Source organism: Lytechinus pictus, chromosome 18, assembly GCF_037042905.1.
Source record: "Lytechinus pictus isolate F3 Inbred chromosome 18, Lp3.0, whole genome shotgun sequence".
Lineage (NCBI taxonomy): Eukaryota > Metazoa > Echinodermata > Echinoidea > Temnopleuroida > Toxopneustidae > Lytechinus > Lytechinus pictus.
The window spans coordinates 9,842,666-9,975,326 of record NC_087262.1 but is presented as its reverse complement, the minus strand read 5'-3'; the positions used below and the strand labels follow the sequence as shown (position 1 = coordinate 9,975,326).

The window sequence follows — 132,661 nt, the reverse complement described above, 5'->3', positions numbered from 1 at the left end:
ATATAATGTATAAGAGACTCACCAAAACAAAGATGGATGTCCCTAGGAAATCCATCTTTTAAGATAAAAATCACGTTAATGGTGGTGATTTTATTTAGTTACACCTTCATACGCCTAATGCGTATGAAGGTTTCCAAAATTGGTTAATGAAAAGGCAAAAAATTAAAGGTTTCTTACCAGATCGATCTCTTGTAGATCCCTCGATCCGTTTGTTAACAAAGCAAATACAATAGGTCTGACCCTTGAACCGCTTCCTTATGACGTAGCTACGATTAGCGATGTTACAAAATGCCGTTTTGAATAACAATTTATAGACAAAATATTATTTAACAAATACTAAAATTAAATACGTGATTATAAATAATTATTATAATTACAGTATTTTCAATCTTTTCCCATTATTTAGTTAAACATAATTTGGTGGGTAAGCAAATGAGAGAGCTGATCCAATGCCATTCACTCACTACAGTACGTATTGTTCTCAGTTGTAGTACCTATTAAAGACGGATATTTGTTTCACATTCTTAAAGGTAAAAGAGAGTAATTGCAGCAAACGATTGTTTCATGAGAAAGCCTTTAAAATCAAGGTTAATTAACACCATATTTTTAATATGATAGATCTACATACATGTAGATCTGGACTGGTATTGAAATCAACTCATCTTTGTGAAATCATGAAATCTTAGCTGAAAACCGATAATTCTGATGACATATGCCTTTTGTGTGTAGTTGTCATTGACAGCTAACACGAAAGGCATATGTGGGAAAGGGTATCAATATTGCTTGGAAAAATACCAGACATTTTATGGAATTCCATGCTTATTTTGCTAATTTCTCAGCAATTACACATGTACACATTTTTTTCCAGAGCCAATTGGCACATACCGTACATGTACATGCAGTACAAACACTTGGGTGGTCATTTTATTGGATTCTGTTCGTTAGCACAACCGATATTTAATTATCTTTAACATTATGTTCTGGGGGGGGGGGGGGATGGTACATGTATCTGAAAAGATAGGCCTACTACAATGTAAGTTTTATTGAGGAACATGTTCTGGCTCCTCATTTTGTCTCGCCTGCATAGCAGAGCGAGACAATAGGCGCTGCTTTTCTTACGGCGGCATCGTCAACATAAAAAAACGAAGGTTAGGTTTTTGAAATGTCATCACAACTTAGAAAGTATATGGGCCTAGTTCATGAATCTTGGACATAATTGATATCAAGTATTACTGAACTTTCTGCCAGAGTCTGATATCACTCGACCAAGGTCAAAGGTCATTTAGGGTCAATGAACTTAGACCATGTTGGGGAATCAACATCAAAATCTTAACCGAATATTAAGTTTTTGAAATGTCATCATAACTAAGAAAGTATATGGGCCTAGTTCATGAAACTAGGACATAAGGGTGATCAAGTACAACTGAATGCCCTGCCTGAGTTTCAGGTCACATGACGAAGGTCAAGGTCATTAAGGGTCAATGAACTTTGACCATGTTGGAGGTATTTGTTGATTTTCATCATAACTATGAAAATTTATGGATCTGGTTCATGATACTCGGAAATAAGAGTAATCAAGTATCACTGGACATCCTTTGTGAGTTTCAGGTCACACGTCCAAGGTCAAAGGTTAAATACATGTAGGGTCAATGTACCTTGGCCATGTTGGGGGTATTTGTTGATTTCCATCATAACTTTGACAGTTTATGGATCAGGTTCATGAAACTTGGACATAAGAGTAATCAAGTATCACTGAAGTGACTGAACATCTTTTGTGAGTTTCAGGTCACATAAACAAGGTCAAAGGTCATTTAGAGTCAATGAACTTAGATGTTGGGGAAATTAGTTGAATTGCCATCATAACTTTGAAAGTTTATATTATAGATCTAGTTTATAATGAAACTTGGATATAAGAACAATCAAGTATCAGCAAACATCCTGTGCAAGTTTCAGGTCACATGAGCAAGGTCAAAGGTCATTTAGGGTCAATGAACTTTGGCCATGTTGGAGGTATTTGCTAAATTGCCATCATAACTTTGAAAGTTGAAGATCTAGTTCATGAAACTTTAGAAATTAGAGTAATCAAGTATCATTGAACATCCTGCTTGAGATTCAGGTCACATGACCAAGGTCAAAGGTCATTTAGGGTCAATGAACATACTGTACACGTAGTATTTTATTATCATATAAATTGTGTTTTTTTTGTAAAAACTATTCAATAGTTGTTTTTCAAAGTCAGCACTGCTGTTATATTGAATGGCGTAATGCAGGCGAGACTGCGAGAGGCGTTCCACTTGTTTGTATGTCCATGTACTGTATGTAGTCCATGACCATGCACCCATGATCTGTGAAACTTGTACACGTCATGCGCAAACTCTGTAGATCAAATGATGTACATCTTCAATACAGTACAGGTAGATGAACGTCTGAAGTTTATCACAGCAATTGATTTCAATAAAATATCTACATGTACATGTAATTTAAACTCAAGGTTACTATCTTCTGGTATCAGTACCGTAATTTTTTTTTTGGTTGTTGATCACATATGAAAATCACAAAAAAAAATAACAATTTATAATTTTATATAAAGAATAAACACCTGATGGCCAAGATAGTCAAGTCTGATTGGTTGCCAGAAAAATACTGCCCCCACTCCCCCCCCCCGTTGCCAGTCTGCAGGCACAGACCCTGATTGAAACTTTGATCAACAAGTGGGTCTCCACGCAAAGATTAGCACATATATAAAACTTGCTGTTTCAATTCAGGCGAGAGGGGCTTCAGTACACAAGGCATTAATAGGCTGCACATTCAGACCCTTGTACATGTATTCTCGAGTGAAGGGTTTGCATGGCAGCCTGCCCTGTTGCTGTGTCATGTACATTACATTGTACATGTACATGTACACTGTAGCAGGGGAAATATTTCATGGGGGCTTAGGGCAACTTTGCCCCCGAAATGCTAAAAAGAGTAGCTGGAAAATATAAAAATAATTTGATAGGGAATTCCCAGTTTTAAAGCTTATCTCCTTGCGTTGCAGTTTCAACCAGTACACATACGTACATGTATTTACATGTAGGTTAGGTTAAGTAGTCCTTTAAAAAAAAAAGATTATTTGCCTGACATGTACCATACATGTATGTATAGCTACATCAAATAATACAAATTATGCAAAATCAGACCACTGGTTTATTTTGACAAACCAAGGTATTGCCCTCCAAACTAATTATTGCAAACACAATAATCAAGTACCGTACATGTAGTGTTGTGACATACAGTGTAATTATGATGTGATTGGAAGCTGTCTCATCTTGACAGTTGGCTCGGTTTCAGTATAATCCATTATCACGAGGGAATCTATTTCATGAATGGATTGGCAATTTGGCATGACAGTGTTAATCCAATCCATTGATTTGCTAATTCCTGTGTTAATTTCATGGCCAGTGATAATAATCCCAGACTTTGCTTGAGTTGAATACAGTGTTCGGCTTTATAGCATGTATTCATGGTTTGATATTAATCACAGAACCGTAGTTACGATTATTACGTACTTGTGTAGACATCTTCACCCACACAATGTATTAATGAAAAGTAAATTACTGCCAGTCAGGTATTAAAGTCGATGAACTCTGCTTTATTTTTAACCCTATGACTCCATCTTTATGTAGCTTTTTAATTTTTTTTGGTCAGGTTGAACAAAGGAGCCCACATATACGTTCTAAAGTGATTATTCTATAAACTTATGTTTAATATCTAAATATTGAAATATGAATACGGGTACCGTAATGATTATTTTTTGTAATGTTAGCAGTGAATCTGATGCTGTCCCAACTTGTCCTTGATGTACATGTATGTAGAGATTCATATAAAAGTACATGTACATGTACATCAACTGAAATTCCCAGAAATCAATCTTCCAGAGTCAAGACAGAAGGGAATATTGACCACTTTTCTGGTTGGTTTTCAACTACAGAACATCAAAATACTTGCAAGGAAATACAAACAGTCGAGAGACATACATGAACTGTATGGATTTTTCAATGTGAATTTTCTTTCTTTAAAAAAAAAAACCAAACATAAAATGGTTTCCAATTTAATGGCAAACTGGATTACTGGAACTTGTGCTTTTTTTGGTGTTTGATAAAAAAGAAAACCTTTAATAACTCCAACCATGTTCAGATTTCAAGCAAGTGAGTGAAGTACATTATAATATATGAATATTAAGTTGACCTACAGTGTAATTTACATGTAGGACAGATTATTTCCTTGTCATTTTAATATCTGATTTCATAGGAATGTGTATGTATGTATTTCTTGAGTATAATTTCCTCATACATTCCGATACTTAACACTACATTATATGAAACAAATTTTTGAAAAATAGTTAGAAAAAAGACAATGGAAATACTGTACGTTACTCTACATTTCAAAGATGTACAATGTAAGTGATATACACCACTTAAAACAGTACTTGTGTCTACTACAGACTATAAAGGCTATGTTTCTCCAGCCAAGATCACAATCATGAATCAATAGAAACTCAAAAGACAGTCACGACTCACCGCAAGCTGAAGCATATGAAGTCTGACTCTCCCTTACTTCAAAAATTGAATTTTCATCGAAATAATGTTGTTAAATCATTGGATGACTCCCTACATGTTGTACTGTCTTGCAGGGAAATAATGATATTGGGGCTCGGCGATTTCACCCCCAAAATGTTCAAAAGAGCTGCGAAGCGAAAAAAAAAGGAGCCATTGAAAATCCCAATTTTATTGCCATGTTAAAATTTATTGAAAGTAGCAGAATTAGGCAGTAAGCTGTGAAAAGTTGCCCCCGAAAATACAAAATTATTTTTTTGCCTGCTATAGTGTATAGGCCATACTGAATATTGTTTTAAAGCTCAATACATAATGTAAACAAAACATTTGTACAGCTGTACCTGTTATTTTCATTTTGCTACATGTAGCTGTATCAAGTTGACAATGTACTGCAGGTTCAGAGGAAGACTTTGTTAGTTTGGTGATCATTTGGTGTCAGCAAAGTTATGTTATGTTGGAATATGGAAGTACTCTGGATGTCTCTGAGATAAAGCAGCACATTTCGCATGCGCGATTGATGTCATAATTTTCCATTCTTGCATTCTAATGCGGAGTTGGGGTTGGGCACAAACAAGCTTCAAATTGATGGGAATAAAGATCAAACTTAATTTTCTCTGCTTTGTCATGTAAAATTGTATTCTCTGGTGATATTACGATCGTGAGAAGAGTTTCTGCAACAAAGATGTTTGAAAGTCAATTCTGAATTTTTTTAGACAAGTGCACCCAACACTCGTTAAGGAATTTGTGATGTCCATCATAAAAAACTGGAAACGAATACAAATGTTTCACATCAAGCTCTAAATTCATATTAATGATTATCATTTGCAAATTATTGTTATTACAATAAAATAATGTTCTATGGTCATAAAAAGAAATATTTATTTTAGGTTGATCGCCTCATGAATTTCCTTTCAGATCAATTTTGATCTGGTTTGATTAAAGCACAATGCGCATGCGCGATCGATGACGATAAAGTCCACTCATTAATTCATTGTGCATAAATTATACCAGCACGAACAGACGAGTGAGACTCAAACTAGGATAAAAATAAACTTCAAATTAATGGTGAATAAATAGGCATCATAATTACAAAAAAGATTTCATTTTGGGGAAATATAAATCAAGTACATACATGTACATGTAGTAGTAGTTAGTAGTAGTACTACGAAGGTGCGGCAAAAAGCTCATAGCTCATTGTTTTTCAAGCATGATGTCACTGCATCGTATGAAAACTTCATGCATGCTGCCCAGGCCAGCCCAAGACAGATTTCATTCATAAAAACTTTGTGAGCACTGTCAGCAGGGCTCCACACTAACCCTTTTTTTCTACTGGTCCAACCTATTCATGTCGGACCAGTAGATACCCAGTTTTTCCATTTTTTACTGGTCCGAACCTAAAATCTACTGGTCCCCAAAATAAAGAAAACATTAAAAAAAGGCGTGAGCTTTATATTTTGCTGTCCTTTCTTGTTACCCCCCCCCCCAAAAAAAAAATGAAGGAATGAAAGACAAAAAGAAAGCAAGACAAAAAGAAAGAAAGGAAGAAATAATAAAAGAAAGGAAGGAAGAACAAATAAAAGGTAAAGAAAGGATAGATGTGAAGGAAGGAAAAAAGAAAGAAAGAAAGAAAGAACAAAAGAAAAAAAAGGAAAGAAAGAAAAAACAAAAGACAGAAAGTAATGAAAAAAGGAAAGAAGCAATAAAATAAGAAAGAAAGGGTATAAGGAAAGATGGAAAGAAGGAAAAAAGATAGAAAGAAAGAAAGAAAGAAAGGAAGAAAAGGGTAAAGAAAGGATAAATGTGGAGGAAGGAAAAAAAGAAAGAACTGAAGAAATAAAGGAATGAAGGAAAGAAAGAAAGAAGGAAAGAAATGAAGCAAGCAATATAGAAAGAAAGAACAAAAGACAGAAAGAAGGAAAGAAGCAATAAAAAAGAAAGAAAGGGTAAAAGGAGAGATGGAAAGAAGGAAAAAAGAAAGAAAGTATTGAAAGAAGGAAGAAATAAAGAAAGGTAAAATGATAGATAGAAGGAAAAAAGAATGAAGGAAAGAAGGAAGGAAGCAAGCAAGCAATAGAAAAAAGAAAGAAAATGTAAAATAGATGAAAGTAAGAAAAAAAAGAAAGACCGAAAGACAAAGAAAGGAAGGAATGAGGGAAAAAAAGAACGAAAGAAGAAAGGAAAGGAAGCAAGCAGTTAAAAAAAAAAAAAAAAGGTAAAAGGATAGATGGAATGAAGGGAAAAAAGAAAGAACTAAAAGGAAGGAATGAATGAAAGAAAGAGAGAAAGGGCTGAAAGAAGGAAGAAATAAAAAACAAGAAATGGTAAAGAAAGGATGGATGGAATGAAGAAAGAAACAAAGAATGAAGGAAAGAAAGAATAAAAAGAAGGAAAGGAAGAAAGAAAGAAGAGATAAATATAGGATGGATGGACTCAAGAATTAAAGAAAGAAAGAAATCAAAAAAGAAAGAGAAAAAGAAATAGAGAAAAATGTTAAAAGGACAGAAAGAATGAAAGAACGAAAGACAAAGAATAATTAAAAAAGAAAGACAGTAACAAAAAAAATTAAAGAAGAGAGGGAAGAAACAAAGAAAGATTGAAAAGAAAGAAGGAAAGAAAGATAGAAAGAAAACAGAGGAAGAAAGCTAAAACTATCATAAATAAATTATCAGTTTCTTTTTGGCTCAATTAAGATATAGCTACGAAAGAAACCAAGTGTATCAACACACACAAATGCATATGTGGGGCTATCATGTATTCAGACGATATCACTCGAAACCCGATCTCTTTGAACTAAAACAGAAGTGAAAATTTCTCCTTTTACTGCTTACAAATGACAGTTACCCCAATTTTTAGGAAATATGGACATTATAAGAGCTTTTCATTAGTGTGAAATGTGAATTTTGACCGTTCTGTGAGAGATTTCTGCCAGAGGTTTGCCAAGCTTCGCCAAGCTTCGTTCGTGCAGCCAGTAGAAAATTCACCATGTGGGCTGTGTGGCTGGCTAGCCATATGTACACTGTATGTTACCCTAGTAAAAATTGCATGCGATTCATTCTGTGTGTATTCTGTGTGTGAATGACCAAATTTAACGGGAGGAAAATGGTTTGCAATTTGAGTCATGGAATATTTTTTATGTTCATGTTGGACTAGTGAATTTGACCATTTCTGGAAAAGTTACTGGCCCAACAATGGTTTTTATTACTGTTTATGTCGGACCCATAAATCTTGCTATTTTTGGAAAAATTACCGGCCCGACAATGATATTTTCTTACTGGTCTTGTCGGACCAGTAAATCTTGCTATTTCTGAAAATCTACCGGCTCGACAGTGATTTTTACCGGTCTGGGACCGTCGGACCGGCGCTAGTGTCGAGCCCTGGCACTGTGGCTTCTTGCGCAAATACAGAACTTCAAGGGTGGGTATGAAAGTGGAATTTTAGTGATTAAAACTTGTGCAGCGTCTGAGAACTTTATAGAATTAATGTGAGGCTGTGAAGATGATAATAGAATTGTGTTCAATTAAATACCGTAATTGTTCACTTGTTTACAACTCCCATGCAAATTTTATACAGATGCTACCGTGAACACGGTCATGGAATTCAGTACACGTGCACTGACTTGACCGGGTGTGTACACGTGTACCCGAAACGGGCCTAATGTGTTACCTACACTTGTTCGATACATTGTTTACAATGAGTAAATTCCATGCACATTGAAGTTGGTTGACTGTGTTCTTATACTTTTTTAAAAGGAAATTTGGGTGCTATTTAAAGGTAAAAGATAGTAGTTGCAGTGAACAATTATTTCATGAGAAAGTCTTTAAAATCAAGGTTAATTGTCAAATATCATCATACATCTACATGTAGATCTGGTACATTAGAGTAAACTTATCTTTGGGAAATCATGAAATCTTAGCTCAAAACCGATAATTCTGATGATCACTAACACAGAAAAGCATATGTGGGACAATGTACATGTATTATTATTGCTCGGAACAATACCAGACATTTAATGGAATTCTGTGCTTATTTTACTGATTTTTCAGCAATTACGCATTTTCTTTCAGAGCCTCTTGGCACATATTTTTTATTCACAGAAACAAACACTTGGTGGTAATTTTGTTGGATTCTGTTCGAACTCATTTTGAGATCGTTACCACAACTGGTATTTATCTTTAAAGTCAGGCCTGTGGTAATTTAAGGCCACTTTCAAGGAGATAAATCTGTTTTGCTCTTCAGATAAAAACCATGGTTAATAATTCTCTATTCATTTTCATACTTAAAGATGAAATATGGATATTAAAACTAAAATTAATGGTTCATTTATTATAGAAAGCGTTTTTGTTGTTTTCATCGCGATAATATCCATTGGTTTTGATGCAGGAATGGCTACATGTACATGTATGGTATCACATAATGTACATGTCTACTACTTTTAATACTGGACATGGTATTCTCAGTATTGGTGGAAGCGTCGTGGTGTAGCGGTTCTGACTCTCGCCTTGTAATCAGAGGGTCGTGTGTTCGAATCCCACCATGGCCTAGCGTCCTTTGGCAAGGCGTTAATCCACACTTTGCCACTCTCCACCCAGGTGTTAAATGGGTACCCGGTAGGATGTGAAAGCCTATATGTAGTATGCCTAGCAATTGAGTCTTGGAACTCTTGTTGGAATGCTCCCCAGGGAGTGGAGAAGGTGCATACATTGTATGCGGGCTTGCAAGGATCCGATGACCAGGGTAATAATATGTCTGTAAAGCGCTTAGAGACGTCGTTCCGATGTATTAAGCGCTATATAAATGCGGAATATTATTATTATTATTATTATTATTGTTTTTCTCTTTTTAATATAAAAGGCATGGTCCAGGCTGGAGATATTTATACTTCAATAAATAGAATGAGATTCACAGAGCAAAATGCTGAAAATTTGATCAAAATCGGATAGCAAATAACAAAGTTATTGAATTTTAAAAATTTGCATTATTCCGGTGAAACAGTTCTAGGCATGTCTTCATGAATATCCATTAGGTGGGCTGATGATGTCATATCCCCACTTGTTCTTTTGTATTTTATTACATGAAATTAGGTTTATTCAAAATTTTTCTACCAAGAACTAAAACAATTGGATTGACAACTGATTTTTATTGCCGCAACTTATTTCATCATAATGGAGACACATCATATGTATAAAAAATGAATCAATTATGATTTCATGTAAACATAAGAAACAGGAAAGTGAGGATATGACATCATCAGCCCACCTAATGAATATTCATGACGATGTGCTTATAAACTGTTTTCATAAAATATTGATAAACTTTAAAATTCAATAAATTCGTTATTTGTTGTCCGATTTTGAAGAAATTTTCTGCATTTCGCTCTGTGAATTTTCCTCTATTTATTTAGATTTAAACATTTTCAGCCCGGACCATCCCTGTAATATGTCATGTGTGATTGCAAGACTTCTGGGGAGCGTTTCATCAATATTTTCATCCGACAAGTTGTCAGATCTGACATCTTTCCATGATTTTGATTGGCAGAGAGGCACTGTTCCTATGGTAACTGTCAGATAAAATGAGACTTGTCGGATAAAACGTCCGACAAGTCCTTTCATGAAACGCCCCCCAGATCTACATGTACTTGTGTTGGCTCAGACTTGATCTTCGAGGAGACAATGATTCCGTATCTCTATGGTTTTCAAGAAAAAAAAAAGCACTGTCCAGCCAACCCATGCTGATTTGAGCGTCCTGGCATGGATTCGTTTCTTGGAGCGCCATGAACGAGACATCCCCCTTGAATTGAATGTGCCAAGAATGTGAATTAATAGTGAAACGTTGAATGAAGTGGTGGAGCATGTACCGTACATGAACATGTATGCGAGGATGTGCGATGTACACTGTACAGTGCATGTCTGGGTGAATCGGCCAGCGCACACTGTAAATCAATCAGCGAATAGCCATGAGTAACATAATAATGACATTGCATTTCAGCTGCCTAGCTAGCCTTCAAATCATTGCTGACCTGATTCACCTACATGTACAGTACATTCCCAGATGGGATATACATGTACATGTATGTACATATCATGTAATTATTGATTCCACAAATTGTACCTCTAGTCTCGTACTTGTAGTTTTAAGTATATATGGAGGCGCGTTAGCTCAGTCGGTAGAGCGGGGGACTCGTATTCCTGTGACCCGGGTTCGATTCCCACTTGGTGCGCTAGTGCCCTTTGGTAAGGCATTAATCCTCAGTACCAGGACCTTCGGAGAGGACCTTAAGCCGTCGGTCCTCTGGTTGCTTGCTTACAAGCATTCATGCTTTCTTAGCAATCAGGTAAAAAATCACCACCAATACCACCAAAGTATACATGAATACATGTACATGTAATAAAATAACTTACACTGTACAGGTACAACAAATGTACTATACATGTATGTACATGTATGTAGACCATTTTGGATGTTGTTTTTTGACTTGTCAATAGATTCATTTTTTGGGGTTTGAACTACATGTAGGCCTAGTTTGAACCTCCCTATTCACTGCTAGCAATGTTGAAGCTATACATGTATCCAATGTTGCAGATTTTTAATAGGCAATTTGGTTTAAAAAGTAGCGGCCCCCCCCCTGAAAAAAAAAAGAAATAATAATTGGACAATTGGTTCTCTGGCTATTTCTCTTTCAAAGATTTTAATATTACGTTGTACATTGTACATGTAGGTGGGGGTTAGGGTTGTGATACATACATGTACATTGTATGATGGTTCAGAATCATATGAGGTACATACATAAAACACCTGTGTCTTGGACACCATTTTCACTATACTTTCTAAAACTAATTTACTGGAAACCAGTTCAGGAAACCAGTTTGGAAGATCTCGCTTTGCTAGCATTCCCATTTGATCACCCGAAAGTGTTTTTCAAACCCACTTCACATAAAGTGGTCTTGTTGCTATGGGAACACTCTCAGTGTGTCGCAGGGTGACATGTTTCGCATGAAATTCGAAACCGCAGCATAGACATTCTACACATAGTGTGTGGGGTAGCGCGCTCAAAATGTGCAAAGATGCTTCCTGAAGAACGATTGTGTCCTCATGCTATTAAAACCAGTTTAACGAGGCAAAGCGATAACCGCTTCGACCGTTCTCATTACATGTTAAACTAGTTTCCACTATGTAGTTTCCAGTAAACTAGTTTTAGGGCGGTAATGAGAACGGGATCTGAGTCTGCAGTATTACAGTACATGAACATGTACGTAGGGTAATCATATATGACACATTACCCAAACCATGTACATGTATTTTGAGGGCTCCCCTCAAAAATTAATTTGGCTGCTGTTTTCAGTATTACAAAATATATGCATTAGAAAAATCGCTGCTTGGAGACACCGAGCTTCAGTATAAAAACTGCCTTTGTGGGTCCCTAGGGTGGTAGGGGTGTGGCCCCCTTGATTGAGCGTTTAATCTAGACCACAGTAGAATCCTATATTGCATTTTAAAGACAAATAATTTATGTTTCTTCTTGATATTTTGATGTATACTAGGTCAACTGATGTGTGTTTATGTACATGTACATGACATGTCTAGTCATTGTATCTTGTAAACTCACATATTTTGTTGAGTATTTTGATAAAAAAAACTTGAGAATTGAATGAAATTAATTATTTTCAACTACCCAGCATGACTGTACAACTTGAACGTGTACAGTTACACATACTGTACTCATTACTACTCAACAATATTGGCTTGGTTTAGGGTTTTATGAAGTCAGCCATTGAACTTGATTGTTTCTATGGCAACAAGATTACAATCCAAGTTTGAACTATTTGCCTCATGCCATTGACTGGGATCTCTGCATACATGTAGATCTCTCCAGATTGACCAATTTGATAATTTCATTTTAATACAGAGCTAGTCATAAATCCTCATATTATTGTGTATTAATCCTTTATGTCCTGGACACTTGCCATCAATAAACCAGGGAATTGTGTAAAACCATAAACCTTTTTTTTTGTGATACAAAATCAAATGATATGTTCTGGGATTGCCTTTGCTGGTTACAATTACTAAGAATGTATAAAGATGTGATCAAACTAAGCATTGATTGGTGTAGAAAAGAGGAGAACATCAAGGAAAAAAATATTTCTTCATCAGTGTTGGATCTGAGACAGTCTATAGCTGAGACAGACTGGGACAGTATCCCTGAGACCGAGACCAAGAAGTGATGAGACCAAGACAAAGAAAATGAGACCAAGACCAAGTCTGAGTGAGATTAAGACAGTTCCGAGATAGATCTATATTGTGACAAGATCTAGATAGACTCTGAGATCTAATGTAGATTACTGGCAGGTCCAGGGGGAGGGGGGAAAATCTGCCCCCCCCCCCCGGTTCGTCAATTTTTTTTGTGGACGAAATGACCTGAAAACCTTTTCTTTTTTGCTTGTCAAATTTTCCTCTGAAAAATGTGCCCCCCCTTTGGAAAATCCTTGATCCATCCCTGACAGAGGCCGAGACAATGATCCTGAGACAAACAGAGACAAAGACACCTTTAATAGCTGAGACCAAGATCAGACATGAGACACACAGTAGCCGGTGCTGCACGAGCCCGAGTTTGCTCAATCTCAAGATTTTAGCCCGATCGGCCCTCTTTGCGATTAATCTTGAGATTCAAGAGACCCCGTCTCCACCATCGCAAGGAGAGCGATTCCTGCTCGAGCGAGGCATCGATGCATTATGGTCTGATGCTGTGAATAAATAATCCCGAGTGCGTCTGCACCTGCAAATTTAGCGGGATAATTCGTAAAATAGCTCGCCATTTTGCAAATAATCCCAAGTTGACTTGGGATTGCAATCTCGAGATTAATCCAGCGAACTAGCGCGATAATTGCGTCTCCATTACAAATAATCTCGAGTTTGTTCAGAATGGGATAATTTGCTGGATCAGAAATGGCGCGCTAATTTGAAAACTCGGGCTGGTGCAGACGGCCCTACATGTAGTTACTGTCTGTGCAGTCCAACTTGAGTGGTCTGAATAGATAAGGCCTACAGCCTACGATGACTTGTCTACAGAGGGCCCCTCTTGGCTCAGGCCAGCGAGTTGCATTGTGCTACAGTAGTCTTGTGTGAAGACCCACTTGTTGATCAAAGTTTCAATCAAGGTCCGTGCCTGCACACTATTTTAGTCTCAAAACACCAGTCACCATTCTTCATTCAGTTGCGCATGCATCTGTTTTTGTCTTCAGCGCCCTGTAACATATTAAAGTTTAGCAATTTATTATGGGGCTGAATTTTAGTATGATCGATTGCATTAATTATTGGTCAGTTGTAAAACTTAACTCTACAATTAATCGCTAGGCTTGATATATGTATATTGTACAGAACCCAGGTCAAGTACATGTATGTACTTGTAGAAATCAAAACTAAAGTTCCAGAGCGAATAGTAATTTTCTGATTTATCCATTTTTATTGTCTTCTCAAATAGGGCCTTTTTCAGTAATCATCCACCCCCCATGCAGTAGACATGTACAATGTACGTACTTTATCTACCCAATAGGCCTATAAATCTCCAATTTCCACTTTGTCCCTTCCGTCTACAGTGTACATGTACATATTTTTCTCATTTGCGGCCACTTCACTTGGATGAGTGCTAGCTGGTCTCGTGGCAGTCAAATAAACATCTTGTGCAGATGGTACATTTATATCGCATGATTGCAGGCATAAAAAGGACATAAAAACCCGGATTACAACATAACTACATATTTATGAAGGCCTACAGACTACATGTACGTACATTGCACCATCACACTGACCTTTAATACCCCTTTCATAAACCCATCCTCCAATTATCCGCCTAAGAGTAATGCGGATAATTCAAGAAAAGTTGCATTCACAAACTCCGAAAATAATCCGCACTATTTTTTACTAGCGCTCGACCTGAAAAAGGCGGATAATTGTCTTGGCAACTGCACACACCCCCTCCGATAGGGTTGTGTTGGAAAAGGGTGACCGCACCAAGGCAATTATCCGCATTACTTTGGAAATGCGTTCATAAAGTCAAAATCTGGTCCCGATGCCGTTATTATGCGGATAATTGCAGCATCGAAATAATGCGGATAACTCTGGTCCCGCTCCGATTTTACGACCAAATTATGCGGATATTATCCGCATAATTGGGTTCATGAAAGGGGTATTAGTGTGTTCATTGTACATGTAGCATAGTGGAATCTACATGTAAAAGTACTGTGCCCATATTATCCCCTTTTTTCAAGATTTTCCCCCAAATCAAATGCAGGTATCCCTCATTCATGTATGTAGATGCATACACCATGTTGCGCATCGTGCACGTTTGAAGCATCCCGGAGCTCGGCCACTTTAAGCCTCTGAAAGGTAGTCTTGATTCCAGGTACATGCTTTCAGCCAAGTGCACTAATTCTCCGTGATCTCCTGAATGAGGTTTCAGTTTCACTCGTGCGTAAAATCACAGAGCACTTTCAAGCAAGTAAACACCACAAACAAGAATGTTTTTACAATACACATGTACATATGTACATTGTATATTCGCACCTGCACTACAAGAGCAAGAGCTTCGTTTTTATGAAATAACAGTATGTGAAAAGTTCCACACATACATGTACACGCACAACCAGTGCGTTCATCACCTTGAAGCAGCACTTACTCTGGAAGTAGCACGTGTAAATCTGGGATGTAAATGTACATGTAGGCACATGTATTGCAATGGTTTGTAGAAAAAAAGTTCTGGCTTTTTTATACTGTATATGCAGGTAAACATGGATGACTTTATTTTACTTTTATAGGGGGAGCATTTCATGAATCAAATGTCATTCATCGTCACTGACAACTGTTATAAGCTACTGAAAGCCTTGCATCTGATCGTCTCAACCAAATCGTGATTCAAGACTTTAATACTTGGTCTGTTCAAACATGTACTTTCCCCTTGTGATTTTTTTTATTAAAGGCAGAATGAGCTTTTTTATATGCATGTACTGTATGCAATTCAACAGCCTTGTTGATGAGAATACTGCTTTTAATACCGATTGTAGACTGGACCTTTGGAATAGATTATTTCTAGATACATGTACATGGTGAGCAAATGCCTAGTATAAATGGCGATTATTTTATGATACTGGCTTGCGAGACTTATGACTTGACGGAGTCTGTATTACACAATATTGATGGCAGACATGACCATCAAAGGATTTAATGTATAATTTCAAAGTTTCAAAGTCTATTCTTTCCCCAAAATAGTTATTTCTGAGAAAGATCGGTCTTTTTAATGTTTTCTGTAGATGGGCCTACAGTAACGGTATCTGTATGAAAATGAGAAAGAGTTTGACTGGTGTGCATGTGTTTTCTACTTTATTTTACTGTACAGTACATACATGTATCCCCAAAAGGCAAGCAGTGCATACATGTACAGTTTGTATTAAAATTCACTCTTAAGAATATGACCTAGGTTTTAATAGTTTGTTTGTATTTCCCTTTTTTTTCATACTGTATGCGACCAGGGGCATTCCCTGATGTGTATGTGCATAGATGATACAATATTTTTCTTATTCAGGTTGTACATTATATTATCTTTATTTAGTCATCTTTGAGTGTACAGTTACAGAAAAATGTCAATATATGCTCAAGAAATTGGAAATACATTATGCTAATTTTATTATAAAAAACCCAATTACCAACATACAGGCCAGACAGACTGCCTCTTCAGTTTACCCAGATTTAGCCGTGGCAAGCTAAAATAGTTTTAATACTGGAGTATCTCTGGGGAGATTACCATCATGTTCAATCTTTATAGTGTGGAAGATTTGTGAAAGGTCACCCGAGAGTGTTATATGTCTCGAGCATATTGGTTTGCACTGTGCGGAGATACCCCTTTCTCACAGGCAAAATTTTCCTAATAACCCAGTACTGTAGGGTTAAATGGCAAGTTAGCCGCACCTATCGTCCGGGGTTAAGCTTTAATGTAGCCCGCGTTCTTTTCTCAAAGATTTTTTTTTCCAAATTGGGCTAACCCCACCTAGACTAGAGTGTACATACAGGATTATTTTGCCAGGGTGCGAAATTGCAGGATTAGCTGGGCAATTAATGTGTTTCAGTTTAACAAGTTGTAGTGAGAAAAGAAACCCAGCCAAGCCATAGACGGTGCAGTCGGTGCTCCATGTAGGGCCTACATGTAAAATGTGTTCAAGCCCGAGTTGCACCTGAGCCAGCGCTGATGTCCAATCACAGTAAAATGCTTATGAATGACTACCGCAAGTCTGGATTACTGACTCTTGTGTGAGTAAAAAGTGTTTCCTTAGCCGGTGTTAGGCAGAAAATTTGACCCGTGCAGAAAATAATTTTTTTTCTTACAGGGTTTAGGATTGTCTGGGGTTAACTAAAAACGTCATGAGAAAAAAATTTGAAATGTTTGGGGTACATGTATTCACTCTCAGGCCCCAAATCACAATTTGTCTTGCCTGCCTGCAGTAGCAGAAGCAAGACATGGGTGCAACGGTGGCAACGACAGTGGTGTCGTCAACATTGAAATCTTAACCCCAAAATACGTTTTTGAAATGTCAGCTTAAAGGGATGGTCCGGGCTGAAAGTATTTATAGCTTAACAAATAGAGTAGAATTCACTGAGCAAAATGCCGAAAATTTCATCAAAATCGGATAACAAATAACAAAGATATTGAATTTTAAAGTTTAGCAATATTTTGTTGAAACAGTCATCATGAATATTCATTAGGTGGGCTGATGATGTCACATCTCCACTTGTTCTTTTGTATTTTATTATATGAAATTAGGTTTATTCAAATTTTTTCCTCCAAGAACTAGAAAAATTGGATTGACAATTGATTTAGTGCATTAGATATTTATTGCTGCAACTTATTTCATTATAAGAGAGACATATTATTCACACAAGTATGAAATAATTATGTAATAACATAAGAAAACGGAAAGTGAAGATGTGACATCATCAGCCCACCTAATGAATATTCATGACGACTGTTTTCACAAAATATTGCTAAACTTTAAACTTCAATAACTTTATTATTTGTTATCCGATTTTTGATGAAATTTTCGGCATTTTGCTCAGTGAATTCTACTCTACATGTATGTATTAAGATATAAATATTTTCAGCCCGGACCATCCCTTTAACTTTGAAAGTACATATGGATCTACATGTACATGCATTTCATAAAATTAAGATATGTACGGTAAAGCTACAATGCAGTATCACTGATAACTGTACATGAGATTCGGGTAACATGATAAAGGTCGAAGCTAAAGGTCAATGAACTTTGTATGTTTGGTATAAACATGAATTCTTAAACCAAGATTTTTTTTTTTCATGAATGTATGGGTAATGTCAAAGGGGATGTATCACTGATCTGGGGCCCGTTGCAGAAAGAGTTGCGTTTAAACGCAAGTCAAAAATCAATCGCAAGTCCCAAAATCAAGTTACGCATGATTTTTAGAGTTGCGATTGATTGCAACTCTTTCTGCAACGGGCCCCTGATCATTTAGTATAAGTTTCAGGTCACATGATCAAGGTAAAGAGTCGTACATGTAGTGTCAATGAACTGTAACTACATGTATGCTGTTTCAACATCAAAACCTTTTTTAAAAATTAAAACCCAAGGTTTTATGATTTTGAATTTTCAAGATAATATTGAAACTAGTATACAGTATTCTATAGAACCTACATGTATTGGAAATTTGACTACAAATTGAAATTGAAAATTGAAACTTTATTTACCACAATCTTTATAAAAAACATACAAATCAAGAAGTATAAATATTTCAATAAAATACAATATAACACAAGTGAGTATATTTGAAGGATCACTGAAAAGTTACAAAGAACTAATATGAATTAGTGATCCTAATACACAAAACAACACAATTAAAAAACAATTTATGCAGTCAGGAAATACAGAACAAACAAACATTATATGTATACAATTGTATTTATATCAGTATTACTACATGTATTAGTATGAGACTTTCTGCATTAATTGTATTTTTAAATGTCTAATATATATTTTTGTATTGGCAAATAGATTAATGAAATTTCAGGTCACTAGGCTAAGGTCAAAGGTCATTTTGGGGGTGAATAAGCTGATATCAACGTTTAAAAAAAATTAACCAAAAGTTAATGTTTTGAATATTCAAAGTGTTATTAGTAAAGAGAGGTGAAATTTCTCAGAAACTCGAACAGATTTCTTTGGTCTCAGATATTCAACGTTATCGTTAAAAAAAAATAGCTGGACAGGTTTAAAGTTTGAGTAACATCTGACCACAAATATGGGACTGAATTCCTTTAATACATTACACTACCCATTACAAATTTATATTTAAATGACTTGAGATGAGACTAATCCCTGCTAACCCATGGTTGCATTAATGGAGTAGAAGCTACATGTATAGCTGGTCAATGCCCTGACACCACTCAGCCACTTAAGTCGCCACATCAAGATGCGCTGTTGCTGCGGCGTCGCCATGGGAATATTCCCTCTCCTTCATTCACCTCCTTGATCGTACCCCGTAGTCTGCAGGCACAGACCTTTGTTTTTCGCATAGTACATAATGCAGAGTCTGAAGTAATGAGACTAAATTCACTCAAATGTGGCTGCTTAAATACACAACAGGGAAGAAATTACATGGGGGGGGGGGGGGGCCTTGGGGATATTTTGCCCCTGAAACGCTCAAAAGAGCTTAAAAGAATCCAGGATAATAAAAGAAAATGGGGAATGCCTCATTCGATGTGCTTTTAATATGTTCATGTACATGTAGGCCTACAGTATACTATAGCTCCGATGTTGCAGATTTATGCGGTTTTAATAGAGTTGTTAAAAGAAGCCTAGAAAATTGAAAATAGAATAATATTTTACCTGTGTATGCTTTGTACATGAATATGAATAAGGTTTGGAGTCTAGTCTTCACTCTAGACTTGATATTATTTGTAATAGTGTCAATGTTAAGTCTGTGCATGCAGACTACCCCCTACCTTCAAAAGTCAGTCAGTTCAGGAGAAGGAGGTATAGATGGCCCTTATTCTTGCGTTCAGGCATGCTTGGTGAGTTCTACTCAGAATTATAATTTTGCCCAGACTGTGTTTGAGATTTACATGAAATGAATTTTAAATGGTATTGGTCTAAAACATGGATCATTGTATGGAAAACTCAAAGTTGTCTTTCATTGAGACTTTGTGCAATGTTTGGAGAACATCTCCCATTTGATGTACATGTACATGTACCGGTATGATGCTAAACAAGGCATTTCAGAAGCCCTTATTCTTACGTTCAGGCATGCTCTGTGAGTTCTACTCAAAATTATAATTTTGCCCAGACTGCGTGTGAGATAATGGTATTGGTCTTAAACATGGATCATTGTATGGAAAACTCAAAGTTGTCTTTCATTGAGACTTTGTGCAATGTTTGAAGAACATCTCCCTTTTGATGTATGTACAATGTACGTGTATGATGCTAAACAAGGCATTTTAGTCACACAAGTAGGCTTGTAAACATGCGAGTTTAAAGAGCAGCTCCAGATTGGAAAAAGAAAAAAGAAATCCCTGGTACAGTACATATGATAATGAATAAAAAAAAAAGATATTCCTCTTTTCAATATAAATTAAATATGGTACTTACATGTACATAAATATTTCATTGTAAAGACATCGGTAAACGCCTTAAAAGGGGAGCGATCTAACCAACACTCATTGACTGTGAGAACATAACTATCTAGTCTTAAAATAAACCTTTTAAGATAACTTTATAATAATACAGAGAATAAATTAGCCTATAATTTTTGTGGAGAGAAAACTACATGTACTTGTTTTGCTTCATTGCGTTATGATGCATCAAGTCGTGAATTACTGTGTTATGGCTCAAGCTGGTCTACTGTACAGTACAAGACTACACTGCAAGGAATATTGCATCATGGGTAACGAGCCTGGCCAGATATTAGTAGTTGAGGACTTGAGGTGGCGCTTTTAATGCTTCTGGTTGGTATGGCCTTTAATACAGAGATATTATCCTGTAATATTGGATTCAGTATTGACAAGGAATTTTAAATGGATTCTTACTCGGGTTGATATACATGTACACAGTGCATCCCACAAATAAAGAAAGTAGAAATCCGTTTTCAGAGCTAGATTTCACAATTATTACACATGTTTTTTACTATGAGTTTGATACTTTTTAATATGGTATTAGTGGAATCTCATCTTAAATTTGAGACCAACGACAAATTATTAAAACATGGCAGATTGCCAACAATAAATATTGAGGCCTATCAGAAACCAATTGCACAGAGAATCACATATCTGAATTCACTCTCATTTCAGGGATCAGTGAGAGAAAATTGACAAAGAATACAAAAGAAATGCTTTAATATGAGCCTGTCGCTGAATAAGCACGGTTGTCGTATCACGAACCAATCTTGTTCAATTTTTCTGCACAACCTGATTTTGACATTAAAATTTCAAACTCGTCTAGTTCATTAATGCGTGAAGTTTTCGTCACATATTGGGTATCAAAATGTAGAGAAATCATTGAATTATATGATAATGTAAATGAAATTTTGTAATTGATTTGCCTTTGAAGTATTAAGGTGTGGGAATATGGGTTTCCTTTTTTCTGGGACGCACTGTATACTTGAAGTTCAAGATTGAATAATAAAAAAAACTATTGCAGCCTTGAAATGAGACTAGTGTATGGACAGGTTTTTCTCATGGTGGAACAGGTGAAGCTCCTAAGGCATGAACGTATCAGGATTTTATAATTGCGCCCGAGAATCCCAGGAAACTCTTGTCCGAGTGATTATTAATTGTGCCCGTCCATCCGCCGATAAAGCCATCTCCATCTGACCTTGGCGTGAAGGCCATTGATGTGTAGCTGTAGTACATGTATGAGCAGGTTCTAGGATCAATATCGGCCCATGGCACGCTTGTGTCAATTCGGGTAGAGGCAGTACGCCGATCATTGTGTGAGGATTGTTGCTGTACTGTACGTCGCCAAGAGGGTGATTGTCAAGCACTGTGTGCTGGTTGTGTGATTGTGTGATTGATGCTGTATTTGATTACAGCTGTGATTACCCTGGAAGGAATATCATTGTCAAGAATATACCCTTTCATACACAAAAAGTAGTTGAGCGAGGTTCCTGTTGATTTGTGTAGACTGCTGTTTGTACTAGTACAGAACATGAACCGGTGTACAGTTCCGCATACATCTGAGCAGGTTTCTGTTTCTGTTTATGTTAATTCCCGTAGGAACTCAGCAGGACAGCATTTTGCTGGTAAACGCCAAGCTGGTATATAACCAATTACCTAGAAAACATTTTACGTCTAGGTTTAACCAGTCATAGTGGCTTACCTTAATATAGACAACAGATATTACTCTTGGGCCTTTTTTTCAAAGTGAAGACAATGGCAGAGTTGGGATTCAAACTCACAACCTTGCGATTATGAGTCCAATGCTCTAACCACTGGACCACACGACCCACATGCATTATTTCTATTATTTTTTATTATTATTATTGTTTTATTGTTAAATTATTATCATTATTAAATTATCATTGTTATTATTGTTGTTCAATACATTAATACTGTTATGAAAATTATTCTTATTTATTTGGGAAGGGAGGGGTAGTTGCTTTGTTGTGTTTTCGATCAAATGCGTGATTTGAATGAGTATTACATGTATACATTATATTTTTGTTTATTAATGTATACATGTACACTCTGTTTTGTAGTCATTCATTGTATACATTGAGTTTTATAGTGAACATGTACATGTGTTTTGTAGAAAGATGTGACAGATGAATTTCATATGTACTGTAGTCTAGAGATTACATGTACAGTACATGTAGATCTGTATTAATTTCAAAAGTCCCCCTTCCAAATCCATGCTTTTTTTGCATCATGTACATATGTACTCTATTCAGGTGAAATACTGTACATTTTATGTTGTGAAACATTGTTTCTGAGATTTTTGCTAATGGTCATTAAAAACCCACGACACAATAAATTTTTTTTTCACAAAATTGTTCAAGTTATGTCTTGACTTTTATTATTACACTGTAATTTATTATGGTATTGTTATTGTGGTATGATAGTACTTTCTTTATTCTGCCCAGGAACTTCTTCTATGCTTGTTTTTTTAATGATGTTCCAATTATTGTTGAAAATTGTTATTGTTGCTTGTGTTGTTCTTACTGATTGCTGTTATTGTTGTTGTTATTGTTGTGTATTCTTATATTATTATCATGTTTGTATCTTTTCTTCATGTACATTCAGATGGTGGAGTAGGTGTGTAGGAGACCCTGGCTGCTGCTACATCAATCTAGGACACACCCCCCGTCTACCACCCACCAACCATGTTCTCGTTCATGAGGGGGAGGGGCCTGCGGCTCCCCGGCTCCTCTTCGACCAACACGCAGGACAGTGCACTGGGACTGATGCACCTGCGGAAGCTCTACGTGGAGCTGTGCTGCACGGCCCAGCCCCTCTCGCAGAAGGAGCACGAGGACAAGCTCTACATGATGTTGCCCTTATTCTGCAAGGTCAGTCACGCCCCCTTTTTCACTTGGAGCTCTGTGAAAGTAATTTGAGTCGTTTTTATCCTGAAACCATAATCTTTTGAATAAAGCTAGAGAAATAAAATAAGGAAAAACAGGTTTGTCAAGTTTGAGTGAATTTTGGGTAAAGCGGTCTACATGTATTTTTCAGGATGAAATGGAGATAAGAAATGGCACGTGTATACAAAACATTGCCATTTTGTTTGACACTACACGAATACCACACGAATATAGACATGTACAAGGATGCCAATGCCATCACGGTGGCAATTCGAGGTTGTCCGCAAATGATGTGCACCCCTTTATTTCGAAATCCTGGTGGGTGTTTCATACATGTTGTAAAGCTGTGTGTAAAAGTTACGCATAACTTTTCGCACGACTGGAACGTGTTCTGTATGTAGTGGTAAGTCAACTACACAGATACCCCCCCCCCCCCCCCCCCCCCGGTATCACATAGCACAAGAGAGGGTCGCCAATCATGTGTGAAGTCAATTGTAAATTATGAACAGCTTTAAGAAACACCTGGGGGGTGTTTCACAAAGATTCAAGTATGACTTAGAGTCGCACTTTAATGCGGACGCGCACACAATATGAAACGCGCAATCTTATTGACCAATACGCAGTACTGCACGTCCTCTTGGCATGATCTAATCAATGCGATCACGCAACTAGGTATTTAAGTGCGACTCTATTAAGTCATACTTAAATCCTTGTGAAATACCTCCCCCCCCCTCCGGATCTGCCATTGTGTGATGATTTTATTTGTAAACAATTATTATTTTCAAAGAATTTTCCATCAGGCAGCACAAAGCAGATTTGTTTTAATACTAAATAGGTTCATTATTGCGGACTGAAATAATCGCTAGAAGGTATTCATTTGTCTTGCAATCTACTATGGTCAACAAGGAAATTCGTGATCACTCTCGCAAAAAGTGTTCACTAGCTTTCAAGTTCACGAGCTTTGTTTTGTTTTTGTTTTTCAGATTTGTTTTGTTTTTAAATTTGCATACTTTATATACTTGTATTTTACATGTTCCTTTTAATAGTTTATATAAATTCTCATTTGAAAAAGAAAGAATTGTTTCCTACTGCCCTTCCTGTGTGCCGCGTGATTTGATCCTGGCAAACTGACAATCGTGATGGACATTAATTTATGTTTTGTTGAGTTGTAAGTACATACAGATCAGTCATGTGCTTTGTAAGTGGGGCTATCATGTACATGTACAGTATTATAAGATTTGAGAGAGATGAGATAATAAATATCAAGTGGATGCCTTGTCAGGTCATAATGCGAAATGACAACAATAATAATTGGTTTGTGTGGTTTAGAGTCTTTTGTTGTCAAAATCAAGATTGATTCTAGGTTTCATGTTTTACATGTACATGAAAATCTTTCAGTGTTCTGAAAAAGTGAAATTGAAAAAGTAATTTATATGTAGGCCTACTAATTGAGAGTTTCTCTCTCTGCATTCAATATTATGTTTGATAGTAATGTGTGTATAATAGTTAATACTGTTTTATTTTAACATATACTTGTTTATTTATTTTATATGGGGGGGAGGGGGAGCCTTTGTTTGGTATACATTGTACATGTAGGTGTTGTTTTTATTTCTCATCAACCGTCAGAAGCGTAGTCAGAAAGCAAGGCAATGTACATGTATATAAAAGTACGGAGGGATTCATGTAGGTCCGGGATGAACTGTTTGGGGGGGGGTGCATTGAAAAAAGAAATAAAGCTCACAAAAACAAGAGGTAATCATCACTCAGGTGTATTTCTTGTGACATTATTTTTTACTTGAGCTGCGTCTGCATGCATGTGTATACATCAACTTGAAAAAGACAATTATGCAGCAGTCGCATTTTCATTCTAACTCCTAAACTTCATGATGCAAACCCTTTCATTCTCTTTTTTGCAGCTGTCTCTTCCCAATGAGGCTTCCATTTTACATGGAGGGTGTATTAGAAAACTCTCTGAACTATATGACATCCTCTCATTGAACTATAATTTTTTTTTCAGGTCTTTGAAAACAGCCCAGCCACAGAAATGATAGACAAATTTGGAGATGTCCTGCAGTTCTCCAATCACATTGCTCGTTTGTTTGTTACTGAAGTCAGGCGGAGAGCATCTGACCAATCAACAGGTACGTCTTATAACGGCCATCTGAGACGGGTGGATTGAAGATTTCATAAGTGGGGCAGGGAGGGGGGGGGGGGGGTGACAGTAAGTTGTTCGGTTTCGTTTTGCTAGAAAGGGTTCTCATCCCCTGCAAGGATGTTGTCTTAAAAAGAAATATGATACTATAAAAATAATAAGAAAGAGGGTGGTTATTACTTCTGAACAGACATGATAACCCTGAAAAATCTGATAAGAAAAAAAAACAACTAAAGCTGTCCTCCAAAGACCTGAATTTGCAATCTTAATTACATGCATAAATGATAGGGTAATTAAGTCAAAACAATATACTACATGAACTTTTTGCCAAGGGGCAGAAAGGTCTATAAAAATAATCTGGGGGGTGTTTCGCAAAGATTCCAGCATGACTTTAAGAGTTGCACAAAGTAAATGCCGACGCGTACATGTATATGATATGCAATGCGCAATCTTATAATAATATAGGGTATTTATATTGCGCACATATCCACCTTGTTAGGTGCTCAAGGCGCTCCTATATTACCCGGCTAAGCTAGGCGTTCATAGCGCACACAGCTTTTCAAGGAATTACTTCCTACCGGTACCCATTTACCTCACCCGGATTGAGTGCAGCACATTGTGGACCAGTTTCTTGCCGAAGGAAATTACGCCATAGCTGGGATTCGAACCCACGACCCTCTGTTTCAAAGTCCGAAGACTAATCCACTGGGCCACAACGCTCCACAATCGTATTGATCTTATTGATCAATACGCGATAGCGTGCATCCTCTTTGCATGATCTTACCAATGCGGTAATGCCTTTTATACCGTACGTAACTTGGCATTGAAGTGCGACTCTAAAGTCATACCTAAATCTTTGTGAAACATCCCCCTGGTTGATACATACATGTACATGTATGTCTGTAAAAACCCAAAGCATGCATGCACCCTCACACACACACACCCGCACACAATATCAAAAGCAATTTGCAAACACATATATAGCCCCTGTGTCAACAGAGTCTGAAGATGATTCATCAACGTGTGTATGTATTAAGGTCAGTGATTAACACTTTAGAATGATGGTGATAATTACTGTCTCAGCGAGCTGACCTGAATGTTCAAGGCCTAATTTGATTATTCATTCAGGGAACCTTGCTGTGATTTGTCAAACTTGCAACAATGTTCTTTATATTGTGCTTATGAGAGCATTTGTATACCATGGTCACTTCGCATACAAAATCTTTTCTTCATGAATATTTAATTTTCATATTACAGGGTTCCCAGCCCATCAGGAAAATCACAGAAAATTATTTTACTTTTTTCCAGTCAGGGAAAAATCAGGGAATTTGATGAAAAAAATACCTCAAATCAGGGGAAAATGCCTCAAATGAGGGAAAAATCAGGGAATTTTGATCGGGCCCAAAAGTCGAAAGCACAGTAGTCAGTCAGACTCTGTTATATTTTTTGCATCATAACAACATCCATCGAATGAATGGTGGTACTAATTAGTTTTACATTATTATTTTTATACTGAATTTACATGTAATTCACTGCAACAACTTAGAAAACATGCGAAACTGGGAACGGGTGTAAATAATTATCAGGGAATTTTTAAAGCTTCATCAGGGAAAAATCAGGGAATTTCGTTTTCTTGAAAAGCTGGGAACCCTGTATTAAAGGACAAGTCCACCCCATCAAAAAGTTTATTTGAATAAAAAGAGAAAAATCCAACAAACATAACACTGAAAATTTCATCAAAATCGGACGTAAAATAAGAAAGTTATGACATTTTAAAGTTTTGCTTAATTTCACAAAACAGTTATATGCACGTCCTGGTCGGTATGCAAATGAGGAGAGATGACATCATCCACTCACTATTTCTTTTGTATTTTATCATATGAAATATGAAAAATTCAAATTTTCTCCTCATTGTCAAGTGAAACGAAAATAATTCCTCTCTGAACATATGGAATTAGCATTGTTTAATATCATATGGTTCAGTCAAGTTGGTCCATATTGTCAAATTTGTAAAAAATGAAATATTGTATAATTCAAACAATAAAAAACAAAAGAAATAGTGAGTGAGGGACATCATCGACAGTCTCATTTGCATGTCACTGAGTTGTGCATATCACTTTTTGTGAAAAATAAGCGAAACTTTAAAACGTCATAACTTTCTTATTTTACATACGATTTTGATGAAATTTTCAGCATTATACTAGTTTGATTTTTCTCTATTTATTCAAATCAACATATTCCTGTGGTGGACTTGACCTTTAAGTGTTTAAATTCATACATATATATGGTACATGTGCATGTATGCTTGTGTAACAAATGCAGTATTTGGTCTGTCCACTGTGCTGAAAACAAGTTTACATGTATGCAGGATAACATGTATGTACATGTAAATTTATACATCTGCATGTTTAAATACATTCAGATCATATTTTGCAGATGCTGTCATTGATACCTCTTAAAGTTTAAATATTTTCTTTTTCTTGATTGTAAAAGGAAAATAAGAATGATACATATATACATGTATGTCATTGGGCACTTGGGTCATTTAAAACTGCAATTTTGCATTATTAAGAAATTGCGGGAAAACAATACACAATGTACATACACTCGTAGAGCATAATGAACAAATTGTTGTTCATATATATGCAGAAAGAGAAATAATATTTATACATTATTTTTCTAGATATTTTTCTTATAACATAAAATTTATAACAGCATGATTATTGTGTAAGTAAAGCTACATGCATATTTTCATAAAAACATATAAAAATCGAGAAAAAAAGAGGTTTTAATATCAAAGAGAAAAATCAAAGAAACATATTGTTGAAAATTTGAGGAAGATTGAATGAATAATAAGAAAGTTATGAGCATTTGAATATTGAGATCACTAATGCCATGTAGATCCTCCCATTGGCAATGCGACCAAGATCTGTGATGTCACACATTTACAACTCCCTCATTACTTTAGTACTTATTTTACTTATATTCTCACTTTTATAGAGTCTATCACAAGGTGAGGTGTTCTCTTTATGAGAGGACAAGTACAGAGGTTTCACAACATTATATCCTTGATGAATCATTTTGTCATATGATTAGAATGAGCAAAAAGAGATGTTTGGGGTATATTTTCAGTGTCCTAAAGGGGAGAGTTGTTCATCTGTGACATCATAGATCTTGGTCGCATTGCCAAAAGGAGGATCTCCATAGCATAAGTGATCTCGACATTCAAATGCTCATAACTCTTTTATTGCTAGTCCTATTTTACTCAAAGTTTTGTTGATCTTATTCTTTGATTTTTCTGCTTTCACAAAAGCTAACTTGCTCCAAGAGTTTCATTCTCCTTTAAAGAAAGAGAATACACTGTAGGCCTTTTTTTTCTTTCATTTTAAGTACCCATGTGCATACAGCAAATAGTCTTATGTGCATTATTTTGTCAATTGTTCTAAACTAATTATAAGCATTATTCACTCCATTGCATATGAAATTAATGTACTTCCAAGAAACTATTGCCATACTGAAGCACTCTGGAGTATATTTATCATCGTTCATTAAGAGTCCTACTCAGAAATATTGTCATATTTATGATGATTAATTACCGTCTCAAGCCTCTATGGTACTACACATTACTCATGTCCATTTGCATGTACATGTAGCATGTAATGCTGCCTTCAATATTAAAAGCATAGGGGAGATCGGGGTTAGTTGGAACGCGGGGTAAGTTGAAACATTGTAATTTTCTTTAACGCCATCGCATAAATTTATTTTACAGGCGTTAAAGAAAATTACAATGTTTCAACTTACCCCGCGTTCCAACTAACCCGATCTCCCCTACATGTAGATACCTGGGTCGCATCTTACAAAGACTTACGATAGATCCGATCAATGTCAATTCTATGGAAATCCATCATTGTCATAATATTTTCTACAGGAAATTTGAACAATGTGAATTGTAAACAAAGAGAAGCACACTGAATTTTCAAGAAAACAGTACATGTACATGTACATGTATGACTATACATGATAGAAAATATTTTGAATAAACGTGCATGATATATGTTAATGTTGCTGGCTTTCCATAGTTGCAACACTACAAAGTTTTGCGAGACCAGAGAAACAAACGTTATTGAACGCAATATTTTATCACCTGACTTCACAATTAATTATGTCAAATGTGGCAGATCTTTAAATGAGTTCATTTTCTGGAGGGGTTACTATTAAACTTTTGAGCACCATACTGTACATGTTCATTGCAGTAGATTATTTGTACTCTCATACATTATTTTTCATTAATAAAAAAAAGTTGTCATCGTGACATACATGTGCATGTAATATACATTTCATGCTAAACACAGTTTTCAAGAATTAAACTTTTTTTTACTATATACGTAGTACTTGTATGCTTTATAAAATATTGTGTTTTGAATGCACTCGTGCAATGCAATCATGTACAAACTACATGTAAAGCATGTGCATTGGATATGAATTGGAGTATAATAATCAAAGCAAGCCAATTAAATCCATGAACACATGTTCCGGGGTAATGTGTAGCTACATGTAGGAATTTTAATTAGAGCCAGATGTTGATGACATCTGGGGAAAAATTCACAAAGTTTAGAAGAGAATTTATTTTCGGGTTTATTTTTATAGACGTTTTTTATCCTTTTTCAATTGATATATTTTTGAAAAATTCTTGGTGAAAATACTGTGAAAGAACAATATAACTTTATTCAAATTCAGTTTGAAGGTTTATTATTATTATTTACTAGTAGTACAAAGAGTCAAGTTTATTTGTTCATTTTCATTAATTAATGTTGGCATAATTTGAAATTCAGTGAGTATTATGATTAAAATGATTCAGAAGTCAAATATTTGAAAAAACTACCTACTCCCCAGAGCCAATTTCTTTCCCTCTCAACTGGTCCAATTACCAAATGTTTTTTTCTTCTATATAGTATACACCATGTACATGTATGTGATACATGTTTTTTATGTACTTGAAAGAGAAATTTGGTCATAACTTCAATGGCCCGTTTTTCTGAAGTCAGGTTTAAGTCAAACTCTGGTTTGAAGTTGTGGTTTAACTATGGATAGCCAGTTGTGACACAACTCTCTATAAACCCGTACGTGTTGAATTTGTCAGTTCATTTGACAGCAAAATCATTCATTGAATAACTTATATTTGGGAATTATAAATAAGACGATTGTCTTAAAGAATGGGAAAGAATGTGTTAAGACAAGAAACATACAATGTAATTTTTTTTGACATTTTGGCTCCTCATAATTTTAGCACATACATGTAGTTAGGCCATGGCCTATACTGGTCTTCAAAATATGGGAAGGTATTCACTCATCGAATTGCCTTGTATCAATCATTTGCACACCTACAGAAGCAGCAAGCTGTGCCATCGCCAGCTACCTGGAGATTCAGAACTCGGAGGAGGCTAGCAACGGCTGGATGCTGCTGACCACCCTCAGTCTCCTAGCGACGGGAGGGGCCAGCATCGTCAACACCATGACCATGGCCGCGCTGCCCTCGACCCTCGTCAAGTGTCTCTATCTCTTCTTCGACCTGCCCGAGATACAGGCGCCGACGTCGACGACCTCGCCGGATGCGGAGACCAAGGAGGTCGAGGTGAAGGACGGCCTGCAGGCCCTGACGCCGTCCAAGAGACGGGACCTGCTCCATCGGACGGTCGTTCAGGTATGTTCATAACAGATTGATTTATTGTTGTAAAGAAAATGGAAATGGCATGAATGAAACAGAGCTTGAATGTGTTTGTCTTGCAAAAACATGGGCTGAATGACTTTGAATCAATGTAAAAAAAAAGGTCTTGGTAGAAATGTGACATTGCTTTCTACCTCGTGTTGTGCGACTTGTGTCACATTTCTACCAAGTATCAGAAAGCAGTCAAACCAATGTTAGAGGGCACGGTTCGTTAGCAGCCACCTGCCTATAGCAACTGGTAAAATTCATTTTCATCAAGGCACTTTATAAAACAGTACCTGAATTTACTTGACTATAACCACCTGCCTATGAAAGCAACATTTTTTTTGTTTCCCTTGGATGGTCACTATCGACAGGTCTCGCTGTGGTAATAATATTCCTCTTGGTCATGTTTTTTCAACACCCAAGAATTAATCTGAAATAATTTTAATTCCTCAAACCCATTTGCAAAGTGGCAATCTCTCTCTCTCTCTCTCTCTTGAGCCACTGTAGATTTCAAACTCCACCTCTGTGTACATAAATCAGTGCAACTCTTTATCATATTTCACACCTGTTGTCTGGAGCACCATATAAGGTTTCTTATGTAGGAGGAAATTAGATATATGTGTACGAGATCACTCCGACTGCTTCATAAAAGAGCCCTGGAATATCCCCTTTCACTGCAGTGTACAAGCTATTATCCAATTTTGCCGATTTAGGCAGTAGGTTGTGAGAAGAAGCCCCCGAAAAATGAAATAAAAAAATAATTTTTTGCCTGGTATGAGGGATAATTTCCATGCTTCTCATCATCCCAAATAACCTTTTGTATTGAATTTGATTAAAGTTTTGCAAATTGTATTCATTTTTTTTTTTTTTTTTGGGGGGGGGGCTATATAGCCCTCTACCCTATTGGACTCTTTTCAAAGTGCTGAAGTAATTTTGTGACTTGTTTCAACGCCTCTTCGTTTTCCTATCCTTCAGCTACTGAGCCGGTTATGCCACTTCACGCAGCCCGCCGAGGAGCTTGCCAAGAAGGACGACCTGACCCTCCTCTTCAGTGCCATCACCAGCTACTGTCCTCCCCATAACTTGCCCTGGAGGAAGGGGGCTGCGGAGGTCCTGACGACCATCTCCAGGCACGGACTCACCCAGGAGGTGGTGGAATACATCCACAGTAAGTCCCTGCGTGTGAAGTTGAGAAGCTTTCAGGAGTGAGGTCTTCTGAATCTCACTTGTGTTGCGAGATCAAACTTGTCTGAATGTAGTTTTACACACTTGGGTCGTACTCCAAGACCAGGCTCCTGGTTCATAAAGACTTCTTATAATAACAAATGAATAGTTTCTAAGTTTAGCAAGTTAAATGCCAGCTATTCATATTGAAGGATTTCAGTAGCTTTATTAACTGTTATTGCTAAAAATTGTTATTATAACAAGCTATAAAAAAGATGAGTCATACTTTGAGATCAAATTTGTCAGAGCGTGGTTCTTCAACCTCACCCACACTGGAATGCCAACGTCGTCTGAGTTTGATCTCTCAAACTTCGATCACATTGGATAAATTTATCTGAGTGGCCATTTAAACGTTAGTCACATACAAGTCCAAACTCACTTGAGGGTGATCTTCCAAACCAGGAGTGTGATTCTTCACATTCCAGCCACATTGCTAGACCAAACTCATCTGCATATAGTCACGCCTTGGCCACGTTGTAAGACCACATGCAGCTAGTCTCAATAATTTTTAATGCACACCATCTTAATGTTATCTTGGTTCCATGGCATTTGCACCAGCGACAATTGCTCCGCTGTAAATCCACACACTAATGGAATGACCAACTTCAACCCTTGATTTAACACAATACCCTGTCCTAAACCTACCAGAAAACCCTATTACAACCCTAACCCTTACCCTGTATAGGAGCTTATATGAACAATTGTCGCCAGAGCAAATGTCAAGTCATCATTCTACCCATGCTATTCGGATTATGTTTCCTGATGAATGCTTTCAACTTCTTGACCTACTTTGTCTCCCATACTTTGCATTGCAGATAAGAATTGCTTGGGACTCTGTGTGGACAACATGCAATGCAACCAAGAACTGTCCCCGCTCGAGATCGTGGAGATGTGCTTCACCGTCTTCTGCTTCCTCAAGGATTCCAGCGACAAGTCTCATGTTTTACTGGACGATTTCAGAACGTGCCAGGGATACATGTTTCTCACAGACTTTGTACTAAGGTGAGTTCACACTTGTTGCTTTGTTGCGTTCACTCTGAAGTCTCTGTGCATAGTCAAGGTAATAGTCTTGCATTTAACTTGACAATTTCAGAAAGTTTTGGGTATACAGGTTACTCACAGAATTTTTGCTTAGGTGAGTTCACACATGTTGCATCATTGCGTAAACACGCAAGTCTAGTGACAAATCTCATTTAGTACTGGATAATATTTGAACATGCCATTGGTGAATGTTCCTCACTTTTTTTCTGTTACTATGAGTCAGCTGTCACATTAAATATACTAATCATAGTCGAGCAACAATTTGTCTCCTGTTGTACTTAACAATTTTAAAGTGTTGAAGGTATGCATGCTTCTTGAAGACTTTGTTCCTAGGGAACTACACTCATAGTATATTATTATGTTCACATTGAAAAAAAAGATAAAAGCTTGAGCCCTATTCAAACAAGATCACCTAATAAAGTAAACTGCATCATATAGTATATGCCTGTCATTACGGATATCAAGATATGACTATTTGGTGGTGCAGGAGACGTCTGTTCAATTGCAAATCAAACTTACATCCCAAGATCAAGCGGAAAAGTGAGTTGCAGTGAACTTAAATCAATTGGAATTTTGCGCTCGATGAAAGGACTTAAGACTTCATCTTGAGACGAAACTCTTTGTCTGCTGTGTTCGTCTAGAGTAACATACACATACAGCAGACTGCCAACTTAGACTGAAGTCACATTCACAATGCAGACAAGAGTGTAGCAAGTCTATTTGACATACACACATACAAAATTGTGAATTGTGCATTGCATTGTACAGTCTACACACCATGCTTTCCCTTCCAATCAAAAGTTATTGTGCATTGATACCATAGTCCATGCAAAACCCCTATTTAGGTTACAACCTTAAATTATTGTGGCACAGGAGGGATTTTGCACATGGCAGGCAAAGAGTTAAGCTTGATTTGGAATGAAGGTTTCTTGCAACAATTCTTATGTCCTTTTCTTTCTCATCATCCATCCCAGACTGGAGGCTATGTCAACGGAAGAGTCTCTGCATTCCCTGAGGAACCTTGTCCTCCTCATCTCTTCATTGACATCCTGTGGATTCCAGGAGTTGAGACCGAGCTCTATCGTCTACGATGCACCATTCCAGCAACCTAACTTCAGCTTGCCACAACCTACCGGCAAAGGTAGGTCCTTTTACGTAATTGATCGATAATCATCATTTAATGACATTGGGTATTTGTATTGTGTACATATCCACCATGTTAGGTGCTCAAGGTGCCCGAATATCATCTTGGCTAAAAAGTGCAGTTTCATGGTGCTCAAGAACGTTTTATGAAGGATGCTAATGCCTACAATGTCAAAGTTCAATATTCGCATTTTGTGTTGCAAAAGTGTGCCAAACATGTGCTTAATGTTTGTGAGCTTCATAATAAAAATGATAATGATTATAACGTTGTAAGGCACTCAATACAGATGATTTAAAGCGCTCAATTTTCTTACTTATACTGAATTACAGGGATATATAAAATAATGATGAGATTTTAAATGGCATCTTTGTTAAGAATAAACATGAGTTGATTCAATCAATGCCTTTGGTATCTGAATAAAATATGAGTAAAACCAAGTTCCATGTGTGCTCTGTTCTTTACAGGCAATAGTGTAAGGAATCTTCAAGCCTTTCAAGTACTGCAGACTGTCTTTCTAAAGGTGAGTAGCGTGATATCTCATATGACCTTACAGGCACATTAGTGCTTGTCATTATTGCTTATAATCACTCTGTCCACAAGCAGTTAGTTTACTTCTCAGATAGTCTAATATCACGAACCCCATTGGCCTGAATTCACTAAGATGGTTTTGAAAACCGTTGGCTGAACCCATGGTTATGCAGATTCCATGTATAAATTACGCTAATTTACCGCATATATTAACTTTGCCTGCTTCATTCGACTAGAGTCACATACAGCAGACTGACAAGTTCGACTCAAGTCACATTCTATTCACAATACACACATAACGCATTAAGTCTATCACGCCTTCAAAATAGTGATGTGTGCATTGCATTGCACTGTGTACACACAAAGCTTTTCTTTACAATAAACCAATCAAAAGCTATTGTGAGCTGGATTAGCATAGTTCATGCAAAGCCCCTCTTACGGTTGCACCTTGAAATAAATGTGGCGCAGGAGTGATTCTGTCGGTGGCGGGCAAAGAGGTAGACAAATGTCCGATGCTGATGTACGCTTTTGCCACAGCGCGCCAAATTGATGCCTGTTGCCATTGTTATCCACGCTATTTTATTCATGAGTCGACTGTTTGTAGAGTGGATTCATGAATAAAATAGCGTACCACCTTTGTGAATTGGGCCATTTGGTTTACACTACACTACACTTGGTCTAAATAACACCCACATAGTCTAATTCTCATTTAGTCTAGTGCCCTGTTGATCTAATTTCCACTTCGTATACTACTTTCTACTTTGTCAATTAAGGAATTTGGTTCATCTAGCAATATAGACTAAGTAGTGTTACTAGTAGTCGGTTGCTGACAATAGGACCTTAGAGAGTATGTCGTGATATTACTTTTAGCATTGCAATTAGCAGGTCTTACAGACTGCATCCAAGGGATAATGCAACTACATTGAATATGTAGATATGCTACACATCCTTTCCTTATGTGCGTGTACATGTTTTTTTTGGAATCATCTCCTTTGTGATTTAGATGAATTTTGTAGATTACCCGCATTGGCTGTTTATATTACAGCACTCTGACCGATCCAATATTCATATTCATAGTGCATTATTCCATCATTGACGTCACAGAATAGTAAATTTTCTTCAGTGGGCCTATTTTCAACATCATTACAAAATAGTGAGAATATGTTTGGTTATATGATGCTACATGTATTTAATCCTATCAGCATACAGGATTTCATTTAAATAGGATATGACAGGTGATATACCACAATATTGCGGTATCTTTTGGCATATATGAATTGGGTTTTGTGAAAATGCTTGATAATGTGCATCAGTAATATTATTTAAATTTTACATTAATATTGTGGTATTAGACATAATAATGAACTATACTGTTATCATCATTTACTCCTCAATATACAGGCAACCACAGAATCATTATGTCGCATCGTTCTGGACGTCTTGACCTCGGTCTACAATTCGGACGTGGCCAACTACTTCATCCTAGAACCTCAGAACACCCTCTCACAGTTCATTGACCGGATGACCACCAAGACCCCAACTATCCAGATCAAGATCTTAGAACTGGTGGAGTTTGTCGTCTTTAATCTCAACTTTGTCCCGTACAAGGAGTTGATCAGTATCAGCTTGCTTATCAAGGCTGGCACGTGAGTTGTAGATGTTTTAATCCTTGAATTAAAGGTCTGAATTTAATTATGATGCCATGTTGTAACTGGTGGAGTTTGTCGTTTTTAATCTCAACTTTGTCCCGTACAAGGAACTGATCAGTATCGGCTTGCTTTGGAAGGCTTGCTTTGGTACCTGGCAGGTGAGTTGTAGATATTTTAATCCTTGAATTAAGGGCTGAACTTAAAATTGGAACCAGTTTACGTCACTGTAGACAATTATATTTCTCCTACCCTCCCTGTAGTTGGTGTATACTTTTACAAATGTTTGATCATGAATGATAATTTATTATATATATATTATGTTTGTTTTGGTGGCCATCCATATGACATTACTGAGTTCTCCGTGCAGTATCTAGACACTTGTAAAAACCATTCAATTTCTATATCAATACAGCTGTGTGGAATGCTGCATCAAGTCCGTTAACAGCCTCCTGAGGCTGGTCCGTCACAGTGCAATCTACAAAGATGTCTTCCGAGAGGTGGGGCTCTTGGAGGTCATGGTCACATGTCTGCATCGCTATGCGACGCTCCTCAAGGACAACCAATCAGAGAACCACGGTTATACATACAGTGAGTCAGAAAAAAACAACATTTGCTTATTTTTGGGGGTCACTTTTCACAACCTGCTGCCCAAATCTGTCAAAGTAAGATAGAAATTCTGATTGAATTTGGAATTGAAATTGGAATCATAATTATAAATTTGAATTGTAATATGAATTTGAATTTGAAATTTGGATTTGAATTTGGATTTGGATCTGAATTTGAATTTGAATTTGAATTGGAAATTTGAATCAATATCAAAATCTGAAATCTTAGTTTGAAAGTTAGATTATGGTATTATTTGCATTTGAAACCAGAATTTGAGAATTTTGTAATTTGATATGAATTGATTTGAATTGGTTTTGGAATGCAAACTGGAATGACTATTTATTTGATTTGGTATTGGAATCTGAATATCAACTGGAATTCAATTGGTATAGGAATTCAATTGGTATAGGAATTCAATTGGTATAGGAATTCAATTGGTATAGGAATTTTATTTGTATAGAAATTTTAAGCTATTCAAGTTGAAATTTTAATGCTTCTTACCGTTTGCATTGAAATCAAATCAAATTCTAGTGTATTCTGTTATACATTCATCTTTTTTCCCCTTTTGTATAGGTCCTAAAGCTGAAGTTCACATTCCAGAAGATCAACAGAATCTAGCCTTTCTAGTAATGGAGGCGTTCACACTTTTACTACATGATAATAATGCCAATGCTAGTAAGTTCATGATATTGACAATATTATATCATACCTGCCAACCATTCCGATTTTGGCGGAATTATACCGATTTTTATACCTCCATTCCGAATTCCGAATTTTAAAACCAAAATTCTGATTTTTGGGTTAATCAATATAGTGTCGAAATTATTGAAACGGCTGTATGATGCGACTAACGCATGCACGGCTCACATCAAGATGCGACTAACGCATAAACGACTGGAGCGCACGGCTACGCAAATTCGCTAGTTTTGCACAGAGAGCGACGTTAAACGGCGCGCAAACACTGCTAAGTGCGCAGTTCCATTGCAAATGCATGTGAAAATAACGAGCGTACACGCTACGGCCGCACTTAGCGTTGACTTCCGGAAAAAAATGGCGGCTGACACCGGCTCGCGAAAGTGTCAGTTTTTAGTGAGGACATGTTTTCATAATCCACGAACATCGGAAAAACCGTGAAAAATACACTTTTTTAGACCCCTTGTTTCCTAACTACGATGTTAAAAATTACCGGTGGTGATATTTTTGACGCGAAATATGGTGATTTAGGTAAGAAAATTTCACCTTTTATTTGAGGTTTTGCCCATGTCGCCGGAAGATTTTGTAGTGTGGGAGTGAGTCAGTGAATGTGCAGTGTATGTCTAGTGTGTTTGGTGATTTCAGTGGTACATTGCCGAGCTTCTGCGCTGCCTGCATGCTGCAGCTGCCGAACGGCTGCACACCATACCCCCGCGCCGCCTGGCCAGCCGCGCACCGACGCTACTCTAAGTTAGATCTATCCTAACGCAATTTTAACATTGATCTGTACTTTATTTTTTTGAATAGTTGTCAAATTTTTGAGGAAGAAAGGAGATTATCAAATTTCGATCTCAAGTTGAGCCTTCGGAGCCGAACGCCAAATCTACTTGCTTCGCTTGCCTAAGCTCCCGGCGCCCGCCGAGTTGCTGCGCCTCAGCCTCCCCGTCTTACATGTAGCTCACCGGCGCACCGCAAGTGCGGGTCGGGCGCATGCAGCCGTTTAGTTTCGGCTCCGTTTTTGTCATGGCTGAAAATCTGCTCTCTTATACCAACAAGCACTTATCCAATTTAGGTTTTGTCCTCAGTCAGTAACCCCTGTGCGGTGAAATAACATGAATATGATTGTCAATGTTTGGCTTATTTTCTCTTGATATAGGCTGGATAAATGTTTGATTTTTTGGCACGTCAGTTTTTCATACAGTAAGTTAGGCCCAACTTAGATCTAAATTCATCATAAAAATAGGCCTATGCCTTGGCCCATAACTCAATTGAATAAGTGAAATTAATTTTTTCTAATTAAAAAGAGAATCTGTGGAGATGAAGATCTGCATCAATCTCACTTTCCACCAATAGAGGGCTCTCAAAAATATATTCAAAATTAAAGTTTTTGAGAGCTCTGGTGAACAAGAAAAATTCATAGATTTAAATGAAAACAAATCACACCTGCATGAAACTGAGTGTTTTTTTTGTCACAAAAGTGATACATGTATTTAAAGACCTTCTTTTAATTGACAATAGATATTAAATTACATAAAGGTAGATTATGAGGGTATATTTGCTTTAAAAAGTGTAGCTACTCTTACATGCTGAAAATGGAAAGAGCCCCTAGGCCTACCGTTAAAACGGGCTGGACACCCACTCGGTGCCCTCGTAGTATTGATACTGATTTTTTATTATCAAAGGTTGGCAGGTATGTTATATGTTCATAGAGTAGGTTATTTATAGAATGTTTACACTATTTTTTACACGATAATAATCCCAATGCTAGTATGTTCATGATAATATTAAATGTTCATATACATGTAGTAGGGTGTAGGCGTTCACACTTACAAGAAAATAATCACAATGCTAGTAAGTTCATGATAATATTAAATGTTCATATAGTAAGGTTATTTATAGAAGTATTCACACTCACTATGCAATTATGATAACAATGCTTAGCAACTTAGGAAATACATGAGGGCGACGGATGATTTCACACTCATGGCAGCCCAAATCACCCTTAAAATTACCCCCAAAAGCATGCTTTGTGGTGGCCCCAAGATTTGTACCAAACAATATCCAAGATTAGAAAATAAATGTTCGAACTTTGGCAGAAGAATGATATTTGCTTTTACTCTACAATTTTACCCCTTACAGTAGCCCTTCGAATGAAAGAAATAGCCCCCAAAATTCTGAAATCGCCCCAATGTGGAAAAAAAAAATAGCCCCTATATAATAAAAAATATTTCCTACCCTGGATGCTAGTAAGTTAATGATAATATTAAATGTTCATATAGTAGGGTATTTATAGATGTGTTCACACTGCTCAGAATGTTGCATCATGGGTAAGGATCCTAGCCAGATTTTAGTAGTTTAGGACCTGAGGGGGTGATATATGAGGCTCTTGGTTCGTTACTGCATTAAAGTATTGTCTGATTCTAATTAAATTTTTATATCCAAAGCACACATGTTTTGTTAAGTTTTTCATCCATGACACTTGTTTCTTTCGATAAACCATTTTCAAATTGGATTCTTTTCTCTCCAGCTGTATTCCGGGAGAGCGGGGGAGCTCGATGCGTCCACAATCTGGTCCCCTACATCCAGTGCAGACAGCAAGCTTTAGCAATCGTTCAGCAGCTCGTACTCTCCAAGGAAGGCGACGACGACATGGGAACGTTGCTCGGGGTGATGCAATCTTCGGATATCAGGGCCATTACGCTTAAGATCGATATATTACAGGTAATTTAGCAGATGATCATAGGAAAACATACGCTTTTGACTTATTATCTGAATTGCATTCACATTTGATTATGTGAATGTGAACGGGGGGGGGGGTGGTCTTGGATTTAATACCCCTTTCACAAACCCATCCTCCAATTATCCGCCTAAGAGTAATGCGGATAATTCAATAAAAATTGCATTCACAAACTCCGAAAATAATCCGCACTATTTTTTTACGAGCGCCCGACCTGAAAAGGCGGATAATTGTCATGACAACTGCACACGTCCCCTCCGATGGGGTTGTGTTGGAAAAGGGTGACCTTTTGTGACCGCACCATGGCAATTATCCGCATTACTTTGGAAATGCGTTCACAAAGCCAAAATCTGGTCCCGATGCTGCTATTATGCGGATAATTGCAGCACTGAAATAATGCGGATAACTCTGGTCCTGCTCCGATTATACAGTGTACAACCAAATTATGCGGATAGTATCCGCATAATTGGGTTTGTGAAAGGGGTATAATTTGTTGTTGGCCTCATCTGAATTAGAATTGGACTGATTTTTTTTAATTTATGTATTTATTATATAATCAAGAACAAATTACAATATTTACAAGTGATCAGAAATATCAATGAGACAAACCCAATAACAATAAACAAAAAGGGCAAAAAAAATAGTGATTCATCTAAATACAATGTACATGGAGGATTTGAATTTTTATTTCAATGAGTATTACACTATGCAAGGGAACTGGATTAGAACAGAGATTGATATTTGGGATAGGCATTTGAATTGGATTTGAAAACTGTATTGGAAAGAGTAAACTTTGCAATGGAACTGGATTGAATTAGTGATTGAAACATGAATCAAAACTTTAAATTGAATTCAACTGGTATAGGATATGGGATTTTATATTATGTAAGTGAATTTACATTGAAGTTAAAAGACCATATCAGAAGCCAAAACAATTATATATTATTGGAAAGCTGTGGACAATCAGAATACAACAATGCAGGTTTCATGCATTTTCACTGCTTACCATCTAGGAAAGCAGTGAATCTCTCATCTGTATTAAGAGACATTTAGACACATTTTTATTCCAATTCTAGTGTCAAATCTACTTTCCCTGTTATCATATTTTTTGCACGATTGCAGTAATAATTGAATAAGTGTGCCTCCATTCATGGTTTGCCACAAAAGGAGAAGAATTGACAGAGAAAACACAAATGCTTTTGGCCAAAGTCAGAAATATTATATATCATGGGATACAATGAATACGTTAGCATGTACATGTAATAGTATCTGAAAGATAATGTACATATTTTTGTATATGTGCCCATTGTCCTAGAAAGCAGGTTAGATTTCTGCCAGGAGAATCTGCACTTTATATCTTGCATGTTCAGTTCATATTGATCAGCCAATATTTGATATTAGTATTAGACATCTGAGCAGGGCAACTTTTATACATTATTGCCTGCTTAAGACTTGGATCAAGTGGTCAGTCAATAAGTTTCCATTTGTTTAACCACGGACAATTTATTGTCCGCTCAGGAAAGTCTGAGAAAATGCGTGGAAATGTAGTGGGCAATAAGGCAGAGCCAACATCCGGGTATTCTACACGTTTTTGTACGCGCCCTTGAACCGCGCAGTGCTGTACGTCAAGTTGAATGCACTGGATACTGCGTCCCCAGGCCAGGGACGCGTCATGTCAATTACGTCACAATGGTAAAGTTCAAAGGCCCGGTCTACTCTACATAGATTCCCATTCTTAAATTGTAAAATATCTAAATTTTCACAAATTTTGCTCTAGTGTCTGATTTGGTTAATAATAGCATTATTGACTTGCCTGGGGGCGAAAGGACATATATCACCCTCAATAAAATTGATATCACCCTCGTCTACAACTCGGGCGATAGAAATAGAGTTTGGGCGATATATATCGTATCGCCCCGAGGCCAGTCAATATTGCTTTATTATTGCCCCCTTTCTTGCAGTCTCTTGTGTATGTACTTCGGGAGAGCAGTCGATCAAGGACAATGTTCAGGAAAGTGGGTGGATTCCTCAACCTAATCTCAGTACTAGTATCTGTGGAAGAATGCTTAGAAGATCCTATCAAGGAACCTTGGAATTCAGGTGGGAGCACTAGATGTGGTGGTGGTGGTTGTGGTTGTAGTTGTAATGGTGGTGGTAGTGGTGGCGTTGATGATCATGGTATTGGCTGTATTTGAACATGTTACACTGATCCTACGGAGTCTCCATTAGCTTCCGATAAAGGCTCGCATTTTGTTTAAATTCCTCACTCTTGTTTTTAAATGCGTTAATGAGAAGACCCCTGCTTATCTCAGTGATTTCATTCAGAAATATCAACCCAGTCAAAATCTTTGTTCACAATCAAAGGATCTACTCTCTGAAATATGAGTAAAGTCCAAGACTTTTTCGTGATAGAGCTGTTGGGAAAATGGCACCATGATTGGGGAACAATCTGCCTCGCAATATAAGATCAATTACAGATTCAAATATGTGTCAAAAATATACCTTTTTAGAAGCACATGTATGTATTTAATATCCCAATAGAAAACAATAATTCTTCTACTCGCATAGAGACTATTTATATGGTATTATGTGTCTCTAAGAACTGCTTATTATTATTATGATCTGTGTTAGTGATGAATTGTGGTAGTTGTAGTGCTTGTTGTGGTGGTATTTGTGTTTGTTGTGGTGGATGGAGTGATAGTGGTAATGGTTGTGTTGCTTGTTACTTGATATGGTGTTGGTAGTAGTATGGAAGGTAGTGGTGGTTTTGGCGATACTGATTATCTGTGGTTGAATACTTACAGTGCCCAATTAAAGGGCCTTTGAATGTGGTTGAGATTAAACAGATACAGAACTAGCCACCAGTTTCAATGTTTGTTTCATATTCAGTTCCCATGAACCAAATATTTGTATTCATTAATGTCTTGTTTCAAATACTGTCAGCAACAATGGAGAGGTGGGAGGGGGTGTTTCTTGTAAAAGATCGAACCCTTTTCAAGGAGATGATATGATGTGGTGTTGATGGTACTGGTTGAACCTGTGTAAGTGATGAATATTTTAGTTGTAGTGCTTGTTGAATGCTTACAGTGCCCAATTAAAGTGCCTTTGAATGTGGTTGAGATTAAACGGAGACAGCACTTACCACCACATTCAATGTTTGTTTCATTTTCAATTCCCATGTACCAAATATTTGGACTCATTCGGACTCTGATAGCAGCAATGGGGGGGGGGGTCCTTAAAGTTCTTGCCATTTTCAAGGAAATTAACCACCAATTTTAATGTTTGTTTAATTTTCAGTTCCCACAGACCAAATATTTGGACTCATTCATGTAGTGTTTCAAACACTGACAGCAGCAATGAGACATGAACCAGCTAATGCCAAATTCTTTGCCACAGAGGTAAGTAAACACAAGATCTTGGGCCCATCTTAAAAAGGAGTTACGATCGATCTGATTAATCGCAACTATGGGAAGCCAGCACAACCAACATCTTGAATACATAAATCTGTTCAAATTTGCTAGTCTCATGTATGCATAATTATCTTGACAAATATGGTTGGTGTTTCATAAAGCTGTTTGTAAGTTACGAGTGTCTTAAATAATGACTGGTGATCCTTTCTTGTAGTTAATGATATTTACCATTAAATGTTCATTGGTGATTATCTAGCACAGAAGAAGGGTTTACCAGTCATTCTTAAAGTCGCTCTTAACTTACAAACATCTTTGTGAAACACCCACCCTATTTCCATTCGTGTTGATTTAGTTCCTGAGAAAAGGATATCAGTCTTTCGTAAAGTCGCTGGTAACTAATGAAGCACCCACCAGTATGTTGGTTGAAGAATTATGACATTGCTGGCTTCCCATAGTTGAGATTGATTGGATCAATCACAACTCTTTGAGAGAGGGAAGCCAGGAGAACATTTCATCCACATTTATAATAACATATTATGTTATGCAGGGCCCACTGGAAGAACAGCTTACAGCTGAAGTGGCTATTTACCCTGGGTAAATAGGATTTATCATTTATCATCGATGAGCTGTTGGATTTGACAACTTTCTTTGGAAATGTGATAGCTGGGAAGCACAGTTCATTTGCTTATTGTCAGATAAACCATACTTTGTGGGATAAAAATTTGAGGAGTCCCTTCATGAAACGCTCACCTGGGGGTGTTCACAAGTATAAATTTGACTTAAAGGATTTCACTTAAATTCTTGTGTACAAGATAAGTGATTTAAAAAGTTGTGCGGTTTGCTTATCAAATGAATAATATGATGCATTTTTGTGTTTCTTCAACAAAATATCTAAGTACCTCTGTCACATGTAGTACATGCCTATGATTCGAAACTCTTGATTGTTTTTCTTCGTAGGTTGCTCCTTGAGTTATTCAATGAATTTTAAGACATCAAATAAATGAGTTGGTTATTTTCCTTTTCCTGAATAGATCCAATATGAGAGATTGACCAATGCAGTACGGTCATTAGGCTGCTTCTCCAAAGCGACCGAGCTGACCAATTATCCAGAAAATGGACGTCTGTCTCTGAATTCAACGGAATCAGGCTTCTCTGATCTATTCAATATTAAAGGGTGAGATCAAGAGTTGTCCAGTGATTCTAAAATACCCCTTTGAATTCACAAAGATGGCTCAAATTGAACTTATGCATTATGGAGCTTCAAGGATGCCACTTTTCAGACTAAAGTCTGAACTATACATATTTCTGGCCAAAGAAAACACCCTTTATTATATGATATCTCAACTTTTTAATCATTTCTAAGTGACATCCTTGGAGTTTTCATGATATAAATTATTTTTATTTAGCATATACACTTGGAAAACTTCTCTGATGTATTCAATATTAAAAGGTACATGTACTGTAAAAACAAAAATTGTCGAGTATTTCTAACATAGTTATTTTTACTATGGTGATAGGCGTCATTCGAAATGTCCACTGCTTAAAATTTCTGACTGGCTCTAATTGCCCCATTGACAATGAAAATGATATGGAAATTGTATTCTTAAAATCATTTGAAAACGTAGTTGATTATGCATGAGAGAGCTGGCTGCTGTATGAAGCTTGTTGGTCTATCCAGATTTTCTTTCAAATTTGCCAATATTTATTGAAGACTATATGTCATACGGATGATACGGCATACCCAGTACGCCGATGATACTATAGTATTCACCAATGGAACAAATTCTGTACAAAATATAATGACTGAGATTAATAGATTTGGAAATATAGCAGGGCCGAAAGTTAATTGGTCTAAATCGAAAATAATGAAGTTAGATGAAAATATAGAGTTAAATGACCTAGAATGCACGGTCGATCCAGTAAAATGTCTTGGAATATATGTTGGTAAAAACCATGTTGATGTAGAAAAAAGAAATTGGGAAGGGAGACTTGGAAAAGTCGAAAATATACTTAATTTATGGAAAATGAGAAATCTGACTTACTTTGGAAAAATATCTGTCATTAAGATTTTAATAGCATCACAATTTGTTTATGTTGCTTCGGCAGTTCCTGTGCCCGATTACATTTCAAAGGCATTGAATAAAAAAATTATATACATTTTTATGGAATTCCAAAAAAAATAAAGTTAAGAGAAATGTATGTTTAAACAAAGAAATTGATGGTGGATTAAACATGGTTGATATGAAAGCCAAATTTTCATCACTTCGATTAGCATGGATTTATAAATATATGGATGAAATAAAGGGAGCATGGAAAACTCTTTTTACCTATTGGACAAATAAGATTGGTGGTTTTCCATTATGTTTACATTATAATTGTAATAGTGTAGACATTGTTAATTTAGGGAAAAGGTATAATCTACCCTCCTTTATATCGATTTTCTATATGTTTGGGCAAATTTGAGATACCAGAATTTTTTAAAAATTACTGATATTCCTAAACAAGTTTTATGGAATAACAGTAATATAAAAATACAAAATGAAACACTAAATTTTAATAAATGGAGGAAATCTGGTGTATTGATGGTAAATCATGTTATAAAAGAAGGTAAATGGAAAAACCTCAATATGGTATTTTATGATTTTGAAAACAGAAAATTATTATACAATTTTGAACTACAAAAGTTGAAGAAAGCATTTCCCAACACCTGGCTGGAAAATAGATCAAATGCACAACAAAAGGAAATAACGATTATACCTAATCTTATTGAAATATCAAATGGTGATTTAATTGATGTAAATATATTGAAAGCTAGGCATTATTATCATTATTATTTAGAACATAACAAAACAGAAGCATCTTTCTTTATGTTTTGGCAAAATTATTTGGGACTTCAGATAGAAATTAATTGGGACAAAGTCCTGTATTTTAAACTTAGACAAATAAAAGATAACAAGGTTAGAGAATTTAAATTTAAGCTCCTGCATAAAATACTTCCGTCCCAATCAAATTTATTTAAATGGAGTTTAAAAAATGATGATAAATGTAATCTTTGTTTACTTAAGGGAACAATTATGCATATGTTGATAAAATGTGAGAATATAAAACCTCTATGGAAAATGGTAGAAGACACAATTCTTTCTGTTTCTAAAGTACAGGTCTGTGTTAATGAAAATATAGTAATTTTAGGTTGGAATATACAAGAACCGAAATACTGGTTAATTAATATCATTTTGAATTTTACTCAATACACCATTTACAGAAATTATATTGAAACGAGTATGAAAAAAGGTTATTACTTTGTTAATGTAAATAGATTATGGATGAATTTGAAAATGAAACTGAGATGGTATTTAAGTTCAAAATATGTTACCAAAAATAAGAATACAAAAGAAATTGACAGATTGCTGGAACTCATTTATTGATTGATTAATTTGATTACTGTATATACTTTGTGATTTGTAAACTGTATTATAGAGATGTAAATAAAGTCCCTCGAAAGAGGTTTAAAGAGAAACAAAAAATATGTCATACGGATGCTTGTGACTTTATTTGATTACAGAGAACTAAGTAAGCCCTATATCCCTTCATTTGATACAACTGACTGAAACTCATGATTTTTGTTCCATTACAGAGAACTAAGTGCAATACCTATATCCCTCCATTCAGCGTGCAAATTACTTCGATGTATCTATGACGTTGCCATCGATGCGTATGGGAGGTAAGTCTTGCACGTTTATTTGTAATGCTTTTGTAGATTGTACATTGTTCATTTATATTGGGTCAAAGGTTGATTTTTACTCTGCTTCAGTTTTTAGGCATTTGTAAATGTTTTTTTGGTTGCAAATTACTCCATTTCAGAATAGAGTGAAATTTATTGAAAAAATCGTGAATGATATGGCAGATGAATCTCGCACTTATCACTGTATTTGAGGCAGATACTTTGACTCTATATTTTGTCAATTTCAGATTTATATTCATTGTGCTTCAAGAATATGACATGGGCTACCATAACAGCACTATCAATTTTGATGATGAAATATGTATCATTCTCTAAGATCATTTTGTAGAGGCTAAAATCATTTTTTCATTGCATTTTGCCTGAATTAAACTTGGCTACCGATTGTTTAACCAAAAATGAGGACTTCTGTCGTAATTTATCCACCACATATATTTGTTGATACCGGACATTATTTGCTATCATCACACGTTTCTCTTGCAGTAAATCAGCAGAGATGCCGATTCACTCTCCTGCCGTCAGCCGCCACGTCCACGACGCGATCACCCCTCTTCCTACCTCTCCTCCGTCCCCGCGGCATCCATTCTCCGCCCCCACCACGCCCTGTTCGACGGCGGTGTCGCCGGTCCCTGGCCGCACCCCCAGGGGGTCGGTCGGCAGGCTGTCCGGGGTTGGATGGGGTCAGGGCGCCCCCATGCCCACCCACCCTACCATCGTTCATCCTGGTGCTGTGCTATCGCTCATGGATCTGCTGCCCTCTATAGATTCAATTTGCTCAGACAAGGTAAGTCGTATTTTCCTACAATAGAAATTCATCGCTTCATTTGACTACTCTGTATACCTGCCAGCATTGGTGGCGGAGCAGAGGATTATCTTTTGTGTTTGGGGGGGACGCAACAATAGGCGTACCCCCCAAACACAAAAGATAATCCTCTGCTCCGCCGCCAATGCCTGCCAGGCAAAGTTTAAAAAAAATTGCAATAAATGGGGATTTCCAGGGCTCGTTTGAGCATTTTGTGGGCTAAGTCGCCCCCGGCCCCTGTGTATTTTTTTCCTGTACTTGCTCAAACCACATTAGTTTTGAGAGACTGGTAGACAGCAGTGTACTTTAACACCATGCTACCAATTACAGTGTTTTTCTTGTGAAAGAGCCGTGGTGTAGTGGTTCTGACTCTAACCTTGTAAACAGAGGGTCAATTTTCTATTAAAAATGTAATTTGAAGAAAAATCCCAAGTTCTCAAAGACCGCTTCAGATCATCTCTGTAGCTTTGTCCAATGTCACTATTCTTGGCTAGTCATGGTATTGATGGATTTATTTTCCTTGGAGGGTTTTAATTTATGATAAATTATTAGCAAGTCATTTATTCTGCTTGAAAGGATTTTCTGGTAAGTAATTACATTTCAAGAAAATTTCATTTTTGTTGTTGTTAGATCATCCTGGCTCTTCAAACTCACCTGGGAGATGTGATCCAGGACCTCGTGAAGAGCGAACGTAACCAACAGATCATGTGCGAAGCAGGACTTCCTCAAAGACTGCTCCAGATTGGCTCTGTGGCACTGTCCAACGAGGGCCATCCGCTTCATATGCCATTGCAGCACATGCTGGAGAGACTAGCATCACAGGCTTTGGAACCCAAGGACTTGAGGTATGAGAATTTGAAAGGTCTTCATGGATTTGATTTTTTGAAAGATGAAATTCTGATGATGAAAATGTGGACTTGAACATGTACATGAAAGTTGATATTCAATTTGCACTACTGAATACAGAATGTAAGTGTTTCTTTTGTGTTTTTATTGTTCTGCACAGAGCTGTCCAAGTATGTGGGCATTTTAGATACATGTAGGTCTAACAAAGAATGATATTTGTAAATGTTTGCAAGCTTTATATGAATGCTGACAAGTCAGTGAGATTCTAATTTCTGTACAAGTTCATGCCTGACTTTGTCTATTAGGGATTTCCTACGGTTGGGGAAGCCCCTGAACTGTTACCCACTGGAGGGGAACGGAGACCAGGACACCAGTGAGGAGACCAGCCCGACCAAGTCCCTCGACTCCCAGATGTCCACAACCTCCATCAGTCCTCAGACACCTAGCACAGGCAACAGCAACAACCACCATCAAGCGGTTACAGCGGGATCGGGCGCAACGGCCCAAGGGCACGAAGTGCCACTCACCAGGGTCAAGTGCCTGGTGTCTATGACCACGCCTAGGGATGTGAGGCTGGCGACGAGTTCCCTGACGCCGGCATTCGTGGAGTTTGACATGAGCGCTGAAGGGTTTGGATGCCTGTACCTACCCAGTATGGCCCCTCAGGTTTCACCCGCCCAGAGTGTGGTGTCCGTTGGAATGGCCGGTGGTGGGGATGGAACCATCTCAAGTGGGATCGGGTCAGGTGAGTCGGGTGTTTTTATTACACCCTTTACAGCATTCAAAGCTGAGAACTTGCAGTTTGCGACCGACAATTATTTCATGAGATTAACTGGGATGTTTGTTTAATCCCTTCTCATTTTCGTTGGTCTTCCTTTTGCTATTTTGTGACTTTGGATTCCGAAACCAATTGATGTGAGGGGCTATAGCCTCTCTGTGATTGAACCAATCACGTAATTATTGGCATGTGTTAAATAAAGACTATTGAAAGTAGCCTGTGTAAAAATATTGTTCATTTTGACTGAGTGGAATTTGTGCAGTGCCCTTGTAAAGTTTTATCAGTTTCTTTTGGAACCCAGTTTATATGCAAATAATAAAGGCTACTTTATTCTCTGTACTATTCATTGTTATCTCAAAGGGTAAAATATAAAGCTAGCTATTAATAACTCATTGACAATGATAGACACCAGTATTGGTCAGTTAGCTCCATCTTTGAGGAACAGAATCATTTGTATTTGTATGTGTCGTCCATTTTCAGGAGAGCGGTTATTCCCACCCCAGTCCGGGCTTTCATTCTGCGTCTGGTTCTGCGTGGATCGCTACGGTACCTCCGAGACCGACATGCATCCCATCCGTCTCATAACCATCGTACGGAGCGTGGGAAGCGGTGATAATCACCTTGCATGCTTCAGTGTCGGGATCACCGCACACGACAGGAACCTTGTCATCAGCACATCGGAGGACCCCTTCCCAAAACCAGGTATGACCAATTTTGATATGAAAATATGAAAGTAAAATGTACAACTTAAATATATGTATATATAATGCAGCATTGAAACTGCTTGAGAATATAGATGCCATATTTCAGGTCCTTTTACATTTTCAGAGATGGTACATTGTACTTATTTTCCACAAATTTTGCAGGTCCCTTGAAAGAATTTTGTCCTTCTTGCATTGCATGTCTACATCAATCTATGACTGAGGGTGGGTGCGTCAAGGAAACACAAAGGAATGACGTCCTTAAAGAAAATGACACACTATTCCCAGGGGGTCTCAAGCGGTTACATGAAATTTGCTCCGGAGACAATTGCTCCGTGCTTTATTTTGTCTCAGATATAGGGTTAGGGTTGGCGTATGGTTTTATGTTAGGTTTAGGATAGGGTATATTGTTAAATCTAGGGTTGAAGTTGGTTATTCCATTAATGTGTGGAATTTGGAGCGGAGCAATTGTCGCCGGAGTAAATGTCATGGATCCTTCAAGGGGCTTACATATAACATCTCCATTATCACCCATTTGTTGTTATGTTGTTCAGGGTCAGTGGATGCGTCGGAAATCACAGCCAACCACGCATCGGTCGGTATCAAGCTATGGATCCCGGAGCTGGCCCAGGAAGGTCTATGGCATCACCTAGCCGTTACCTTCAACAAGGCCGTCATGAGACACTGCTCGGCGACGGTCTATGTCGATGGTGTCCAACTTCCCATCAAAAAGGTATGGTGAACCAGTTTCTTGTTTTTTTCTACTCTGGAGCTTTCATCTTTTCCTTTGTTTTCTCTCTTTCTTCCTACTTTCCCTTTTATTTTTTCTCTCACCTTTCATCTTAACTTAAAGGGATCGATTCTTTAAGGTTAAAGCTTCAAGGTTTCACCCTTCTCTTATGACGTACTCTTATTTCACTGCTTTAACCTTTCTTCTGTTCTAATACTATCTCTTCTATTCAGGCATCCTTGTCTGCAGGCCTTCAGTTTTAGGTGTGCCTCACTAGCTATTTCATTGTTGAACAGATTGTTGCAATTTTTACTTTGGTAATTAGTTGTTTAAAAAAAAATTGCTGTCTTGCCTACAAAGCAGATGCAAGACATAGGTGTCACTTTTCCGATGACATCAGTGTTGTCGACATTAAATCTTAACCATGGTTAGGTTTTTGAAATATCATCATAAGGACCTATTTCATGAAACTTGGACATAGGGTAATCAAGTGTCACTGATCATTTGGCATGAGTTTCAGGTCATATCATGACGTTCAAAGGTCAAAAGGGTCAATGAACTTCGACCATGCTGTGGTATGAGCATAAATATCCTGCCAAGGTACTTGGAAGATGGCTCGTAACAGATTGGGTTTGTGCGTTATATTTTGTAACCTTCCTCTCTGTCCTTGTACATCAGATGCCGTACATCCAGGTTAACCCCGGGGGCTCCACACCCAACCCAGCCGGCCTGACCACCGTCTACGCCTACGTCGGCACTCCGCCCTCTCTCAAGGCACCCTCCAGGTTGCTATGGAGATTAGGCCCCACCCACCTGTTTGAGGAAACCTTGCAGCCCGTCACGGTGACGGCCCTCTGTCAGCTGGGACCAACCTACGTGGGGAGCTTCCAAGCACCAAGGCAAGAAGGTAAAATAAAAGGCGCCTCTCACTCTTATCACCTCTTACCCTAAACTATTCGATGAGATATTATGTTTGTAATATTACATACTGTATGTAAGACTAATTATATTTGCTTATATAGCACTTAACATCTCTTTATCATAAGTCTATAAGCACTCTTTATTATTATGCAGGGTAGATGTACCATGATTAGAGGAGCTGATATGTGCTCACAGTTTCAAGGAATGAATTCCTGCCAGGTCCCCATTAACCTCACCTGGGTTGAGTGCAGCATGATATGGATGAGATTCTTGCTGAAGGAAATAACGCCATGGCTGGGATCCAAACCCACGACCCTCCGTTTCAAAGTCCGGAGACTAATCCACTGGGCCACGACACTACACGTTAACATTAGAGTTTCAGCTAAAATCCCAATTGTTAATTGAATTAATTTAAAGACATGCCACTGTCAAAACTGACTCCAAACTGCCAAGTGATATATACTGTTTGTCATTGAAAATATAATTTATTTGTGGCTTTATTCCCAGTATTCTTCTTTATAATTTCATAAAAAGTGCCTTGAGCACTCTACAGAGTGGATTTTGCACGATATTTGTCCAATTATTATGATTGTTATTATTGATACTATCATTATTATTATCATCATCATCATCATCCTCATTGTCATCATCATGATTATTATCATTATTATTACTGTCATTATCATTATCCACAGAGTTGAGCCAAGCCAAAGTGGACCTGAATGCCATCGTTATCCCGGAGGATAAGATTGTCTTTGGACTCCATGCCCATGCACTCTCGGTACTCACAGTCTCAAAGATTAGGAAGGCATTCAACAAAGTGGACAGTAAAGCAGTGGCCAAACAGGTACATGTACGAAGAGTAAATTGCCGATTGGCATGTTTTCATATGTTCAGGTAAACGACTTCGGTCACTGAACTGTCGCACTCAATGTTTCCTAAATTCCTTTGTTCCCCTCTCCATCCGCACATACAATTATCTCACCACCTAATTTTCTTTTCTGATCTTTACTACTGAGCGATCTTCTTCACATATCATCTTTACATTTACATCTTTATTGGGAAAACATTAACATTACCCTGAAGAATTTCGCTTGTATTTGTCGCTTTCTAATGCAATTTTGCGTGATTGTTTGTAATTTGTATGCATGTGATATGTGTATGTAATGTTTAATTAAGAATGTTTATAATGTGAGCAAAATTTCCATGTGGACATTAAAATGAAATTGAATTGAATTGAATTGAGTAATAAGCACTTTGTCTCCTACCCATTTGATCCACAAGGACTAATCCCACATTGTCTACAATCCATTTGTCTAATAACCTTTTAATCTACAGTGATTAACTCATAGACTTTTTACAATTCTTTTTTTTTTTTTTTACTAATTTCTATTTAGGATATACCCATTTTGTCAAATATCCAATTGGTCTAACACCATTTAGTCTATATGGTTAGATGAACTGTTTATGAACCAAAAATTTATCTGACGAATTAAAAAAAAATGATAAGAAGATGAAGTGGAAATTAGTCCAAACTAATAATAAACTGAATGGGTTTAGCCCTTGTGGTATTAAGACTATCTGAGAATCATGTAGGCCAACTGCATGTCCCTCTAGATTCTTACTTTTTGGTTACACTTTATCTGCAGATTTGATTTGCCTGTTAAAAAAAAAGAAGCAAAATATAGTAGGTACAGTTAATTAACTGTGTTCATATAAAAATGTTTTAAAGGGTCTGAATGGTGATACATATATTTGCTATTTGATATGTAGCCCCATGTAGTATATTATACGGCTCAATCATGGAAATACTGTATGACTATATTTACAGTTTGTTATAAATGTTTGAAACATGTCTAACAGGGATTTTGTTTTCATTTTGTATTTGCACTTCATTAGTAAAGGATTGCTTCTCAAAGCCTTTGAGCGCTTGTTTGCAAAGAGAGAAAACATTACATTAAATTATTCCATTGTTGTGCTTCGTTTCAGTTGAATCTATCCGGTCACGACAATGCCACGCCCATCAGGATATTACATAACTCGGCTGGTCACCTGACCGGGCCTGGACGGTCATTTGGTGCAGTACTCATGGGTGAATTAGGTAAGCATCTGTGTCACATAATGAAATAATAGAAATAGCCATTTATATAGCGCCATATATCTCGAATCTTCTATTTGGAGGGGCACAAGAAGAAAAGAAAAAAATGAAAGGTTGGATGAGGGCCATAGTGCTAAGAGCTGATAATGCTGGAAAAGATAAGACTTTACTTTAGATTTCAATGTCTCTAGTGTTGATATATTTCTTTAATTTAATGGCAATTTATTCCAAAGAGAAGATGCTGAGGCAAATAAAGCCTATTCACTCATGTTTTTGTGGTCATGCAAATTTTATATTGAAGTTAAATGATTATTTTTTTGAAATAATCTCTTGCGATTTTTATTTAAAGGAGAATGAAACTCTTGGAGCAAGTTAGCTTTTGTGAAAGCAGAAAAATCAAAGAATAAGATCAACAAAACTTTGAGAAAAATAGGACTAGCAATCAAAGAGTTATGAGCATTTGAATGTCGAGATCACTAAAGCTATTGAGATTCTCCCATTGGCAATGTGACCAAGATCTGTGATGTCACACACGTACAACTCTCCCATTTGGACACTGAAAATACACCCCAAAACATCTCTTTTTGCTCATTCTAATCATATGACAAACGATTCATCAATGATATAATGTTGTGAAACCTCTGTACTTGTCATCTCATAAAGAGAACACCTCACCTTGTGATAGACTCTATAAAAGTGAGAATATAAGTGAAATAAGTACTAAAGTAATGAGGGAGTTGTACGTGTGTGATATCACAGATCTTGGTCGCATTGCCGTTGGGAGGATCTACATGGCACTAGTGATCTCAATATTCGAATGCTCATAACTTTCTTATTATTCATTCAATCTTCCTCAAACTTTCAACAATATGTTTCTTTGATTTTTCTCTTTGATATGGATTCAGCTGGTTTCAAGGGTTTCATTCTCCTTTAAATATTTTGTTTTTGAAATTGTCTGTAGATATGATAATGCCCTTATGTATTTTAATGTATTGTATGCACATATACATGTATTTTCATTAACTAGCAATCAATTGTAAGTAAATTTCAGGTCCGAGAAACAATCATAAGTATTGCAATCGATTGCAAATGTGCACTCAATTTAGTAGGGGAGAGAGATAGGGTTCCCATGCACCCGAATGATATATTTTTTTAATCTACATTTTTGTAATCCTTAAGATGTCTAGTGAATGAATTTTGATGTTCCCAAAACGAAATATTGTCCCATGGGGTTCAAATTCAAGATGGCGTCCAAAATGGCCGCCATATTCATGGGATTTGGATTTTCGTACATAGATTCCGACACAAACATTCATTTGCCACAAAATTAGTGTCATATGAAAGATAAATAAATTTTCTACAAGTTGATACTATTCATTGGTGATGAAATGGTAATTCGGCTGAGATTTTAATGAGAAAAGTACAATTTTGAGAATTTTTTCAAAAAAATTGAAAATTTGTGAAATACATGATTTACCATAAATCTAAGGAAAATAAAGGAATCGCCTCGAAAACTTTTAGAAAACTTTCCTAATATACAATTATTAAGTGGACGAAATTCCAAATTGATATCATTATTAGTCACAAACTTATTATGTCTCAAACTTGAAAATTCAATTTTCAGAAATTTAGCTTTTTTACTGCATATCGGAGACTTGGATATATTAATGTATATTGTCACATTTTCAACCCAGAAAATGGAAAAAGGCCTTCATAAAATGCGAAATTATCTATTATTTTGTTGGTGGAATTTACTACAATCCCTTTATTCTTCGATTTCAAGTCGGTTGATATAGTTTTTAAAAGAATTAAGACTTTTGGCCAAAATTTGTATGTTTTTGGTAAAAAAAATTGCACATGCACTGTTATTGATCAGATTTATTATGAATATCAGTAATAAATGCACAATCTCAACATTCGATATGAAAGATGAGGTATCAACGAGAATATTTGCAGGCTTCATGCCACCATAAGTATCTTCATTTGCTTCAAATAGAAGGAAAATATGCTGAATGTATTGAGCGATTTTGCGCTAAAGTGAGGCCAAAAAGCAACCTTAGTGTGGCAGTCACATCCATGAAAACGATTGCAAAGTGATGAATGGTATGTCATTCAAATAATACAATAGCTTGGATCAGCCTCTCGCATCGATTGTGTAGGTATGACTAACACACCGTAATGTCCAGTATGTAATGTGCATGGTAATAGAAATGTATCTGATTCAGAAGGATGCAAAGACAAAAAAGGTGTTTCTGTTACATTATAAAGAAATTTATTAAATATTGTCTCTTGGAAACAGTTATAAGATACACTAGCACTGCAGGTAATAAAGATGAAGTTCTTACACATCAATACACAGCTCAAAGGAATATGTCGAAGCTACCCCCACTTTATCTGTATTTTGAATCTATGACCTGTATTCCTAAATCAGGTTTATCTTCGAACACAAAATTAGTGTCATATGAAATATGAATAAATTTTCTACAAGTTGGTATTATTCATAGGTGATGAAAAGGTAATTCGGCTGATCTTAATAAGAAAAGTGCATTTTGAAATTGTTTTCCCCAAAAATGAAAATTTGCTAAATACTTGATTTACCATGTATCTAAGAAAAATAAAGGAATTACCTTGAAACTTTCTAGAAAACTTTCCTAATATACAATTATTAAGAAATTGATTTTTTTACTGCATTTTACAGACTTAAATTACTATATTGTCATTATCTTTACCACCCCTTTTCACCACATTGATAAGTTTTTCTAACCTTCACCTTTTCAATCCTGGAGTCGTATACTGAATGAATTCATTTTGATGTTCTGAAAACTTGAATATTGTCCCTTGGCCGCCACTTTGACGGCCATCTTGGATTCTGACAAAAGAACTCTTACAAATATTTTGAGGGTGTTCTGAGTATGAGAAATTAATTGAGTGGGTTATCTTTATTCTTTACAATTTAAATCAAACAATTCTGATACATTAAAGTGCCAAAAATGACAAAATCCTCTTTCTGTTGACCAATGTAAAGAAGGGGAAGGCATTTTTGGAACATTGAGATGTGTATGGCTGTGTTATTGATCTATTTAATATTTTCAAAAGTAGAAAAATGTGGTGACGAATCAGTACCACGGAAAAGGCCTCCTGTAAATTGCATTTTACAACTTCCAACAATTAACTTATATCATGTCAAAATGCAAGCTTTATGGTTCTTAGGGAGGACTTTGACAAACAGGCAGTCAATCTTAGAAGTCATTGGCAGGCTCATGTGCCACATTTGGGCGATCTTTTTGAGCTAAAACTTTGTGCCAATGTACGTGATCTTGAAAGATATATTCCTGATCTAGAAGTTGTAAACTTTGGACTGGAAAAGCAATTTTGCTTGCTGCAAAATTCAAGAGAATGTTATTCTCTTTGAGAAAAAAAACATGATATTTTCTTGGTTGCCATCCGGACAACCATGATGGCAGTTTTGGTTGCCAACGTCACCCGGGCGACCGCTAATTTCGATTCCTGCTTTGGAGTGGGGATGGTGGATGGAATTTCCCTCACGTGTGATCCGATCCTTCTCAAGATTCCTCCGTTTGGCTTTGATACTTCGTAAGACCTGGGTTCCTCACAGACTTTGGATTCTTTAGCTGGTATCCAAGTGTGTTATCTTGGATGTATAACTCTCATTGGCTGTCCTACATGCAGAGGTGGTAGATCAGAACTTGCATGTCGATAATGCACTTCCTTCACCTTGCCTTGCCTATTCAAGAGAAAATCAGTGGCAGTAGAATCTCTCGAGAAATAGTGACTTGATAATGTGGTTCTGATGGGTCTACCAAATAACATTTCTGCTGGTGATCTAAAGTAACTTTCGACTGGTGTTGCTCTCAGGTTCATCATTGCTAGTTGACTGTCTTGGCCAGTCTGAGAACATTTTGTCAACAGATTCTTGACTGTACGAACCATCCTCTGAGCTAATCCGTTTGATCTTGGATAGTGTGGAGAAGAAGTAATGTGCTTGATATTCCACTTCTTTTTTTTATGCTGACTTGCTTGATGTTTCTGGCATGTTTCACTCTGCTTTATCAACTGGTCGATGTACTCGTTGATGTTTGACAAGAACACTGTCTCACGAGCAAGTCAGTTGGTACATTCGATTCCCATGTGTCCTAGGTGAAGCTGTCCAAGGATATCATTCCTCAGTGACTTCGGTACGATGACTTGACTTCCCGTGAAGAGTTTTCCATGTGATAATCCGATGTTATCTCTATACGACCAATACTGCATAAGGGATTTCAATAACTCTTGGATTGTTTCAGGCCAACTCTTAGTAACTATCTGCCATAATGATCTAGGTATTGGATCATTAGCTGTTTCTCTCTGAAGTTCTGTCTTCTTGTGTTTTCCGAAGAGTAATAGGTCGATCGCATATGCGAATCTTTTTCCTAAGAGCAGATGGATTTAACTCTGACACCTAACGGTACATGCTTTCTTGGGATTGCAAAGTCAACTCAATGAATCGGAAAGAATCATGTTGTTTCCAGGTCGGTAATTGACTTGAAACCTGTTTCCTTGGACTTTGATTATACGCGATCGCTGTAGATGCAGCAGTGCACTTGTAAGAGTTTTTTTCCATATAATTTCCAGTGGTCTGTGATTGTTTCACTGTGAATTCCTTCCCGAACAGATATGTATGGAAGCGTTTGATACCAAACATTAGGACTAAGATTTCCCTCTATGTTTGAGTAGTTGGACTGTGCAGTGGAAAGACTTTGGATGCAACCGCAGCAGGTTACCATCCTGAAGCAAGGCATGCTCCTAGATCTTTCATTGATGTATCCATCTCGACAGGCCTCTCTCTCTGGGTCATAGAACTGTAGGCATGCACCTGATGATACAGCACATTTCAGGCTGTTCAAGGAATGTTCATGATCATCGTCCCAGATGAACGGTACTTCCTTGTGGAGAAGTTATCGAAGTGGTGCTGACTTTTCCCACAAATTAGGAATATATGCTGCTAGGTATTTGAACAATATTAGGCATTTCTGAACATCACCCTCTTCGTCCTTGGGTAATAGTACTTGGGTAATGTGTTGGCTTCTACCTGGCTAGGATCTGAGTAGATATCTGATCTAGTGCACATGGAGCCAAAGAAGTTGATAGGTCTCTTGATTGTGCACTTGGAGCTGCTGAACACTGAGCCTTCTTGCTTTGCCGTCTCCATGAACAAGTACCGATTCTTGTCGTGTTGATCTTGTCCTTCAATAATTAATGTGCTGCACTTGCGTGGTGCGTCTATGGTAGGTTTAGCGATGTCCTTGACATGAAGCATCGTTTTTTCCTTTGAAACTACCAATAGCATCGAACTGCTCTGGAAATGCTTGTTCGAGATCCTCATCACTTGTGATAAGTATTTGTTCAGGTTTAGGGTTAGGTGTTGGTGTGTCATAATTGTACATTGAGTAAATTGTGATAATTCCAAGGTCAGTGCAACCTAACAACCCAAGGATCAACCTAACAACCCAAGGAGTGCTGCACTTGCGTGGTGCGTCTATAGGCGGTGCTGCACCATCCCGAGTTTGCTCAATCTCGAGATTTTAGCCCGATCAGCCCTCTTCGCGATTAATCTCGAGATTCAAGAAACCCCGTCTGCACCATCCCACGAAGAGCGATTCCTGCTCGAGCGAGGCAACAAGCCCGATATTACGAGCATGCGCACTTTCGGATCTTGGAGTTTCAACGGCCCGCGCTTTTGAATAACTTCCCGCGATATGCAAGCAATGTACTCCTTTCACTAGCACTTTCGCCGAATTCAACCGGTGTTATGCAACAATCCTCTCAGCTCAGCGAGTGAAGAAGTGATGTATTCTTCGTTAAATATGATGGCGGAGTAGGAGGCAACGACAGAGAGAGAGAGAGGGGGAGAGAAGGAGGAAAGAAATGCTATTTGCTCACATTTTGCGAAGGAAGACAACACTGCTGTCAGTGTTGTTATTGAATATGACCATCGTCGATGAGCGCCTCCCCCTTCGGTCTGGTCTCTCCCAAAATCCATTCACTGGTGGGACACCATCGTTGCTTATGAACGCTATTCGCATGTATAAAGTTGACTTTCGCACGTGTTTATGTTTTGACCAAGGCGGAAGTGGAACGCGAATTGCATTATGGACTGACGTCATGAATAAATTACCCCGAGTCCAATCTCGAGTGCGTCTGCACCGACGAATTAGCGGGATAATTCGTAAAATAGCGCGCTATTTTGCAAATAAACCCGAGTTGACTTGGGATTGCAATCTCGAGATTAATCCTACGAACTAGCGCGATAATTGCGTCTGCACCGCCAACTATCTCGAGATTTTTCAGATCGGGATAATTTGCCGGATCAGAAATAGCGCGCTAATTTGAAAACTCGGGATGGTGCAGACGGCCCTAAAGGTAGGTTTAGCGATGTCCTTGACATGAAGAATCATTTTTTCCTTTGAAACTACCAATAGCGTCGAACTGCTCTGGAAATGCTTGTTTGAGATCCTCATCACTTGTGATAAGTATTTGTTCAGGTTTAGGGTTAGGTGTTGGTGTGTCATAATTGTACATTGAGTAAATTGTGATAATTCCAAGGTCAGTGCAACCTAACAACCCACGGATAGCTGAAACCTTGACATCTGGTACATAGAATGTCTATGTTGACCATTTTGGACTGTAACATTTTATGTCGAATTAGTGTACCTTTACATTTAATTGGAATCTCACCATAAGCTTCAAGTTTTACTGTTTCACTAATGATTCCCACTTTGAACTTATATTTCCTTGGCGTACGGACTATGATAGTGTTATTACTTGCACTTGAGTCAATTCTTAGGTAGAGCTTATGTTACCCGGCTCTGTGGGCATATGTAAATGTTAGCAAATGCTACTGTGCCTTCTGAATTTACAACTGTGTGTGGTCCATTGGTATGTATTATGTCAAATTATGCAAAGTTGGATAGACTGCCTTTAGACTGATAATGATCAGGATCTGTGATAGTATCGTGTGATGTGTCCATTTCGCTGATTGGTTAGTTCTTTCGACGTTTTGATTTTTATCGCGATTTCTTTTGTTTTGGTAAACGATCATCACATACCATGTCAGATCTTCGGTCATCTGAACTACGTTATGGTTTTCAACTATGATCACTTTTTGACTGACGACAGAATTACCCCTAATGATTTTTACTGTGGAGAGCAAATTCCATTGATATTGACCCCCAAAGGAGGCGCGATAGCTCAGTCGGTAGAGCGGGGGACTCGTATTCCGGTGACCCGGGTTCGATTCCCACTTGGTGCGCTAGTGCCCTTTGGTAAGGCATTAATCCTCAGTACCAGGTCCTTCGGAGGGGACCTTAAGCCGTCGGTCCTCTGGTTGCTTGCTTACAAGCATTCATGCTTTCTTAGCAATCAGGTAAAAAAAAATCACCACCACTATAATGAGGGTTATCTGAGAATGATAATTGAGGTTTTTTTTAGTTGTAAACATAAGAGATATACAATAAACAGAATATTGGCTCTTCATAAACTTAGAAAAGAGTTAGAACGTGTTGGAAAATAAACCTGATTTTGGAATACAGGCCATAGATTCAAAATACAGATAAGGTGGGGGTAGCTTTGACATGTTCCTTTCAGTTATGTATTGATATGTCAGAACTTCATCTCTATTACCTGTAGTGCTAGTGTATCTTATAAATGTTTCCAAAAGACTTCAATAAATAGATTTCTTTATGATGTAACAGAAACACCTTTTTTCCCTTTACATCCTTCTGAATCAGATACATTTCTATTACCATGCACATTCTATAATGTACATTACGGTGTGTTAGTCATACCAACACAATCGATGCGAAAGGCTGATCAGAGCTAGTCTGCTATGCAGACTCTGAATGGCTCGTGAAGTGGGATCTGCAGCTGGTTTGCAAAGCAAACCAGCCTGAAAGGGCGAGCGAAGCGAGCCGGCTCTAGTAGACCTAGTCTGCTATGCAGACTCCTTGAATCAGCTGTGATACACACACTGCAGATGTGGGTCTACAATTGTAGACTAGATCAGAGCTATTGTATTATTTGAATGACATACCATTCATCACTTTGCAATCGTTTTCAGAGGTGTGACTGCCACACCGAGGTTGCTTTTTGGCCTCACTTTAGCGCAAAATCGCTCAATACATTCAGCATATTTTCCTTCTATTTGAAGCAAATGAAGATACTTATGGTGGCATGAAGCCTGCAAATATTCTCGTTGATACCTCATCTTTCATATCGAATGTTGAGATTGTGCATTTATTACTGATATTCATAATAAATCTGATCAATAACAGTGCATGTGCAATTTTTTTTACCAAAAACATACAAATTTTTGCCAAAAGTCTTAATTCTTTTAAAAACTATATCAACCGACTTGAAATCGAAGAATAAAGGGATTGTAGTAAATTCTACCAACAAAATAATAGATAATTTTCGCATTTTATGAAGGCCAATATACATTAATATATCCAAGTCTCCGATATGCAGTAAAAAAAGCTAAATTTCTGAAAAATTGAATTTTCAAGTTTGAGACATAATAAGTTTGTGACTAATAATGATATCAATTTGGAATTTCGTCCACTTAATAATTGTATATTAGGAAAGTTTTCTAAAAGTTTTCGAGGCGATTCCTTTATTTTCCTCAGATTTATGGTAAATCATGTATTTCACAAATTTTCAATTTTTTTGAAAAAATTCTCAAAATTGTACTTTTCTCATTAAAATCTCAGCCGAATTACCATTTCATCACCCATGAATAGTATCAACTTGTAGAAAATTTATTTATCTTTCATATGACACTAATTTTGTGGCAAATGAATGTTTGTGTCGGAATCTATGTACGAAAAATCAAATCCCATGAATATGGCGGCCATTTTGGACGCCATCTTGAATTTGAACCCCATGGGACAATATTTCGTTTTGGGAACATCAAAATTCATTCACTAGTCATCTTAAGGATTACAAAAATGTAGGTTAAAAAAATATATCATTCGGGTGCATGGGAACCCTACCTCCCTACCAGACTAATTGCTGGTCTGTCTCTTGAAAAAAAAGAAGTTCATATTGACTTGCAACAGTTAAAATTGATCAATCAATTTCAAATTTGCAGGGGAAATTCGCAATTGATTGCAAACACTTTCTTGCAACACCCTAGGAGTAATATATAGACAGCAGAGATTAGGATCTATGCTGATTGTATTATATTTTTGCCAACTTACAGGGGTGAGGACATTCTGTCCCAAGCCCGTTGCCAGAACTCTTGCCAACATCGGAGGGGCCGCCCCTCTGCTGGGTCTCATCGCCATGGCAACGGATGTTGAGGGCTTGTATGCAGCCGTGAAGGCTCTGGTCTGCGTGATCAAGAACAACAGTCCTGCGATAGAAGAGATGCAGAGAACGCATGGATACCAGGTAAACGGCTGAGTCTGAGGCAGCAGAATTGGAGCTTTAAATTCTGGGGGGTGTTTCACAAAATAAAATCTGATTATATACATATATCATACTTTACAGTTGGATGTGGTATGTAAGAGGGTATTCCATAAAATAATCGACCTTTTTGTATGTCTTACCACCCGACCATGTTTCTCCTCACAAAGACCATATAAACTTCTTGTTTCTGCACGACCATGTACATGTACCATCCATGGTTTTCTGGGCTATTCACATCAGTTTCTTCCGAGAAGATGTTTTAAAGTCATTAGAACTCTTAATTCCAACATAAAAAAATGACATTAAAAAACTTTAACAATTTCAATAGAAAGAAATCATGAACGTTAACACAATACTTTCAAGCAATGTAGTGAATCGATCACCCGAATAATTACAGATTTTTCCTATACCATGAACATGCCTTTAAGAATTATTTCTGAAGTACAAAAAGTTGTATCATCTCAAACACTGCCGTGAATCGTCCAACAAATACCATTTTGTTACAATAATAATGTTATAATATATCTTGTTTTAATGATATTTTCCTAGATCTTAGCGTACCTGTTGAAGAAGAAGAAACACCTGTTAAACAGTCACATTCTTCACCTGACCTTCTCATTGGTGGGAACCATCGATAGCGGCAGAGAATCAACGGTCATTCCGCACCACACAGCCTTTGAGGATCTGCTCTGCGACCTGGAGGTTTGTAATGAATTATTCTTACATGTAGCCATCTCTTCTCTTTGTTTTCCCTTTTGTACAATCCAGGGCTTAAAGTTATCCTTGGCCACCCAAGCCTATGGCCTTTGTAGTTGTTTTAGTTTGTAAGATCTGTGTACCCTTTGAAATATTGGATTTTAAGGCCTGACAATCCATCTTCCTTTTACCCTTATATATTCAACATACTTATGTTTGTTATATGATTATTTTGGTGCCATTGTAGTATTGCTTTGAAGTGGTGTCATTCTTGGTGGCTTACATGTGACACGTCATTTGCTCCTGCGACAATTGCTTCAGGCTCAATTTCATCTGAGATGTAGGGTTCAGGGTTGCAATAGGGTTTTATTTTATGTTTAGGATTAGGTTTAGGGTAGGTTATTGTGTTAAATCCAGGGTTGAAGTTGCTAATTCCATTAGTGTGTGGAATTCACAGTGGAGCAATTGTCGCCAGAGCAAATGTCATGGAACAGGCTTACAGTCTACAAGCAGCTGTGATTCTTAATAGTCCCTCATTTCCTCAAATATACATACCTTCATTTATCAACCTTTCCACTCCACCTCTGTATACATTCATTGCAGATCTGGCACAATGCTCCCAGCGAGCTCCAGCGCTCCCTCTTTGAACACTTCCACGAGCTGCTGACAGACTCCAGCGAGGCGGAGAAGAACCGTCGGCTCCTCCGGCAGCTCCAGATGGTCAACAAGCTCCTGTTGCTCCTCCAGGACTCCTCACTGGTCAGCGGAACGGTCAAGGCGATAGCCAATGTCCTGGGTGTGCTTCTACAGGGAGTGCCACATCCGCCTGCACTGCTCATGTAAGACACCTCTATTGTTATTTCAAGAATATAAAGCTTAGTGTAGTAGGTCTCACGGTACACCATGGATCTTTCTTGGGCAAGTGTTGGTCCTGAAAAGGACCACCCAAACTCGATGTTTTGACAAGTGTGTTCTTGTCTTCAGGAGAATGTCCTTTTCAGGACCAACACTTGCCCAAGAAAGATACATGGTGTACCGTGAAACCTACTACACTATTCTTCTTCGCCATGGAAACCTTCAGAAGTTACTATGTAAAGCTTTGGTAAATCCCCAAAGTGCATGTTGCAATTTTATTTTATTATGGTTTATGAATGTGTATTTCCTGTTCTGATGTGCAAGATCTGGAATATGAATTCGATAAATTTGTTGACTTTACATGAAAATTCATTTTTATTGGATGCCCTACAAAAGTTTGATATATAGGTATTTTGATCCCTTTGATGTGAAACCCCTGTGATGCATGGAATGGTGCCCTCTGAGGCTTTCCTAATACGATTTGTGAATCAATCTTCAGTTTGGAAAATCATCAGGATTTTGATAAATAATCTTCAGTGTGTTTTCATTGCATTTAAACACCAAACGAAACAAGTCAGTTTAGTAAAATCGTATGAAGCATTCACGAGATTATGTGTTCTCTTGAGAGCATTTCATGTTTGTGGATTAATTTGGATTCATTAAGATCAAATATTTATCACATTTTTTTCACACAATACTTTCTGTCCAATGATATTGAATATGACTGGTATGGATATCACAAGTATATTGTCTTTTGTACTTTAGTTTTGGTCAGTTCTTGGCATCCACCCTCCCGTCCGTTGACGAGAAGAACATCACTCCCCAAGAGTTACAAGAATGGTCGACCTGTGAATCCGAACCCTCGCTCAAGAGCTGGAAAGGTAATACAAGAAGCTGGGGTTGGTTTCATGAAGCTCTCAGTTTATCACATGCAAGAGTTTCAGTAGCTTTTAACAGTTGTCTGTCAAAATCACATGGAAATGTTTTTCATGAAATGTTCCTGAAGAGTTACAGGAATGATTGATCTGTGAATCTGAACCCTCGCCCAAGAGCTTGAATGGTAATACATGAACTTGGGGAGAATATCACAAAAGTTTTCTCAGTGATTTAATCTGAAAAAAAATTGCTCTAAACCAATCACATGCAAAGATTTATGGAGCTTATTGCAATTTTCAATAAGTAAGAAAATTAATCTTAACCTGTTTATCACTGGAACCTGGGATTCCCCTTGACTTGACTCGGACCATCCAGTTTCAGTAGGCAATGTCTTGAATTTAATTTCTTGAAAAAATACTAATTCATGTAGTTCGAACTCGACATGTACATATTAAGATGTTTCTTTTGTCAGATTCCAAATTAAATGGATGAATGCAGCAGCATTAATTACAAAGATGATGATGGTACATGTACATGTACATGATTGGAAAACTGATCATTAATTGATAAAATTTGCCACTTAAACGTTGTTTTGATGCAAAACCAAGCACTACAGATGAAAAAAACGCATTTGATTTTTTTTTCATGGATTTTTGTAGCACATTTCCCTGGTCACTTACACTGAAAACCGAATCTCTACTCCTGAATTATATTTCTCTGATTATTTTAATCTTTTCTCTTTTAGATTCAGACAGCATGTCAGAAGACTCCACAGCCCTTGTTTCTGCCCACACTGTGTGCTTGAGAAACACCTTGTTAGAAACCCTATTGAGAATACTACATTATGCCAACTCGGGCAGCATTAGTGTTCCGTAAGTATAGTATCATAGATGTGATCCCATTATAGGGGTCGGGGAGGGGGGTGGTGATTACCCCCGGCAGCATAGGTTTTCCCTAGGTATATGTATATAGTACATATACGTGTATAGTACATGTAGCATAGGTGGTTCCTACTACAATGGTATGGAAGGTGGGGGGGGGGGGGGTGATTGTGCAGGCGGTGCATTAGTAGTTGCGCGCTGTTGATTGGTTGAAAAGCAAGTTGCGCACGATTTTTATAGTTGTGATAGATTGCAACTCTTTCTGCAACAGGCCCCTGTGCTTATTACAAGCTGGTCTATTGTTGAGTTACCTGCAACATGTAACACTTTTGTTGTGAAGATATCCAGCCTATCTGTCTTACTTGTCCCAGGGAGTGTTGCGTGAAGTAAATAGTTCTGAGCCAATCAGATGCAAGGATTTCAGTAGCTTATAACAATTGTTAGTAAAAAATCACTGTTTTATGAAATTATCCCTTTATGGTTTCTCTTCCATTCCCTCAGGACATGTGATGAGGTCCAGCGAGTGCTTGGTTTCGATTGGCTCCTCCTCTTCCTCCAAGGCCACCTCCACCCGACGACGGCCATCATCGCCCTCCGCATCCTGATAGCGATGCTCAACAACCAGACGACCATCAACAAGTTCCGCGAGGGGACGACGGGAGGGGGCTGGCTGGACCAGACGGAACCCGTCCTTCATAACAGAATGAAGGTTGTCTTGGGTGAGTCAGTATTTCTGTTTGATGATAGATTTCTGCCATTTCCTGTGTCGTGAAGGCATGTTATGACAACAAATGCATGATTTCTACAACAAGTTTACCATCAGCCAATCAGATTGAAGGATTGCAGTAAGAGCAGCAAGAAGCCAAAGACCAGAGAGATAAACCAAGAAGCGTGTCTTCTGCCAGGATTTCTAAAGCTTCCGACTCTCCTGTCAAGATACGCTGATGTTTCTTTGTTTCAATCTTTGTATTCCTTGAATTATATTTATTTTCAAATATTTTTTTTTACAATTTTACCTTTTGCCATCAATTGCGGAAATCTTAGGATTCAACGTCGGGAAGAGCAGTAAGAAGCCTCAGATTGGAGAAATAAACCAAGGCGCATGTCTTCTGCCAGGGTTTCTAATGCTTCTGACTCTCTTAAGCCCAGTGCACACTATGCGATCCGATGCGACACAATATATTAATAAATCACATTTTGCATTAAATGTGAAAGTTTCAAGAAGTAAAATGATTTCATGTGAAGTTCGGCATAGTGTTAGGAATAACAAAATCATAATTTTGCTTCGGGGCAAGTCCTGTGGTCAGAGTAAAGTCCAAGTCGGCTTCAAGTCGCAGCCGATGATGACGTCATTATGATTTGGATTTTAATTTGCTTTTATTCCTACAGAGAGGTTCGAACTACACTGAATCTTTGATTTCCGTAGTCCTACCACTATTCCGAACTCTGATCGCCAATATTAATTGGTTCGAATGTTCATATCGAGTGTTATTACAATTTCTTTGAAATTGAATCGCAAAAAATTGCATAGTGTGCGCCGAGCTTTACCAAGACATTCTGATGTTTCATTTTAGTCTTTGTATTCCTTTAATTATATTAATTTTCAAAATTTGTTGCATCTATACTTATTATTTTCAAAAACGCAGGATTCAATGTTGGTAAGAGCAGTAAGAAGCCTCAGACCAGAGAGATAAACCAAGAAGCGTGTCTGCTGCCTGGGTTTCTAATGCTTCCGACTCTCCTACCTAGACACGCTGATGTACCCGAGATCTATTTCCTCCTGATTGCATTGGCCCTTGGACATTCTCCAAAACCACTACCTGATAATTGCCAGGTTAGAGCTTTGTTGATGATGGTTTTAGAAGTAATTGTTTGCCACCCCCAAACCCAACAATAAGATGCCCAAAATGAGTTTATAGATATTTATTGAGCTAAAAAAAAACGAATAATAAGTTTTAAGATGATATTTAACTTATCAAAATTGATTAACTACTTCATTGAATGTGGAAGAAACTTGGTGAGAGCTCCAAAGAATAACTAGAAAACAGGGATTGAAGTTTGGGTTCATTCAAGCATGTGATGTCCACGCTGCGCAATCTCAGTGGACCTTCCTTGCAGTCCAGAAAAAACTCTTGTATCTTGTCTTTTATTTTACTTTACAACTTCAGAATTTTACAGTTTGAAGAAGAATTATTATTCCTTCATATAAGCTAATTTTGAAACTTTAACTTTATGAAGATGACATTTCTTTTTTGGCTATTTACAGATATCCTTCCCTTGCGACTTATCGTTGGTTTGGGGTTGGCTGGTCACATATGTCTGTTGGTTACCTTGCCCGCAGGCATTCAGGCCTTTGAATTTGTGTACCTCTCAAACCATATTGTTGAATACAATATACTTCGACTAGTAATTACTTTTTTGATTTTCAATATTTCACTTATGAGTTTCTCTTTTTTTTTGCTGTTTCTCTGCAATTATATGCTCTATATACATGTCCTATCAAATATTTGTTATATTCATATTGTTTTTTATTTGCTTGTGAAATAAATTCTAAATGGGTTTATTGCTAAATATTCTGATAATAAGTGATGTTGATCTTTTCAGTTGGATCTGAACTCAATGTGGCAGTATATCTTTGGTGTACCAGCCAGTCAGTCGGCCAGTGGAGCACTCTCTACTAACCTCTGCCCGGATGCAGTCATGATCTTATTATCACAGATCAGAGTTATGCTGAACCAGGTGAGTGTAAGGTGTTAGTGTTTGGTGTAAAGAAGAAGTGTTTGTATGATGTGAAGTGTTATACAGAAGTGTTATTCTTAAATCAAATTCTTACAATCAATTACTTCAGGGGCCCATTTCATGAAGAGTAACAACTGTTGTAACTTTGCGATTATGGCAACTACCATGGTTACCATTAGTGTAAGGTGTTAGTCAGTGTTTGGTGTAAAGGAGACATGTGTGAGATGTAAGTTTGTCAGTGTTATTCTCAATCAAACACTAATGTCCAAGTACATTGACGTCCGCATCCTGATGGGTACCCATCTCGCATCTGGGTGGAGGGTGGCTAAGTGTGGATTGATGCCTTGCCAAAGGATGCTGGTGCCTAGGAGGGATTTAAACACATGATCCTCTGATTACAAGGCAAGAGTCTGAACAGCTATTCTCCATCACTTCCATATAGTTTAAATTGCAATCTCATTCTCTGTTTTCTCTCTAGCCATATGATGAAGAGGACGAGAAGGCAAGCTGGTTACAGGAGTACCCCGTGACGTTGGTCCAGTTTCTGCTCTATCTCTACCACAACGTCACCGAGTTCAAGCCAACCTGTATGAGCGCACCTTTCCTATGCGGCCTGGCGTCGACACTGTTTCCGTACCCCACCACACACGTTGATCAGGTATGAAAGTATACTCTCCCCTCGCCTCCTCTCTCTTTTCTTCCTTCGTCTGCCTTCCCCGTCGTCCCAAACATCTTGCTGGCAACCACACCCTTTTATGGCTCACTGTAAAAAAAAAAAAAACGTGTTAAAGGAATCTGTATGAGTTGCTTTTCCTATGTGGTCTGGCGCCAACACTTTTTCCATACCCAACCATCCCAGTTGATCAGGTATGATAATGTACCATTCATATAACCTTCATTCCTTCCAGCCTGAACTCTCCTTGCCTGCCAAACCCTATTTTCGACTGAATATAAAATAAATTAAGCTAATCTGGACGAGTCTACTTTTCATTACACGGTGTGCCATCAAATTGGCGACGAGGACTGCTCCACCATACACCTACCCCTTTCGAGTGTAAAGAAGTGTGATATCACAGCTACATGTATTCAGCCCCCATTACGTGTGTTTCTAAACATTTTCAAGTAGCCAAACCAGCACAGATTGCAATGGTTCTGTGCAATTGTGTCTGATGAAATTTAAATTTCGAGTGATCTTAAATTCCCCTCTTAGCTACTCAAATTGTTATCAATTGCTGTTTAAGATTCCAACCCTTTGTAAACCAAGACCCGGTACCCATTTTTCTGTGAGATGTGATTTTTGTTAATTGTTTTGTATTTTAAGGCCACCACACACCTTACGACTGGTCCACGATCCGATTTTGGAACAAATCGCATTTTGCTCATTTTCTGAAAATGTGAATACAAATCACCTTTTTATTTAAGGTCGAAATTAAGTGAAAGAATGCTAATATCACAATTTTGGATGATTGCAAGCCTTGATTTGGAGTAAAGGCAAAATTAGTTTCAAATTGTAGCCAATCATACGATTGCTATGACGTCAGTTTGACTAGATATTAAATTTGCTTTTTTTCTCATAAGGGTGATGCCATAGTCACAGATTTGAATATACATGTATGAATTTGTACGGTAATTTAGAAAATTACACAGTAAGATATTCCATGTCTCAATAATAGCATCGAATTCTGCTACGTTTTATTTCAAAATAGGTCGCAGGCCAATCGTAAGTTGTGCGGTTGCCTTTACATGTACTTGTATGTGGCATTGAAAAGCTCAGTCTGCAATATTTGCTTTAATAGCCTCAAACATCATTGAGTTTTATTCATCTTTTTAAGTTTATCTTATACATGTACATGTGTTTAGTCTATAATGTATTATTTTGAATTATTGTGTCATCTCACTTGAATGGAATATCTGTTTCATCTTTACTCTTTTGCATGCAATTGTTGTCTATGTAAATTCTTGTTAATCTTTTAATGTCATTGGCCCGTATTTTGAACTAAGGTTTGATTTTAACTCTGGGCCCCGTCTTACAAAGAGCTACAATGTACAATTGATCCGATCAACCTCAACTATATGGAAATCCATCAATGTCATAATTTTTCATCACGAATTTTGCAAAATGTCCTTTGTAAATAAAGAGAAGCACATTGAATTCTCAAGAAAATGAGCAGTGGATGAATATATACATCAGTGGCCTGTAACACAAAGCTAAGCAATGATCGTAGAGCATTTTTCTACGATTGATTCCATTGACTACAGTGTACAATCAATCGTGAAAATCAAGTATACGATTAATTGCTAACCTTTGTGTTACAGGACCCAGATCTACAAAATATTTTGAACGAACATGCATTTTAGATGTTGACGTTGCTGGCTTTCCATAGTTGTGGTTGATTGGATCAATCACAACTCTTTATAGTTGAAGCATCAGCCTGTTTGGCACTCCAAATCATTCTCAATTGTGTGAGAATAATAACTAATTATAGTTTTCTTTACCATTCATGCATGGATAAAGAGCATTATTAACGTAGCAATCGTACAAAGTAAACTATTTTTTTGTTGACATTTTTGGCTTCTTGTAATTTTAGCACTGACTAAGTTAAACAACGAAATACGGGCCATAGGCTGTGGTTATTTCTTATTTGTCTGTACATGTATGTCTCATATTATTTGAAGTCGTGTTTTTCTCCCATACCTCTGCATGTCTATTGCATGATCGTTGGCTTTGATTTTCTCCTCCATCCATCCTCATCGTTAAATTCCTAAAGATGGCTAGCATCCCAGAGGAGAATTCAGGAATGGTAGGCAACTGTTTAAACAAGTTTGTAATTTGTAGCTTTTGTATTTAATAAACACTTTTGACATTTCATAAAACTGATTGTGAAACTACATAATTATTTCTTGTGTTTTTCGTAAAGATGTTGATTACAAATGAAATGATATTTCCATCTCTTTTCTGGGAATTTAATAATACATGTAGTACATGCTTTGTAGTCACAGGAATGTATAAGCTTCCATGGTCCCACTTTGGTTAACGTACAAAATAAAACTGGCTGGGGATAGGACTTTTACTATAACTGCTTCAGAATGTGGGAATAAGTTACCCCTTTCACTCAGACAATCATCATCTTTTTTCTTTTTTTAAAATGGACTTATTAAAGACATTTCTTTTTTGTAGTCCAGAGTTTTAAGATTGTGAATTTAATTTTATACTTTGATGTATTCTTTTTGTTGTTGTAAGCACTTTGGGCCATTTTGAGAAAAGAGCAGTAGAATATTAATAATAATAAAAATAGTCACTCAAACATTTGACATTGTTTCAAAATGCTCATTCTGCCTTCAAAGAGTAAGCATAAACAAACCCAATTTTAATCTAGCCAGTATTATATTTGTGAATAAGGAGAACAGCTTGTATTATAAAACACACAGCTTGTGAATATAAGCCTTTCTCTTCACGTTACACTCCCTAAAGGGACGGTTTACTTTCAATTGGTCTAATGCCAATTCGTCCTCTTACCAAGTCATCTGCTATCATTTGGTGTACCATCAGTTCGTACACTATCCACATGGTCTAACTGCCATTTCGTCCACTCACCATTTCGTCTAATAACCAATTGGTTAAATAGCCTTTTAGTCCATATACCATTTGGTTTTATTGGACTCGGTGCTACTTGGGCGAAATGAATGAAAAGAAAATGGGCATTAGACCAACCGGTTATGAGACGAAATGGTCATAGACGAACAAGTGATTATTGGACCAAATGGTTATTGGACCAAATGGTTATTGGACCAAATGGTTATTGGACCAAATGGTTGTTAGATGAAATGTTGATGGACGGAATGGCATTGGACTAAATGAAGGTAGACCATGTGAGGAGTGGACGAGTTGGCAATAGACGGATTGGCAATTTACCAAAATGACAGCGTTGTATACTTTGCCTTGTTTTTATTGCTTCCAAAAGCTGGATGATATGGGTGACCTGGCCTCACCTCTGGATGACATTCAGTATCTACCCGATCTGGATATACCTGGATTAGGCCTCAAGATTGATAATGGCACCAGTCAAGGTGAGGAGAAAAGTATGAAGATCATGATGATTGTAGGGATGATGTTTATGTCGATGAAGGTGCTAATGATCTGATGATAATGATGATGATGAAACAATGATGATGATTATTAGGAACAGATTGATGAGGATGATAATGATTATCAGAATTGCAGGGGGATGATGTTGATGATTGGGAGGTGAATGATGTTGCTGATGTCAGTGAAGGTGATGATGGTGATGATGGTGGTGATGATGATAAAGATGATGATGATGAGGCTGATGATGAAGATGGTGATGATGTTGGTAATGATGATGACTGTGAGAGTTCTAATTATGAGGAAGATGATGAAGATGGTGACCATGATAATGAGGATGAAGACAGTGACAGATGATGATGGAGATGACGACTATGTTGATGATGATGATGAAGATGATGATGAAGAAGATGATGATGATGATGATGAAGATGATGATGATGATGATGATGATGATGATGAAGATGATGGAGATGATGACTATGGTGATGATGATGCCAATAGTGATGATGAGGATGATGAAACTGTGATAATGAAAATGATGAAACAGTAGTGATATTAGTGAATTAGGATCATACTGTCATTCTTTCTCAAAAATCATTGAAACTGTTTCCTTACCCTTTCCTCAGCTAACCTGACTTGTCACCCAGCCAAGCGTTATGTAATGGATTTTATCAGAGTCATAGTTGTTGATAGCCTGTCCTTGCCATTGCCAAACCGAAGTCCAGCCGTCCTTGACATTATATTAGAAGTAAGTGCATAATCTCATTTGAGTTGTCCATTATCAGCCTCCAGATCATCTTTATACCATAGTTAATCTAGTGAATCTTATTACTAATGGGCAGCCCTCTCGGGAACCTAAGAAATATAAGACAAGTTTTAGGGAAATCGTCCTTAAAAAAGCTGTCGGTAATTAATAGGAAATTCATTATTACCCTCATGGTTTTAGCCTGGCAACCTACCGAGCATACAAGCACTTCAAGGAATGAAATGCTACAGTACATTCCAATAACAAAACACTACTTTTCTGTTTCTATGCAAGTAACTTTTGTAAGAACTTGGCACCACATTAACACCAAACTGGTATAATCGATTACATAAGAAACATTTTACGTTAAAGTTAATCAGTTATAGTGGCCAATCTTCTATATGACTCTTAGGGTTAAAATGGAGATAATGGCTGATCAGGGATTCCAACTTACAACATCACAATCGTGATCCAATTCTCTAACCATTAGACCTTACAACCTGTTGCTGTAAACTTCTTGTGAATTCTTTTTCCTCAGTCATCCCCCGAGAGAGCCACACCCTGCCAGATCAACGAGTTCCAGACGGCCATCCTGGCGAACCTGATGGAGCGACTCCTGGCTGGCGACGCCCTCCTAGGCAAGGAGAGCGCCCTCCCCATCGCCCAAGGGGGATCCTACAACAACCTGGTGTCCAATATCTTCTACTTCTGCTCCAGATTGGTGGACAAGCTTTGGCTTGGTAAGTGTTCTTTGCTTTTGAAGAATGTGCTTGATCACAATCAGTTCAGTTGTCATCATGTAAACACAATGTAATAAAGTACATACAATACCATGCAATATAGTTAAGTATAGGATATCATAGCATATCATAAACATACAAGCTTTTTTAAAGATTAATTTATGTTGTTTTTGCCATTTCTGTCTTGCAGGTGTATTCTCCAGGAAGTCCAAAGAAGTGTTTGAGTTCATTGCCCAGCTGATAGGTCAGGCCAAGAAGAGATGTAAGACTGTATTCCTTACCCATCCATTTTTGTTCTCTACCTTAACATTTTATTCCTTTATACCCAACTAGTTTTGTTCTTTATCCAATGGTCTTGTGGTCTAGTGGTTAGGGCATTCGATGATCGTAAGGTTACGAGCTTGAATCCCAGCTCGGTCATTATCTCCACTTTAGCAAAAAAGGCTTGAGAGTAGTTTCTCTCATCTATTAGTTCAGCCATTATGACTGGTTAACCTTAGATGTAAAATGTTTCCTATGTAATTGGTTAAATACCAGCTTGGTTTTAATGCGGCGGAAAGCTGCTTTGCCGAGTTCCTACGGGAGTTACTTCAACAGAATTTTATTTTCCTTAGCCAATTTTTTTATATTTACCCATATATTTTGTTCCATTCCAAACCATCTTGTCCCTTGTATATAGTACAGTATTTCTGTAGATGTATAGGTCAGTAGAAAGACACTCAGGCCCGTATTCTGAAGTCGGGTTAAACTTAAACTCAGGTGTAAAGTTGTGGTTTAAGTATGGATAGCCTATTGTTACATAAATCACTAGCAGTAGAGATATACTATATCACCTCATTTGGCTCTCAAATAATTCATAATTGTGTAGGAAGTATAAATAGATTATTGTCTGCACCATCGATGAATCAGGAAAGAGCACAGTTAACATAAGAAACATACAACTTAATAACAATTTTGATACTATTGGCTTCCCATAATTTTAGCACACAGTTAGACCATGGTCTAAGTTAAACCTGACTTCAGAATACAGTCCTCATAGTTTTGTTGTCAAACTCCTTATCTTTTTAATTTTTTTAAATACCTTTCAGCACATGGTATCCAGTTAGATAACATCTACCATTGCTTGAACAGAACTGTGCTTTACCAGCTGTCCAGGCCCCTTGAATCTCTGGCCGGTAAGTATCAGGAAATGCAAAGCTGGGTCCCATCTTACAAAGAGTTGCGATTGATCCGATCAATCACAATTATGGAAAGCCAGCACCTCCAACATCTAAAATGCATGTTTGTTTCAAAATGTTGTCTACATATAATGTACAGTTTATACTCACACATTCATTGTTGTCTTGGCAATTTGATGTACTACTCTTGGTTTAGAAAAGAACATTGTGCAAAAATTTTGGTAGGAAAATTATGGCAATGATGGATTTCCATAAAGTTGAGGTTGATCGAGTCAGTTGCAACTCTTCGTAAGACGGGACCCAGGAAAGTATTATACAGGGTGTCCCATAAAAAAAAATGAAACTGATTTTCAGAGTTAGATACCTCAAGGATAAGATATACTGAAGTTTAAAATTTGGCACTAATACTGAGTACAAATCCCCTCTTTAAATTTGAGCCCAAAGTCTGAGGGGATCTGTCACACATTGCAGATTGCGGCCGATAAAAACTGAGGCCCGACAGAAATGATTTGCACAGAAATTCATGTTTGAATCGGCTTCCTCATTCACAAATTAGGCGAAAGAAACATGACTATTGACACGAGAAGTGCTGATGAGCCATCCCTTTCTCATGTTATACAGTTGTATCTTTAGTAAGTTTTGACCATTTTTATTTCCTTTGATATTTCAGACCAGGTATCACTTCTGGAATCTCTGAGGCACATAACAGAGAACAGGACGTTGCTGTTTGGTCCGGTCAACTACGAGTCCGAGTTTGTAGGATGTCTATGTCACTGTCTCTTTATACTCACCAATGCGAGCAAGTAAGTTCTCCAGGAATGGTGATGATGGTGGTGGTGATGATGATGTGATAATGTGATAATGATTGTAAGTTTGGTGATGATGATGGTGATTGATGATGATAATGATAAATGATGATGTTGGTGAATGATGATAATGATAATGATGGTGATGATGTCGATGATGTTGGCGGTGATGGTGTCGATGATGTCAATGTCGGATGTGATGGTGATGATGAGGATGATGGGGATCGTGGTGGTGATGGTGATGATGGTAATGTTGATGGAGATGATGATGGTGGTGGGGGTGATGTTGTTGATGTCGATGATAGTGATGGTGATGATGAGGATGATGGGGATCGTGGTGGTGATGGTGATGATGGTAATGTTGATGGAGATGATGATGGTGGTGGGGGTGATGTTGTTGATGTCGATGATAGTGATGGTGATGATGAGGATGATGGGGATCGTGGTGGTGATGGTGATGATGGTAATGTTGATGGAGATGATGATGGTGGTGGGGGTGATGTTGTTGATGTCGATGATAGTGATGGTGATGATGAGGATGATGGGGATCGTGGTGGTGATGGTGATGATGGTAATGTTGATGGAGATGATGATGGTGGTGGGGGTGATGTTGTTGATGTCGATGATAGTGATGGTGATGATGAGGATGATGGGGATCGTGGTGGTGATGGTGATGATGGTAATGTTGATGGAGATGATGATGGTGGTGGGGGTGATGTTGTTGATGTCGATGATAGTGATGGTGATGATGAGGATGATGGGGATCGTGGTGGTGATGGTGATGATGGTAATGTTGATGGAGATGATGATGGTGGTGGGGGTGATGTTGTTGATGTCGATGATAGTGATGGTGATGATGAGGATGATGGGGATCGTGGTGGTGATGGTGATGATGGTAATGTTGATGGAGATGATGATGGTGGTGGGGGTGATGTTGTTGATGTCGATGATAGTGATGGTGATGATGAGGATGATGGGGATCGTGGTGGTGATGGTGATGATGGTAATGTTGATGGAGATGATGATGGTGGTGGGGGTGATGTTGTTGATGTCGATGATAGTGATGGTGATGATGAGGATGATGGGGATCGTGGTGGTGATGGTGATGATGGTAATGTTGATGGAGATGATGATGGTGGTGGGGGTGATGTTGTTGATGTCGATGATAGTGATGGTGATGATGAGGATGATGGGGATCGTGGTGGTGATGGTGATGATGGTAATGTTGATGGAGATGATGATGGTGGTGGGGGTGATGTTGTTGATGTCGATGATAGTGATGGTGATGATGAGGATGATGGGGATCGTGGTGGTGATGGTGATGATGGTAATGTTGATGGAGATGATGATGGTGGTGGGGGTGATGTTGTTGATGTCGATGATAGTGATGGTGATGATTTCGATGATGTTGTTGGTGATGATGATGATGATGTAGGTGGTAGTTTTATTAATGGAAATTAGAATCATAATGATGCTAACAATGCCAGAAAATCGTCTATGCTTTATGTGAATATTGAATACATGTACAGTAGTTCATTTTAGTATAAAACTTAATTATAACTCGTACTCAATCCCTTTTTTCACTCCATCCCCTTTCTCTACTTTCTTTCCATCTCTCTCCCTCCCCCTCTCTTTCCCTCATCCTCTCTTCCCCTCTCTTCCACTCTCTCTCCATTTCTCCCCTCCACTCTCCCTTTCTATCCCTTTCTCCCACTCTCTCTTTTCTACTCTCCGTAACTAGTAGTGAAGGCAATGCACTACCTAGCAACCTAGGGGAGGTGAGGCGGAACACGACCTGGCACGTGAACCCTATGATCGAGGGCAACAAGAAAGGACAGCGCAAGATAGAAGACGAGAACCAACAAGGCTCCGTCCGAGAGGGTCAGCTACTGGTCAGGAAGGCTGGACGGCGGGTCTGGGAAGATCTCATCATGGCCAAGAAATCAGTGAGGACCCTTGAATATTTTTTGTCAGGAAATGGTAGTAATGATAATTATGATTGTTGGATTTATATGGTACTTTTTCTGGAGAATACAAAGTTCAACTACTATGAGCCCTACACAAGGCATGAATTTTCTTCAGCAAGAAATATTTTAATATGGAGGTGCGTTCAACCTGTGAGGGAAATGGGAGCCTGAAGAAATTTATTCCCTGGAGCGCAGAGTGGGTAAGAGCTGCTTTGCTAAAGCCAGATAGATACAATGTATGTAACTTATTGGTAGTGCTTGGAGACTTCGGATAAAGTTGATCAGTGTTGAGCACTATGTTAATATTTATGATTACTAAGTCCATTGTTTGCATATTCATTTAAAGTATATTGATATCTGATCAGACGAGATAATGTGATATGAATTAATTTTATTGAAGGATATCCATTCAAAGAGATATTTTAGACATTCTGTTGAGACAATGCTGACGTCAGGCAATTTTTTCAACATTAAATTAATTAAACTTTTCATTGTTTTTATTATATTATTCAGGTTATTGAAGAGATCTTCAAAGTCACTTTGCCCAATTCGTAAGTATACTTTTGGCAAATTGTACCAACTATTTTCCTCACTATGCTAACTTCAGGAATGAAGCATGTTTCTGTTCTTAAGGAGATACATTTACATATCCCCTGGTGCTTTAAGAGAGTGGGACAGTATTATATAATCCTTATGATTTTTTTGACAAAGAATGAACTTCGATTTTAAAAGCTTGTTAAAGGACAAGTCCACCCCAACGAAAAGTTTGTTTGAATAAAAAGAGAAAAATCCAACAAGCATAACACTAAAAATTTCATCAAAATCGGATGTAAAATAAGAAAGTTATGACTTTTTAAAGTTTCACTAATTTCACAAAACAGTTATATGCACATCCTGGTCGGTATGCAAATGAGAACACTGATGACGTCATCCACTCACTATTTCTTTTGTTTGAAATATGAAATATTCTAATTTTCTCCCCATTGTCAAGTGAAACAAGGATTAATTCCTCCCTGAACATGTGGAATTAGCATTGTTTAATACTATATGGTTCAGTCAAGTTGGTCCTCATTGTCAAATCTGTAAAAAATTAAATATTGTATAATTCAAACAATAAAAAACAAAAGAAATAGTGAGTGATGTACATCATCGACTGACTCATTTACATGTCACTGAGTTGTGCATATCACTGTTTTGTGAAAAATATTCAAAACTTTAAAATGCCATAACTTTCTTATTTTACATCCGATTTTGATGAAATTTTCAGCGTTATGCTAATTGATTTTTCTCTATTTATTCAAATCAACATTTTTCTGGGGTGGACTTGACCTTTAATAACAATGATTTTAATTTACAAAATCATATTCGAATGGAGCCAACAGGAATTACATTGGTTGAGAATCTAGTTTAGCACACAAGGACATTGACCAGTCACTCATTAAGTCAAATGTAATATTGCAGATTTATGAAACAACCCACGGAAATTATTAGTTATTTCATATTTTGTAAATGTATGATTGATGTTGGAAACCGATATTCATCCTCAGTTAATCTGTTTTGAAAATGAAGTAAGAGTAGTTTATGAAAACAGCTTAAGGTTTTTCATTTTCATTTTACTTGTCATGCTCATCATCTGTTTTGATTTTAACACTATTTTGCCATTCATCAAACTCCATTGACTTCTTCTTTTTCAGGTCTGCTGGAACAAGAAATACGGTCACTGTGGATCTCAAAGTAGCTAGGTAAGACTTTGGTTGAAGCCTTTTTCTTATCATCTATCTTACTTAATTACATTTTATTCTAGGTAGCCTCTTTGGTAAAACAAGCTGCTATCATCAGTGGGTCTGATTTTGATGCCCTTGCACTGTCTTAAAAAGAGTTGAGATTCATTAAAATCAAACTCACATTACGATTGATTTAAAAATTTTATCTCTGTGCTACACAGCTCTCATTCAGTTTAAATGATTTTGATTGAATCTATTGCAATTCTTTCTAAGAGTGGTCCTTTTTTCATCAATAAATTAGTCATACCAATGTTAAATTAATAAAAGCTACAATGATTTTACAGAATTTATGCCACATGGGCCTGTTACAGAAAGCGTTGCAAGCAAACTCAACTTCAAAAATCAATCACAATTTGATTTGGAGCCAATCAGGCATGCGTATAAAGTACTTGCGTTTGATTTGTTTAATTGCATTCCTTTAAACACATCTGTTTCTGCAATGTGCCCTAGGTTTGAGCCTTGCACTTGTCTTTTGGAAAAAATGTGAAACAGTCAGTTTACAGTTGTGTGCTATCACATCTGGGCCTTGTAATATAGAATCTAAAATCAGTTACTGCCATAGGCTTGCAAGTATGTTTGATGTTAACCCATTGACTACTTTATCTCAATAGACTTTGTACAGGGACTGACCAGTTCTGTTAGGCCAGGGCTTAAAGTCGATTATATCTTTATGTTACATGCCTCAATTTGATAAACTTCTTTAAATACCAAATTAGAAGGTTAGATATGAAAGAACATTTTGGATTATACATGTACTTGAAAACTCTTTGGTTCTATGACATGTTCTCTGGCGACAATTGCTCCGATGGAAAATCTGCATGCTGAGCCAAACATAAAACCAAACCTCCAACACTAAGTAAACCCTAATCCTTATCTTTACATTATTCTGAACTAAAAACTGTATTACAATCCTAACTCTATGCCCTCTGAGATATGAAGATCAGAGCAAATTTCGCAGTAGCAAATGTCACAGGAGAAACTGTTGTGTCACCCTTTTTTTTTTAGATATTAAAGAATGTTGTGTATTCATACTTTAAAACTTAAACAAAAAAATCTCCTTTACTTTCTCATAGGGCTGCTATGGGAGATGCTGCCTGTAAGATGTGGAATAATTACCTGTCAGTGGAGAAGAAACTGTCGTCTAAAGAACAAGCACAAACTAATCAATCGGTAAGTAAAGTTACTACATACCATGTCGACTTCGGGAAACGGGAAGCACTTGACAAGGCACATTTCTCCCTGACAAGTTTCCTCTTAAGCCAATCAAATGCAAGGATTTCCGCTATGGTCAATAAAAATCATTGATTAATTCCTTTGTGAAACACTCCCCATCTATTGTGGAAAAGGGGGAGCAGTTCATGACACACCATCATCACTGACATACTTCCTCTTAGCCGATCAGATGCGAGGAAAGTCACAGACTAATTAATTTGTGTTCAGACATGGGTGGTCCTCACATAAAGTCTTTGTGAATTGAATAACTCCCAATATTTTCAATTAAATTGATTTCTATAATTATTGACAGGACAGGTAAGAATTTCTTACTGGGGATTAAACCCCCTCCCTCCCATATGTTTAAGAAGTAATCAATTTCATTATCTTTATTCTCTTTTAATGCATCAAACACAATTGAGTAAATGTAATAACAATTTAATGGGGATAAAAACCTCATATTTCCAAAATATATATTTCGAAAATCTTCATTCTCTTGTAAAATCTTCTTTCCTTGTTATTCAAACCTATTTTGCCGTTCTTCATATATGGTTTAGATTGTCTTACTTTACTTTTAATTACATACGATTAAGATTACTACAAATTTATCCTAAGGGACTTACAATTACAAGCTTCGCTTTTTAATAAGTCCCTCATTTTCATTTTCACATGCTAACTGTAATCTATAATTTGTCTAATCATCAAAATGTATCTTGAACAAAAATTGTATACATTTCATGTATTTCCTACGAATTTGTTAATTGATTATTGAAGTATTCTTATGACACTTATTCTGTTTTGTACATTTATACATATGTACATGTATACATGTATATATGTTTGTTATGTTTATTATCAGAAAATGGAAGTGAAATAAACTAAACTGAACTGAACTGAAAAACAACTTTATGTTTGTACTCTCGTACTGTGGGTTGTAAGATTCCAAGACTAAATTGAAATTTAACAAATATTTTTCTAAGATTTTGATCATTTTTGTCTGAAATATGCAGAGGTTAGCAAGTAAGGTTATTGGTGGACTTCAGATGCTTCCCTCTCTGAAGAGCAAACGAGAGAGCGCCACCTTCAGGTTTAGCCTTAACTTCATGCAGGTAAAGAATAATACTTGTAGCCTTTCATCCAGAACCTTTCAAATATGATGAATTTAGCAATAATTACTGTATAATATTATGAAATGATATTATATATTTCATGATTTTTCGATTGTAACTTATTTATTGTGGTCTAAAGTTTACATCTCCAATCTTTGAAATATTTTATGAATCTTGAAAAGTTATCATGTTTCCATTGTAACTGACTACAATATGTATATATTTTTTTCTGAACCTCCTACATTTGAGCCTAAAATCTTGTGTTAAGTTTATAATTTTTTAAATGTTGAATTTGTATCTATCGATGTGACATGCCTGTCCACGTTGATATATCTGTTCTGCTCTGGAGGTGATTCCATCCTCTTTCAGTTCAATTCTTATACACTCTTGCTGTATTGTAATTTCTTTTACGTATCATTGCAAAAATTTTAATAATCTGACAATTTTGCAGGTAAAAGAAACCCAGCAGGTTTCCTATGTAGTTGCTATCCTGGTCATCAGCATACACTTCCTGCTGAAGTAAAAGAGTATATTACATAGGTTATGTAGATTCGAATCAGGTCAATACACCATCACGTGACCATAGCTGCAAGGATCGCATTTGTTATATTCTAGGTTTTGATGTCGCCTCAGTGAATAAAACTGTGTTGTATTGTCAATTGCGGCGTTATATTCACTAAGGTGACGTCACTCGCTGCTTACAAGTTGCGTAATCAGGTAGTTTATTTGATGTACGCGCTAGTGTTAACGCGTCGATTGCATGAAGAACGCGTTTGATGTATTTACAATTTTTTTTTCTATTGTGACGTAGCTGGATTAGAGCTGCAGAAAGAATTTCGGGTAAATCAGAGAGCGAGAATGATGATGAATGCAATCTCTTATAGCAAATCCACATAGACTACATAATATAACAGATATTGCCTGGTTTTTTTTTTATAAATAACATTTCAACTCCCCTCCGAAGCTATATTTTTCCCTATGGCAAAATATAATCCCTTGGGGGAAAAATATAACTCCGTCGGGGAGAGGAAATGTTATATTCAAACTCTAGGTAGGCAATATCTGTATAATAATCACTCAGAAATCTAAAATCCATTTGTGTGTATTTTTTGTGTATATACTTACAACTCTTGATTTGTGATTTTGTATTTCCTGCTTTTGAAAATAAAAAGAAGCAATAAATCACGAATGTTATTTTAGTTTTATGACTGTAACTTGTCAATTAAGTCCTTTGTCAATATTTTGGTTTGTTTAGTTTTACTCAGATAGTCAGTGTTCCCTAACAAAAACCGATTGAAAGGGAAAGAACTTTTCAAAAGTTATGAAAATCATGAGTAATTCAAGTTTTAAAAGTGATTAAGTTCCAACCGCTTATCTGACTAAGAATACTTCATCGAGAGTGCTTTCCATTCCTCAAATACTTATCAGCAATACCTACTTGCAATCTTCCTGTGCTTTCGATTTTATCGTGAACTGTGTTTTAGTTTTGCAGATTTAAAGCAATAGTATTCTCTCGGTCTCTGTTCATTGTGTTATTGCAAGTGTATGTGCAGCGCTGCTACATGTTCTCTGGCCAAAATTTGCATTTAAAACCCAGGGCAATTATTTCTCGGCCATTCTTTGAGGATTGTTGAGTACAAACTTATGAATAGTCTGATTCTCCTCTGTATTCCTGGTATAGCCCTCTGGAATAATTCTGAATTTTCTCGTCTCACTGCATCAGAAATCCCTTTGCTGTTGTCAAGTACATATATGTGAAACTTGGATTATTTCCCAATAATTTCCCATTTTTGTCTCACCTGCATAGCAGAGTGAGACTATAGGCGCCGCTTTTCCGACGGCGGCGACGGCGGCGTCAACACCAAATCTTAACCTGAGGTTAAGTTTTTGAAATGACAGCATAACTTAGAAAGTATATGGACCTAGTTCATGAAACTTGGCCATAAGGTTAATCAAGTATTACTGAACATCCTGCCTGAGTTTCATGTCACATGACCAAGGTCAAAGGTCATTTAGGGTCAATGAACTTAGACCATGTTGGGGGAATCAACATCAAAATCTTAACCTAAGGTTAAGTTTTTGAAATGTCATCATAACTTAGAAAATATATGGACCTAGTTCATGAAACTTATACATAAGGTTAATCAAGTATCACTGAACATCCTGCATGAGTTTCACATCACATGACCAAGGTCAAAGGTCATTTAGGGTCAATGAACTTTGGCCGAATTGGGGGTATCTGTTGAATTACCATCATAATTTTGAAAGTTTATGGATCTGATTCATGAAACTTGGACATAATAGTAATCAAGTATTACTGAACATCCTGTGCAAGTTTCAGGTCACATGATCAAGGTCAAAGGTCATTTAGGGTCAATGAACTTTGGCCAAATTGGGGTATTTGTTGAATTACAGCCATAAATTTGAAAGTGTGTTGGTCTAGTTCATAAAAGTTGGACATAATAGTAATCAAGTATCACTGAACATCCTGTGCGAGTTTCAGGTCACATGATCAAGGTCAAAGGTCATGTAAGGTCAAAGAACTTTGGCCACGTTGGGGGTATTTGTTGAATTGCCATCATATCTCTATAAGTGTATTGGTCTAGTTCATAAAACATGGAAATAAGAGTAACCAAGTATCACTGAACATCTTGTGCGAGTTATAGTAGTTTTCAAAATCAGCACTGCTGCTATATTGAATCGCGTGATGCAGGTGAGACGGCCAGAGGCATTCCACTTGTTTGAAGTTAAGTACTAAGTGTACGTCAATGTGTATGCGAAACGTATCCAGTCACAATTTTCCTTCCAATCATTGACACGTTTTATGTGCTCATCCTTTTCTGTTGTGTATTTATTTGTCCCGTGCATACTGTTACCGTTTGCAACATTTTTTAAGGGTTTTTCCTTGACACCGTCAATACCCCCAAATAATGCAGCTTTCACAGAGAGTCCTGCCCCTCCCCCAAAGTGTTGCAACTAAAATTTATCACAGAAATGGTAGAATATACTTGTTATCTAAAACAAGATATGAATTGCAGCCCCATAATATGGTATAATTCTATTGTATAATATTAGTTTTTTTTATTTTTATTTTTTATATATATGTTTTATTGATTTTCAAAGGTTTACAATCATCGAATCAATATACATGTAACAAAAGAAAAAATAAGCAGCAAAAATAAAAATAAATAACAATAATAATAATAATAATAAAACATATAAAACACCAAAACATAAATACTGCAGCATAAGATACCAAATAAGCATTACACACAATATATATATATGTACAATAAAAATATACAGTACATGTATAAGAGAATAATAATGCATTGAGTAGCATTTTATAAACTTTGTTTGAACATACAATTGTATAATATTAGTTGTTATGTGATATGATGTCTTACTTGATATGACAAGATTGTATTTTATTTCGTTCATTCTATAGGAAGCTCTAATGTGGACACACACCCATGTATTTATTGTCAGAGAACTGATGGAGCTCCAACAGAAGCAACATGAACAGGTCAGTTGTAGTCACTCTTGTTATTATAATCATTGCCATCATCATCAACACCGTCATCATCATCACCATCATCATCATCAGCAGCAGCAGCAGCATCACCATCGTCATCGTCATTGACGTCATCACCATTTATCAAAGAATTTTTCCCCTTCGTAATTATCTCTCCCTTCACTTCTATTTCTCTTTTAAGCATATTTTATCTTGACAATTTTGGTGACATACTTTCTTCTGATACCGTTGTCATTAAAAAAATTCAAATTCTGTACATACATGTAGGATGTCAGATTGCAGCTAACGTTTGATTGTATTCTCTTACAAGTATAATTAATTCTCATCAACAATCACACCTTTTGCAGAGCCAAAGGCACTTGATGCGATTCATGAAGGAGAAATGGGAGCAGCTAGAATTTGAGCTGATGAGGGAGAGGGGGCTGTGGGGACCCCCGTACGGCTCTTACCTGGATAAATGGATGCTTGACATGACAGAAGGCCCATCGAGGATGAGGAAGAAGATGATTCGCAATCCAGACTTCTACATGGACTACCCGTATCGGGCGGAAAATGAAATGATTCTCAATGTAAGTGCGGTCTGAGATTAATGTGTTGGGTGGGGGAAGGAAGGGGAGGGGCATAATGGTTTATGATCATCATCAGGTGCTGCGCTTTGTTGATTGTGTCCTGCTCATTGTACGATCCCCTTAGGGAGGCATATCGCGAAAATTATTTGTCAAGATATTTCGAGTTTACACATATGCATGTATATTGTTTGATGTGAAACAATGATGTCAAAGCGGAATATGAATTCAATTCAATACAATTTGATATGAGTTAACCAAGAAAATTTAATATTTGATGGCATCCTTGATTTGTAACAGAAGCCTCCTTAATGCAGAAAAAAAAATTGAAAAAAAAAAAGCTATTCAGATTTTTTTTCTTCTAAAACAGGAATACTAAAGTTGACATTTTGGAGAATAAAAGCTTATTCATTAGGGCTACAAATAATTCATTGTCCTAAACGGTTAATGTTTTCTCGACATCTTTGGACAATTACAGAAGCCCTCTAAAGGCAGGAAGGCGGTGAGCTTCGACAGCAAGAAGTTCAGCCAATGCAAACAGACCAAGAACCTCCTGGAATCGGCACCAGGCATCACCCCCAACGAGGGCAGTCTTTCAGATCTTAACATGGAGAGCGATAATAACCAGGAAGAGATGATGGATGTCGACGATACCAGACCAGGTCAGTTAAGGGATTACCAATACAACTGGAATAGTGATGTTCACAATCAAATTTCTTGAATCCAAAGTTATAAATCTGAAAAAGAAAAATCTATGGGTAGAACTGAAAGTGATCAGAGTACAAATGCATTTCAAAACACCTTCGTGTTAACATCTTGTGCAGAAATGTGTTTCTGTCCCAACGCTGTTCGGCTCACACAAATTGAGCAATTGAAAAATGCTCTTCAAACACATAATGAAAACATCTTTGTATTCATCATTTCCCAAAAAATGTTATGAAACATGTTTTTGAAATCTTAACTCTCCACCGAGTCTTTGCATTTGTCCCATCTATTGAATTTTATGTAAGTAGTTGGACAAAAAGTGCTTTGCTTGTATTTTGTAAAAGGAATGATAACCACTCCCTTAGTTGGAAATCAGGATGAAAGTCGATAAGCCCAAATCTTTTGTCTCCTTGTCTGTAGATGTGAGAGCTTCTTCCATCATGACGCGGCAGCCTAGCAACCGCAACAACCAGGATGATGACGATGACACGCCCGACAACGAGAATCCAAACGACAAACCGCTGGAGGAGCAGAAGACTGACAACCAAATGGTGCTTCGGTTGTTGGAACAAGGAGAAAAGGTTTGTCAATATTTAATATTTGGGGGCAATTCCCTATAATGATCAACGTTTTTGTACATCCAACCCCCATTTTTCTCAAGTTTTACTTCACTTTATATACTGACCAAGACATGGTCCTTTGAGAACAGTACAGACTGTCAAAAGAACAAGAAATCACAGAAAATTTTAAGTAGGTCCCACATTTCGGGGGTTGGTAGTACATATTTTATGGAATTGCCCTTTGAATACAGGAACTAGGATTATTACTGTATAAAGCTAGTGCCAATAAAAACAATTGATATTCAACAGGATTTGTGATATAAAAAGTGGCACCACAGGCTGAAATTTGTGGGAACCAGGAGAAAAGGTTTGGCTTCATGTGTCATTTTCAACTTTTAAACTCTGAAACTGGGTTGTGTTGAAAAGGGTTATGTTTCACCATGAAAAAGGATGGGGGAATGAAGAGAAAGTAATTAGGAATGAAAATAGAATGGATTGAATCAGAATTATTCTTGTATAAACCTGAATTGAAAGGGGGATATGTCAGATAAATATTGGCACAACAGGCTTGACGTTGACCTAACTTTCAGGTCTTATGTCCAGAGACTCAATATTATCTACCATGTATGAGAGAAATGGAAGACAATGTGTTGTCCCTCATGAATATTTTTCAGGGGAACATTTCATGATTCTACAAAGTCTGTTATCCGACAGTTACCATAGTAACAGTCAAACACTTGTGCCTCTCAGCCAATCACAACCAAGGAAAGTTGTCACTTCTGACAAGTCTTTGGATGACAAATGTTGATGAAACACTCCCCAGGTAGATTGACATGGGATTAACAACTTCCTCTTGCCCGTTGTAGATCCGTCACATCTTCCGTTGTGCCAGAATCCAAGGGTTGGACACCATGGAGGGTCTTCTCTTGTTCTGCAAAGACCACTTCTACATTGTTGATGGCTTCACCCTTCTCAGTTCGAGAGAGATTTGCGACATTGACTCCGTACCCGACCAGTAAGTAAAGGAGCCTGATGATGGAAGTGGTGATGGTGGTGGTGGTGTTGATGGTGGCGATGATGATGATGATGATAATGATGATGGTGATGGTTAAAAGTTGATGATTATGTTGATGGTGTTGGCGACGGTGATGATGTTGACGTTGGTTTGAATAGAGGAGGTTGCAGTGGAACAGAAGATTGTGATGAAGTTAGTGATGATGGGGTTGATTGTGATGGTGGCGGTGGAAGTGCCAGGCGTTGTTGGATTATCCGTGATGATGTTAACATGTTGATGAGATTGATTCTGTTAATAATGATGATGTTGTTGAAGATGTCATCGATGATGATTTTGGGGATGGTGGTAATATGGATACAATAATTATTGTAATGATGGTAGTGATGCTAACAGTTTTAAATTCGTGCGAGACTGAAAAGAAAAATGTCTGCCACCCCAGTCTTAAGGAATAGTCAGCAGTTACCAAGCTCAGTAGATGTCACGATTTTTAAAAATCAATATCCCTCTACCTCATCTCCATCTTTCGTTACACTTACAGACACCAAGACCCTATCATTCCACGTGCCTCGAGAGGGCAGCGTTCAAGCGGGAAGAGGATGTGCAGCAAGTTTGCCTACGAGGAAATCCGAGAGGTGCTCAAGAGGAGATATCTATTGCAGGTAAATTGTCAAAATATGGGAAACTGATGTGAAAGGACCTTGCACAAAAATGTCAGAATGTTGGATCTTGAATTATGGTTTGTATCTGACTGTGAGCTGGCAGAGTGAGGAAAGTATGTTTTTTAAAGCGCTAGCAGTAGCTGTTTGGAACTCATCATGGCAGCTTATATTTCTTGATAATAAACTGTAGCCATCAACAATAACTTGCAGTACGTCTTTCATAAGGAAGAATAGATTTGAGAGTTATGTGAAGCATCTTTTTTTGAGACAGGATTCAATGTCAAACAATTGAACATTGAGGCCCATATTCTGAAGTCAGGTTCAACTTAGATCATGGTCTAACTCTGTGCTAAAATTATGGGAAGCCAAAAGTCTCAAAATTTTTATTAAGTTGTATGTTTCTTATTTTTACTGTGCTCTTTCCTGATTCATCGATGGTGAAGATAATCATCTATTTATACTTTTATGAATGGTTTGAGAGCCAAATGAGCTGAAATATGATATCTCTACCGTTAGTGATTTATGTAACAATTGGCTATCCATACTTACACCACAACTGTAAACCTGAGTTTAAGTTAAACCCGACTTCAGAATACGGGCCTGAGAGTCTAAGATCACTAGCCTTCGCTTAGGGTGTGACCCTATCAAACTGTATTCTTGGGATTAAAGTAATAATTTTTTTTCTTTCCTTTCCTTACAGCCCATTGCCATTGAAGTATTCTCATCCGATGGAAGAAATTATCTCTTAGCATTCCCAAGGAAAGTGAGGAATAAGGTTTACCAAAGGTGAGTTTCATAAAGATTTGTTATCATAACAAATGCACAATTTCTATTTCGAAATTACTATCAGCCAATCAGATTGAAGGATCTCAGTAGCTTTTAACTGTCATTGTAAATTTGTTATTGTAGCAAGCTTTGTGAAATATGCCCATGGTGATGTTTTGTCTTCCCATACAGATTCAATACTGAAGCAACGAGGTTGACAGATGATGCTGTACAGTCGGTAGCATTACAGAGCAAACGAGCGCAGGTGGAAGGCGGGTATGTATAACACTTCTTATAACTTTGTTCTATTATATTTTATTCTACTCTAATCTACTCTATTCTACTCTATTCTACTCTATTCTACTCTATTCTATTCTATTCTATTCTATTCTATTCTATTCTATTCTATTACATTCCATACCATTCCATTCTGTTCTTAAACTCCATTCTGTTCTTAAACTCCATTCTTTAAAACGGGTTTAAGATTGTAGCCAATCATACTCACATAAATGGGTCTCGTGTGGGTTGGTTATTTTGCACCGCCATGCACCAGAGAGCAGCAGGTGCGCAGCAAAAATTAACATGCACTGTAAATAAAAAGAAGAAGAAGAAAGTAAGCAGATAAGGGGAATAATACTAGGTCTCTGGCTTGAGACATTGCAGGACAGGGGGGTGTTTCACAAAGATTCAAGTATGACCTAGAGTCGCACTTAAATGCAGATGCGTACATGATATGCAATGCGCAATCCTATTGATCAATATGCAGTAGTGCGCGTCCTCTTGGCATGTGATCACTCTCGCAAAAAGTGTTCACTAGCTTACAAGCTTGTGAACTTGTAAGCTAGTGAACACTTTTTGCGAGAGTAATCACGAATTTCCTAGAAAGCTAGTGAACACTTTTTGCGAGAGTGATCACGAATTTCCTTGTTGACCATAGTAGATTGCGAGACAAAAGAATACCTTCGAGCAATTAATTTTCAAATGTTTACAAACATCGAATCAGAAGTTTGTAGTTCTTACTAACGCCCCACCGATGTGTATATTATTTTTATTACTTTTGTCACAAAAAAAAATCATGAATCTGTATATCTCATGAACAACGTATCTAAGATCCGAGTTTGGATTTCAGTGTTGTATAAAAGAATGTTGGAAGGAATGTAACTACATTTCCCTTTTTTCCCCTCCAGGCCAAATTTTCTTGGAAGTATCATTGGTATGAAGTCTGTCACTCAGAGATGGGAGGTAAGAAAATATATATATTTTTTATTTTTCTCTTCATCGTCTTCTTTTATTCAATTTTCGATGTTTTGACATGGGAGGCAAGTGTCCAGTAACATACAGTGTTGCTAAAAAGTTAGTGAACCCCACCAGAAAATGAATATATCTAAAAGTCGTCATGTTCTGCCATATTTTAGACATTTAATTGTGAAGTCAGGTGATAAAATATCACATTCAATAAAGTTTGTTTCTCTAGGCTTGCCGAACTTTGTAGTGTTGTCTACCGTAAGTAACGGTCTATCAACCGCATCTTTTTCTCGATGATGATGGTGGTGGTGGTGGTGATGAAGATGATAATAGTAGACTGATGATGATGATGGGGATGATGATGATGATGATGATAATGATGATGATGATGATGATGATGATGATGGTAATCATGGTGATGATGATGATGATGATGATGATGATGATGGTAATCATGGTGATGATGATGATGATGATGATGATGATGATGATGATGATGAGGAGGAGGAGGAAGATTATGTTGATGGTGATATCCTGAAAAAATAATATTGATGTTTATAATGAAGCTTATTCTTTTCTCTTTTTTTTGCAGCGAGGAGAAATCAGCAATTTCCAGTACTTGATGGCTTTAAACACGTTAGCTGGTCGCTCTTACAATGACCTCATGCAATATCCTATCTTTCCATGGATTCTCGCCGACTACGACTCAGAGGTGAGCTACAGAAATGCAAATTATATTCCTTTCTTTGCAGTGTTTTGAATAAAGAAGTGTCTTGAATATTTTAGCTGATAGATCCTAGAATAATCTCATGCAATATCCTATCTTTGTAAAAATAATAAGAATAATAATAGAAATAATAATAATAATGATGATGATGATGATGATGATGATGGTGATGATGATGATGATGATGATGATGATAATGATGATGAAGGTGATGGTGATGATGATGGTGATAATTATGGTGATGGTGGTGATGATAATGAAGGTGATGGTGATGATGATGATAAAGGTGACGGTGATGATGATAATGATGATGGAGATGATGATGATGATGATAATGAAGATGATGGTGATGCTGCTGCTGCTGATGATGATGATAATGATAATAATATGCAACATTTATAAAGAAGTTAATACAATGTTTCTAAGCGCTGCATACTATTACCCCGGCTTTTGCACGTGATAAGGTGCTCAAGCATTCAAGGAATTCCTCCTTACCAAGCACCCATTTACTACACCAAGGTGGAGAGTTGCAAATATGGATAAACGCCTTGCCAAAGGATGCAGATGCCATGGTCAATTCTTTCTGACTACGACTCTGAGAAAAGCTTTGGGGGGGGGATTTACAGAAATACAAACTATTCCTTCTTGAAGACAGAAGTGCATATTTTTGCTATGTTTTAAATACAGAATCTTTTTTCATGTGTTTGCTGATAGATCTTACAGTAACATGATTCAATATTATATCATTTTGTGAATTCCTATGACTTGGAGGTAAGCTTTACTGAAATACCAACTATTCCTTTTTGCAGTCTTTTGAATACATACATGTAAGCTTGTTGAATATATTAGCTATTTTTAGGTCTTACAGTATTGTATCTTTTTGTTAATCGTTGCCAAATGTGACCCAGAGAAGTTTCTTCCATTGTCCTCCATAGGAACTGGACCTGACGGATTCCAGGACGTTCCGGGACTTGAGTAAACCAATGGGAGCTCAGACCTGGGAGAGACTGGCCCAGTTTAGGAAACGATTTGAAGACTGGGCTGATTTACAAGGTACATGTAGGCAAGAGCTCAAAGTTGGAATAATCATATAACCCATGATAACTCATTATAACTGATAAGCATGTACCTCTTACTCAGCACAAATGTTTAATTGTTTTATGTCATATCTAGTCTATAACATGTAATTGCTATGTTATCAGCCATATGGACTATTAAAGTGCATTGTGGCTGATTTTGGGTTGTGAGGGTTTGTTCAAAGATGGACTGTTACTGTAGCATTCTTTAGGATTGATTTGCAATGTAGCCCTTCAATAGTAAAAAAAAAAAGAAGTTATTAATACTCGATTGTATACAAATCGACAATTGATTTTAGCTACTGTAACAGCAAATCGATGAAGTGGTCTTCGGTTAATAATCTTAGAAAATAGGTCCACTTCTCCTAGTACCTCATGGGCTAAACCTTGTTATACTGTTATACCGAGGTTGTTTTACCTGACTGCTAAGAAAGCACGAATGCCTGTGAACAAGCAACCAGGGGACCAACGGCTTAAGGTCCTCTCCGAGGGACCTGGTAATGAGGATAAATGCCTTACCAAAGGGCACTAGCGCACCACTTGGGAATCGAACCCGGGTCACCGGAATCCGAAACCCCCGCTCTACCGACTGAGCTATCGCGCCTCCCCTGTTTGGTCTACTATTTATTTGGCCTAATTGCGGTCGGTCGACACTTTATTAGGTCCAATTCTCATTTAATAGTCTAATGCCAAATTGGTAGGTCTATGTTCCACTTATTCTACTTCATATTCTTTACTTTGCAAAATGAAACTTTGGTTCATTGAAAGTTCTTTTAATCATATAGACTTAGAGGTGTTAAACTAGGTAGATATTGGAGCAAATGGTTAAAGCCTAACTGGAAATTAGACCAAACGGTAAATGGACCAGGTGCCCGTAACGCAAAGCTTTGATAGCATTCATCTTAGAATATTTTTCTTGACTACAATGTATAATCAATTGTGAAAATCAAGCGTACAATTAATCGCTAACCTGAGTGTTGCGGGGCCCAAAAGTCAATTAAACCAATGTCAATGCTAACATATGGTTAGAATACAAACTGTAAACAAAGAAGGATTAGAAGCGGATGTAAACCAATAAGCTATTAACCCCATGACAGTGATTACCCCCCCCCCCCCCGATTATTATAGGTTGCTTTTGATAACAGCAGAAAAATATCGGTGAAGGTTTGATGAAAATCTTTCCAAGAATAAGAATTATGAATGTTTAAATTGTTCTATACATGTATGTGATGTTATATGCGAGCAACTTCTCCATATACCATGAAATATGAATCCCATCTATTAAATTTTTTATTGATTATGATGAATAGAAATATTTTAACCTATAGAAAAGGGTATGTGTCTGATGATATACAGTCTATCCACCGCACAAATGAAATAATTTTTTTGTGAAAATTTTTCAGAAATTTATATCACACGACATATGGAGGAGCTTCTTATCTGTGACGTCACAAAATAAAAACTTTATATTATGAATTGATACCTCCGTTATATTTTGATGGATTTGATCAAACCTTCACCAATGCTTTCTCTTTTTTTGTTTTTTTATGAAAACCAACTTACATGTATTATCAGGGTGAACTTCCCCTGTAATCATTCGCTTCTTAACCCTCATCAATTTTCGCTTGTGACTACCATAATAAATCAATAACGCCCTTTTCATTATTTTATGAATGCTTTATCTCATAAGCGTGTGCTAGACCTTCTTGCTGGGTACTAGGTAAGCATTTGATTTTACTAACCCCCCACTCCTGCAAAGACTGACTCATTTGAAGTTTTTAACTTTAGTGCGAAAAGAGACCTGGGCCCCGTCTTACAAAGAGTTACGATTGATCCGATCAACCACAACTATAGAAAGCCAGCAACATCAACACCTTAAATGCATGTTTGTTCAAAATATTTCCTAGATATGATGTATATTCATGCATTCATCACTTTCCTGAAAATTCAGATTGCTTCTCTTTGTTTACAAAGTATGCTGTGCAAATTCCGTGTTGAAAAAAATTATGACATTGATGGATTTCCATACAGTTGACGTTGATCGGATCAATCGTTACTCTTTGTAAGACTGGGCTCTGATTAACTCCTAGGGGTGGTCTTACATAAAGCTGTTTGTAAGTTACTCACAACTTCACGCAAAACTGATGGGTGTTTTATAAAGCTTTTTGTAAAGTTACAAACGACTTTACAAATGTCTAGAACGAGTTCTTCAGCTCCAAGTCAGCTACATGCAAATAAATGCAGGGATATATAATTTAGCACGGGAAAGGGTCACCAGTCGGTCGTAAAGTCAAGCGTAACATCCGAACAGCTTCATGAAAGAGCCCCCCCCTGGTGACTTTTTTGGGTGCTCTATCAGATTGTCAAGTCAATCTCTGTAGATTAAAGTTCTCCTTGACAACAAACATCTCAATTGAAAATTAATTTAATTTAAACATTTGATTAGGGTGATAGAGAAAAATCTCCAATCATTTTAAGCCCAGCGCAAACTACACAATCTGATAGGACTCAATTTTTTGACAAATCACGTTTTGCATCGAGTGTGGCAGTTCTAAGAAGAAAAATTATTTTATTTGAAGTTCGGCGTAGGAGTAATGAAATCATGATTTTGCTTTGCGGCATGCCCTGTGGTATGAGTAAAGTCCGAGTCGGCTTCAAGTCGTATCGGTTGACGTAATGATGATTTGGAATTGAATTTGCTTTTATTACTACAGGGAGGTTCGAACTAGACTGAATTTCAATTTCAGTTGTCCAGCGACTATTCTGAACTCTGATTGCTAAGATTTGATAGGTTGGAATGTTCATATCACGTGTTATTACAAATATCTTTCAAATTCGGATCACAACGAATTGTATAGTGTGCGCCTGGCTCTAAGACTGACAATTTGGGGTTTTTCATTTAGCAGAAGAAATGGTCACTAGCCATGCCTCAAGTTGTGCACAACTTACAATCAGCTACATGTATATTAAATGGCCCCTCATTCATATCATTTTTCATTCCAAACAACTAGCAACACATGAAATGTACTAACAAAGCAAAAAGTAATTTGCATGGTGGAAAGATAAATGCTCGATTAAAAGCAAAGTAATGGTCAAACTTTTAAAAATCCTTTTGTTCGATTCTGGTGTAGGCTTCTGTATTCTGTTTCCTCATCCTTTTATTTGGTTGGTTAATTTAAAATGGTAGGATTGATTATGCAATACATGTATCTTTCATGCGGTGCAAGCAAAAAAAAAAAAAAAACCCAGCCAGGATAGATACTTCTCCCGAAGGAAGCCTTGGACTTTGATTAAATTTGCCCTTGCAGAGTGTTTAAAGTGGTTATGTAATTAAAGGAGAATGAAACCCTTGAAACTAGCTGAATCCATATCATAGAGAAAAATCAAAGAAACATATTGTTGAAAGTTTGAGGAAGATTGAATGAATAATAAGAAAGTTATGAGCATTTGAATATTGAGATCACTAGTGCCATGTAGATCCTCCCATCGGCAATGCGACCAAGATCTGTGATATCACACACGTACAACTCCCTCATTACTTTAGTACTTATTTCACTTATATTCTCACTTTTATAGAGTCTATCACAAGGTTAGGTGTTTTCTTTATGAGATGACAAGTACAGAGGTTTCACAACATTATATCATTGATGAATCGTTTGTCATATGATTAGAATGAGCAAAAAGAGATGTTTTGGGGTATATTTTCAGTGTCCGAATGGGAGAGTTGTACATGTGTGACATCACAGATCTTGGTCGCATTGCCAATGGGAGGATCTCCATAGCATTAGTGATCTCGACATTCAAATGCTCAAAACTCTTTTATTGCTAGTCCTATTTTACTCAAAGTTTTGTTGATCTTATTCTTTGATTTTTCTGCTTTCACAAAAGCTAACTTGCTCCAAGAGTTTCATTCTCCTTTAAGTCCAATTGGAATAGGAAGGAGGGGATGTTTCACAATATGTTAAGTCTGACTGAAAACCGTGCTTAATGATACTTTCACACTAATGAAACTAACTCCAAACTGACCAATGGTATGTCACATTGGAAATAGTGTAATAGCTTTGATCGGTCTGGAGTCTTTTTTCGTCGGTGTGACTGTAGGCATATAGCCAACGTGCATTTAATGCGTAAACTGTTCTATTGATGGTAAGTCCCGTAGGAATACGGCAGGACAGCATTTTGCTGGTAAACGCCGAGCTGGTATATAACCAATTTATACCTAGGAAACATTTTTATGTCTAGGTTGATCAGTCACAGTGGCTGACCTTATAGATAACAGATATTACTCTCGGGCCTTTTTATCAAAGTGGAGACAATGGCAGAGTGGGGATTCAAACTCACAATCTTGCGATTATGAGTCCAATGCTCTAACCACTGGACCACACGACCCTCAGTCATCGGTGGTTGTGCGGTGGCGTGGGTAGTGTGGGTCTTGTCTCCAAGTACAGACTCATATTTGACACTTTAACCAATTATACCATGTCTGGAGTGAAGACTAGACTCTCGATCTCTGCCTGTGTCAAATGAGGTAGAGGCAGCCACAGTACATAGTGAATCTAGTCTAACTACATGTACTTCAGACTGCATCATGAACTATAGATGCAAATTACGAAAACCAAATGTCTGTTCCTGTAGACTAATTCCGAGGATAATCTGACCAATGTGATGACGCGTGATATATCATATGCAGCTTAGATTTAAGTGCGATTTATAGTTAGACTTAAATCTTTGTGAAACATTCTCCTGTTTGGTTCGAGTTTATTGTGATTGGGCCACGAACCAGGAAAGGCCTGGTGGTTGAGTTGTTGCATACTAATCATTAGATGATGGTCGAAATCCCGAGGGTTTTCAGATTTCTCATTCTCTTTTTTTTAAATATATATATTTACAAGATTGAGTATACATGCAAGTTTACTTACTCTGCCTAACATAGCAAGCAACTGCATCACAGACCCACATGATATCATGATAATTACATTTCATTGTAACCATGGCAACAGATTAAAACTTACAAGTCACATGTATATGTTTTGTATTGACAAATTTAGACATCTACCCAAACTCCTATTTGTGGTGGAGGAGCAGTTTTTGTCTTTCCCTTATGTCATCCTTATTCTGCTACAAATACTCCATTCAGTCACACACTATGAGGCTGTTCTCACTCAGTTCCTTAAACTAGTTTAGTGGAAACTAGTTTAACGCTAAGTGAGAACGGTCGAAGCGCTCTTGGAAGCGCTCTTCCAAACCAGTTTGGAAGACCACCTCGCGATGTAGTTTTCAAGATCGCTTCGCATCGGAAAAGTGGTTTTAGCGTAAGTGAGGACACAACCGTTCTTCGGGAAGCGATCTTCGCACATTTTGAGCGCGCTACTCCACACGACAGGTGTAGAATGCCAATGCTGCGGTTTCGAATTTCGCGCGAAACGTGTCACCCCACTGAGAGCGTTTCCATAGCAACAAGAGCGCTTTACGTGAAGTGATTTTGAAAACCACTTTCGTGTGATCAAGTGAGAACGCTAGCAAAGCGATCTTCCAAACTGGCTTTCTGAACCGGTTCCCAGTAAACTAGTTTTAGGAACGTAGTGAGAACAGCCTCTATTTTACCTTTTAGACCACCCTAACGTTCACTTATCTTTTGCCTTGAGTGGTCTTAGGACATGCAGTTTGATCTTCAGGGACCTGTTTCACAAAACTTGTTACAATAACAAATTTGCAGTAACAGTTCAAAGCTACTGAAATCATTTGATTTGATTGGCTGATTGTGAACTTGTCATAGAAATTGTGCATTTGTTATTAATATAACAAGGGTTTTTTAAACTGGACCCAGTTCTAACATCTTGACATTTCATTACTTGATTTGAGGAGGTTACCTAGCATTTTTGTTGAAGGAGGGTTGAGTCTCGTGTTGGCTACTGGACACCTAACACTCTTCTAAGTTTAAGTTTGATCAAAATCTCCTTCAGGCAACTTATGTTATTCCTTATTCAGCTTGGCAAGAATGTTTATGATATATATTCATGTAACAGTATTGAAACATAGATAATAATGATAATAATAGGTATTCATATAGCACCATCTAGCTAGAATTATTTATATGGATTGTTGTGTACCCTCATATGATCATCTTGAATAATCATAATAATTGAAGGTGATGCATTATTTCTCATTGCATGATATTCTGCAATTTTTGTTGGCATCTCTCTTCCTCACGGATACAAATGTAATTGCAAAAAATGGAAGGGGGATGGCCCCACCTCCCCCCAAAAAATATAAATTTGGAGCTAATGAATTTGAATCGCCAACAATGCATTACCATTGTGTTATTTTGCTCATCGGCACACATGATGTAGTCATTACACGTAGACCGTAGTTGTCAGATTTCCATCGCGAAAGATCCAAACTTCCATTGTAAGGTACTGTGTGTACATTTATTTGTATGTGAACTCATTTTCATTTTCATAACACATAACAGGCTTGTATAATAACACATACCGTATATTCCTGCATTTTGTAACTGGAGAAAAAAAAAGATTTGTATACCGGTATCCAGTACTGACTACATAATAAAAATAGGTTGTGAAATTGTGAATTGATATTGTAAATATATATCTTTTAAAAGATACAATTTAGTCCATTTGCATAATATCATACATGTATGACTTCATGCGTATACATTTCCTCCTGGCGGGTGTGTCATAAACTGTTTGCAAGTTATGAATGACTTAACATACGACTGGTGACCTTTTCTTGCGCCAAATGATCCCCATATAACTGACTGAACAGCTGAGAATATGTTCCAGTCTTGTGTAAAAAATTTTATAGTTCAACTTGTATATAAAGACCATCCGATAAAGATACGGACAGTGTATTATAGAGGAGGAGCTGTGGTGTAGTGGTTCTGACTCTCGCCTTGTAAACAGAGGGTCGTGTGTTCGTATCCCACCACGGTCTGGCGTCCTTTGGCGAGGCGTTAACCCACACTTTGCCACTCTCGAGCCAGGTGCTAAATGGGTACCCGGTAGGATGTGAAAGTCATTGTAGCTTGTCCAGTACTGTGTGCGCCTCACCGGCGACTGACTAGAATACTCCCCAGGGAGTGGAGGATGTGCATACATTGTGCTATATAAAAACGGATTATTATTATTATTATTATATGAGTAGAGGCTCTGTGTCATGTACAGGTTGATAAAGCAGGGTTTGCTGTATCTCAAAAGAGTTCAATTTTTAATGGAGTTTCAGAATGAAATGCACATCTGTTGGAATCGTTGCTATATAGGGCAAACCAACTGGTGCCATTTCATTAAGACGTGCAACTTCATGTATGGTAAAATTGCAATAAATTATAAACATTGATTTTCAAATTTATTTCATGTTGAGCACAGTTATCATGGTAGTATAGGAGCAAAAGTTGCCATAATCATATAAGAATGTCTTCATGAAAATAACTGCTAGTCATAAACTTACATATTTTGACTGTTTATACCCCATTCCCACTGTCGTGCGATCCTTTACGAAAGCTATGATTGGCCTTTTGTAACTGATTGCAGAAATTTGTGAACCATTCAATATTTTTCTACGATCAATACGGTTGACACGACTGATCTGATATGATCTTATACGATCTGATAATATGACCGATTACTCCACGATTATAAGTACGCTGTTTGAATCATGGCGCGAATCGTGACAGTGGGAACTGGGTATTAAATACAATCATTATCACTGGAAGGTAAAAACCCATTGCTAAACCACAATCATTATACAGTACATAATAATTTCATTACATATTTCTTTTTTGTACCCATTGATGGTCAGATAACGATTGTAACGTTGCTGTGATTAATGTATTTTCACTGTTTTTTTTTTATAGTAAAACATACTAATGTCATTTATTGCAATTAATTCATATCCCATGATGCATCTGAAAATGATTGGAGTGAGATTCTGTCTATCATTACATTTACATTAATACCAAGGAGGTGCAATAATCCAGTCTGTAAAAAAAAAAGAAAGGCGGTGGTGGGGGGGGGGGTGGTGATAACAGCTGGATCCAAATGTATAACAAAGAGTTATGAGTTCCTTAGTGTCAGGCTTTAACGTCAACTATTACTGAACACTTATCTGATTGATGGATATATGTGCGCCTGTGATGACCAATGCGATGGTGCGTTTTATACTGCACGAAACTAAACTTTATGTGCTCTTAGGTCACACTTAAATATTTGTGAAATACCCCCGATGTGATTTGTAGTTCTTTGCATTAGATAAATCGAATCTGATAAATATTGGTTAAGATTGATTTTACAATGTATCTCATGAAAAATTGATCTGGTTAATCACCACTAGGGGTCATATAGATTGGTTGATTTAATAACTAAACCAAGATGATAATTGATATTATGGAAGGCATCAGTTCTGATTACAAGCTTGAAATTATGGTAATGGCCATGGTAACGGCTTGGCAGCCATTCAAAATTAGGGTTTTCCATGAAATTTACAATAATTGCAAAGTTAAAATAATAATTCTTCATGAAGTGTGGACCAAGTGAGCTATTCATGAACAAAATTGTTGGATTTTGTGTCCAACAGGACAGTATGTTTTATCCCATAGTTACCATAGTAACAGACATCTGTGCTTTTCAGCCAATCAAAATCAAGTAAAGTATTTAGATTTGTCAACTTGTCAAGCTCTCGCTACAGCTCTCTCATAGAAGGTACTATTAAGCAATCAATCTTACGGCTGTGTATATGAATAAAAACATTCAACCAGTTTATCATATTACCATTTAAAATCATAATGCTCTTTGTGTGGGAAAGATGTTTCGACAATTTAGAGACTTGTCATTACTTGTCAAACAAAACAAAACAAGCAAAAAATCAAACAACAACAACAAATGCAAGTCACTTGTGCATGTGAGTAAATAAATCAACCATATATTTTGCAATTAATTTTTAATTTGCATGTTTCTTGCAACTGAAAGTAAAATCGGGGGCTAAATTAAAAGTGATCTAATGATAATATTATCTCAAGCAGAGTAGAGTACATTGAGCCAACATGGTTCCATAGTCTCAGTACTACATACTGTACATTATTGTTTTCATTATCATGATCTATTAATTGCAAGTTTAAAATTGATACTTGTAATCAATTGCAATTTATTTCTTGCAATGCACCTTAATATCCTACAATGTAGATAAATTTCTTCTGTTGACAGGCATGAAACTCTGGGATACCCCTTTATCCTTCAAATTTTGCTTGAAATGAATGGCTCTTTATTCTTATGTACATTATTTTTGTGCAGTAATTTCTTCAAATCCCTATATTCCCCTTAAATTTTGGTGGAAGGATTTTATGCCTTTGCATTTTTTACCCATTGAACCTTTTGCATGACTATGAAAGTAATTTGATTACTCGTAACCAAGAGCCATTGTGCTGTGGTGTTTCACTACCTTTTCCTTTAAAGGTTCGTGCATCTTTTGAGTCCCAATTCATGATGTCCAGGGATGTGGTTCCAAGGTTATGTAACATTAAGTACTTGCATGTTTGACAGAAAATTGTTCAAAAACATGATTTCATGTACAGATCATATACAAGAAGTATGTGTTTCATTCAATATATTCCATTATTTCAACTGTGGGTGATTAAATAAATCAATATGGAATATGCTTGTCACCTTACACGGTCATTCCACATAGGTTCACATTCGAGCTCAGTAATAATACAGTATTAAAGTGGCATTGACACAGACCTAGAGGTGACTCTGCGGTAGCTAGACAAGGCTTTTCACATTGCCTAACAATGAATATCGATGATTTTTCATTCATGTACTCCAGTATTAAACACCAAGCAAGCTCGAGTTTTCTCCTGGACTTGCCGGCACATCAAGGATGATGCAGAACTTAATATGAATGACACGGGTTTGACCATCTGATGAGATTTGTGTTACAATCCATTAAAGTTTAAAACCTCATTAACACACCCCTATGAATTTTGGCCACTGTCTGGATATATTAATACACTGCATACATATAATGTTTCAAAATGTTTTTTGTTTTTATCCTTTTGTTCAGATGACACTCCTCCGTGTTACTACAGCACGCATTATTCCTCTGCTATGATTGTAGCATCGTACCTCATCCGTATGGAACCATTTACTCAGCACTTCCTCAGGTTACAGGTGAGTGGATGATGATAAATACGATGATGATGGTGATTGATGGTGGTGGTGTTAGGGATGGAGAAGATGATAGTGGTTGATGATGGGGATAGTGATGACAATGATGGTGATGATGATGATGATGATGGTACGGGTGATGATGATAATGATGATGATGATGCTGATAATCGTGATGATGATGATGATGGTGATTATGGTGATGATGATGATGATGATTATGATGATGATGGTGATGATAATGATGGTAATGATGATGATGATGATGATGGTGATGGTGATGGTGATGGTGATGATGATGGTGATGACAATGATGAAGATGATGATGATGGTGATGATAATGATGATGAAGACGATGATGATAATGATGATGATGATGATGGTGATGATGATGATGGTCATAGTGGTGGTGATGATGATGATGATAGTCATGATGATCATGGGAGTGGTGGTAATGGTGGTGATGATGCACATGTACATGATGGTGGCGATGGCTCGACGACAGTACATGTAATTGTAATGATAGTGATGGTGACGAACTGACGATGTTAAAGAAAATTTCCTTGATCATGATGGTAGTGATTTTAGTGGTGATTGAAATGATAATGATAAGTTGATGATGATGATCATGATGTTCAAAATGTTGATTTAGGTGATGATGATGACGATAATTATATGATTGTTGGTTGTCATGATAATGCTGGTGATAAATAACAATTATGGTCAAGATAAATGCAGTTGGCTGATTTCTCTCTCTTTTTCTCTCTCTTTCTCTCTTTTTCTCTCTTCAGGGTGGCCATTTTGATCTAGCTGATCGGATGTTTCACAGTATCAAAGACAGCTGGCTGTCTGCCTCCAAACACAACACTGCTGATGTCAAAGAGCTCATCCCAGAGTTCTTCTACCTACCAGAATTCCTCACCAACCACAACCACTTTGATCTCGGTAAGTAAGAAGAACTTGGATACTGCACACTTTCAAGCAATAGACAAAAAGATCTAGAGGAGGTTTTTAAGTTTGTGATAGCACCATACTGAAATAATTTGTTATGGCTCCACCGACCGTATGTAGTTGCCAAAGGCATTATGTTTTGGAGCCTCCGTCCGTTCCGTCTACTTTGTCACGATAACTAAAGAAGAGTTTGACAAATCAACTCAAAAGTTCAAACAAGGTCTAAGTTGTCATGGCTGTCAAGGCTCTGTGATTGTCAGGGAGACCCCCTGGAAAATTGACAAATTTTAGAGTGAAAACCCACTGATTTTCAACACCTCTCTGATTCATATATTGATTTCTTCCATTGGATGATATGTAATTGAGTAAGATCTCCTTAGTTTTTCAGTCAGTTCTCTCTGAAAGTTTGACATTAAAGTTGACAGCTCTTCATTACCACTGCAGTAACAGTCAGACATCGGTGCTTATCAGCCATTATCACAACCAAGGAAAATTGTCAGACAACAAATGTTGGTCCCTCCCAGCCCCCCAATCCCTGATCAGTCAGCAAATTTTCCCTGAAAAATTAACCTTGAATATGACGCTTGTATAGCCAAAGCAATTGGCAATCAGTAGGTTTCTATTCATGTGTTTTTTTGTTTTTTTTTGCGTTTCTCGACAGGTGTAAAGCAGAGTGGAGTAGAACTTGGAGACATCGTCTTACCCCCCTGGGCCAAGGGAGATCCCAAAGAGTTTATCCGTCTTCATAGAGAGGTGGGTTTATTTCATTGAAATTGTTAAACCAATATATATACATGTAGTGACCACCCAAGTGAAACGCACAAAAAGTGGCCTAAAGACAGGTGCTTATACACACGATCTGCCTCCATGGGAATCAGTTTCAGTTGTCTCTGTGGGCAGGTGGCTGCTATAGAAATGTTCTTTTACACACAATCTACTTCTTTATAAATCCGTTTTAGTGGCCACTATGGGCAGGTGGCTGTTATAGACAGGTGCCACTAACACAGGTTTAGCTGTATTGGAAACCTGTATGTAATGTTAGAAGGGACGAAGGCAACCAAAGAAGACATGAAAGAAGCAAGTGGTGGAGGAGAATAGGAGGGTTGGATTAAGAGAGGAGGATGCATCGAATAGAGTTAAGGTTTAGGGTGATCTCTGTGAGAGGTTAATCCATCCACCCCTGTGGTCAGGGACTAACCCAATTTACAACCTGGATGCCGGACTGAAAATTTGAAATGGTACATTGAAACTTCCATTGAACCCCTGGTGGCCGTTTCATGAAGTTATTTTTAACTTTCGCACAACTTGCCTCACGATTGGTGTCCGTTTCTTGTGCTAAATGAGATTCCATTCGTATGCCTGATTTAACATAGATGGGAGTGTATTTTCTGTAACTCTAAACAGACTTTGAAAATGTTGAATTGCCCATGCAGATGGCTGTTCAAAGTGAGAATTCTAATGTATACTGAACTGATTTTAAACTCTACCTGATGGGAATAAAAACAACTGAGAATCTGATATACCACTCAAGAAAGGGTCACCTGTTGCACGTAAGGTTGTGGGTAACTTACAAACAGCTATATGAAACACGACCATGGAGAAAATCATGACCCAGCATTGAATTTTAACCTTTTCCTACAGGCTTTAGAGTGCGACTACGTCAGCGCCCACCTTCACGAGTGGATCGATCTCATCTTCGGTTACAAGCAGCAAGGCAGAGAAGCAGAGGAGGCCCACAACGTCTTCCACTATCTCTTCTACGAAGGCAACGTCGACATCTACAGCATCGACGATCCCCTCAAGAAGAACGCCTTCATCGGGGTCATCAACAACTTTGGACAGGTGCCCAAACAGGTGAGAGAGCCGTGATATCTTTCGTGATTTGGTTTCTTCATTATAAAGGGGCTAGGTGTTCGATTCGATGAGGTTAAGGTTCGGTGGTAAAATTGATACCAACAGAATCGATGATCCCCTCAAGAAGAATGATTTCATCAACAACTTTGGTCAGGTACCCAAACAAGTGAGAGAGCCATGATATCTTCTAGGATGGGATTCTTTTGTTTATGACAGGGGTTAGATGTTAGGTTTGCTAGTTAATACCTACAACATCGATGAGCATCTTCAAGATGATTGTTTCCATCATTGGACGTACATGTACTTTATGGAAATGTCCACTGTAAGAAGTGAGTGTGGAACAGGTGTTCTCAAGATAATAAAAATAGTAATATTCTGCATTTATGTAGTGCTCATTTCTGAACAACGTCTCCAAGTGCTTTGCAAGTGTTTGGCTTGTCACTCCATTATGCCACTTAACCGATGTGTTGGTTCAGTTGGTAGGGCATCCATCTCACAACAGGGAGGTCGGGAGTTCAATCCCTGGCCGCGTCAGACCAAAATACATTAAAAGATGAGAGTTTCTGCTACCCTGTTTGACGTTCAACGATTATTAAGGGATAGAGCCTCGTCGATCTGGCACTGCGCAGCAGCTGCTGGGCCCACGATCAATTGGGCAAAACAAATTTTCAGAGTATTTAATTCCTTATGTCTATTTCGAACAATGAAATACTGATGGATATTCATTTTGTTTTTGTATATTCTGCAGCTCTTCAAGAAACCTCACTTACAGAAGAGAGTGAGTAACAGGGTCGGAGACAACGCCGGGAACTCCATCGCCATCTCGAGGTTGTTCTTCCACAATCTGGACACCCTCAGACCATCGTTACAACCCCTCAAAGGTGTGTACTTCAAAATTGTGTACAAAAGTAAAAGTAAAGTGACGTTTTATGAATAATCAGAGTGTAGGATTCTGATAAATTTTGCATTAAGCCAATTAAATTGCAGGATTTTAGTAGCTTATAACAGTAACTTGTCATTGTCATTTCTAGCAAATTTCATTAACCACTGTAATTGTTCATAAAAAGTTTTTGTCAAATTGAGAATTATCCAGTATGTGTGGATTTTGGTCAATAAATTTTGGAACTTAAACCAGGATTTTTTTTTTTTTTTTGGGGGGGGTTGGGGTTCATAATAAGTTGAGTATGACCAAGAGTTTTAAAATAGTCTATAAATTTGAATCCTTTTTGTTCCAAGATGTTTTCTGACTTGATTTTGAACATCAACCGTGCAAACTAATTAACTGGGCGCATGCCGGGAATGTATTTACAGTATTCAACTTCCCCAGCAAGCCTTTAACATTCCAATATCTCCAAAGATGCCCAATTAATGCAGTGTCTTTCCGAATGATCCTTATTCCAGAACTGAAAGGAGCCGTCGGTCAGATCCGCCAGGTGGACAAATCGATCCTCGCCGTGGAGCAGAACAAAACTCTCATCCCTCCAACCTACAACCGCTACCTGGCGTTCGGCTATGCCGACTACAGCCTGCGTATAGGCAGCTACGACTCCGACAAGGCTACGACTGTTGCAGAGGGCAACGGGTGCGGGGAGGTCCTATGTGCGGTGTGTCCGAACAGCAAGACATTGATTACAGGCGGAAGTAGCACCGTGAGTTCAAAATTCATTCTCTTTCTTTATGGAGGAAAAAAAAACAACTAAGAGGTCGTATTCTGATAGACATGGTTTAGTTAGATCTGGGTTAAATTAAACCATACTTTTATGGAGTGCCAGTTGTCAACTTTTTCACCAATTTAAAATCATTTCTGTCCTGCGTCAAAAAGTTGTCAGAAAATTAATTGAATCGTGAAATGGAAAGAATATGAAAATACAAAATTGTAATGAATTTTCATGAATTAATTGTTATTTCCATGACTATGGAAGAACTATTATGAAGCCAGTATTCTATAGATGTGTGGGTTAAAATTCTAGTTTAGACTAGGGTTTCATTATCAGAATACCATCCATGGTCTTTAAAGGAAGGAGGTACATGGATATGTTTCTTATATTACATGCTCTATTGCAAATCCGTAGTGAAGGGAAAATGTAATTGTGATGTTTGAAGGTGATCTTTATCAACAAACAATGTCTAATGTAGGTTTTATTTAGCTTGTTGCCTTTGAAACTTAATCCCTTCACAAAGCCTATAGGAAGAAGAGAATTCAGTAGCCAATAGGTTGAAAATCTACTATGTATCGATGAATGGATCGATACTTTCATTGATACATGTAGTAGATTTTATATTCTTCAAATGTGAAGTTAAGTGGGAGCATTATAGTTTGTTTGTATGTCCTATACAGTGGTGTCCAGTGATGAACCCCACCTGAAAATGAACATATTTAAAAGTGTACAAGTTCTGCGATGTTTTAGATATTTAATTGTGAAGTCAGGTGATAGAATATTACAGGCAACAAAGTTTGTTTCTCAGGGCTTTTGGAACATTGTAGTGTAGTCTACATTCAACACTTGGCATGAAGGAGTGCATTTTGTTGTGGGGTTCACTAACCTATGAGCACAGATGTATATGGTTTGCCCAGTTTTTTGGCCTTACAGCTTTAAGATGCACATAGATTCCAAATTTTACGTATGAATATAATATTTTTGTTTTCACAGGTTGTGAATGTGTGGCAGCTTGAGATGGGCAAAGAGAGATCGAAACAGATGTCCCTCAAGCAGGTATGGTATTGTCGATTCGATTGAGTTCCATGAATTTTTGGTGTATTACTTTTGTGGTGTGTGTGTATAGTACTGAAGGAGGGAAATGAAATTTGGTAGTCAATAGAAGTGTGGTCTGAAATTTTTGTTTAGTCCGGAGTTATTGATTATACCACCTCACTTTGTTAGGCAACTTGTTGGGGCGTGGTTTAGTGGTTATGACCCTTGTCTTTCAATATTAGGGACGTGGGTTCAATTCCCAGCCATGGCTTGTTTTTCTTCAGCAAGAAATTTACTACATTTTGCTGCATTCAACCCGGGTGAGGTGAATGGATACCCGTTAATAAGCGCCTATATGGCAGCACAGCTAAAACTGGGGTAATAGCAGCACTTTGTATCCTCATGCAAAAAGCGCTTTATAAATCCAGTTATCATTAATAAAAGTCTGTACTGTTTTTTGCTAGCAGGAGCCCCACTATAATGGCACAATGCATGTTTTCAGAGCGACTTTCCTGCACTCCCTAATATTTTGTCTTGATTAAGAAATGTGACAGTTGGTAATTTCGAGCTGCTCGCGGGGCTCTCTGCGAGAAATACCTGGCTCTGACTTTTGACGAGAGGCCTTCTTGTTATAATAATTGGTTACCGTATATATCATTCACTGGAAATGATGAAAAATTTTAAGTAGAAACATACAAGTTGCAACGTTTCCTGTGATCTTGTCTTTTTATCATTCAGGCATTGTACGGGCACATGGGAGCCGTGACATGCCTGGCTGCGTCCACCTCGTACAACATCATCGTCAGTGGGTCACGTGACCAATCGTGCCTCATGTGGGATCTCATTCGACTGACCTTCGTCCGACAGATGAGGGCGCTTGGCGCCCCGGTCACGGCAGTCTGTATCAATGAGCTATCGGTGAGTCAGAAGTCAATAGTGGTAATCAAGGGGGAAATTCCATTAAGGGATTCACCCTTCTGCATGTCTTACTCAAATTTATAAATCTTTCAATTCATTATGATGTTAGAGCAATACAACTTTTTGCATAAACTAGAAAACAGATACGAATAAAGTTAGGAAGTCCCTATATATCAGAGGCTTCTGTATGACTGACCTTCCTTCGTACCTTGAAATTCTTACTCAACTTCAATCTTTCAATTCATTATGATCTTAGAGCAATACAACTTTTGCATAAACTAGAAAACAGAGACGAATAAAGTTAGGAAGTCCCTATAGATCAGGGGTCGGATGTACTTATTTTTTAAAATTACCTCATTACATTAAACTGTTTTATTGGAAATAAATGGCAAAAAGAAGCTGCTGAAAACTGCTTATCTAATAAAAGAGAGCCAATGGAGTAAATTATAAAGTCAAAAAGGGGCCTAAGCTTTCGATCCTAGCAGAATCTTCGTCGGAGGCAAAATGACAAACATATAAAGTGGAACAACCATAATATAGACCACAAACAAGCTACAGCAACACTAGAAACAAGGAGACAAAAGGGGCATTAGTGAGTAGAGAAGACCAATCAGGTTAGTGAAGGGGATGAAAGAAAAGGAGTAGGCAGACACAAAGGGAAGTTAGTGTAAGTAAGGCCAAGAGGGATTAAGATAATGAGGCAGGCAACATCAAACAGGATCTGGAACAAAACAGTGATAGAGGGATGAATAACTAGAGAATTAGTGAGAGGTGGGTCAAACAGGTTACAAAGAAAGGCTTAATAAACTGGTGCATAAGAGTGGGGGGAAAAAAAAAAGAAGAAAAAGAATGGGGAACAACTGATAATGTGCAAAGGACATATAAGTATATATGATAAAGCATTAAACAAACTAAGAGAAGAAGGTAAGTGTAAATATGTATCTATAAGTGATATGTATATAAATATATCCAAAAAAGAAATGTATATGAAAAAATATATAAATATATACACATATGGTGTAACTGATATGGTAATCCGCTAGGTGTGACGGGAAAAAAACATAAGACTATATAGCAGGAAAGAAAAAAAAAAAAAAAAAAACCTGTATATGTGAAAAAGAGGAAGCAAATTGCCTAAAAAGGTAAAAGCAAATATAGAAGAGAGGGGGTGTATTATGAAGAAACCATAGTATACATGTAAATAAGCAAATGTGGTAAATCTAAAAGAGGTGAGTGGAGAAAAAACAAATATATATATGTATATATAATAATTAGTATATCGCCTGAATAAGGAAGGAAAAATTGGAGCTCAGCTTGTATGAGATATGGGAGGAAAGTAGAGTAAGAAACTATAATGTAACTATTCAAAAGAGCTGAGGGGAAAAATTATATGTATATATAGATTGAAAGTGGATAGGAAAGAAAAATCAGTCGTTCCCCTCTTGGATGTTCAGGCCATGAGGTTGGGTGGTGCGAAGTCGTCTCATCCAGAGCTTCTCCCTGCTAGTACGGACTGAGTCAGGACGGGTACCTAAAGATTCGATGCCCTGTAGCATCATGTCAGTGATGGAGTGGTTGGGGAGGTTAAAATGGCGGCCAACTGGAGTGTCCAGCTTTGCTGTGTTGATGGTGGATCTGTGCCCGTAGAATCGTTTCTTGAGTGTGGTCTTGGTTTCCCCTATGTATTGTACCCTACAAACTCTGCAAGTGATGAGATATACAACATTAGTGGTAGTGCATGTGATGTTGCCCTTGATTTGGTGAGACAGGCTGGTAGAGTTGCTGGTGAAAGTATCGCCCTCGTGAAGGTGTATTTCACATATGATGCACCTGTTGCTGGTGCATTTGAAGGTGCCATGCTGTATGGGAGAAGAATGGTTAGTGAGGGAGGGCACTTCAGCACGAACAATGAGGTCCCTGAGATTCGGTGGGCGTCGGTATGCTAGAAGGGGAGTATCGGGAACGGCCTGTTGGAGACGATCAGAAGTGTGTAAAATGTGGTGGTTATCAAACAGGATTTTGCGGAGAGGGGGTAGATGGGGATGGAAGGTGGTCACAAGCGGTATTCTGTCGGTGGTCTCCTTGTCACTTTTTGGTTTGAGAACTTCAGATCTGGGGAGAGAACGAACTTTGTTAATTGCCAGTTGGACTGCCAAGAGGGGAACGACTGATTTTTCTTTCCTATCCACTTTCAATCTATATATACATATAATTTTTCCCCTCAGCTCTTTTGAATAGTTACATTATAGTTTCTTACTCTACTTTCCTCCCATATCTCATACAAGCTGAGCTCCAATTTTTCCTTCCTTATTCAGGCGATATAATAATTATTATATATACATATATATATTTGTTTTTTCTCCACTCACCTCTTTTAGATTTACCACATTTGCTTATTTACATGTATACTATGGTTTCTTCATAATACACCCCCTCTCTTCTATATTTGCTTTTACCTTTTTAGGCAATTTGCTTCCTCTTTTTCACATAGACAGGTTTTTTTTTTTTTTTTTCTTTCCTGCTATATAGTCTTATGTTTTTTTCCCGTCACACCTAGCGGATTACCATATCAGTTACACCATATGTGTATATATTTATATATTTTTTCATATACATTTCTTTTTTGGATATATTTATATACATATCACTTATAGATACATATTTACACTTACCTTCTTCTCTTGTTTGTTTAATGCTTTATCATATATACTTATATGTCCTTTGCACATTATCAGTTGTTCCCCATTCTTTTTCTTCTTTTTTTTTTCCCCCCACTCTTATGCACCAGTTTATTAAGCCTTTCTTTGTAACCTGTTTGACCCACCTCTCACTAATTCTCTAGTTATTCATCCCTCTATCACTGTTTTGTTCCAGATCCTGTTTGATGTTGCCTGCCTCATTATCTTAATCCCTCTTGGCCTTACTTACACTAACTTCCCTTTGTGTCTGCCTACTCCTTTTCTTTCATCCCCTTCACTAACCTGATTGGTCTTCTCTACTCACTAATGCCCCTTTTAGTCTGGTCTGTTAGCGGAATTATGTGGACACGGTGGACAAAAGCATGATTTTTTCTCCAGACCTTTGTTTATGTATGAGAATTAAAAATGGGGTATGCTCCAAAAAATCTGGCTGCAGGAACAGTGAAAAAATGGGTGAAATGTCAAAATTTATGAGTTTAGATTGGTCTGATATATAGACTAGCGCTAGTGCAAAACTCAATAGCAGTGCATTATTTTGCATTGGTTTAGTTCTTGAATTCAGACCCTTTTTTAACAGATGTTCTGTTTGTCCTCACATCTCAATGCACTAAATATCTGAATGCAGATGCTAAACAAGCCGAAGGGTGGTGGTGGAGGGGGTTGAATGTTGGTGTGTATGTACATATTTTGGTCTTGGGGTAAAGATGTGCAAGACACATTTTTTGCATGTGTTGGAAATTGTGTTGCCATGGTAACAGTGTATTATGGCAAAAATAAGGTACAAATCCTGCAGTTAGAACTACTTCATCTGTTGTCATCCGATTCTCATGAAATTTGGCACACACATTGGTCTTTAATAAGGTGAAGATGTCTAAGATACATTTTGTGTGTCTTTCAAAAATCTTGTTGCCATGGTAACAACATATTATTTGGTGAAAATTGGGGAAAAAATTACAATTCAAACTGCTTCATCAGTTTTAAATCAATTCTCATGAAATTTGACACACACATTGGTATTAGAGTAAAGATGTACAAGGCATGCACTTTTTGTATGTGTTTCAGAAATTGTGTTGCCATGGTAACAACATATTATATGGCAAAATTTAGGTAAAAACCTTGCAATTTGAACAACTTCATCAGTTTTGAACCATTTCTCATGAAATTTGGCTCATACATTTGCCTTGAGGTAAAGATGTGCAGAAACCATTTTTTGTGTGCATTTGTCAGAGAGTATATTGCCATGGTAACCACATATGATAGCCAGAAATGCAGGAAAACTCATTGTGGATCAAACAACTCCCCCTTTTTTTAGTCAGTGCTAATAAAAGTTGGAAGAAATATTCATCTTTGGGTAAAGATTCATATTAAATTCTAAACTGCATTTAAATACATGAGTGTGGGGGTATTAATCACCTTCAGTAATATTTCTAGGTTTTGGGGGAGGAGCAGGATTTGTCCTTAAAATCTGACATCAAAATAAAGGTTAAAGGCGGTGTCCATTAACACTCTTGAAATAAGCATCCCCTCAAGGGCATAGGCTGGGGGTACACTGCATGGGTGAATGTGAAACCTTCCGCTGTGGCAAAGGAGTTCCAACACTGGCAAGCAAAACGAAATGTGCACCCCTTCTACTTTCAACGGCTGATTTTCCAAACCTTAGTTCCACCTCCCCAAGATGTGCACCCCTCCCCATACCACTTCTATCTCCCCATGCTCAACCAGTCTATGCCTTTGCCCCTCAGGGGTCTTTGTATTTTAAAGCGAGACATTCCTCCCTTTTTTGGGGGAGGGCGTCTTTAAAATGACCTCATAAAAGTAAAAGTTATGACTAGGAACTTAACCCCCCCCCCCCGAAAAAATAGGGGGCTGATATATTTTTTGAGCAGAAAAATGCCCCCCCCCCCATTAAAAGGTAAGAAGAGTCATTTGCACTTCAGAGTTCAGACCATTCATTTGATGTTTAATGCATTCTGCTTTGGTAAAAAATTGTTTACAGTAGCCAATTAATCATTGTTTATTTATTTTCTCCTACTCAGTCTTTTATTCATATTTCATTCCTACTCTTTCTTTTTAACTATATCACATCACTCTTGATTTTGAGCTTCACCATACCATCTTATGTTTCCTCTCTCCTTTTTTTACCCTCTCTCTCTCTCTCCAAGTATATTTTTTCTGACATATTATAAATTGTACCTTTAATCATGCAACTAATTATAGAAATATATATATATACAAAAATCTCTGCACTTGTTTTAGAAATTTACTTGCAAATCCATGACTCAATAACATACCATATAAAAAATATGCATATGTGCACATTAAATTTTTGCCTTCTATTTTCTTTCATTTAATTTTTTCAGTATATTTCTGTGACAGCCCCTGCTTTATACATCCTACATCTCCAATTGTCAAAAAATGAAAATTATGTTTCAGAAGCAAAATTGTTGGATGCAAGATCTGACTGTCACAAAAAATGCAAATAATTTTCCATTGGAGTAAGGACGAACGTATTCACTGTTCATTGAGCAAATGATGACTTTTATTTCTCTACATATATTCTAGTCATATCCCTTTCAGATGGTGGTAACTGCAGGAATTGGAAAACTCAGTGATATAACTAAAATTTTCACAGAGGATTTTCGGAAAACAACTAAATCCATTTTTTTTTCAAGCAACAGTTATTCCATTCTGAATGCTGCAACTATGAATTTGATGCACCTTTACCAAAATATAATATCATGACAGCCATTTCTTCAATTCTTTAAACTAGACATTAAATATAGTTAATAGTAATATTTAGGACAGAGTGTAGCCAAAATAGAGTTTAAAAGATTATGAAGAAAAGAATAAATGTCATGGTATTAAATTTCAGTGTAGGTGTAAGCATTCAAAATGGAATAATTGTTACTAGATAATAATGAATTAAAATAGCACAGAATAATGTACTTAGAGAGGGTGAAAAAGAGGGGGGAGAGGAAACAAAACAAGAAGGTATGGTAAAGCTCAAAAAGTGATGAAAGAAAGTCAGAGTAAGAACTGAAATGAACAAAGACTGGGTAGAAGGAGATAAATAAAACGTTGATTAATTGGGCACCGGAAATGATCTTTTATCAAACCAGAATGTTTTAGGCTTTAAATTAATACGCTGAAGTGTAAATGATTTCCCCCCCCCTTTTTTTTTTTTTGGGGGGGGGGTTCAGTTCCTAGTTGTAATTATTTCCTTTTACTCTTTATGTGGCAATTTTCTAAAGGCCCCCCCCCCCAAAAAAAAAAAAAAATGGAAGGGTGCTTTCTTTAAGAGTGTTTAAGTTCCTAATGGCCATGGCTTTTATAACCATCTATATTTTTATGTTGTCAGTTTTTAAGGACCTCCTCCGCCCCCCCCCAAAAAAAACCTATAAATATTATTGAAGGTGATTAATACCATGAATACCCTGCGCTATTTTATGATGTTAAAGGGGAATCCAACCCAAATAAACACTTGTTTTTAGAGGAAAAGGAAAAATCAGACAATAGGTCAAAGTTTGAACAAAATCGGACAAACCATAAGAAAGTTGTGAATATATAAACGTTGTAAACATTGGTAATCACTATATACCCATGAAGACTTCAAATTGGCCGCATATGTGATGTCATAATGATGTAAGGGAAGGACCACTCTTCCATGTACAGAAATAATTAATTGACTAAAATGTCTTTTTCAAAAGTTTTACTTCAAATTGTATCTTTCTTTCATGGGGACATAAAACATTATACTAACAGGTTTATATTACGGCCCCAATGGAATTTAGGAGAAAACCAAAATCAAAGTACAAGGCCAATGGGAAAGTTGTCCTTGCGGCCTCGCCCCTTGTAATTTACTTACCCGTTGTCAATTTGAAATCTACATACTAGTAGCCTTAGGGATCTTAATTTTAAAGCAGCCATAACTTTATTTTGCTTGTCCGATTGCTTTCAAACTTTCACCATTCTTATTTTTCTCCTTTTCCCACACAACATTTTATGACCAAGGCTGGATTCCCCTTTAACACTGAATATGAATCTTTACCCAAAATGAATATTTGTGTAAACTTTTTTTAGCACAGGCTGAAAACAGAGAAGTAGATTGATCCACAATTGATGAGTTTTCCCTGCATTTCTGGCTATATGTGGTTATCAAGGCAATGCACTCTCTGACAAATGCAAAAAAAAAGGGTTCTTGCACATCTTTATCTCAAGGCCAATGTGTGAGCCATATTTCATGCATGAGAATTGGTTTGAAACTGATGAAGTAGTTCACATTGCAAGGTTTTTACCTAATTTTGCCATATGATATGTTGTTACCATGGCAACACAATTTCTGAAACACACACAAAAAGTGCCTTGTACATCTTTACTTTAATACCAATGTGTGTGCCAAATTTCATGTGAATTGATTGAAAACTGATGAAGCAGTTTGAATTGTAAGGTTTTTTCCCAATTTTCACCAAATGTTTTGTTGTTACCATGGCAACAAAATTTCAGAAAGACACACAAAAATGTGTCTTAGACATCTTCACCTCAAGACCAATGTGTGTGCCAAATTTCATGAGAATCGGATTACAACAGAGGAAGTAGTTCTAACTGCAAGATTTGTACCTTATTTTTGCCATAATACACTGTTACCATGGCAACACAATTTCCAACACATGCAAAAAATGTGCCTTGCACATCTTTACCCCAAGACCAAAATATGTACATACACACCAACATTCAACCCCCTCCACCACAACCCTTCGGCTTGTTTAGCATCTGCATTCAGATATTTAGTGCATTGAGATGTGAGGACAAACAGAATATCTGTTAAAAAAGGGTCTGAATTCAAGAACTAAACCAATGCAAAATAATGCACTGCTATTGAGTTTTGCACTAGCGCTAGTCTATATATCAGACCAATCTAAACTCATAAATTCTGACATTTTCACCCATTTTTTTCACTGTTCCTGCAGCCAGATTTTTTGGAGCATACCCCATTTTTAATTCTCATACATAAACAAAGGTCTGGAGAAAAAATCATGCTTTTGTCCACTGTGTCCACAAGTAGGGTGTTTTTGACGCTAACAGACCGGACTATTTTGTCTCCTTGTTTCTAGTGTTGCTGTAGCTTGTTTGTGGTCTATATTATGGTTGTTCCACTTTATATGTTTGTCATTTTGCCTCCGACGAAGATTCTGCTAGGATCGAAAGCTTAGGCCCCTTTTTGACTTTATTATTGGAAATAAGAAAGAACTCTTTTGATAAGTACTGCATGCCTAATTGGGTGTTAATTCATCGTATTCGCAAGTCAATTTCAGGTTGCAAAGTCAATTAAAAACATATGTTATTGCAAATTTCTAATTGAAAGATGGTGTGCTTGTATCAATGAGTGTAAATTGCTCTGCTTTAGTAAAAAAAAATACATATCACTTGTAAATATGCTTATGAAATTTGCAATTAATTGCAAATATTTTCTTGAAACACCCCATTAGTTACATTTTATGCATGAATTGTATAATGCACAATTGAAAAATCATTTTTGTATCAACACAGATTCATAGTTACAATGTTGTTTTAAATTTGAAAACAGATTTTATTCTATTCATGAGTCATAATGTCAGCTACATGTAGAATTCATTTCAATTTTGTGTCATTATAGACATTTAATTGCTGACATCATTGACAATTTATTTTTGATGAAATGCCCTCAAGGAACCTTTTCATATTTCTTAATTTTATTTAAGTTGGATATTTTCATGAAAATTTATTTTCTTAATTAAATATTCTGTGATGTATTTCATGGAACAATTGATGTTGATATTTAGAATATGATTAAAATTTTTGGAACATAGTTTCTGGCTATTTGAAGTACATGTACATGTAGGTTCTGTCATTGAAATTGCCTTTTCGCTATTTTCAAAAGATATTTCCTGCATTTGAATTGTGAAAAATATGTAAGTAATCAGTATGTATGTGGTCCCATTCATGTATTTTCATGTAGGGTGACATAGCAATCTGTGCTGGAGTGTATCTCTACGTTTGGAGCATCAATGGAGACATGATTGCAAGTGTGAACACATCGACAGGGAGAGAACAACAGATCCTATGCTGTGCTATGTCTGAAGTAAGATTTTTTTTCATGCTAATGGGCAAGTCTCTCCTGTTATGTTCTTATCATGTTTGATTTTAAGGCAAAAAAGTAAAATAATTACAAACAACAAAAAGAAAGAAAACAAAATCGCAATGAAACATCAGGCAATAAAGTTAAATAATTTTGAAGTTTGCCATTGGCGTATGAAATACTATGCATAATATTAGTAATACTCAAAACAGCTTCATTCATTTCAATTAAATTAAATACCCACCAATTTAAATTATTTCATGATTCAAGTCAAATGTGAGCTGATGATCTCTCTTTTTCTCTCTCTGTGCTGTTGCAATTTTACTCTTTAACAGACTCTTGTTACAGACTAAATGATTTTGCTGCATCACATGTTTTAAATAGACTCCAGTCCATGAGTATGGGTGGGCTCAGTATCCGATGGGTTAAACATTTTATTGTGTGTTGGTCAGCTGGCAAGATCTATTGTTTCACTACAGGAATTATGGTAACCATGGTTATGATACTAATTCAAATGAAATATACTGTTGAGCGTACATGTTGGGTGACTTTTATCTTGACTGTTAAAATTCCTGTGGTTGTATTCATTTCCCTGTTTGTTTTCGTTCACAGCTGGTTGAATGGGACACACTGAACGTGGTCATAACGGGTTCGAGTGATGGTGTGGTCCGGGTAAGTGATTAAATTTGTATGTATGTGATTCATTTCATTTAAATTCAATTCAGCTCAATTCAACTCAACTCAATAAGCCAGTTCGTAGTTCCTTTCTGCGCATGATCCAAAGATTCTACGCATGATCAGAGGACGTTCATTTGTACTAAAGTGACATGGTGATTTAAAATCTAATGAGACAAGCACCAACTTCGATGTCTTGATTATTCATATATTCTTTTGAATAGTGGTATTCATTTACATCCACAAAAAACAACAATGCGTCCACGAACGACTGGTATTTCACAGTTTGCCAAGTACATTGTGCAACATGCTATGATATGCATTCAAAGTAGGAATGCAACAAATACCTTCATAAAGTGTTCATTGGTGTGCTATTCTAGTCGCCTGGTCTATTCAATTTCTTCATCCTGCTATGTAAGGCAAGCTTACGTAATATCTTGCTTTGAAATCTGCCTATCATAATGAAAGAAATGAAAGGTCATTTGACCAAAATTGTCCATGAAGTAACTACGAACTGGTCTATTCAACTCAACTCCATTCAATCTAATTCAATTCACGTTGACTCAACTTCGGGCCCTGGGGTCCATCTTACAAAGAGTTGCAATTTATCGCAACTATGGAAAGCCAGCAAAGTCAACATAGGAAATGCATGTTTGTTCAAGAATTTTTCTAGATATGAAAGTATATCCATAAAGTCAATGATTTCTTGACAATTTGGTGTGTTTTCCTTTGTTTACAAAGGGCATTTTGCAAATTTCCTGTAGAAAAAAATCATGACAGTGATGGATTTCCATAGAGTTACGATTGATTGGATCAATCACAACTCTTTGTAAGATTGGCCCCTGATTACATCATTAGCTTGTATCACTGGCTATTTATTTCACGAAATGCTCCACCGGTCATGATCTGCCTTCTAATCCTTGGAGCTCTGATTGGTGTTTCTTCATGATCATTGATTAACCTAACATACTGTTCCACATAACATTGTCAATGTTATCTTTTGATTGCAGATGTGGAGTGTTGAGTATGTCCAGGTACCTGATGGGAGCAACGGGAGAGGCGAGAATGGCACCCTTCAAAACACCATGGTAGATGCCAAAGAGAAGACCCTGGTGGGTGTCGACCCATCGGAGGACAGTCCCTCGGAGGAGGACAGTCAAAGTTTTGAGAGTGTAGGATCCACACCCAGGAGAGACAACACGGACAAATCCTTGACGGACTCACTGTCCGAAGACTTCCGGGATACCCTGTCAGTCAACAGCAATGTCTCCAGTGGACGGAGTTCCCCCATCGTCAGGGACGATCGGGAGGAGAAGGATGGAGGCGCATCCCAGAGGCTGAAGCCACCGGCGTCGCTTCCAGTTGCGCCACCCAGGAAACGGAAACTGGAGAAGATGGGGTCGTCGGGTAGCCTCTTGAGCAACAAAGAAGGGGCGGAAGATGACAGGACTCAAAACCAGGACATTGGTGATGAAAAGAGCAGAGAGGAACTGAGTAAACAGTCCAGTAGTGATGCTACTAGTCTCAGCAGCAGCGTCGGTAGCACGCCAACGGTACCTGATGGCGCAGGAGCGGTCGGAGATAATGTCCTGGGTGATGTTCCCATGAGCCCTTCCAAAGAATACATCATGGTGACTGAGAATGATCTGAAAGGATTCGATGAGGATGAGCTGGATAAGGAGGAACGTTCAGCAGCCCATCGGAACAAGTTAAAACCGGGTAAAAAGTAGCTTTGTATTGTGTAGTCAATGGCAGTTAACATGGGATAAAATATAGTTATGTTTGCCCAAAATACATGTATATTCTAAGATTTATTACAAAAAATAAAACTGTAATGAGTGATTAATTATAATTCTTTGTTGTCCTTTTCTCAGAAACTATATAAATACAATTTAAAAAAATGTTCATTTGATTACAGAACTATGCATTTGGAATGTTGCCATGCGTAAAGTCAGATTGTTTCTTCCCACATTGGTAGGAATTTTCTCAGATAAGTAATTGATTTGTCTTTGAAACTAAAAGATTTGATTGTCAATTATAACATTTGTTGTAAGGTATCTTGAAAGTGCCACAACTTCATGGAGTTAAATGAGATTGAATCTTGCATTTTGTTTCTATCATTCTTCAGGTTTCAAGTGGCAACGTCAGCTAGTGTTCCGCAGTAAGCTCACAATGCACACAGCATTTGAAAGAAAAGACAACTCACAACCTGCTGCTGTAACAGCTGTGGCTATTTCAAGGTAAGCGAGAGGAGGCATTTCAGGTGACCAAAGTAGAAAGGGGGTTTTAATCGAGAGATGGCCAAATTATTAGGTTGATAACTTTCTGTCTACAACAAAAATTCATCTCTATCTTTCATTGCACATTCTAAAAAACTGTTACTGTCGTGCAAGTGATAAAGAAATGTTCCTTATACATAAATAATTTCTTGATTTATTCATAGAAGGACCAAGTTGAGATAATTTGGGCCAAAGTGATCTCTATAGACAACTCTCCTTCAACTCCTTCCTGTCCCGAGAATCCTCCATGTTCAGACCAAACTTACTGCTTTCATTCTTGTAATCTTTGGTGTTCCGTTTCCTCTTATGCCATCATGTCTAGGTCCCTTGACAATTTAACGGGTTCATCATCTTTTCTCCTCAACAATGGCCCATCACTCTCCAAGGCACGTTTCTTTAGCACTTGCACAACAGTAACAGTTTCTTCCAAGCCCAACCAAGTATACCCAACTTGAGCAATCGATTGCTGTAGTAATCTCAAATCGCATCGCCGCACTCGCATCCTTTGTCAAAGCATTTAGCTACAGTTGCCACTCTCCACCCGGGTGTAGTAAATGGGTACCCTGTAGGAAGGAATAACGTTCAATTAGGATAGGCGTGATAATATGCATCACCGAGAAACACTGTAATATCCGCAGATATATATTGCATTGTATTATTATTATTACTATTATTATTTGTTTATTCCATCATATCCAGGGACCACATGAAGGTGTTTGTCGGTGATGACCGTGGCAGAGTCTTCTCCTGGTCTGTCGTGGACCAGCCGGGCAAGGCCGCTGCCGACCATTGGGTGAAGGACGAGAGTGGGGATACTTGCCAGGCCTGTCCCACTCGCTTCACTCTGACGGAAAGGAGGCATCACTGCAGGAACTGCGGAAGACTCTTCTGCCAAAAGTAAGAACTATGATACAACACCTTTGTTCAAATATCTTGATACAAGAGACAAGAAGGGAAGGGGACGACTGAAGAAGATATGGAAGAATCAAGCTATGGAGGAGAGTAGGGGAGTTTAGTTGAGGGAGGAGGATGCACCAAATACAGTATAGTAGAGGAAGTGGGTGGGGGTGATCTATGTGAGTGTGAGGTGATTCTTGCCACCCCCATAGTTGGGGACTTAACCAGTTTTATAATCTGGATGAGTGACTGACACAGGGAGGGGGGGATATAGGGCGTTTACATGATTGTCTTGTATTTTCTGAGCTTTTGCAAAGAAACTTTTATCTCTTTGATAAATAAATACTGTTATAAGATTAGTAATGATGTCATCATTTACATCTGAATGCATTCTTCATTTGTTGTTGGTATCTTTGTTCATTTGTGTTTCATCATTTTCGTCCCCTTATTTGTCATATTTTTAGGTGCAGTCGCTATGAATCTGACATCCCAAGACTTCGTATCAACCGCCCTGTTCGGGTCTGTGGAGTGTGCTATATACAGCTGAAAGCGCCCCCTCCAGTCATGGACGGTAGCTCATCTAAAAGTTGACCAGTCATCATCTCCCAATCTTAAAGTAACGTTCTAAAGTGAATGTCTGAACACTACATGTGTGATTCTGTGTGTGTGTTCAAGCCCTTTATGTGTGTGTTCAAGCCCTTTATGTGTGTGGATATAGGTGTGTTTACACTTTACCTAGGTTCATACCAATTTGGATGATGTTGGTGTTTTGTAACTTTGTGTAATGGTCTTGGCAAATCTAGGGATCACTCTCTAAATTCCAGCTTAAAAACGATCAGATGTGCTATATACGAATATGCGTGAAGATCGTAATCAACATCAATTTAGAAGTTACATGTAGACACCTGTCATTCAAAAGATAGAGAAAGGGCAAACAAGAGAAAGAAACACAAATAGGAACTATTATTGGAAAGTTGCTTCAGACACCAGTCATACTGGAAGTCAGTTACACAAGAACTAGTGCAGTCTGGTTTGTACCAGTTTCATCAAGTTGAAACTGACTATGACCAGATGATGTATCTATGATGTAAATCTAAGTTTTCTGAGGGATGAGATGCTTGTTTTCATGAGAAGATTTTCGAAATGCAGTTGATTATTGTAAAAAGTGGTCTCATATTTACTTACATGTAATTCCATGAAAATTTCCATGCAAGACACTGTTAAACATTATAATAACATGGTCCATTTATATAGCGCAGGTACTATAATTGCTTATTCTCCACTGTGCTTGATACTTGATATCATATTATTACCCTGGCTGTAGCTGAGCCGCCATATAGGTGCTAAACATTCAAGGAATATTACCGAGTACCCATTCACCTCACCTGGGTCGAGTGCAGCACAATGTGGGTAAATTTCTCGCTGGAGGAAAACACGCCATGGCTGGGATTCGAACCCACGTCCATCTGATTGAAAGACGAGAGTCTTAACCACAAGACCACGACACCCCCACATTCCACTTGCGCGACCTGGTACTCGCCTCACAGAGAGATGTGATTGATCCGCTCAACATCAACTGCATGGAAATCTATCGATGTCATAATTTTCCTACAGGAAATTTGCACAGGTCCTGTTTTAAACAAAAGGGAGCACACTGAGCTATCAAGGAAGAATGTATGATTATATGTCATATCTAGAAAGCATGCAACCGATCTCATTCTCTGAATGTCTGATAGAACATACTAGGTTTAACCCATTTAGCCTACTATTAAGTTGGGCCAATTGTAATTTGGTCGAAGCTGGGGCCCATAACACAAAGCTTAGCAATGATCGTAGAACATTTTTCTACGATTGATTCCATTGACTACAATGTACAATCAATCGTAAAAATGAAGCGTACGATCAATTGCTAACCATTGTGTTACAGGACCCTGTGATCTTTGTATAATCCCCACTTGGTCCAATCTTGAGTTCATTTCTTCCTATTGCCAAATCATCTAGTGACCAGTGTGTCTACTTAGTTTTGTTTCCTACTTTTTGGTCTCGTCGAGCAATATGATTTTCTAGCATTGTTTTAATTCTCATGTCGTCAGAGGTTTTGGCATTATTTCATTTTTGTTTCCAAGAATTTTGGTGTCAGTACTCTAACTTGGGGAAAAGGTTATGCCATGAACATATTAAGTGCAATCTAATTTCAGAATTCTTGTTATATGGGCATTGCCATTAAGTACATACATGTACATCTGTCACCCTATACGTGGGACTTTCAGAAAATGATTCATCTTCGCTCTGTGCTTTGTATGAACAGATGCCCTGCTCTCAAATGATCATGGATTGATTAGATCACGAAGCGAAGTAAAAGTTGAGAAAAAATGGGGATTCGATGTACAAAAAGGTTTATTATTTTATAGAATTGCCCTAGTATTATTTCTTTTAGAGATTTTGGCCCATAGTCTGAGTTCTGGTTTAACTTATTAGCTAGGTCATGGTCTAAATCTTTGCTAAAGTTATGGCAAGCCAAAGAATCTCAAAAATTCTGTTTACATTGTATGTTTTTTTTGTTTACAGTGCTCTTTCTTTATTATTATTAATTATTATTTTATTTGGCATTTCAAAACACAAAGAATACAAACAGATCAGAGACAACATCAATCAAAATTGTACATGATAGAGAAAATAAGACCTGGATGAGAGTTGGAGAGGCTGCCTGTGTATGGAAAAGGCTAACTTAATAGCCATAACCCACAGGTCCTCCTCCCTAAACCTCCCAACCCCATCCAGGTCAGAACACTAGTGGTAAAAATAAAATGAAGATATTTAGAATCGGTAAAATACAATGGTCATACATGTGACTTGGTCACTTCAAGCCAACCCCCACAATACCTTTCCCAGTCACATTATGTATCTACAAGCATTAGAATGAGTCTTTAATGGTGAAGACAACTATCATATGTATCATTCCCTGACAGTTCAGAATTATTTGAGAGTCAAATGAGCCGATAGATTGAACCTCTACTGTTAGATAATTATGTCACAATTGGCTATCCATAGTTAAACCGCAACTTCGGACCGGACTTCAAATTAAACCTTACTTCAGAATACAGAAATGCAAAATCAGAATGAGATGAGACCACTATCTAATATTCATACTCGAGCTTTAATTTTGTACGGAATTGTGCCAGCAAGGGTTTTATATACATATAGATGCTTTGTTTTTTATTTCTACATAGGTTTTGTATCCTGCCCATTTTTTAAAATGAAACTAATATCCCAAAAAAGATTGAGCATGTAAGGGTTGCGTTATGGTTATATGATTTTCTTGTGAACAAAAACTTGTTAAAGTTTCATTTATAGTTAAAAATAAACGATTCCAGAGGGCATTGACTTTGTGAGAAAGGCTTTACAAAAAATCAGGATTATCTCTGATATGATATGCTTTGAAATAATGATCCAGATGGAACCAAAATACGCCAACAATAACTATGATTTATTGAAAGGATAATAAAAGTGATTCTAATAGTGATTATTATAATGGTGATAGAATCAAAATGATTATGATAGTAATAGAATGGTAATGCATGCATGTGGAAAACATACAAACTTTCCCGCACAATCATTATTAAAATTATGAATATTGTAATGATAAGAAAAGTACTACTAGCTACTACTCATACTAATTCTACTCATGATAATATTCACAGAAAGTCTTTGATCTGACTCTCATGTTGCATTTGGTTGCCAAACATATAACAAGTCTATGCATCTAATTTTTGTTGACAGCGGACGTTTCATCAATATGCTTGCCTACTCCCCAATACAGGGTTTCGTTAATCTATATGCATTTGGTTTCGCAGGCATGTGGAAAACATAAAACTTCCTTGCGCAAATTTGTGGATGACATCCAAATATAGCATATATAGGGCTTCATGTAGCTGGGATTACAGAATTCTATATTTGAAATACATTACATGACATATTACTGCATTGTATTACAATGTATTACATTGTATTGTTTTACATTCTTTACGATGTATTACATTACATTGTACTAAATTATTCTATAAAGTGTTACATTTTGGCATTGTATTATGTTACATTGTTTTACATTGTACAGTGTATTACATTGTATTGCACTGTTGTACAATGTATCACACCGAGGACGACCACTCTCTCAGGATGAACGCAGAGGAATGATGTTGCACGAGGGCGCAATTTGTATGCATGTATTATGATATGCACACATTAAGCAAGGACTGTCTGAAATATTATCAGAAACATGGTACATGATACGTGGGTGTTTCTCCTCGAGGAAGAAATTGTCCTAGGATTTTCTTTTTTATAATTATGACTGTTACAAAAATAACTTATTCTGTGATGTGTTTAATGAATGATTGACACTTGGAATCTTAGCTTCTTCCTGATTTAAGTTTGCAAGTACATATTTTTTTTTCAATGAATGTTGAATTTTTTGTTTTGTAAAGCGTATATCATATATATATTATATCAAAGCAATACTACATTTAAGCTTGTCTGTATAATGGTTTGTGTATTCGTAAGGTGTACAGTGTATGTTGTTGAAAGTTTCCCATGGCTGCATTTACACGTAATTACCATGTGCTATTCACGGCCCTCTTCCCTGCCTGCTTCATGTGATGATTGGAACACAGATGGTGTACCCCAAGGCACCATCCTGCCACCTATTTTGATCTAGTTAGGCGTAGGTATGGCTGAATGCCTCTCTCGCTATATAAACAGAATATGGACTTGTGAATTTTGCAACCGGGAAAGGACACAATCTATCTGTTTTGTAATATAACCTGTAATATTTGTATCATAATCAGATGCATTTTTTTATTTATCCTCAAAGCCTTTCGTTTTTTATTCGTTTTTTTACTTTAACCCTATATACCCTTCCCATTTTGATTTTGCATCACACATTTGTACATAATTCTGTGATAGTGAAATATTTGTTTATATCTATATATATTTGGAGAGAAAATATCCTATTAATTTTTTCCTATTATTTCTGAGCAATCATTGACCTTGGAACAAGTATTTTGTATGTCAGAATGTGAATCAATGAAAATATATTGTATTGTGCAAAAATTGATGAGTTTATAACTATCGTGACTTCAAGAGAGATTTATGATTATTATATTATATGATTCATATTTATTAGAAAAGTAGCTATTTTGTAGTTATTTTACTTGGTAAATGGCTTTGAAGTTATTGCCTATGTGAACTTGCCATGTGATTATTGAGGATTTATGTCTAATTCCCATACTTATGATTGTGAATTGGTTTGATAAGTACTACATGTATCTATAGGCAAGGTCCCTTTTGTCATTTCCTTTCCCAGATTTGATCTTCAAAGTTCGTACCTCTCAGATAATTATGTACCATTTTCTCTTGCTTTCACGTGTACCTATATCATAACTATTGTGGATTTCCTGAGAAAACCTTTTTTTTTAAAATTAATAATAACCCATTTCTATGGTTATGTAATTATCGAATCCATGTTGGAAGGGAGATGTTGCGAAATGCCTTGTTGTTACATTTGGACATTCATGAATACATGAAGGATTCTTCGTTGTGGCAATTGCTTTCAAACCCTACAAAATTGAACACACATCTTAGTAGTACATGTGGGACTGGGTGTAGAGGTGTGTGCATTTATGTGTGTTTGGACTATGACTTTACTTTCCAGCATTAGCTCTTCACGGCACAGATGGTAAGCGTCTACTTTAATTGATGGAACTTGGCAAAAATGAGGGTTTGATCCTACATGCTAAACATGTATTAAACAGAAGAATTATACAAGTGATGGGCTTAGTTTTCAATGAAATACATGTATTGAAGGTTCAATTCCATCCTAAACAGTGTCATTGATATTCATCTATCAAATCACTGATAGCATTCAATTGGGATTATGTCCTACTCCTCTTCTTTACAATTGATTTCTTAATTCTCTTAGATGATGTACTGTTCCAAAGGGGAATTTATCAATCGACTGTTTTATATTCAAGCAAATTATACATTCCATGTAGATGAAAATCCATATTTAATTGTTCGAAATAGACATGAAATGAAATACTCTGAAAATTTGCTTTGCACAATTGATCGTGAATCCGGCAGCCACTGTGCAGCACCAGATCGATAAGGCCCTGTTCCTTTTAATCGTTGAACGCCAAACGGGGTAGCAGCAACTCCCATCTTTTAACGTCTTTTGGTCTGACGCGGCCGGGGTTTGAACTCCCGACCTCCCTGTTGTGAGATGGACGCTCTACCAACTGAGCCAACACTCCGGGTGATGAAGAAAAATACAAATATGCCTTCTCTGCAAAGAGAATAGATGAAGGGCCCCTTAATTTACAAAATAATACATATATGCTCTGCTCTCTCTGTCCCTCTATGTATATATATATATATATATACATGTATATAAGTAGCGGGCGGTAAATGGCAAACCTAAGTAAACTGTTTGTTTAGGCACTATGTCATTTTAGAATTTTTTTTCAGCACAAATCATGCAATTCTAACACTCTTTCATTTTGCACTTGATAGAAATTTTTATTTACATTTGAATTTTCACCATTACAGTATAATTGTGCTAACCACAGAATGCTAATATGTACATACTTTTCTTAGACAATTACATTACAATTACGTTGACTTGTGACATGCGCACAAAAGTTATCACAAACATACTGTCTGATACAAGTCTATCAAGAATATTATTTCACATGCTAGGATGAACTCAAACATGCTAAAAAGATTCTCAACTAAGCAGACATACATTTTATTTTTTATGTGAGGGTTGGTTAGAAAGCCCTCTCATTTCGTCTTGGGGAATTCGCCCATTAAAAATGATATTAATTATGCACACCTTTCTCTTGTAGATGACATATTCCCCATTCTGTACAAAGCATTTTAAAAAGATAAATAAAGTGAAATTAATGTTGCTTGTAAATTTGTATTATCACTATTTGTTCAGATACATAACCTGATCAGATATACATACACCACTTTTATTTACATAACAGAAAGTTGAAGTTCAATGCTACAAAAATGAATTTATGCCTTTAAACATGAATAATGATAATTGTGTAGATCGCATACAATGTGCAAATATGCATATGGCTCGGCAACAGTTCTCCTGTTTATAAAAAAAGTACAAATATAAACAAATCAACAAATTAGCCAAAAACCTATAGTCACACTATGCAAGAACTACAATTAGTAGCTAGAATACACAAGTTTGCATAACATCATAATTTGTAGCTACATTCTGACATAGCAAATACAAACAATAAGAAAACAGAAACATTGAAATCAATTTAGGTATGGGAATTCAACTAATAAGTGAAATTGAAGTGAAGAAAAACTTTAATTTGAATATTCATTTTGTGAAAATCTTTTATAAAAATGTGAAAATATACATAAATATTTGTACACTGCATTGAAAATGAAAACAATGAGATAAGGATAACAAATATATTAAAAAAGTAAAACAAACATGTTGACTAATTCACATTTTTTAATTGATCGGTTGTACATGGACATACATACTGTATATGAGGCTTCTCTACTTAAACACAGCATGTGCACACTGAAGATTATTCTTTTTACAAAATCAATATGGATTAGGATAAACTGAGCACTCTATTATCAATCAGGTAGTATGTTTTTGTTCATAACATTGATAATTATGATAATTTACTGTGGTTCTAACTGGGAAAAAATATTTTCTCAGTGACCACATTGATTTTTTTAAGTGCGAGCATGAATGAATAATAAATGAATGAAAACAACAATACTACTCACACACATACACACCGAATACAGCAAACTTTTAAAAGTGGTTAAGAAAGGGAACGAACTGAAATATCAGATTGTTAATTTGTAAGGTGTTCTTATTTTCTTATTTCCAGTTCTCACCATTTTTTTCTATACTATTCTATTCTGTTCTGTTCTATTGCCTGTATTTCAAATCCGGAATTCACTTGTACCATGCAATTGCTATTTTTGCTTTTAGCCCTTATGAAAGGCATTAAATACATTGAATTGAACTGATTTAATGGACTTCTTTTTTTTAATAAGCAAATGCCGTTTTGTGATATTTTTTCTATTCCTGAACCTCTTAATCTGCCCTCCATTCCCTTCCTCTTCCTTCCTTCCCTCCCCCTCTTTTCTCCTCTCCCCCTCTCCTTTTCTCCCCTCCTCTTCCCTCTCCTCTTCTTCCCTTTTTTCTTCCTCCCCTCCCCTTGTAATATCCCCCTTCTCCCTTCCCTACTCCCCTCCTCTCCTCCACTTTACCCCCCCCCTTTGCAACTGCCCCTTTCACTGTCCCCTCCTCTTTGTCCTTCTATCCTTTTTCCACTTTAACACTTAAATGCAAATTGAACAAAACAATTAAAAAGCATTTCTATTTGAGATCACAGCGTGTGTCATTTAAGCTATCCATTAGGGAGTATTCATCAGATGAGTTCTAAGATTAGAAGTATTTATTTTTATTTACGCTGTCAAATCCGTTAGGTATGCAACTTTTCCTTAATGAGAGGTAAAACAAGGAAATGAATGGTTAAGGAAGACTGCCCCCCCCCCCCCATTAATTTCAGACATCCAAGTTCTTAAATTGCTGATTATTTTGATGAAATATTTTAATGTGTTCATTAATATTTCATTTATACTTGTAAATAACAATCTTTTGCCATTTGAAATAT

The 132,661-nt window shown here is 37.2% G+C and overlaps 1 protein-coding gene across 3 annotated transcripts; it reads left to right on the top strand.

Annotated features, from left to right (window-relative positions):
- The first annotated feature begins 22,898 nt into the window (after positions 1 to 22,898).
- Positions 22,899 to 127,210, top strand: LOC129281548 (WD repeat and FYVE domain-containing protein 3-like). 3 transcript variants are annotated; one of them, XM_064113588.1, is made up of 70 exons: positions 22,899 to 23,165; positions 25,198 to 25,321; positions 30,720 to 31,033; positions 32,018 to 32,210; positions 33,082 to 33,268; positions 34,282 to 34,448; positions 34,916 to 34,971; positions 36,381 to 36,625; positions 37,041 to 37,216; positions 37,808 to 37,909; positions 40,455 to 40,648; positions 42,626 to 42,764; positions 43,962 to 44,062; positions 45,106 to 45,248; positions 47,709 to 47,795; positions 48,297 to 48,597; positions 49,246 to 49,460; positions 49,767 to 50,206; positions 50,720 to 50,941; positions 51,495 to 51,673; positions 52,349 to 52,577; positions 53,287 to 53,438; positions 54,581 to 54,692; positions 63,946 to 64,136; positions 64,704 to 64,856; positions 65,454 to 65,689; positions 66,471 to 66,586; positions 67,327 to 67,453; positions 67,964 to 68,181; positions 69,109 to 69,296; positions 70,067 to 70,201; positions 70,680 to 70,859; positions 72,970 to 73,002; positions 74,164 to 74,269; positions 74,915 to 75,036; positions 75,572 to 75,773; positions 75,964 to 76,035; positions 76,862 to 76,948; positions 77,622 to 77,754; positions 79,502 to 79,703; positions 80,238 to 80,275; positions 81,419 to 81,466; positions 82,582 to 82,678; positions 83,731 to 83,829; positions 87,278 to 87,355; positions 87,712 to 87,933; positions 88,409 to 88,592; positions 89,056 to 89,216; positions 90,062 to 90,210; positions 90,749 to 90,869; positions 91,570 to 91,655; positions 91,827 to 91,910; positions 92,822 to 92,876; positions 93,472 to 93,591; positions 94,542 to 94,659; positions 96,373 to 96,402; positions 104,754 to 104,860; positions 105,649 to 105,802; positions 106,470 to 106,561; positions 107,450 to 107,662; positions 108,411 to 108,543; positions 109,064 to 109,311; positions 110,314 to 110,376; positions 111,094 to 111,273; positions 119,968 to 120,090; positions 120,700 to 120,759; positions 121,773 to 122,481; positions 122,891 to 123,002; positions 123,741 to 123,938; positions 124,403 to 127,210. In XM_064113588.1, the coding sequence occupies exons 1-70, from the start codon at positions 22,980 to 22,982 to the stop codon at positions 124,527 to 124,529; spliced, it is 10,974 nt and encodes a 3,657-aa protein (XP_063969658.1). In that variant the 5' UTR covers positions 22,899 to 22,979; the 3' UTR covers positions 124,530 to 127,210. The 3 variants fall into 3 exon arrangements, with proteins under 3 accessions (XP_063969658.1, XP_063969657.1, XP_063969659.1); XM_064113587.1 differs by having other exon boundaries at positions 79,499 to 79,703; XM_064113589.1 differs by lacking the exon at positions 72,970 to 73,002 and having other exon boundaries at positions 79,499 to 79,703.
- The last annotated feature ends 5,451 nt before the right edge of the window (positions 127,211 to 132,661 follow it).

What these genes read in the sequence shown, in the direction of transcription:
- LOC129281548 (XM_064113587.1), top strand. Translation starts at nt 22,980, where the DNA reads ATGTTCTCGTTCATGAGGGGGAGGGGCCTGCGGCTCCCCGGCTCCTCT. An exon ending in TTAAGATCGATATATTACAG is followed by an intron (nt 40,649 to 42,625) that starts GTAATTTAGCAG and finishes CCTTTCTTGCAG; the next exon opens with TCTCTTGTGTATGTACTTCG. An exon ending in GGACCCCTTCCCAAAACCAG is followed by an intron (nt 50,942 to 51,494) that starts GTATGACCAATT and finishes TATGTTGTTCAG; the next exon opens with GGTCAGTGGATGCGTCGGAA.